Source organism: Crassostrea angulata, chromosome 6, assembly GCF_025612915.1.
Source record: "Crassostrea angulata isolate pt1a10 chromosome 6, ASM2561291v2, whole genome shotgun sequence".
Taxonomy (NCBI): domain Eukaryota; kingdom Metazoa; phylum Mollusca; class Bivalvia; order Ostreida; family Ostreidae; genus Magallana; species Magallana angulata.
This window is the reverse complement of record NC_069116.1, coordinates 57916771-58060949: the sequence shown is the minus strand read 5'-3', so window position 1 is coordinate 58060949 and position 144179 is coordinate 57916771. Positions and strand designations below refer to the sequence as shown.

Genomic DNA, 144179 nt, shown 5'->3' with positions numbered 1-144179 from the left:
CATACGGAAAATAACGATCCTCAATGAATGTGATTAAAACCAAGAAAGCGCAATGAAGGAAATATTAAGCATTGTTGCAAATTAATTTGCATAAGTGTATGCAAGCAGAAACGCTTTAATCGTTATCGTCTGGTTTTACATGTACCAATGTGAAGTGTATGGAAATGACCCCTGTAAAATGTATTGTCTATAAAGGGATAAAACTGAGTTTGAAATCGGGCAACCACAGCTGTTTTGTTTCACAGGGAAATGTGTCATCACAGGTGAATATCACTGAAGCTGGTTAATGCGACAGCACATTACAATATATATGTTTTGGTTTAAAGAATCTAGGGAAGTTAGCTTTTTAACCAATGCACAAAGGACACTTCATTTGAAGGATAAATACAATGTCAAAATCTTGATAGCATTTCTAATGAGCTCCTCATGTAGAACAAAATGTTTGATAAGTGTATTAAATGTCCATGGAAAGTCACACCCATGTATCAAATGTTTATAAACAATCTGCACCTGAGTGGTGCATAGATCACATTGGCAGGCTGTGTGTAATAATGCATACATCAAGATAATGTATAGGAGAGTGGAGTCCCTACATGTTATAATTCTGATACAGCAGGTAGATTGATTCAGTTCACCGGATTAACCCTCCATCTCCATGGCTGATAAATGTTTGGATGACATTTGTTTGCATATATCTACTAGTTTATGTACTTTGTTAATTCTACGCAGTGACAGTCCCCAGCAGCCCGTGTCTGCGCTTGATGTCAATTGTCTGCTGAGTGGGGTGGGGCTCTCATCTCCTGTCTGGGCTTCATACAGTGCAAGTCCCAAAGGCATGAGGACCAACTTTTACTCAGGGTCCACCTTACCCCGTGGTACAGCCAGGTAGGTAAGTAAAAGGCTCACTTATGGAGACACTGTGGTAGCTAGAAAACACTGAGCGTCCATCACTAGCATTGAGGTTCTAATTAGTGGAGAATTTACAAAGTAACCATCTGATAGGCAGAATTGATCATTTGTGGGAAATGAATTTTTAATGCAATTTACCTGCCTGATCCTGATTTTTATTTTTTTGACGGTGTTAATTTGGACCAGGATCTCATGAATAATCAATTATCCTAACACACAGTGCGGCCATATAACTGATCCAACAGGAATCAATTCAATACTGTTTTATGACTCTTCACCTAAGCTTTGTGTATTGTGCGATTCAAAAAGATGATGTTTACGCGTCAAGCTATATCTATTGGCCATTTTTTATGTACACACCTATAGCATGTAATAGCTATTGTTAAAACAAAGAGCCCAGGGGCACCTGTACAGGTAAACAGGTGAACTGGTGACCACCTGTACTAGGTATCTCTCCACTTCAGCGGTGAAAGATAAAATGACTTTGTCTCTCCCTCCATTTCAGAGTCTACCTGAGGGTTGGGAGTTAGACAGAAATTAGCAGGTATAATATGTTCCAACTGGTGGACACAACCTATGGTCAGAAGATTGCACACCTGTATATTATCAAGCCAGGTATGTATATAACCTAAAAATTAACATGTAAATTTCCTCATAAAGCAAAAAAAAAAAAAAAAAAGGCGCAAGTTTATTCTGTTGTTGAAGGTATATATTTACATGTCATTTAACCAAATTGGAGCATGTATGGTGTGATTCAGTGTGGCTGGTCTTTGTTGCAGTAGGTTGAATGGTTTACTATTTGTGTGAACTGTAGAGATCTCTCTGCGGTCAGAGAGACTTTTAATTGTCTCAAGCCCACTCAATGAGTGGCGGAATGTTTGAAGGTTTTTAGGTCCAATTTTTCACGGTGAAACCTCTTTTGTTCCCTGGATAAAAAGTGACTCAAGTACATTTAAAAAGTAAATGTATGAGATATAATTTAATTTGTCAGATTAAAAGGTTATAACAGACAGATGACTAAAATGTTTTCTTTGTTTATGAAGTGTATATTAGCGTCCATCATCGAGTATAATTGCCCTAGGGTTTATCTCTTCATCTGACAACGGTCCATTTTACAGCAGGGTTGTTTTATCTTAAAGGCTGAGTGCAACTGGTATATGATACCAGTGATTTTAAACTTGATTTTGACTTTTTGTGAATGAGGGCCATTGTTTGGGAGGTTTGTGGTAAATGGTATCATTCAGGGTTCAGGGTACAACCCCTCGGTGTCAAACGGCCGGACAAAGAGCGGCGTACAGAGCTAGCTGGCTCAGCGATACATGTGAGCTGCATGAGAAAAATGCATATTACCTGGAGTTAAGTCACCTAATGCTGGCTTAATGGATTAATGTGATTAGTCTGGGGATTTAGAAGCCATGCAGTTAAATGACAAGAAAGGGAAGCTCAGACTTCCTAATATACATGAAATATTGCAGTACAGTGTGCATTGCTTTCCATGATTTGGCAGCTTAGGAATATTATTGTCAGTGAAGAGCTTTCTGTTTTAAGGTAATATACCGCTTATATTGAAAGATAACAAGCGACAAGGGGTAGATTTACAGACAGGGTGTACAAATGTCAAGTAATATTGCCAAACAAAGCAATCCCATCGACTGAAGTTGGATTGTTGGGATCATAACTTTGTGTGCAGATCTTGTTCATATTGGGCACCATAGTCTTGTGTAAGATGACCAGAAATTCCAAATATTGCGTAACATTTAATGGCTCCTGGATGAAGCAGCTTTGGTGTAGGACCACTTGAAGAAACTCTCAGGCACTGTTTGCTTGTACTTCTGATAAAACTTCAATGGGAGGAATACCTACTTCATTGGGCTTGTTTGGAAATTGTCTAATTAAGAGGCTTAATGCTCTGTAGGTGGGATATTATAGGCCCTTGACAGACGGTAAATATTTGTGGCTATCACTTTCTCTTTCAAAAGTATGGTCATAGGAACTATATAGACTTTGTTATATGAACTTCTAATGAGTCTGTTCTGTTATGTCATTCTGTATCTTGAAGTGCTTGGTAATTTGATTTGTGGTGCTATATACATAAAGCAGGAAAAGGAACTGAGGGAGTTTTCTATATGGTAAAAGCTGCACTTATTGCTCATGTACTGTTTGGACCAGAAAAAGCTCTGTTTATCTATATCTTAACATTGTTTGTCCAGCTTTTGTCTGTCTCTAAATTTAAGTGGCTCTTTAGATATATAGATACTTGAATCTTGGAATAGAAAAAATTCTAAATAACTGCATGGTGCAATGGCCTATCTTGACCGTCTGAAGTAAAGATATATATTCCATTGGTATTATTTATAATGCATGCATAAACATTTTTCACTATTAGCTATAAATGTACATGTTTCTTGGCAGATGTTCTTCCTTAGACACAAGAGTTATTGTTGTCCAGAAAAGATACTTATCTTTTAAATTCACCTCTTAATGCTGATATTTTCATACTTAAGGTTTCGCGATTACCTTTGTTTGATGAAATTTGAGATTTATGATGTCCCCAGGCAGAGTCTTAAATGGATTCTGACAGCTCTAGCTAATATAAATTGGTGAATGCCATGCAATAAACTTTCACCCCATTCTTTATCCAATGGATGTATTAAATCAGCTGTTTCCCTGTTGATGATACTTAGGTGCTAGAGTTCCCTCCCCCTGTCACCACAAAGGGAGGTAATAAGAAGTTAACCCTGAGTTATGAGTTCACTGGAGGGAGTTGTAAAATATTACCTGGACTTTTTCTCAGCCATCCATCTTGGCCTCACAACAGTGATTTTGAACTGTGTGGTCTAATCTGTTGAACTGTGTGTCAATCCAGAAAGATCTCGGGATTATAATTGTCACTTGCCGGATTGGAGAGACTGTTGGAAATACTGTTGGCTTAAATGATGTATTGGAAATTTTTATCGATATTACAAAAACACATTCCTAAGTTATCTCTGACATGGCCTTGCTTAGCTGTTGGTTAAACTAACTTTGGTTGTTCCCTTTCATCATACCTAATAATTGATTATTTTTACGTTTTGATTCCAAAATAGGTACGCTATATTAATTTCTTTGCAAAAATATTTTTTTTTAGTTTCTTAGAATTTTCTGTCAACACAGACTTTTACACTTGTCTACTTCACAACGGTACAATCAGTGAGCGAGATACAATAGGAAGAAAAGGAACAACCTTGTTTGGACCTATGAAATGATTCCAAGGGGCATCTGGTGTTTCTTTATAAAAAAATGTAGTTCACTTTGGAAAAGTGCATTTTTTAAGAAGTCTGTTTTAAGATTTATATATTTTAAGACATTTTGACCTGTTTTTAAAAAAATTAAATGCAGTGTGAAATATTAAAGTCACAGCATGAAAGAAAATGTTACTCAGTCTTGTAATCTAAATACATGTTGATAATCAGAAAACTATATGACATCTCGCTTACCACAAGTAAAGTGGAAGCTTCTGACTTTCAACATTTTCAACAGGTTTTTTGAAATTACATGGTGTTTTTTTAGCGAAGATGATCTGATATTCCTTGAATTGATCTTTGTACAATTTCATAAAGCTTAATTTATCCTCTCATTTAAATACTGAACTTTATTTGAAGGAGGAATGCTTTAAGTTTTCACATTGTGGTTTTAGTTTTTGAATGCCCTGGTGACAACTGCTGTTATATATATTCAAACGTTTTTACCTCATTTGAATATGTATGTCTAGAGGGATTTGTACAAAATGAGCACTGTAACTTGATGTTCCCTGCAGAAAAAAATAAAAGGTTTTGAAATCTAGCAATGATTTAGAAGAGCTTTAAATATTAACAGTGCATTAAATCTCCATAAAAAATCTATAGCCCATGTAGGTAGAGAATGACATTTTTACTTTTGTCACTTTATTTTCAGGTTACAACAGATCTTGTTAGCCGAGTTGTGGGGATGATACTGATAACTGACAATGAACTGTGAAGATTTCAAGATCTTTAAAAGACTGATCAGCAAAGTTAGCGCATCAGCTGGGCTGGAACAAGATCTATCAATTAGTTCGCTCAAAGAAGCACATCATTACCCCATTTTATGAGTAGATCCCAATTCTCCACTTCAAAATCTCAGACTTCAACAATTCATGCAATTACCACCATTCTGTTTTGTTTCAAAAAAGACTTCACTGCCTTGAACATATAAGATTTTCTTGATTATACCTCAGAAACGGATTTGTTTATTTGTGAGACATTGTGTTCAGTGGAAGGATAATGAGTTTTTGTTGGAGAATGTAGACAATGGCGGAAAATGCGAAAATGAAGGACACCTTTCGTAGTGTGTGTTTCCATTCACTGGAACCTTCCAAACCCGCTACAATCACAGACTCGGACAGACAAAAGAAACTCTTACAGAGGATTGAAGAGAATCGGATCCGAACTCAAAACGCAATCAAAAACTGCAGAGAAAATGACTCTGTGATGAAGAATGATCAAACTAAATCTAGTCCTGGAGGATCAAGAAAATCAGTTTCTCTGTCAAGTAAAAAGATTAGTGAGCCAGAGGCCAGTCCCAAAGAAAGAGGAAGAAGTAGATCTAAGGAAAGGTCATCTGAGGATTCCAGTAGGTCAAGGTCACAGCATAGTGATGACCCTGAAGGTTGTCATGTGAACCACTGTATCAATGGAAGGTCAGATGTGCCTCTCTCTGGATCAAGTGTTTTGCTAAGTCCAGACACTGCTGAGTCTTTAGATAGTACAAAGACAAAAGGAGTGGCCACAGAGCAGAAAGAGCAATCAAGGAGAAAGTCATCTCGGTCCAGAGACAGGCTGAGTGTGAATGACCTCTCAGTCAGACCCCAGGCAGCTCCCAGAATGTCACGGAGTGTGTCGGATCCAGGAGGGGGTCAAGACAGCTACACAGGGGTGATCCGGAGTGTCTCCCAGGGGTCAGAGGGTCACGAGACAGAGGAGTGGAGGGCGGAGCTGAGTAGCCTACAGGAAAAGGTGCGGTCTGTTTTATCCGTCAGATCTGGTCCCAGGGCCTTAAATCTTAGGCTAGCTAACTTTTGGTCCCTGCAGTCTCACTTTTTCACTACCAATACAAATGTACATGTATATATTCATTTTGAAAAAGTGAGACCAAGATCAAAAGTAGGCTCATCTAAGTTTTATGGCTGCAGAGCCAGGTCCATTTTTTGTCTATAATAATGAAAAATCTTTAATTGTAAATGTCTCATGAATGGCCATGATTATCATTAATTATTCTCTTAAATCAAATAAGTGATACTTATTTAACAACCAGGATATATGGTAAATGTGCTAAGACTGTCTTTTAAGTGCTAGGTTCTTTGTGGCACCAACTTTACTGTTATGAATTGTCCTTTATCTGGAACTTGTGACGGCACTTTTTTCATCATGTTTAATTTAAACATTGTGCTATGAATCTTATTTGATTAACCCTTTGTGCCTTGCCATTGGTGATCAAATGGACAAGTCAAGCATTCCAAGAGGGATAACTCTAGCATTGCTATGTACTACCTGTGAGCTTCACTGCTGGATACTAGTATATAGTGAATCAAAGCAGAAATAACAAAAAACACTCAAATTGACGATTTTTATTAATGTTCAATGAAAGAGTTGTAATAATACAAAACCGTACATGGACTATAGATAAAATAAACCTTTGTTTGCCCCAGTTGTAACATTATATGGATTCAAAGTGTCTGTTCAATTACTGTACATGCATGTAAGTGTTGAAGTCCAAACATGTTACCTGTTTGAGAGATAATTCTTGATAACTGTTAAATGATCTTAGAAGTGGAAAATGGGTATAGGTTTTGTCATGTAACTACCTTGAGGATAGGTATATCGATATCTACCTGTGTGGGTGGTGCGGACTTGAAGTCATTGTGCCCCAATCAACATGCTTTTTAAATTACATAAGTGTATGGGGGTCTTACTCATTGTGGTATTTCAGATATGTTGAATTTCTTACATTTAAAATATAGTAGACAATAGGTGTGAATATAGATCTATCACCATTCAGATCTTTAATGGGATCGGCACCTCCCCCACGGTCTGAGTGTTTTTTCGTCAACATGTTGATTTTTGTAAACAATAATTTAAATGCTGTTAATTACGTACAATAAACTATTTATCTTTTGCCTGTTTGTAGTTGAGGAAATGTTCAGATTTCACAGAGAGAAGAAACATCAGAGATAAAATTCGGAAACTGCGAGAAAAGAAACAGGGTAAATTATCTTTTTCGATTTTAAATTTTCCTTTTTCTCATACACTGATTAATTTTGAATGACAGGCTGTCTTGTGTTTGTGTATTGGAAATTCTTCAGTGACAATGATGACGTCCAGGGCTGTCAAACTGAATTTAAAATTATATCTGGCATGAATTAAATGCCATCTTTGCAGGAGTCCGTTTATGATCTCATTTCATTGCATTAAATCAATTTAGCGTACGCTTTAATGTTTAGGGTAGCCTTTTAACTGACTGACAGTATTTTACGGTGAAGGGCTGTAGATGTACGGTTATCAAATTCCTGGCACCAAATCAGACCCCTGACACTTTGATGTCTTCTGATGAAGAGTATTGTCTTATAAACAAGGGACACAACTCCAAATCATGCCGATCAGACATCTAAGATAAGAAGTTTACGACCCTAAACCCACTCAAAACATCTACCTCCATTCAAACAGCCCATAAGCACACGTGTGCATTAAATGATTAAGCATTTGCTAATTTATTGTAGGTATTCTTTTGTCTGTTTAGCATGGAAGTTCCAAACAATTATATTTAGATTATTCGGTTAATGACAAATTGATTTTCATATAATTTGTTTGAATAAGTCAGGAGTGAACAGATATGGTTCTCCTTAAAGGTAAAATTATTATTATTACTAATTTACATTTTATTTGTATATCCCATTTTTACACTGAATTGTCAAATTATTTCATTTAGTATTTCTTTAGTTGTTTTTCCTTTAAATGAAATATTTTGTGTACTTTGAAATTACTGAATTTGTAAAGATCAAGGATCCATCATAGACAATTATTATCATTGTTGATTGTGTTACAATAGAAACGGTACGTAAGCTAATACTGTCACATGGTTTAGATGTAACATGACAGACACGTGTATAAAACATGATAAAATGGGAATTTTTATATTGTTGAATAAATTCATCTTTGCTGAACAAAATCGCCATCAGTGTCACTGAGGCTGTCATTATGGGGCTTTTGAAGTTTCACTCTGTTAAACTGATATGTTGGTTGTCAAACACTTCAGCTTTCCTTTCTTTACTTTATGATGCCATAAAATCAGAAAGCTTTTAATAGAGTTTCTTAATATTGCTCTGTTTTATGACCACATAATTTGGATAGAACACTCGATAAAATTCCTGTTAAAAAAAGGTGAATATTTGTCAAGCTGTTAGGCCCTACTAGGTCTGAGGGCTAATTATAGGGTTCACCCTAGATGCATTGAATTATCCGATCTCAAATGGGAGGTTATTACAGAATTCCGAGGAACTTTCTGATGACAATTCCTTGTCAACCTATTTGTAGAAGAAATGCTCTATATCATTTTAAAGAAATTAGGTCTTGGATTTTAACATTAATGACAGAGGGATTTCTGATTTGAGACAATTGGAGACAATTGGTATGTTTGAAGTAGGAATATTAGCCCCAGTTATCTAGAAATTGATCATCTGCAATTTGTCAGTCACAGCATAAACTGATAGACTGACAGTCATTATACACCATTATACACACGATATCTATTCATTTTGAAATATTGAGAAAAATTAAACCGTTTAACTCTATTGCCTAACATGAGTTTGTAAGTTTATTATTTTTCTAGGGATTAATTTTATAAAAGTACATGTACCAAGTATGAATGTTAACAGGGTTATTCTTGTCTTTGGTTATTTTAACACAGATTATAATTCATAATATTTCATTTGCGTTACTATTTGAAGTTAGCCCTGCGTTTAATTTGCTAACGGTTAATCTGGGTTTGTAAAACCAAATTAAAAGAATTGAATTTTAATTACTTATCAAGTATTATTTTTAATATTTAATAACAATGATCTCTATCTATATTAAATGTAATATAGTAATATATATTTCAGTGTATACATCATTTTATTTTTATGTCCTTAAGAGTATTGATCCCTGTAATTTCCAAAAATGTGGTCTCTGACAAAAAAAAATGGGGGCTTACGAAAAGGGAGATGATGAAATAACTACCGATATATGTACAATATAAGATATAAAAGAATCACAAAAATTCCTGAAAATGTGTAAATTAGATTGTTAAGATCTGATGATGGATTGCTAGATGGGAGTTTTTATATCTAATTTCAGAGCTGAACGTTGCAGAGATGGGTCGGTGCTCTCCCCCTCAGTGTGGGCGTGGCAGTGACATGACAGAGAAGCTCCGAGAACTAGACTCGATCCAGGACATCCCAGAACTCAGAAAACTGGTAGGTTCCTATTGCAGTCTTGTCCGAGTCCAAATTCTCAGCCATTCTATGGAATCATTCAAATATTATTTATATATTTATCATAAATTTTATGGCTACCCCTCACTTATCAATTAACATGTCCAACAAATTATGAAATTTCTTCATACATGTATAAGTATTTCGATGAATTTTTTATCCATACAATTCTACAAAAAAATGCCCCCCCACAAATTTAAATGATCCAGAGTTTGTAACATCTAGCTGGGAGTTGGTTGATCAGGTATTGTCCGACACAATACAGCATGTAAAAAATAGTCCCTAGACAACGGCCATATAACTAAATACAGGCTTACTACATGCAGACAAGGGTCTATTTCTGTCAGAGAAGGAGTGCTTGGGAAGTAAAGGGACACTTTGAATCGTTTCTGCTCAATTGAATGTGTTTTGAAATTCATACTTGGACTTCACACATTTAAAGTCTAAGGGGATAAATGTTTTAATCACAGATTGAACTTTCTTTAGAAATATAAGTACACTTTATGTATAACTTTTTCAAAACTCCCCAATTTGTTCTGGTCAGCATGAAAGGAACACATGATAAAATGAAATACATGTATAAACAGTTATTGTGTGTAAGCCCCTTGTTCTATAGACAGACAGGGGAAATCAGAGTCAACCAAAATGAATGAAAAAGAAGAGATCGAGAATTTTAAATGGGATTATTGAAATCCCTTTTGGGGTCCTAAATACTTGGCCATTTAAACATATATACAGTAATTATTAGGAGATAGAACGGGTCGTGAAGAATGGAAACTGAATTGCAAAAGTCATGGAGTGTTTTAAATGTCTTCAGAAACCTTCAACCTTGACTGTTTAATTTGTGGAACTATGGCTAATTATAAGAGAGTTTTGTGTCATTTTCTCTTGCTTTATTGACTGGGATCAGTTTGTGGGGATGTATCCGGGAGAACTACATCGTAGACATAGTGTGGATATACAGGATCTGTGTGGGAAAATCAACTCCACTATGTCCGTAAATTCTCAGGTAGGGACAAACTCCGTAGAGTATCATTGCAGGAACTGGTCAAATCAGGATTCCTTTTCTATGGGGCCATAAGGAGATAATACGATGATAGAATTCCTTAAAAAATTTTAATTTCACATTCGTTATCTTGCGAGTTTCGAATAGATGAGAGTATTTTGTGTGACCATGTAAACAAATCACTTTCGTGAACATTGGTCTCTGATCATCGCATGTCCTCAAAAACTGTTGACAGCTGATTCAATATCATTATTATTGATTATTGATTTGGCAGGGCTTCAGTTTTGTATGTGATCAAGTACACTATCAATGGGGATGTTCTCAGATCTGAATAAAGATCCTCTCAGTGTAAGAGTTAAACTTTGGCCACAGCCCAGCTAGCGAGTTTTGTCTCTGCTTTGGAAAGTCTGAATAAGACCTGTCATCTGCTGTTTTTTCTGCGCTATCAAACGCACTAGTGTTTAAAATATAAGGGGTAGAACATGCAACTCTCAAAGTCTTTTGAAAAACTCTTCACTTGAACCAACTCACCAAAAACATTCAATAAATTTTTGACAACTTGTGTTAGCTGGTATGACATTATGTTAAGACTGTATTATTTTGGCCCCTCAGACATGTAGCTATTTTATGTTCTGAGCTTATTTTGTGATTGTAATTTCAGCTGAGTGAGACCAACGATTACGATGAGAAGAAACAAATTCGCCTCGCCCTTCGTCAGCTTCGACAACGAGACAAAGGTAGGATACATATCTGTGTTACTGAATTGGCAGTAACTGTCAAAAGGGAGAGAATTTCATCACTTCAAATTTTTTGAAAATCAGAGGAAGAGTTAGAAGGATTGTCCCGTCCCTTATAATCTGCATTAATTACCAATATTAAAGTAACAAAAAGCGTTGTCAATTATTGAACTCTCTAATGCCTTAAAATTCTTGAGATAATGGTTTTCTTTCTATTGCTAAACTTTTTGTGGGACAACTTGTGATTTCCATTGTAAATATAAACGTCAAGCTATATTGTGTAGTGGCCTTGATTTCAAGTAAAAAAAATATCCTATCCAAATGATACATATTTTTTTACACTTTGGAATTTCTGAAAATCTCTTTAGCATCATCACAGGTGTTGTTTTTATGCTGATTAGACTTTGGAAACATTAATAAGTGTTAAAATGTCACAGAAAAAGGATTACAGAATGCGAACAATTTGACGTAAAGTGTGAATGGTCATTTGTTTCGTCTCCTAATTAGATCTAGTTCTGATGAAGACAGTTGTGTTTAAGAATTTCACACCTGTGGGTTTTTATTATCCAACTTGTTTTGTTTTATTAAACTGGTAATGTACTGTGATATTGTGTAGAAGTTTACCGTTGACATATTGATGTTATTACAGAGTCAGATGGACAATGCTAAAAGAGGGTTAAATTGATCCTTTTCATGCATGCAAGGTTTCGCTATGATAAGAAAATTTTGCTCCATAAACAAAAAACAAGAAAGGTGCTATCAAACCAACTAATATTTGTCTGTGAATTTTCAGGTCCTCAAACTTGCAATTTTATTTTGAATTTAATATCACATTTCAATTGTTTCTGAGAATACCATTACAGCAAGCATGATAGATCATGTAATTTCTCAGAGAATCAACTAACTGGAGAGCCTCTTACTTTTATGACATCTGGAAATATTTGACCTAATGGAAAAAGATTTTGAAAGAGATTTTAAAAACCATTTTTCATTGCCTAGGGTATAAAAGAGATTTGTAAAAATCAGGAGCAATAACTTACTACAATATTTGTCTAACTCATTAGCATCTTCATTGCTGTTGGGGTATTATGGGTGTTTATTGTGGGCCGTAGTTCAGGGCCGATACTTGTTCGCTCTGTTGACCTTCAGTGTGTATTCCCTAAATTGCTTAGGTGGCCTTAAATTTTACAATGAGCTTAATGCCTCTTGTCAACCACTGAGGAGGCCCATGATGCAAACTGGCCATTTTAAATGGTTGACATCTGAGGGTTAATGTCGTAATGTTTTGAATTTGATCGTTTGTGGACATTGTGCGTAGGGGAGGGGGGGGGGGGTATTAGAGGCAGCGTTGTAGATCTAGAGTGTTTACCCGTCTTTGTTACAGTAACAAAACACATCCCTATTGCTATATTCCTGCTTCGTTTAGAGAAGAAAGGCTTGTTGAGACATTCTGTAAACCTAAGACCCCTTGTTTGGCTTAAATATTGACCGCCAAAGAGGCACTCTGTCCTTCTTCAGAATTAAAGCCAAATTTTCTCAAACTACCATTGTGCTTATTTTGACATTCCATCCTTGAGTAATAAAAATATTTATCAAGGTAGAAAAGTTGCAGAAAAACAAAATTTAGAGTAAAATTTTGAAATATACATCAGAGGAAATTTAAGAACTATTATATAGTTGAGATTATATATAGCAAGAGATACATAGAAGCAAATATAAAGGAAACTTAACGTGGCATTACATAAAGATTAAGGTGCTAAATTACATATTTGTGTTATGCATATGTTATGTTATACATGAAGGAAGATAAGCTATAGGTGAAGTTGAATTTTAATATAAAGATAACCTGTTGGTACCCTAGTCATATTCCTTTGATACAATATAGAAAGTTTAGCCTATCAGCAAAATAAAATGTTAATCAAAGTATGAAAACATGGCAAAAAATCAATGTCCATAAATTTATGTGTCCATAAAACCCTGTCTTACATAATCCACAAAAAATGATGCCAAAATTGAAACATCAATATTTAAAGATGTGAAGAAAAGTGACATGAATGCAATTATATATGTACAAAAGGTGTGTGATAAAAGTCTGAGATATATGTAAATACTACTACATTTGACAATTAACTGATGTGTATATATAAACTGTAGAGGTGTGTTACAAAAGCCTGCACCCAGGGACTCGGAGTCCCTGTTCCAAGATCCATGTCACAATGGTAGTAAAAGTAAGGACATCTTGAGTGAAGAACAGCTAGCATCTGAAGGGTATTCAATAGTTTTCTTAATGGGATGGAACGGAATCTTTCTAGTTTCTTCACATTAACTCTTGTACTTTAAGTCTCTATAATGTAGAGTCTGTGGCTGTCATTGTGCCATTGTGTCAATAATCTAGTGCCATAGATTTCACTTTGTAAGCTGATCTATAACCTATGCTAATTTTACCTCCTCAGATTACTGCATTTTTGTTATCCAACAGATGATGAGGCATAACAGGAATTTTTTTATGTTTTCATTCTCTGTGAAAGTATGTCACATTACCCTTGAAGTTTGACCTGTAATGCTTTTGCTGATAGTTTAAAAACTCAATGCATCTTTTTTAGCCCGTAGAGTGATACATTTGGGTTTTTCATCACTCGTTTTCTCACTATATTAATGAGTTTTGAGATAAAAGATCCAGGCAATATACATGTTTTATCATTAGAACATTCGGTGTACTATCTCTGTTGAAAATTCAGTTTCTTTTAACAGAGAATGTTTATGTACATTCTACAGATTTTTCGTCTGTTTGGCTGTTGGTAGGGATAAGCTGTGTTGTCTTGATAATATTAACAGAATATTTTACCAGATAAGCATGTATCGTGTAAACAAGAAAATCCAGGGGTTCAATCAGAAATTCCTCAATGTGTCCCCATATCCGGTCAGATGGAATATGTTTTTCAATTTTATTGATTTTTTGAAATACCCGTGATAGATAATTATATAGCAGAGGATGATACATGAATGGCCTTGTCTTAGTTCTGGGTTTTGCTACCCTTTGTCCGTCTGTCAGTCTGTCTGTCAGTTATCCATTGATGTCCATTGATTTCTCCAATGACCAGAAAGTATCAGCATATCTCAGGTGTTATTACATGTACCTGTAATTACTAAGAGGCCCCACAAGAAAAAGTGGACAGGCAGGAGTCTTTTACCTGCTGAAACTCTCACCTGTCGCACACCTTATCATGACCTGACACGCTCTACTCTAAATCAATCTCCCATTTATTACATCTTAATGCCGATCACTTATTGCTTGCATTCTAATATCAGGTCAGAGTAAGATTGGACTGGAGTCTGGATTCAAAAGTTTGGGGGTCAATGGGCAATAAATCTTGGCTCAATTACACTCCTTCATAAGCAAACACCCAAGATTTTATATCCATTCCGAGAAGGAATGAGAGGTAACAAGGGAAAGTTAACTGCTATCTGTGCCAAAGGAAACAATTTCCATTTCTTCAGGTAAAATGAACTTATTAACAGCAGTTCACTGTTTTAAGGGCTTGGTTGTCATTTATAGAATTACATCACTCTGAAAAACAGCATAACTGTCACACAGAGGTTTGTTTTTATTTCTTGATTTTTTCTTTGCCTGGTTGTGAAAAGTTTTGACAGCCGCTTTTCAGACATTGAAACAATCGGCCAATTCTTCAAGCAAGCAGAAGGGTTTTATATTATCTCTGAGAAAAATGAGACAAGATGTTTCCAAACATTGTACCGCTTGCGTGTTTACATACCTAATGTAAATTTCAAAAATGTTTACTTCTTAAGCACAATGTAATTTTAATCGGATCGAATAGATCAAGGCTTTTAAAATGGGCCAATTTCAATTAGAATTGAGCAGGTGATGTCCCTTTTAAATTCTCCACAAACTAATCCTCTTTCCTACGAAGAAAAGTGTCCAATAAATCAGTTTCCAAATCAAATGTTATTCCATGCAGGGGTCCTTCAATACCCATTATGCTGAAAAACTTTCATATTTTACAGGAAGGCTTTCAGTGTGAATAGTTATGCGATAGAAATAAATTAGCTTTCTCTCTTGTATTGTATATGCATATAGAAATTTGGCAACAAAATCCATAGATAATGTTGTTAATTATTCAATTTTTGGTACATCAAGATGTGTGAAATAAATTGTTAGAATTTTTTTGTAAAGAACATTAAATAAAATAGGATTTTGAAGCTGTGATTTTTTAAATTAAAAAATAATAGGTATGATTTTTAATGCGTTTTTTTGTTGGAGAGATTTGAGTTTACTTTGTTGAATTACACCTGTAGACAGAACTTCTTATAACCTGTAACATTCATCACTTCAGTGTGATTATCTCTGGTGATTATTGGCCCATTATTCGCTCACATAAAAAGAGCACTGATCCATGTTATCACGCAATGAAAGTCCGTCACTCGTACAGACTGATTGCTTCAAAGAACTTGATGCAGTTCAAACTTCTTAAGTTATCTTCTCTTAAATAGACCGACCCTCAGAGTGATGGATTATTAAAAAAGATACCATATATAGCCCGCCTGTCAATTTGGAGGTCGTTTAACTCGATACTTAGGATACTATTTTGATCCCACAAAGACCTGAATAGGGCATCCCTCTGTCAAGCGCAGAGCTTGCTTTGGCTGTTGATACCTTTTTTTTTGGTCGAGTTGAGGTGTTTTGCTTCACCTGGTAGCTCTTTTTGACACAATGCTGGCTGTCATTTGAATGCTGTGTTTAGGTGCACATGCTGCGGATTACTCTCTCCAGCTAGTGGACGACACAGCCTGGTAAGATTGCCATTCTTCATTTTAAAAATATTCAGACCAAATATATGGTATTCAAAATTTTAACAGCAAGATGGAGAGAAGAAACTATCAAAATTTAGAATTTTTGGAGAAGATTATTTTTGGAAACTGAATGCTCATTGCAATTTGACAATGCTTTAAACACTTATTTTAGACACAAGAAATGCAGAGCCCAATTTTATGTTTACTGAACCTAAAAACTCTTTTTTTTCAAGCTGCATGCAATGCAAAGAAATATTTAGTGGTGAATCATTGGTTTGGACTTGGACATATTTAACTCTTCTTTGAGAGATATTTTAATGAGCACTTCAAAATCTAAATTTGTCTGCAAAAAACTACAGACACAAGGTTGCACTGCTTAATTTTCCTTGGCAGAAAACATTGCAGACTACTTCTGAAATTTTTTTGGTCTCACTAAGTAGCAGAGTAATTTACATAACTTTGCTTATGTAAAATGCTTTAAAGCAATATGTCTTTCACTAATTCAACGATCATTATGATGAACTTTAACATAAAGTTTGGATGTTATGAGACTTGTTGAATTGTCATTGCATGGTTGTAACAAGTCACACACAGGATGTGATATAATGCGAGTCCCTGCAGAAGAAAGTGCAACACCTGTATTTTGCACCTTGCTTTGCCGTTTTACAACATAAAGAAATGGGGGGAGGTTAACCACCTTTTTGACGATCCTTCGTTAATTTTTGTTTTCCTTTAGGGTGGGTCTTGTGTGCTAAGGAGAAGATTCTCCGTGTTAGTCGACATATTCATAAAATGTTCTTGAGACAATTTTATTGTTTCGGGCCAGCAGCTACGCTGTGTGAATTTCTGTAAACAAAACAGAAAAGAAGCAGCAACTCTTACCAGTTAGCAAGCATTAAAACTTCTAATCAGTTATATCTGCCAGCCGTACATTATTGGATTTTAGAGGTAAATATTTCAAACCCATTGTGCGGCTGAGTCACTTCGTGCATGAAGAAGAAAAATCTGATAATTTTAAAAAACAAAGTTATCCAAACATACAGGTCCCTGACTTTTTAGGGGACATTTTATCTTTCTACCTGAAAAAAAAAAATTAAAAAAAGAAGGTCCATGGATTCAATTTCATCTCCCCAGTCTAGGTACCAAACTGTCTGACTCGTTTTATTTCTCTCAAAAGGAATAATTATACATTGCCAAGATTAGTGGGTAAATTTGAATGGAAGATTTAATCAGGGGAGGTTATTTTGAGGGTTCCGAAGTGTTTATCTCCCTTTTGGGGTACATTCAAGTGTTTTTCTTTTTGTCGATGTCTTTAAAATTTATAATTTGATATTTCACTGTAATAAATCTCCAATATAAACATCCAAAGGGAATAAATCTGATATATCACATTCAATTTGCGCCTTTATATATTGATACACTTTAATAAAGTGTATTTTGTTTGCACTTTAAATCTGTCACAAGTAGAAATTTGCTGCATTAAGCAAATATATATGAGCCATTATAACATTAGGAATGCTTTCTTTGAGCTTTAGGTTTTAAATTCAATTGGAAATCTTTCAAGATTTTGGCTACAAGGGAGAGACGAAGAAAAGAGCCATCTTATGAAATCACGACCTTGACCTTGGAGGTCTCGGTAAGAGTGACCTTGAACTTGCATGAGAGACAGATGATTGAGAAAAGAAATTTATTTGTAGAACTAGATTGAATAGTGTTGGTAGATGTGTAATGATAGAGGAAAGCAAGCTTTACTCATTTTCTACTCACACAATTCGGATCCATTTCCATTGAGATTAACCTGAAAGGACCTAATACTTTTGGAGAGCATCGATTTCAGCACTCTATTCTTGTTAAAGCTTTATTCTCCATAAATTGCTGTAAAGCTTTGAGGGTTTGATGCATGTGATCTTTATGTATCAACAGTATGTTAATTTTATTACGTTTCATATACCTATGTGAGTTGAACATACGCATTTAACCAAATGTTTATGGGAATAAATCTCCCACATGCTGTGGGTCCTTAAATTGAACATAAACTAGGACCAACTAATTATATGGGAAATTTGCATTGGCGTATTTACAAGCTCCACAAACTAAATGTATATAAGGTTATTGTGTTGTAAACTGCTTTGATAGAAAGAAGAAAAAAGAGGCTTACAGGGGATACAGAATTGCATGCAAGTGTGATCAGCTCGTCCATAGGCCATGCTTGGGAAATATTGGCACAGTGTCTTTAGTACTAAAGACAGAGAAATTGCATGGCCATTATCTAGACTGGGTGCTTTCTCTGATCCAGTTTTTAGCTGTGTTTGCTTTAGGCTGCAGATCACACTTTAAGTTGTAATGACTGATTTACTTCTTAAACTTTTAATTTGTTTCCTCAGGGGTGCTGGAGTTTAATGGATTGTTTTCTTGATTAGGGACGTGGTGAGAGTTACTTTGAGGGCATTATATAGTCCCATTGTACCAGTACAAACTTATTAACACCTGCAGCATTCAATTTTGGCTTTTGGTGCTAAATGATATCGATTAAATGATAACTGTTTTTATTTTGTAAAAGAAAATGATTTCACTTTGAATAAAAGTTAGGCAGTTTTTAACAACTTAAAGTTCTTATTGTTAATGACAATGATAACTTCATTAAAAGTTAATTGTCTAACCCTTAATTTAGTCAAATAACTTCTCAAAGTTTGTCAAATGTAAATTTTAGAAGTGAATTTTAATGAAAATAAATCTAAAGCTGCCAATAATCAATGAGGAAGTTTTACAGAAACATAAAATATTAATGTTCAGATATTTTCTTGTGGTCACTCGTTATATTCGTGTCTTTCCCTCTCGGGTTAAGTCAAGAGATCCCTGTTTTATCCTTATCATTGTGGGGGATTTAGGAATCCGATGATCAACGCTTTCTCTTTGGTTTTCCCACAAAGTGAGAAAAGATTTCAACTTGTTGGTCATTTGATGAGAAATTTTGTTTACTTTGAACTTGAAATCCGTTAGGTATTGTCCTGTTTTAAAGAAGCTTAGAAGATTGGCCTCTCCAGTCCTGTAGCTAAACAAATTGTCATAGAATTGATCCCTTAATGATGTCAAAGATAAGCAATGGTCTGTAGAATTATGTAGATATTGTGCGATGTATTTTGTAAAAGCCAACATAATCGCAGAATTATTTATGTTCATAAAAGAATTTGATCCGTGTAAGAGGTGTTGATGTATCGTAGCTTTTGCCGATTATCAGATTAGAAATTAATAGTAATTCTCATTAAAGATTAACTTATGTGCATATACTCGTCCATTCCGTTTAACATTCAATGTACTTAAAGACATTGTTGGCTTGTGTAAGGTACCCTCAAAGAAATAAAAACCAATTATCAGTGCATGAAATGTGGAAAGAGTAAAAATAGTCATTTAATGCAGTCTTAAGATCCAAATCTTGAAATTTAAGTATTTCCTTTAAAAGTTTATGCTTTTATTCTTTTGAATTTGCATGCAGTTGCATTTAATGACATTACAGTGCATATATTTTACAACTTTGACTTTCAAAAGAAATGTATTATATAAAGATTTGAAAATCATTTCATATATTTGGCAATTAACTTTGACTTTCACAAGACATTGTAAAAAAGGCATAAAAAATATTAAGTGAGACAGCGTTTTTGGTGACGGCATATCGGTGGTGATCAGGTTTGAACAAACATCTCCTGTAACGGAGAACGCCACTGGTCGCCACGCGGTGCCATCTAGGGGCTCTAACATACATTTATTTTACACATTTTGACAGAAACATGCAGCAAGGCCAAACAAAAATATAGGTGCCTAGGATTTTTATTTTTACAGAGTTGTAATTATGTAATTATTGAGTTTTTTAAAGCATTGCCTGTTATCGGTGAAATAGCACTCCGATTGCTTCACTTGCATGTTTCGTCTCCCTCTTATTTTCTATGAGTCGGAGATTTACAATGGATCATTGAGTTAAACATACAGATTTTGGCCATTTAATTTGAATGGAATATTTAAATACAAAGAATTAAGTATTAACTTTTATCTGTAGCTGAGATAGGTATAAACGGTCTTGGACTTAACTGACTCATAGTAAACAACATGGACAGGGTTACGTATGTGTCAAAATACACGGTCAATATGAAACAATGGAACTTAACCCAAAGTTCTCACTCAGGTAACACTTTCTTGCATATTGTTACTTTGTGGCGGGTAAAATGTCTAAATGTTGACGTCAGATGAGGTCGAATTTCCCGTCTTTTATTACATCAGTTTGTAAAGGTGTTGAATTCTACTGAATAATGCAGCACCATTCATCGGTTCAATGCAATGTAATGTTTTAACACAGTATTGATCGCTGATCACTTTATTAGTTCCCTTTCTGCTCTAACCTTAATTGCCAGTTAGGTAAATGGGTTTGTAATCAGAAAATATAAAGGAATAAATGTGTGTACAATGAAGAGACTTCCCTCTCAAGGAATTTAGATGAGTGAAGGTCTCCAAACTCGGACACCCGTTTCAATTGCAGTTCTTATATTTTTCCTATATTTGAACAACATAGGAATTATTGACATATCTGGTGTACGCATGTTGGTCGTGTTGATTTTTGGTAGTTGGAGAAGGTCGAGTGTGAAATTTACACTGACACAGTTAGGGATCTTTTAATCCTAAGTTCGGTTTGAAGACAGATCTTAGACAATTCTGAGGAATCTTCGTCATTTTTGCCTTTTACCTGTAGACCCTTGGGGGGCTGTCCCTCGTTAATATCCACTTGTCAATAAAGCAGCGGCGGTGAATATTTGAACTCAAACAATTGATTTTGTCCTGGGATAAATTTGATGCAATAACTCAATAACGGAATCTTTGGCGTATTGATCAAGGTGAAGAGTTATTTGGTACCAGGCTGATCATGTGACACAAAAAGCGCATCCGAAATCAGGGAAAAAATACCTGACATAAAAGTGTCGTGAATAAGCAATATATATTTATTTAAAATGTGGGATCATCGGTTTCTCACAAAGTGAAGTGTGAATATGGTTAAAATGGAACGTACTTAATGTAAGAGGATGGAGCGCATGTATTACTACAGGAAATGTCTAGGTAATGATGTATTATCTATATACATGTTTGTGTGTTTTAGGTGAATCTATATAGCCCATTGACATGGAATTGTTTAAATGTTCTGGTATATTGATGGTTTCCACGATGTATGTACACAAAGTTATACAGCCTACTTGGCCTATGAATGGCTTTACTTGACTTTGTGGCGATAGCTCTTGTTTTATTATGACTACTGAATAGAAAGAAGGGGAAAACTAAAATCATTTTATTTGATTATATTACAAGCCGGCTTTTTTCCCCCTTAATTGTGTCTGTCTTTGGTGTTTACTCTTGGTTTGGTTCAAGACGAGCAACCTTTGCTGTTTTTTGTCATGAAATTGGATCAAACAATTGCAGAAAATCTAATCTAGATTAAAAGTTTGAAGTTTCTGAAATTAAGGTTTAAAAATAGTATTGCAGAATGCACCTCAACTGTCAAGCTCTGCAGAGAAAGATAAACACGCTTGAAGATTTTCACCGAATTTTCAATTGGGTTGGAGACAACCCAGAAACATTCCAAGGTATTGTGCAAAAGAAAAAATGCTGGAAGTCTTTCCTTAAGAAATGATTCACACTGCATTGTGGTTGGAGAAAATATAAACAATAGGAAACCATTCCCTTCCTCTCAGAGTAGTCTGACTCCCAGAGTCTATTGTACAGGATGCCTGATGTCAGCTGAATAAATGGAGTAAAAATCCACAGAACACGATATTCCTCAGCAGAGTGTGATCAAAGACTGCACACTGCAGACAGCCTTGATGGCATGACCATATAGACATGCTTAATTTAATAGATTATTTTTTTGTTAACAGTGAAATGTTTTGTGTGTTTATACAAAGACAGTTTGGTTCCACAGTTGGTTAACTTTGTTATTGTTTGATTGTAGACAGAGAAAACCATCGAGACGTAGGGCAGTTAGACCAGAGGCGGAGAAGTTTGGGGTCACAGGTCACCGCGGTAGTTCGGGAAAGCGGAGACACTCCCAATCCAAAACACAAGAGACGCTCATTCTGTGAGAGGATAAGTGAGAATAAGGTGTACGATAGAATCAGTGACAAGAAGAAGGATTCGTTGGTAGAGAACGAATCTCAAACACAAAGTGTGATTTCACCTGTCAGGGGACACAACTTGCACACAAATCATACATTGACAGACAAAAATAAGATACAGTGTAAAAAGAAGAGTTCTGAGGACGTTCTTGTGGACCATAAGCCCCCCATCATCCCACACAGAAGAGACTCAGCTCATAATTCTCAGGACTCCAAAAGTGCTTCATCTTCCAAAAACGATGCATGTATTAATCAAAATGCAAAAGAATCGAAAGTGAGTTTACAGCGCAGTAATAGTCGCAGCAATAGTGTGGTAGACGGAATTCACGAAAACTCGCCGCTAGAGTGGCTCGAGAAAAAGAAGCGGTCAAGTTCCCTCCCGACGTCTGACCGATCTCAACTGAGTACACTCGACATGGAGGCAGCCTTCACCGAGCTTCTGAGTGCAGTGGACGATGACCTTGACCCCTTGTCTGATACTGAGGTAAGGATTTATATTATATCAATACTATGATCATGCCTGTTGGTATGACATCCCCCTTTTTTCTACCACAATGAATTGAGATTGAGTACTGAGCATTTAAAATTTTTCTCTTATTTAAGGTTGTACTGGACTTATTGAGATATTAATGTTGATGAAAGTGCAGTATATTCAAAATATAATCCTGTTTTTTTTTCAACTTGTACAATATTTTACTAGAAATTTTAATTACTATGTACACAAGAAACATTTTGAATAAATGCAACACAGATTTTTCATTCACACTTTCTCCTCACATTCCGCAACTACATTGGAAGTGGCTGCTTATATTTTTCTAGAAGAAAAAAATAATAATCATCAGAAAAAAAGAGGGTGAAAAAAAGGAAAATAATCAGACAGATGCATGCATGTAAATTAAAAACTAATTAGGTACGGTAAATTTTGATTAAGACAGAATGACTAAGAGTTAGCTACTTCAAAATATAACTACAAATAACATGACTATGATTGAGTAAGAGTATCAAAAACAGATAACCCAGGTCTGCCTGGATTTATGCATTATCAGTTTGTACAATATTTCACCATTTGATAATTTTTTTTTACATTTATTGAGAGGTAAAGATTATGAAAACTCCAGTGGGTTTCAAACTTATGACGTGCTAATTGGTAGCCGTCATTTTAACGTATTGCACTACACAATGAGACATCAAAATTCTGAACAAAAATATCTATGAGAGCTGAGTTTTATTTTTTATTTCAAAAGAAAGTATGTCCCAACATGGAGGTGTTCCATACCTCCTCAACAAAATGAAAAAGTAATATTTAACTTTAAAAGAATAATGCATAGTTCATTACTAAAATGCTCATAATACGAATAACATTGACATTTTTAAGGACAAGAAATAATTTGTTTCAACTGTTTTGAAAAGCTGAGATTTGCACTTTTAAATTCATTGGTGGTGTCGTGTTTTGTTGACCCTAATGATTTTATGTGCATGTAATTGATGAATAGTGCATTGATGCAGTGTTTGTTAGAGTAGGTGTAGGGGGTAGTAGTTAGTATTGACGACACATAATGGGGCTTAGAGAGTTAGTGAAAACACAGGGCTGAGGGTCATATGTTGCTAGGGAGGGGATCGAATGGGACAAGACATATTGAATAACATCCAGGCAATTCTGTCAATACAAAACAATTTAAATCAGCGCCTTTCCCTATTGACATGTAAATGTTAAAAACTAGACCGACAAAGTTTATACGATTTCACATGTATTAAAGAAATGTAGACCAGCTAGGGGAATGTAATAAAAGTCAGACAAAAGTCTGTGCACCTGTAATCCCTTGGCTCTAAGAATTTAGTTAAACTGTAACTAAAAAGTCTGGGTATCGGAGACTGTAATGTTACCTGAATCAGTCATCTGACAGGGAGATGTAGGTATTTTATACACTACAAAGGAGTCCTTTATAATTTCATTTTTATATTGACATCAGGTGATTCTAGGGCTCATTTAGAGGTTTAAATAGCTTCATGTAATCATAGCATCTGACATTCTAACCCTGACACCATGTTCGTTTGTTGACAGGTGACCCTGGTAGATACAGGGAATTGATATGTCAGCCGTGGGATTTTATTTTCATTGGGAAGCTTCTTGGTTCCTGAGAGAATTCATGTAGAAAATTTGACAAGATTACCTGATATGGTTTTGCTGACGATCCTAGAATACAACCTACATATTTTCTACCTGAGCTTGTTAGGAATTAAGAAAAAAAAATTGAATTTCATTTCGTGCATTATTTAGGTCATATGTATTTGTTGGTCGTTTTCATTACATAGTTTTATGTAAATGATCCCTGCATCTGTTTCTCCATCAAGGGAGATAACCCATTTAAAATGCACCAATGAGTAGAGTTCAAGCATTGTGTTCTTATAAAAGGAATCCCAAATCTGTAAAAAGCCCTTGTAGGATGAATGATCTGTGGATTCTGTCAATTACTCAAGTGTAGAACTAGGGGTTAATTCAAGTGAACAGAAGAAATGTATCTAATGATAATTAGATAGGCTGCCATCTTTCTAGCTGACTACATTTAAATTAAAAAGTTAGCTTAAACATATGTTGCATTTATCAATAATTTACGATACAGGATTTATGAGATGTCAGAGTTTACAACGGCGGAGTGTTTCATTAGGTAAATAGCATCTTTTTGTGTAATTATCAGGAGCGGGTCAAGTCTACTGAGGAGAGCATCGAGGAGGAAGTCACGGACAGGACCATGCTGAGGGTGAACTGTACCCCACAGGCAGAGGAAGCACCAGTCGTCCAGCCCACAGGGTCTACCATCTCTGTACTGGAGGGAGACGACGGGTCAGTGACTGTCCAAAGTGTGACCCAGAGGGATGACGGAGATCGGACGGTGACCGAGAAAACTCGACTTCGGCGGACAGAGAGCCGATCACAGGAGGAGGAGAAGGACACAGTGATTGAGAGCAAGATCACATCTCCAGGAGGGTCCGACAATTATGTCAAGGACGTCATAAAAACCCGCAGAAAGGTGACCTCCAGGGGCTCAGACTACTTCACAAGGTCAGCTTATAACATTCGCAAAAGGACTGATTTTGAGGGGGAAGAAATAGAGGAAAGAGACTTTACAGTCGAGAGTGAAAATTTTTCTGCTACCAAAGGGGAAACCTGGGGGGATAAAGCAGAGGCTAAAGTTCAACTGACAAGGTCAAAGCAATTAAAAGATGAGGAATCAAAGAGACACATTTTAAGTACTGTTAAAGAGTTGGGGCCTGATGCTACAGAAAGAGCTCCCTCTCCTGCGGGGAAGCAGTTGGAAGTAGATCTGAAGCACAGTGCTCCTAATCGCATGGACATTTCCAAGGCCAGTAGTGGGTATGGGACTGGGTCGGACGAGGAAGAGAAAGACGAGCTCGCTCACATCTTCCACGGGAAGCCTGCAGGTAGCAGAGCCTAGCTCTTACTTGACTTTCAAGTTTGCAATCAAATATAACACCACAGCTATTATCACCATAGATCTCGCTTTGATAAGGTGTTGTTTGTTGTCATCTCTTCATTTGCTAGAACTTTAACAGCCGAAACCTAATCTGCTTAAAGTAATGTACATTCACTGCATGAACAGCCATTTAACTGTTAATTGATCTGTAGACTTACTTAGGAATGATTTGTGATTGAAGCTTAATTTGAGCTTCTCCTTTTAACCATCAATCACCTTCACTCTCATCTCGGAATGTTAATGAGATAATTAGTCGCTGCAGCTGAAATCTAACTTCATTCTTCATCTAACTGACCCTTTCATTTTTCAGATTTTGAAGGCATCTCAGTTATCAGCTTGTTAGAAAAGAATAGTCATGATCGAAAATTGCATCTCTCGGATGTCTTAAACTCTAGCTCTGGCTGGAGAATGTGTAGGCTCAGTGTGAAGTGTCGTCTTTTCATCCCTTGCATGTGATAATACCTACATTATTATAAGCTGTTTGTGTTTTATGGAGTAACCGTGATGGGTTTTTGTGATCCTAACTGTCTTTGTTGATTAGACAATACTCCTGTTTATGTGTAGTGGGTGTTAGAAGTCAAGGTTCTTCCTGATCCAGTACTGGGGTGTTTGTTTTTCTAAGAGGATGGTGCCTGTCCTGCTCAGTGTAAACATTTTAATCCTTTAACAACAGCAAATATGAACGTTGTAGCGAATTTAACCAAGCAATACAAAAATGATATTGTTTCATACAGGCAATTGCTGTCATTTTCTAGGACTCAGGAGCATTAAATGTCATCCAAAGGACATGTAACATTCTTTGAAGAAGTAATGTTCTGTCGTTTTTGTTTGCAGGCTGTCCCGAGATTAAGTCAGTGATGCGAGATGTCTCGGCATCAGAAGGGAAGAACATAACTTTGGAGTGCTGCGTCTCTTGCTCCCCACCCCCCTCAGTCTCCTGGTTCGTGGGGAACAAGATTGTCTTGGTAGGGACCACTTTTGACCCGATGACTGGGAAAGCTAGCCTGACCCTCCCCAATGTGAGACGGGACCAGATGGGGGAGTACCGGTGTATCTTCAGTAACTCCCTGGGGGAGGCTCAGACCAAGGCCAAGCTCACAGTCTCAAGTAAGTCAAGTACAGTCCTTCAGTTAGTTGTGGTAATTTATTGAACTCTAAACAAACTTTATAACACGGGGTTGGAATTTTGTAAGCATGCAGATTTATTACTTACCTGGTAAATGCAGAAATTAACTTCTTTATATTGCAGATTGGCCATAGAAATAGGAAATTGATAACAAATTTTCAGATACCTTTTTAAAAATATTGTATCTGATAATTGTAAAAACTTAAAGTAATACTTCTGCAATGTAATGATTTAGTTTCAGTTGTGGGGTGAACTGACAAGCTCTAACTCTATTTATCTCAACAAAGTGGTATCTGGTTGTAGGTGTCAGCAATAGAGCCCCACGGTTCCTGACCGGTCTGGTGGACATGCTTGTCACAGAAGGTCATGCGGTAGCCCTCGAATGTCAGGTGTCTGACGCCACACATGTGTCGTGGTACAAAGACGGCATCATACAAAGGAACTCGGCCGACTTCCGACAAACTTTCGACGGAGACAGAGCAAAGCTAGAGATAGGAGAAATTTTCCTGGATGACCATGGGGAGTATTCTTGTGTGGCCAAAAATGACAAAGGGGAAACCAAGACCTCTTGTAGAATCAAGGTCAAAGGTCAGTGAATTTATACAATGATTCTGGAATTATTTCATCTCTTGGTTATAACTTAAGGGAACAATTACTGAGTATCTCAGGTCATTGTTCTGCCTGTGTAAACGTTGGTGTTCCCTCAGGTAGTAGATTCCTTCAAATCTTCATTTATGATTACCAGAGTTACAGTTCTTTATGGAAATTCGTGTGATCTAGAATTACGGTCAAGATGTTGTAGTTTGCCTAAATATAGGATAATAACAATTCAATCATATTGATATTAAGTATTTTTAATGGAGAAAAGTTATGTGTTTCACTTTCTGAAGATGATTGTCATTAAGAGTTAAGTAAACATGATAAGAATGTTTTAAATACACCTTTATCAGTCTATAATTAGCTGCCTGTCCTCACAGGTATGTGCTCTTTGTTTTGTTGTGTAAGCTTATGCCACATTACCCATCTCAAGGTGTTGTCCTGTGTTTTCTGAGGATTAAGGGTCATTCAAGGCTAGGTCCCAGGACAAACAAAATGTAATGCCAGGGCTCGGATAATTGGATTAATTCCACCTTAATCTTATCAGAGTCACAGTCGGTGCAGGTCCCCTCCCTTATAGCTGATACTGACCCGACATCTCGCCAGAGTTAGACTTATGTTTCCATGCATTGTTTGCTTACAGAGAACGATGGGGAGGGGGAGGTGGCCCCCCAGTTCCTGAGTCGGCCCGAGAGCAACATCTACGGCTTCGGAGACCTGATCCTCCTGGAATGCGATGTGATTGGTTCCCCCACCCCCACCATCACCTGGTACCGAGATGGCACCGCACTCTCACCTAATACTCGCACCAAGTCGCTCTACGACGGACGGGTGGCACTCTTAAAGATTTCAAAATCTGCGACGGAGGACAGCGGAAAATATGAAGTAGTCGCACAGAACTGCTGCGGGAAAATTTCGGTGGACTGCCTTGTGGTTGTTAAAGGTATGACTGTCCGACATTCCTCTACTCCATATTCTTACCCTCTCTACCCCCCAAAATCTGTGTTGAGAACTCTCTAAGTTGTCTGTTGGTTTGCACTGAACCCCTAGAGGACTGAGAAGATGTTTATGCCTTGGTATGTAATATTACATACACAGGGTGGCTCAAGTGTTACCAATCATGCTAGTTTGAATGCAAGTGAAGTAAGATTAGTGTACCTGAAGGAGATCCATCTATTTACTGGTGGAGGGGCATTCATTGAAAATTACGTATTGCATTCAGAGAATCCCTTATTAAAATGTTTGACAATCTTTTCAGTCTGATCCCAATAATTGAGAGTTTATTGCTGATAAACCACTTTTCTTTGATTAAATCCAGAAGTACCCAATTATTGTATTAGATTTCATTCTTGTTAAGGTATTGAAGCATTAGCAGTGTATTGAACCTGTTGGCAATGAGTAGATGCACCCACTGCAGTGGTGATATCTATTGTAAGCTCTCATCAAAGGACATGGAACGTTTGACAGGGATAATGACACTAAAGCACGATTCATTTACTTATTCTTTCAATGCTTTGTGATTTTTGCAACATTGCCAAATGAAAATTCATATCATAGATTGATAAATATGTCGGTCGTTTTTTTCTTTCATTACATGGTATAGTCGTTGTTAAACTGCTGATATTTGTTGGTTATTGCGAGAGCTGGTCAAAGGGAAGTCATCAGTACATTATCTTATAGTCTCTCCCAAACAGTTTTCTGTATGAAAAAAATAAAAAGATAAATTTGACTTTGACCTGTATGCTGTACATTTAATTACATGTTTGTTTTTATTGGTCATGTAATTTACTGTGGTATATTTGGGGCATTTCTCCAGAAATTTTTTTCACTTTTTTGCCCTACAGGCCAAGAATTGTATAATTTGATCTCAATTATCTTAATTGACTTATTTTGTTTCTTTTAGTGTTACTGTAAATGCATTCTTTTTAATCTCTGATAATTGGTTTAGGTTGTTGACCAGAAATATTGCCTTCCAGCTATATTACTCAGATCAATACTTTCACTCGTAGAGGCAAAATAAATAGGCCGAGGTGTTTTTATTTAATTTTTCTATCAAAAGTCAACAAGTATACCGTAGATAAGTTGACCCCAAAACACTTGTGACAAAGTATGGAGACTGATAAAAGACTTTTGTCTCTACAACTCAATGGAAAAACATGTCAGTATCAGGGATATATTCCCAAACACATATACAAACTAAAACAAATGTTCCTATAATTAAGAGGTTTTTGAATTATGATGTTAAAAAAGGTAAAATAGGCTTATCAACAGGAAGGTGCAGTATTTGAAAAATGCACTCTAGTAAATATTGAGTCAGAAATTAGCCTGCTAATTACAGGTGATTGATGTGTTGATTCTAGATACCAATACCAAATATTGTGTCTCACCCCTTGTTGCCTGATTTAGTGAAGGGGATTTGACAAAGCACCAAAATTTTTAGCAATGGCACAGCACAAGGGTCAGAAAAAAACTTAAGATATACAAAATTCAATGTACAGCTGTAATGCTGAATGGAGAAAATGACTGACAAATTTTGTTCTGTTGCAGCCAAGGAAGGTCCTCCGGCCATTCTGCAGGCCCTGAGTGACACAGTGGCTACCTGTGGTAGGGCCCTGACTCTCCAATGTCAGATCAAGGGCAGCCCTGCTCCCATGATCCTGTGGAGGAAGGATGGTAAGATGATCGGGAACACCAAGGACTTCAAACAGACCTACCAGAACAACATCGCTCTGCTGGCCATACAGGAAATCATGGAACAAGATGGCGGCTGCTACGAATGTGTCGCCAGGAACTCTTTTGGGGCTGTGTCCTCTAGTTGTTCCATTACAGTACAGAAAGGTGAGATCTTAGTTATTGCAAACACTATGTACAGGGTATTATCTATGCAGTCATAATGGTACAATTAAAAATTTTTAGGACTCTTTTATAGGATTTTTGGTGGTCTTGTAAGTTAGATTGTCTGTAAGTATTTATTAGCTATAATTTTTATGTTCTCCAGGAGAGGAGAGCAAGAAGGAGACTGCTGGCTATGTCAGTAAGAAAACTGATTGGCTGGTAGGGCGGGGAGGGAACCAGCAAGAGGAACCAGTCCAGGAGAAGAAGTCCGTCAGCGTTCGTCGCAGTGAAAGTGTGCATATAACCTCTACCTCCAAGCTATCCTTAAAGCCTGTTTATGAACCTAGTGGTGCTAAGTCTCAGGAGAGACGTACAACTCGCAATACTACTCAGAAGGTGCAAGAGGAGGGCATTAAAACCACCACCAAGCAGCCACAGAATACTCCTCCCCCCAGTCAAACAGGCACCGGGGATATCCAGAAAGAAAAGACACCTCTCACCAGCAATATCACAGCAAAAACTTTAACAGAGGGGACTTCAAGCAATAATGAGACTGAGAAGTCTCCTTCGCAATCTAACACACCAAGCTCACATACTCAAGTCGATCCAAGGGAATCGGGGAAAGCCTTGCAGAAAAAGCAGGCATTGGTCAAAGACCAGGGAACCACAAAACCAAATGATCCACCATGGAAAAATATTTCACTCAGACGAACAGAGAGTGCTCGTGTGACAAATTATGGCAGAGAAAAACCGCTAACTTGGAAAAGAGATGCCATGGAAAAATCTGAAAAGACTGTTCCAAAGATAGTTGTGGAAAACACAGACTCTGCAGACAAACCCACAGGATGGAGACCTGTTGTCATGGAAACAGGTACAGAGAAGAAAACAGTGAATCTCCGAAGGTGTGAGAGTGCCAGGGTGGAAAACAAAAACAATATCGATGTCATAGCAAAGTTCCTGTCCAACTCTCAAAGCAAGGAAAAGCGCGACATGAATGACAATAAAATCACGTCCGTTGAAACTCCTGCAAGAGACAATGCGGTGACAAAGTTGAATTCTGAGAGCGCTGGGCTGAACAGAAGTCAGAGTATGAGAATGTTGTTTGAGAATATGGAGGCCAAGAAGAATCAGAGTCCTGCCCCAGCAGCTGTAGTGGTGGTCCACAGGCGGGATCAAGGACTGCGAAGGACGTCCAGCCTGAAGGTTCTTCCAGGAGAGATGGAGTCCTTCAGGGCGGAACACAAAGCCAGGGTGAGTGTCTGCTGTTGATTAGGGCAAGGAGGAATACTCACTCCTTATCTGTCTGTGTTATCTCTGGGGCATTCAGGAAAGGTGTAGAAAACATAAAGATAAAAAATATTTACATGTCATAGAACCTTTTTTTCTTCATTATTAAAATGAAAAGTTTGAACTCCTTGCACATCAAAGCTAGGAAAGGGATTAGCACTCTTCTAAATCACCTTCTTTTGACTTCCAACTTTAAGAAGCCAAAGTGGCACCCATTAATAAGATGTGGCATTATTGCCCAATAAATAGTATCAGTGTGAGTGTGTTTGATCTAGAGGTAAGCTGCAGCTCCCGGAGGAGAAGTGCCCCATCTGTCTGGTCTTATCACCAGGAACCGCTGTAGATAGGTGTATGTATATATACTTTCTGTTTACGCTGATGATGCCACTTCACTGCCTGTGAGCTTGCAGCACCTTTTCCTTCTTTCCTTCAAAAACTATTGAAGGTCAGACAGGCAATGTGAGGAAACATCTATTGTATTCTTGCTCCCTTTTTTCTGGTTTTTGGAAATTAGGATATTATTTGTTATTCTGTTGAGAGGTAAGAATGTGTTATTGTGAATTGGTTGAATTTCTCTTTTCAACTTATTTTTTTTTTTCTTCTTTTTTTTTTCTTCTGTCTATAAATATTCTGGCAAGAATACAGCATGTCTGTAGAAATTAAAATCATTTTCTTGATTTGTTCAACATAATTTATTTCTAGGTGTTCTTTGATTTTAGTCTCAGACAACAGAATGTTTTCCTCAGGTGAGGGACCAGTACCCATTTCCCCTCTCATAAAAAAATCTACCAAATTTTACTTTTTCATTTTATTTAAAACCCCCTTTTCTCCAATTCTTGTCGAGGATGTATATGCACCTTTTTCTCTTGTCTTTTAGATTTTCCAAACCACAATTATCATTTTCAAACTGAAATGGTAATGTGATATGTTTTTCCCGATTTGTTCTCTGTGTAAGAGTATGGAATGGTAAACTGAGTTATCTGCCCTTCTGACAGATTGTGTCCAGTTAGCATGCCACTTTACCCACCTCCCCATGGGGATTCGCTGACCATATCTCACCTCCCCCTTTATGTGGAGATTACCCATGATTCTCTATCTTGTCTGACTCCTGGCTCGGTACCTGCCGATACCTGCTGATTTCCTGCGTCTCCCCCTAGTCTGCCTTCAGGCTGTACAATGTGTTTGTTTACAAAGATTTTTGTTTATCACATGGTACACAGTCAGCATCAGTTTACTGAATGCCTAAAATGTAGACAAGATGAAGGGGCCCATCAATGGGGATGTGACTTTTATAAATCACGGGGAAGAAATAATTTGGAATATAATCGGTTTTATTGCACTACACGCCTCTTTTCTTATCTGTTTGCTGAACTCTTCCTAATGCTGCTTAATATACCAACAGGTCTCGTGTGGATTTTTTTAAAGCTACACGCCTGTTTTATGTATTTGTTTTTCAAACTACATACTGATTTAAATATAAATTAACCAAGTTTTGCTCACAATTTGTTTACGGTATTCGGAACATTAAGCATGAATATTTAATTCTGCAGGAAGAAGCATCCAAGTTCTCACGGTACCCAAATACTTCTGTTACCATGGCATCCTACGACACGATAGAAGATGAGGATGAACTTCACAAGTTGGTAAGTAGATCATAGAAAAGTGTATTTATAAATATTACACATCTTCCTCCCACACAGATATGTCAAGCAGTGGTAGGGATGTGAGGTGTATAATGCAGGGAGCTGTAGCCTGTCACATTGAAGTACTCCTCTGAGTGAGAACTAATAGAGAGTACATACAGATCCTGGAATCTCATTCCGTCTTCGTCTATCTGGGACTGATGTCAGGTCAATTTCTCAGAATCCCCACACAATCTGTCACCCTCCCTGTCTGAGAATGTAGTAGACCCAGATCCTAGAATCTGTCACCCTCCATCTAATTAAGGTCAAGTCTTAAAATCTACCATTTCTACAATACATTCTACAATAACCTTTGGTACGCACTATCTGTCACCTATATAAGATTGGTTGTAGGTCAATGTAATAGAATTGACTCACACTCTGTTACCCCGTCTGTCTGAGATTGTTGCCAGGTCAATGTCTTAATTAGAATCTCCATGTAATCTGTGACCCCCTGTCTGATAATGAGGTAAGGCAACCCAACATCTGGACCATACTCATCCGCAGACAATAGCGTTCCAGTGACTTTGTAATGGTCCCAGATACAGATCAAGATATAGCATAGCACTGACCAATTTAATCAGTATTTACTTTTACATATTTTCCTTCAGGTGTGCAAGATGTGCTATATGTATTAATCTACTTGTGCAAGATGTGCTATTTGTATTAATTTACTTGTGCAAGATGTGCTATTTGTATTAATCCAGGTGTGTAAGGTGTGGGTATGCTGTGTACTCTGTCTGGCCGTTACGACATTGCTATGGTATACATATATACTGCTGGTATGTGAGTTGTACTGCCTGTACCTCAGCCAATGATTAGTAAATAGTGTTATCACAACCCTGCAGTACATTAGAAACATGGTCAGTGCCCTACCAGTGATTGGGGGTTGATTTGTACAACAGGTGAATTCCATTAGGGGTTAGTGATGCTGGTTTCTTGTTGTATTACATGTACTGGTACAAACAGAAATAGCTTTATAGGAGGAGAAAGCCTCATGTTCATTGGGGGTGGTGTTTTCAACCAGAGAACCAAAGTTGACTCTTAATTATTGTGTGTGTTTTTAAGTAGATGTTGGAGGGAGGTGATGGAATGCGATGTTGTACTTTAGCTGTTCCTGAGATGTTACGACAAACTGCTGCCGATGGAATGTGGAACTTGAATTCCTCTTCCTACACCTGAACGCTAATGTTCATTACAATAGAGCATCTTGCCAGAACTCTGGTGACTCAGTGCTTCAGAGGAAGCCCCAACAAGGCACTGACAAGCTTCCTTCTGAGGAATTCAGGGTTTTTATCGGCTCGGCTTGTAGGATAATTAACTCAAGTCATTTTCAATTCTCTTACGCAAACCAATCTCCATGCTGTTTTCTTCCCTGTCAGGTGTTGGCAAGCTTCATGTATACGTCACATTTCACATCTATTTACACATTGCTATTTTACCAACAGTCAGAGGGACAAAACACATGTTCAATATTTTTTGTATTCTCAGGTTATACATGCAAGCTTACATTTACACAGGTTTTGATGAATACAGTCAGATTTTGTAGAATTCAAGTTATCAAGTCCATGCCCTCTCCACCAATCTCTATCTAATCTGGAATTGGCACTACTCATGAAAAAATAAAGCTGTTTGTCAATGGATAAAAAGTTGTAATTCTCTAATGTGCTTAATAGATAGCATCACATACATTTACAGCATTGTCAGAGATGTTGTGTAATTGCTCTCTCTCTCTCTCTCTCTCTCTCTCTCTCTCTCTCTCCAAACAATGTTTTTTAAATGTACAGTGCTGTTGTTTCACGCCCCCTCAGTGTTGGATAATTGTGTTTTTGTATTCCATTTCACACCCTTTCTCTGTTGGATGTTCCCTGTTGTTGTTAAGTTCCTGTTGTTGTTATGTTCCCTGCTGTGTGTTATGTTCCCTGCTGTGTGTTATGTTCCCTGCTGTGTGTTATGTTCCCTGCTGTGTGTTATGTTCCCTGCTGTGTGTTATGTTCCCTGCTGTGTGTTATGTTCCCTGCTGTGTGTTATGTTCCCTGCTGTGTGTTATGTTCCCTGCTGTGTGTTATGTTCCCTGCTGTGTGTTAAGTTCCCTGCTGTGTGTTATGGGGGTCAGTGACAGAGTTGTCTGGCTGGAGTCCCAGGATTCTGAGATAATTCTACAGCACTAATGGAGCAGATTCTCCCTCCGATTCAGTGATATCCTGTAGTAATGAAAACTCTGCTGAAATCATTAACAAACACACATTATCCTCATAAACTGCAGAGATTCGGGTTCCTCCCATTGCATCTATATTAACAATGTACAGTCAACAAAGGCTGAAAGCATGCTTATTCAGTAAAGAGCAATGCTTATTATTAGGAATCCTACTCAAGTGTTTATTTAATAAATATATGAATACATATTGCATTACAATTGTAGTCAATTTACATGCATAAGAAAAATAAACACAGGTGCATTTTCAAAGTCTCTGCAGGTGTTTTCTGCAACAATTAAGATTACAAATTATTATTTTTACTATTTGTACAAAGATATTTTTCATCTGTTTTTGTTGTAGCTCAGCAAATCTGAGAACTTTGAAGAGAGGAAGAAGATCCGAGCTCGTATGAAGGAAATCAGAGAGAAAAAACAGAGTAGGTCCTAAAAATATGTTTTATAGAATGCGATGATTTCTAGATAAAGTGTATCAAATTCAGATGTTAAGATTAAAGTCCAGCAGTGTAGGTTGAAGATTGCATAACTTTTGAGATCTGTATAATAAAACATGCAAAAAATGTGCATGTGCTTTTGATCCTTCTACATAATTACAAGATTCTGCCAAAAAATTTATTTTCTCACATAAGAAAAAATATATTTATGTACTGTTATATTTCAATAAGAACTGTAAGTGAAGGGTACTTGAAAATGATTAACAAATCTTAGAATCACTGAATCATTTTGTGTTACAGAGGATTGGGAGGCTAAGCGACTGCAGAGAGAAAAAGAATCTGGCGATCTCGTGAAAAAGAAGTTTGAACTAGCAGAGAAAGAGAAAGAAAAATTCCTGAAAACATTTGAACAAACGGCAAAAGAGGCGTCAGCAGAGCGGGAGAGAATTCTCCAGAAAGGTGAAGATATTCTCAAGGACAAAGTGAAGCACGCGGATGAGGACAAGAGGCGGACATTAGAGACGTTTGACAAGTTAGCCAAGCATGACGACAAAAAAGTACAGAAGACGCCAGGTGAGCTTCACGGCCCCTCCCCAAGTCTTACACCCCGTACTGTGTACTATCACTGATAATGCACACAGACGATAGATCTATAGCTCTATGAGAAATGTAGCATGGTCAGTGCTTGGTGTTTGGTATATATACTCACATTTATCATTTATATTCATAATGAGCCATATTCTCATATATTTATTTATATAATCGACATATTGCATGGATTAATCTTTCAAATCTTTACTAATGAATATATATATCAGAGATCTCCTTTTAAATTAGGGGGGAAAATGAGGGACACTCTTTAGCAATAATTTGCACTGCTTAAAATTTATACAGGGACTTATAAACTTGGGTTCTGGGACTTCTTTACTAACTCCCACTATTTCTTCTATTTAACGGTAGATGGAGTCATTCGGACCACAATAATCAAAGATTCAATATTAACCCCTGGAGATTCCTCCAAGTACATCTCAGGTAACCTCCCCTTTCTGTGACAGTTGTAGCTGATTCACTCTCTTTAAATAATTATCTTCTTACTTATTCTTTTATTATTATATCTTTACTATTCTCATATCTTATTTACCAAATTAATCGATATTTATAGCAGTTATTACATTTATTTTATTCCTGTAATTTTGAACATTCATATTTTGAAGTCAAGTATGATGGGTAAAACATCAGGGGACATAAGTAGATATTGAACACGATAAAATACATCCCTGTGCAGGCTAAATAACTGATTCATCTGAATGATAACAGCTGGTGTTTGCAGTTTAATTACATAGTAGTCTTGTGTAATTCATGAATTGTCAAATCAGATTGTAGCTGTAATGGCTTCCCCACGTATCTGTTTTCAAAGCATGCTTGACTTCCCCCTAACGTGTGCATGAGTTACATGTGTGTTTTCCTTTTTGTACGCACCTTGGAACAGAAGAAGCAGCCACATTTTTGACCAATCAGCTGATCAATACCTTATCCCCCGTAACCAGTGGCAACATAACCATCAAAACTGAGTCCTGGAACAGCCGAGATGGCGTCACAAACACGACCCAGAAATCGCAGTCATGGGGAGGTAGCAAAACATTTTCTTCTGTTTTGACATGGAGGTGTACAGTAGGATTGGATCTGGTTTCTGTTTTGTGCTTAGATTAATATCTGCATATTAGTTCATATGTTTGTACCTGTTAATAAATGTAGGTCTTTTGATGTGTAGTGGAACTAATTAATAGGATTTTACATATATACATTTATAGGAACATAAATTGATAAGTGATCAGAGATTTAGATACGGGGGGAATGGACGGTTGTGTTGGCTTGGTATCAATTAAATAATCAAGTGTTGATGCACCAATCATTAGCAAAGTATATTTCCTTAAATCAAAGGCCAAAAGGTCACACGGAAAACAGATCAAGGAACCCACACATGCACATGTCTATAGATAACAAGCATTGGCAATGTGTGTCTATAAATTCATGTAAAAACACTTCCAGGCAGAATTGTTCCCTTTATCAGACAATACTGGTGGCCTTGAATGTGTTCTAAGGTCAAGATTACAGTTAAAAAAGAGACACACTGTAGAACTGGTAATTGATGCCCTCACTATCAGAAAATTCACAGACAACACAAAGTTTTGAAAATTCAATACTCTATTTGAAATAAGATCTCAATTGACTTGTTCAGCTTCATAAGAATGAACAATTCGAAACTGTTTTGGCAAACTTGATTAGTGTAGCAACATTGTGAAAGCTTGTGAAACTGGTAATATACTGCAGTCAGTTGAAGCAAATTCAAGAAACCAATCAGTCATGATGTCATCTTGCTTACACTTAAACTGCTGTTTTGGCATTCCTGCGAGATGCAGAACTCAGGCGGGTTTTTGGCAATGTCTCCGATACCTCAACAATCTGGAATCAATTATTGGCGTAAAATAGATACATGTTTTGATGCAAACTGTATTGGCAGTATTATGTAAAGGACTCGGTATTGGTACTAAGTACTGTTACAGCAGGTGTAATAAAACTGATTGATTGCACAACACAATCCTTATCTACGAGTCAACTGATTTGAAGTGATTGGAGAAATGTGTATGGAGATATTCTTATGATATTGCAATTTGTGTAAATTATTACAATGTATTATTTTGAACCTGGATTCTGCGATTTTTAACGTTGGAGTTTTATTTTCTTTCTTGAAGCCAAACCATCTGGGCCCCAAGGAGCGAAGGCCATGTTCCAGAAGATGGACAATGCCGCACCCAAACCAAAGTATGTATTAGAAGTAAAAGACTTGATCAGAGTTAGGCTTGATCTGAATAAGTTAATCCCTGGTTGGATTATTTGTTCTGTGTTTGAATTATGAGCTCTTGATATCAATGATACATGTAGGCCTGATAGTCAAGATCTGAAGGACGCCCCTCAATCCTTCAGAGTGAAGTATTTGATCATGCTCTCAGACAGTTGAAGCATTCTGATCAAACACTCCTCTAGCTTTAAATAAACTGGGTGGCTGTCTGATGATCAAGTGGGTACCAGGTATGGATTTACACACTTTGTCGTTTGACCGCCCCAGAAGAACCTAGGAGTGGGGGTACCGACCTGTTTGGTGGGGGATGGAAGATATACACTTATTGGGAGTGATCCTTGTCAGTCTCAAAATACAAGCTGAGGGTAATCTTTGTAAAGTCATTGAACTCATGAGCATTGCCTGACGTTGTAAATAATCTGAGAGTGGTACAGACAGTCCACCATCACTGTGTCACTGTGATGATAGACTGAAGAACATATTGCTGCATGTGTGCATGGTAATACTTGACTTGAATGTGCTTTATTTTTGAACTTTGCAGATTACTCAGAAAATAAAGAAATTGTGCTTGATTGAATTATGCAGATTTAATATGCAAGAAATTAACTTCCACCCACTCTATACATCATTGGTACATGTAGATGAAATTGATACTGTTATTCATGTAGATTGTTCCTTTGTCAACAAGAGAAAAACTTGGTCTAAAAATAACATAGGTTGTCCAGAAGATTCATAATTAAGAAGCTCTGCTTCTACTAATTTTGACTGGTAAATGTGAATGTTGTTCTTAATTTGACCCCAGCACCACAACTAAGTATATGTGTACGTGTTGTAGGGTGTGATGACCCCTAACAGTATTTGAGTATTAGTGTTTGTGTGACTGTGAACTAGTGATTCCCCTTATATTAACACGCTCTCTGTCCTTTGTTCAGCGGTCTGTTAGCTGTGTCATACGCCAAAAAAGCAGCCACCACACTGCGGCGAAATGCTGCCGCAATCAAGCAGGAAATCCTCAAGTTCTGCCAAAGGAACACCATGGACTACGAGGTATACCTGGCTAGCCCAGTGAGCCCGCGGGCAGTGTGTGGGGCCCAGGGCCATGGCTGTCTCACGCTAACCTGTAGATCTCATTTACACCTGTGTTCCCGCTGCCTCTAACATGTCCCCATTTTCTACTAAGTTTTCAATTCCATGTGTGACTTTTTTTATCAATATATATGCATTTTTCTACCACATTCAGTGTTGATCTCTGAAGACATTTATTGCCTATTTGCTAACATGAAAGAATATAATTTTCATTTAATTAACATTTATAATTAGCAAATTATAGACTGACTTTGATTACATTGTAATTTAAAGAGTGAAAAATTATCTTCCGGAAAATTGATGCTTGGAACAAAGGTGTTATTTCATTTTAAATTCATTGAACAGCTAATGTGCTGCCAGATTTGGATGCCATACTATCAAGCTACAATGATTAGAAGTCAGCCTTTAAGATCGCCATTTTGTGTTGTGCTAACACTACTGTGTGTAATTTTGCCACTTTTAGTATATTTGTGTAGACTTAGAATATTTGTACACCAGTTAAGACATACATGTAGATACTAATCTCTTCATTTACAGGCTCACTCTTCCAAAAAGGCGGGACAATTTGGTTGAATGTAGCAGACGACCAAATTTCTAACTCTTTTTTCATTGGTTATATACCAGCATATATTAGAACAAGAAATTAACCAATCCGTGCTTTTTTTACTAAAGAAATTTAGCGCCCGGCGGAGGGGGAAGCGGTAGGGCACTGGTTCGAAGCCCGAGTGCCATCAAACAAATGTTACTGGACTGGACGAAAGCCATGACGAAGGAGTACGAGGTAACGCATGACTGCATGTCATTGAAATGAGTAGTCATGCATGAGCTACTGAAGAGGTTGTCATGGTTGCAGAGTTTACTAAGATGGCTGTTGTCGGCGTACAAGTGCTGTGTCATTGCTTGGCTTTGATGTTGTAGATCTTTGTATTTTACATGTAGCTGACTGCTTTTATGTTTTGCAACTGCTGAGGCATTCCCGAAGACACAGCATTTGTACCGTCACAACGTTTCCGTGGTGTTAGACTAGACCGTAAACCCGTTAACTTGTGGTTTGAACGTTATTAACAGTTTTGACTTACAGTGAAATTAAGAACGGCATGGTTTTAATAAAGTGGTATTGAGAAGGAATTGGATTAAATGTAGAAAAATGTGGACGGTGTAGAAAGTTTAAAAAGTGTTATAAAAATCAACGGTGCATGTTTTAATAATATGGGAAAACTAAACGTATGCTTGTTTAAAGTAGACTTACTAATCACTTTATGTATATATATAACATCTTACTCAATTAACGCATGCTGTATGTGACTAATCACTAATTATAACCAACACAATATATATCATACTAACTTTAATACAACTTTGAAAGAGGATAACTGATACCGATTTTGCATGATAATTTTACGTTGTAAACGGAGACCGCGCTGACATTGAACCATTCATTGTGTACGTCATTATTTCTGTGTCTGATGTCCATTGCTGCCTCGTTTTAGAACGTGGAGATCACGAACTTCTCCAGCAGCTGGAACAATGGCATGGCCTTCTGCGCCCTGATCCACCACTTCTACCCCGAGTCCTTTGACTTCAGCTCCCTGGACCCAAAGAAGAGGAGATACAACTTTACCCTAGCCTTCGACACCGCAGAGTAAGTAATGTCAACTCCCTGTGGTTAAAAATAATGACGCCTCCCTTCTATGTTAGTCTGCAAAGCTGTTAGATTGTTGAATAAAAAAAAAACAAATTTGAAGTAAATAAAATTAATGTTATTATTCAGCTTATCGCGCTAATTAACATAATTTTCAATTTATTTTTTGTTTACAGGAAATATGCTGACATAGCGCCATTACTGGATGTAGAGGACATGGTGAAAATGCAGAAACCTGACTGGAAGTGCGTCTTTACCTACGTGCAAAGTTTCTACCGAAAGCTGAACTCGCACGAACGCAACAAAACGATAACAGGTGGCGAGTGACCGCAACACAAAGCAATAGACCACAGCAACCCTGTAAATAGTCTCCGGGAATAAACTATATTTTTATTTTTGATTAATTTCATTTATTTTTATCGATAGTAGAAATCCACATTTCACTCTTATTTTCTTCTGATGCCAAGTTCAGTTTGTGTTCAGTTTCTCGGCTCCGTGGTTACTTACCTCTCTAGCGATGTTAACCACTGTACTAATTGAAATAGAGTCACACGTGCCAATAATATTAGATGTTTTCTCAATGGATATGTATGTCTGCCTCTGTTATGTACAATTAACGATTCGATAGGTTGTATAGAATTTTTTACCTCTATATCCTTACAAAGTGCACTATTTTTCATTGGATTAATATGACTATATAGCAATAAATCTATGATATTATATCAATATTAATGTGTTTGGTAGTGATATTATTGTTGGAAATCCAGTGTTGGATAACTATCGTTGTTTATGTGTGTGCTGCAATATGCATTGTTTATTTTTGTTGTTGTAGGTTAAACACAAAAAAACGTTTATGTGCGTAGAACGTCACTGTTTTCTGCGCAGGTTCATTCGTTACCTTAGAAACATTATGTATAACTCTGCCAAAGCTTATATACATCTGGAAAAAGACAATTTATACATGTCATAAGATGATACATGTAATTCTAAAATTAAAAACAAATAAAACTCGGCTCCATTTTGTTTCTGTCATATGTATAGAGGTGAGCGTCCAGCTTCTAGACATTTCCACTGCCTTTCAAGGCGTATGGAACCAGAGTCGGGGTTTTTTTTCTTGAAGGAGAAAAACAAATTGCCAATCATGTTTACATAAAGATATTCATAATCATTTTTCTAGCCATTGTTTTTAAAAGGAAAAACAGCAACTTCAAGCTTCGAACAAAGCTAGCAAAATCTGTTAAAAAAATAATTTTTTTTATCTTCTTGTTCAGGTGGTTAAATATTCTAAAAATGGCCTAGACAATCTGTAGTTTTTTAATGAACTTCAAATTAATGTTATTCAATAAATGAAAAGAAAATAATCGCATTCACGATTGAAGCAATGGCTATTTGAAATTAAAATGACAAAGTTTAGCCGCATGGCGACACTTGTCAATAGAAATATGAAGATAATGTCTGGACTCTATATCGGTCAGGTGTTTAGATGGACAGAAAATTTTAATACTATTGTTTTAGATAACATTACGTCGAGTTTCTTTAATTCTGATGTCATTATTATTTATCATCCTAAATTGGCACGATTTTGATTTCTGTCACCTTGTCAAACATTAGAATATTTAATGGAGGAATCTCATTTCCTGTTGAGTTCACCAAGGTTAGAACCGTGCGCCATCTAGTCCCCTTAAGAAGCAGACGACATTCAGATCTAAACAGGCGGAGAGTTGGTACAAGATGGACAAACTGGTACAGAATGATGACGTCATCACAAACATTATGCAACTTGAAAATCATTTTACCCTTTGTTGCAATAGTTTTATTTTCTAGAAAGTATGCTAAAACTATCAAAGATATTATCCTTTTGTCTTCGAATGATGGAATTTGAATTTTTGAAGCAAAAGTAACAATAACCCTTTTCTAGAAAGACATACATTCAACGATGAAAAACTAAGATATTTTCGTCACAGAATGTTTCAGAAACCAACGTAACAGAATCACTCCAATAACTTAACTATGTCATAAGTAAATATAAACAGTACTGCAGGGATTACAATTGCAACGTTTAAAATAAGTTCTAGCCCTAGCATGAGTAATACGTAAGAAACCTAATGGACCGTTTTTGTTATGAAAGATGAATCTTAAAATTCCCGTGACGTTTTGGTTGTATGAGGCAAGCTTCCATTCTTCCTACAGATGCATGAAACAAGAGATGCTCTAAATATTGATCTCAATAGTCGCAGATTTTCGGTAGAGAATATACGTAAGCTCTATATGAAGTGTATATATAATGTTAAACGTGATTAAACTGTTAATCAGATGCATTCTTTGATATGCATTGAATTCCGACCGATGATTTCTTGGATCAAGCAATTAGCTTTACCGTGTAGAACGTCATTATAAACTTGACAGACTGAACCTAATCATAATTAATTATCATAAACACACGACCAAATTCACGCAATTTTAATTAATTCCTTACCTTTGTTTTGTGCACTGATTTTTGGTGTAACATGCTTAAATTATTTTAGATTTTTACTACATTTTTTTTTATTAGAATATTGTGGAGTGTGTCGATCTTTTGATATTGTGTAGGTATTTGATAAAGTTTTTTTGAAGTATATCACTAAAGTGTTTTTAAAATTCATACAAATTATAAGCGACATACATTACAATAGAACATTTAGAAAAGCAACGTATACTAAACATAAATATGCTTGTAATGATATAAGTATATTGTATACCAATACATGAAACAAGATTAGATATACATATTTATTCAATGTATGTGTCAAACAAGAAATGCAAGGCCACAAAGCCAATCTACGACAAAGCGAGGGTCGTCATCATTTGAACATTTTCATAACATTCTAAAAAATACTGTGGGATTTTAATTTCTTGATCAGTTCTTTTTGATTCTTTATTCCCATTTAACGTTAAGAGAACTGCAACGTTCTGAAATTTCTGGACGTTGGAATAAAAAAGAATAGATGGGCAAAGTCTGTGTGTGATTTCTGCTAATATTTTTACAGGAAAAATATTTTTTATCAAACAAAAATAAAAACAAGTCTTGATAAACTCGCGATAAATAAAGAACGCAAAACAATAAAATAGCCTGGTATTTTCTATTTAATTTGACTAGATCTAAAAGAACCATATTCAAATATGTTGAAAAAGAAGATCATGATGCCTACCTTCTAGAAAAGTCGTAAAACTCGAGGAAACAAAGCACCATTTTATAGTTGTTGCTTCATACTTTTGTGCAATAGGTACCACCAACACTTTGCCGAATTCTTGCATGTTTTTGGCCGGAGAGTCAAAGTTCATTCTCTAGATCAGTACGCATTAAATGAAAATATTTTGAAATATGATGGTCTATCAATTAGCGCGTAACAAAATGTAAAACACAATCAATTTATGCTAATTAAAATGAACCAAACAGTGTCAAGGAAATTAGACAGAGAACAAGTTGTATGATCAGCATTACATGTCAAACCGTGACCCCAATGTCAAACAACTGGAAATGGAAAAAATCCGCGACTCATGAATATTCATGAATCACAAATCATGAGCTGCATAGAGGGTACCGATTCCCGAGCCTCACGAACAACGAATTATGATTTTCGATAATGAAATTAATTAAAGTGCAATGATATCAATGACAGGTAATATGACGACCTTTGGGAAAGTTAAAAGGTATATAAAGAGCGGGCGATCCGTGGATCGGTACTCCATCCATCATGGCTGGCACTAGTTTCGCTTTGGTGTGTTGCGTTGTCGTGTTGCCTTCGGTAGCTGTAAGTACTGTCTTATCTAATCTTATAAACGATGACAGGATCTTTTTACTGTTTTTCTGAAAATAGTTCAAATTTGAAATATACTTTTTAAAATATAATTGATGGTAAAAAGTTTCTGAGTTTTAAATGTTCCAAGTGAAATCAATTTTAAGATTTTTGGTATTAATTTTCGAAAGGAGCATCATGAGAGAAATAAATAAAAAGCTAACTTTTTTAAAACAAAACAGCGATAACATTGGTTTTGGATTTGTTTCAGGGTTATTGGTGGTCCAATCAGAACCAGAATCTGAATAACAATGTCAACGTAAACACAGGGTTCTACGACCCCCCTCCCGCCCCGGCGCCGGAACCCCCCGCACCCGCACCAAAGAAAGTAGTACACGCCACCAAAGACACCGTGGTCAGCATCAACTTCCACGCCCCCATCAAGAACAAGTTTATCCCCACCCTCAACATCGGAGGTTTCGGAGGCGGTCCCGCCCCCAAGGCCCCTTCAGCTTCACCCAAGAAGAAGAAGACTCCTAAATCCCCCAAGAAAGGAAAGAGGCCAGAACCTAAAAAGAAGACCGCTGCTCCAAAGAAGAAGTCCAAGGCCCCCAAATCAAAGGCCCCCAAGAGCTCCCCACCAAAGGGATCTCCACCCAAAGGTTCTCCACCTAAGGGATCCGGTGGCGCCGGACACGGTCTACCCATGAACCTTGTCTTCAACAACAACTTTCCCCAGAACATGATGAACGTTGTCGGAGCTCACAATAACGTCAGAGGCAAAGGCGTTCACATGCCCAACAACAACGCTGGAGGAACCCAAAAGGTCAAACAGACCTACAAAGCCACAGGTGGAATTCAGACCCAGGGTGGATACCAGGGAGGACAGCAAGGAGGCCAGCAAGGGGGACCTCAGCAGGGTGGCGGACAAGGAGGGAGCCAGGGTGGATTTGGAAGGTGGGGTGGATCTCATTATACCAACATCCACTCCGTCAAATACCCGAGCAATGACGTCCAAGTCATCGGAAACGGAAACGAAGTCCACACAGTTGCCGGACTTTACAACAATGTCAAGTACCAGAAGAAAGTGGCTCCTCCGCCCATGCAGGGAATGCAGTTTAAACTTCTTCTGAACTTGCTCCAGAAGATGGTTGTTAAAGTGAATGCTCCACCAAAAACCACAACTACAACCACAACAGAGCCTACAACAACAACCACTACCACTGAAGCTACCACAACTCCAGCAGAAACCACCACAACCACCGAGGCGACCACAACCACCACCACCACAGAGCCTACCACAACTACCACTGAAGCTACCACCACTACCACAGAGGCTACAACAACCACTACCACAGAGGCCCCAACCACTACATTCCCTTATAACCAAATGTTGGAGATCCTGCTAGCACAGATGGCCTCTGGCTCCAACACACAGACACAGCAAGCCGCTGTTATGGATATCATGGGACGAGGAGGTCAGAAAGCGGTCTCCATGAACGCCAACTCAGGATATGGTCAACAGGCTACTCTGGACATCTTTGGTGCTGCCCAGCAAGCCCCAACAACAATGGGACCATACTTGGACCCAGTGGCTCAACTCGACCTCCTGGCAGCCGGTGGATCCATCTCTGGTGGCTCATACGGCGGGTCTAGTTTTACCGCAGTCACCCCACCACCTGCTGGTGCAGGCGCCGCCGGAGCAGCCGTGGACCTCACTTGGCTGAACAAATACATGCCTCAACTGGCTCTCCACCAAAGGTCTCCAATCAAGGTCATCTCTGGTGGCAGTTACGGCAGCAGAAAGGCCGCCGTGTAGTGAGTGCATTAACTATCTGACTCTTATACCGGTATTGTTTTGCAATTTGTGTCTCAGTCAAACCACCTATAAATCTAATTTCTACGCATTTCTGCCGGAGCCTTGTATTTTATCAGTATTATCTTTGTGACCAATAAAGAACTTTTTCATACTTTCGATCAGACAGAGATGTATGAAATCCGTCTTCTGGGACACGGTTGTGATCAACTGCAGGAATTTTGTGGTGTTCTTAATGTTATTTATTTCATTTGTGTTTTTATTGTCCTGTTGATCTTGTACAAATAAAGACTTTAGAGTTAAAAGCTTTTACTTGTCATTAAAATATCATTGTTTAAATGAAGGGCCAATATGAGTGTTAGAAAGAAAGAGAGAAATAGAAAGGAAGACATGACGATGCAAATGAACTCAAGTTTGGTCATAAAAAATTATCTGATCGGTCGTCGTAAATGTTACAATGTTCACACGTTACCCACAATCTTGTGTTATTAATTAAATCATTGATTTAAACAAATTACATGTTAAAGAAATATTTGTGGTATTTCTCGCCGGGGAAGTTTGGTTCTATCCAAAATGTCTGCAAAATTCCTCTAAATATGCAGATACGTCTCAAAGGTTAAATCAACTCCAAGTATCGCCACTTCCACATGCATGTAATTTCTTTGATTAATCAATGACTAATTAATGATCATAAAATTAATAATTTACTAATTAATCGGGACCAAGTGTGCCTTGGAACGAGGAAAACAAATTCGGTGAATTCTGTCAAAACGTTGCCCTTTCTTGTCAGGGGGAAATTGCAAAAGTGTCGATAAGATGATTCTAATTAATTTTAATTACCATACAACTAATCACGTACAGGTAAAAATGTCATTAACATTTACCTGTCGACCCTCATCACTGATAAAATGTACAATAAATGAATAATTCTAATTGATTTTGTGGACCGGCCTACATGGAGGGTTTGTGTATATAAGAACTACAACCAGAAGACCCCGATCAGAACACAACCATGGCCAGGAGCGAGTGGGTCCTCTGTCTACTGGCTTTTCTCCCGTTCATACAGGTATAAACATCAACGTTACTGTTCTGTAAGCAGAAGTCAGAAAGTTATTGATTTCTGTACATGATAGACATCAGTATACTTAGTTTACTTCTTGTATACTTTCTTTTAAATTTATCATCTTAATCTTCTTTCTTTTGCAGGGATGGTACCACAACCAGAACCAAAACTCCAATGTTAATATCAACATGAATTCTCCGGATCCGTTTGTGTTTGTAAGCCATTCCAACACAGCCTCCAACCCCGGTACAAATGTTGTCACCCACTCTCAGGGGGCACATGATTCGTTTGTCAATTTGAACTTCCATGCTCCAATCAGCAACCACTTCGCTCCTACCCTCACTATTGGAGGGGGAGGAGGCGGTCCGGCAAAAACACCATCAGCTCCCAAAACACCAAAAGCCCCCAAAAAGTCACCAGCACCGAAAAAATCACCGAAGAAGATGAAGCGTCCCAAGAAGAAATCGCCTTCTCCACCGAAAGCTAAATACCACGCCCCAGCGACCACCCCTCCTCCAATTCCCACCACGCCACCGCAAAACACACCAAAGAAAACACCCAAAAAAGCGCCAAAGAAGAAAAGTCCTAAAGGTTCTCCCAAAAAGTCTCCCTCTGGCAATCCACAGGGCGGACCTCCGTCTTATCCACCCAAACGACCACAGGCTCATTACGTGAACATTAAATCTATCCAATACCCCAGCAACAAGGTGACCGTCATTGGTAACCAAAACGAGGTCCATACCGTGGCTGGATTACGCAATAATATCAAGTATCAGAAATCGGTACTGCCGGCACCAGCTCCTAACCCTAGCATGAAACTCTTACTGAACCTTTTGCAGAAAATGATCATTAAAGTAAACAATAAACCTGCACCAACTACAACAACAACGACGTCAACAACAACAACAGCTCCTGATACAACTACGACAACAGAAGCCACTACAACCACAACAACTGCCGCCACCACCACCACCACAGAGGCTACCACCACAACCACCACTCCTGAAATGACAACTCCTACAACTACAACAACAACTACCCCGGCCAGCACGACCCCGCTACCGTTCCCAACCTACACCGTCCAGCCCATCGACCAGAAGGGCCTGCTAATGGAGGTGTTACTGCAACACATGATAGCTCAGCCTAGTTCCGGTGGAGCCACCTTGGACTACGTGGGTCAGAACGGTAACCATGTGTCACTTAACAGTGCCTCAGGGTCACAGGCAAGTAGTTTGGGATCTCCAAGTTCCTCATTGTTAGGTAGCCTGGGACTTTCGTCTCAACCATCTACTGGAGGTTCTTCACTGTTGAGTAGTCTTGGTCTTTCGTCTCAATCTGCAACTGGAGGTTCTCAGGCCAACACAAATCTGGGACAACAGTTAGGTTTGGGTGCAGGATTTGGAAACTCTGTTGCGCTTGATGTGTACGCAGCTGCTCTTGCAAAATCGACTACACCCAACCCATTACTTGACCCCTATCAACTGTCCGGGCTTCTCTCGGGACCAGCTAGCGGCGGCGCTGCCCAAGGAGCTCCGGCTGATCTCACCTGGCTACAAAACTACATCCCACAGTTAGCCCTGGCGAAGCACGGGAAAGTAGCAGTTGTAAATAAGTTGGCCAACAAAAGCAAAACGAAAGCATTCATCAGCAAGAAACTATCAGTTTAAAAAATACCGTTCAGTATTAACAGAAGGAAACTTACATGTATGTATTGTTGAAGTGTATGCGGATGCTGCAAAATTGCGTGGACTTGTGTTGACTTTGTAAATACCTCAAGTGATGTTCCCGTAATCGCTCTTAAATTATTTTTCAAGTGAGTGTTATTAATTTATTTATTGTTTTTATTGATCAAGTAAATTATTACATATCGATCTATTTTTGTTTGATTTTTTTCTGCTAGTATTTTAGAAATATTTACATACAACAAAATTAAGATCAACGATTTCATAACGCAAAGAAAACTATGATAAAAAGAACAAAAATAAAAGCAAAAAATAACAGATAAACCAACAAACTAAAAAGGCAATTTTATAACTATAAAACGTCATTAACTAAAGTGTATACGATTGCCTTCATAAATAATAATTTAAATATTCACTGAACTTTAAGGCGACAAAGAAAACCCAAAAATTTCGAAATATTCAAGGTCGATTGATTTATGCATTGTCAATGAGGAAACTGGAATTATTATGTTAATTGTTGCCTCATGTTGAATTAATTAGACATTGAGTTTGGTGTTTACTTACACCAAAACAACGCCGTAAAGAAGGGAAAAAAAGAAAGATTTGCCGTTCGAGTCAGAGTAATTAAAATCCTGAGATATCACTGCACGGTAAAAATCAAACCGTAATATTTATCACGTGTACGTTTAACGGCGTAAGATTTTCACCGAATGTCAATATTATTCAAATTCACAAAATTAACATGGACAGTAGTTATGGCAGTACTGTGATCTATTCATGAGTAAGTTGATTCAAAGGTATGTCAATCATAAGTATACATGTGAACGTGAAAATGAACAGAAACATAGCATAGCTTTCCTAGGACCCTATTAAACCACCAATCTTCGCCTAACAAAAATACGTTGTCAAACGTATGTCAATCATAAGTATACATGTAAATGCATTCTGGTTATTAAGAAACATGCTGGTATTCCATTTAATAATTCATGAAAACCGCAATAATTAAAAAGTAGTTTACCTCGATAATTGAATGCATCAAAACATCCGGTATGAATTTGTTTAATGCTAACTTTAATAATATATCGTTTGATATAAGCAAACTATACATTGTATACCTAATTCTTTACAAAGTGGAGATTTTTCTGTTGTGTAAATACATGCATTGAGTATTAATCTAGTAGTACGTGTTATCTGTATCTGTCTCCTCTGATCTCCTGTCTCGAAGACAATTAGTTTTACTTGAACTTCTACAACAAAACAACGACCTAAACACGGCGGCGTAATAAGACCTGAAGGTGATGTCGAAATATCCGTACACGAACGGATTCACTACGTTGGAGACCATGTGGAAGCGCCGGAGAAGCAGGAAAATGGTCAGTTTCCCGCCACTCAGGTCCAACCAGTAGCCGGCTTTTTGTCTCTGGACCAATATCATCGTAAAGGTAGGTATATAGGTTAGCAGGTAAGTCATTACAATCACTCCGAACATCATGTGGAAATTTAGAGTAACATTTGGTCGCCCGCGGTTTCCCCGCCTTTCTTCTCGCATTGCTGTTCTAACGTCCGTGATATCGGAAGTCAATGTTTCAACGGCGTCAATGGAATTTGATTGGAATTCCGGGGGATTCTGGGAAGACCCTGAATTTTTATACTTTTTCAAAATGACAAATCCAACAGGAGCGTACAAAAGAGTTGTTGTCAAAATCAAAAGCAAAGTAAGAACGAACAAAAACATAATATAACTTTCCTCAGACTCTTTAAAAGTACCTGTCTTTGCCTCACAAGAGCACGTTGTTAAATGTGACCCGTCCGACAAAGAAACATTTATAGCAGCTGTTCCAGAGAAGACACACATTGGAACAGCAATCACCATAGGAACGAAAGTAACAACAAGTACGACGGTGATTCGATGATGTCGAGGATCGAAGTAGCGTTTAGTAGGTTTAAAGACGAGCAGGAAACGCTGTAAAGCAATGATAAGAACCATCAGGGCTGAGGACGAAGGGGTCGTCCACATAAAATATGTCATTACTTTACACAACACATCAGAAGGGAAGCTGACGCTGTAAGAGTTGAGGATCAGGACGCTGATGGCGGTATCCACACTGGCAATTATATCGTACACGGCAAGGAGGAGGATGTAGAAACGATTCCCTCGCTTCTGCTTCCGGTGACATACGTGAATAGCGATCGAATTCCCGACGATTCCGACGAGGAGGAGACAGACCAGAAGGATGTTGAAGGGAAGTCTGGAGACGGCAATCACTCGGTTCCGGTCAGTCACTGAAGCGTTGGTGGTATGACAGACCATTGTAATCCCGCTAATGTCATCGGGAATGAGACAACCCTTGACCCCGTGTCCAAATATATGCAATATTGGATATTTACATCAGTATCTCACATGCAAGTAGATTGGCATTTGTTTCTCGTTAAGTCCGCCCATGAGGAACAACGATTTAAAAGGTAGGTGTAGAAACAACTACCGGACATCCGGACGTTTGTCTTTGTGATTCGGAAAGCAAAAACATGTCTTTGTTTCCTGCAGAGTAAAGATCTTATCACTTTACAATAAACAACACTAAATGCAAAAACAAAGAACACAAAGAGCATCTGTAACAACATAAACAACACAAGGCGGAACAAGCTTTTTATTCTAGTGTTCACACTCTGAGACGGTTGACACTGATTTGGATTACCCACCAGATATCCGGAATAACCGGCATATACCCAATATACCTTTTCCATTACAAAGATAGGATGGAAAAGGGTACGGAGTGTGGAAGACGACAACGAGCAAACGGCAGATGGAGCACTGAGGCGAACTATGGTTCAGTCGAGAGCCGTGTGGATAGCTGGTCTTTTTCTGACTCTGAAAATTATGTCTCTGAGACACTGACAGTGAGACCTAGAGAAGACAGGGGACTTCAGGACTCTCTGGCGTCCCCTCCAGAGGAATGGTACCGACCAACAATGACAGATGTGTTGGGTAATTGTGAGGCAAATGACCAGACAAATGGAACCGTGGAAAATTATGATGATGTCCACGCTGATGAAAACGACGATGAAAACAATAATGAAATCAACGATGAAATCTATAATGAAAATGACGAAATCTCTGTCGAGAAGGATGAAGAGACGTCTTTAGAGGAAGAAAACATTGAGGACGATTTAATTAATGAAGACGATATAATGACAACGATGAATAATAAGAGAAATCAAGACAAAAGTGAACCATGTTATGATGTCGATCAAGTGATAAAATGCGAATAAATCACGTATGAATCGATCATGAATTCTAAAAATTCTAAACAGTAGAAGTATTCCCTACGACGCAGGTATGATTACAAGGAACAATGCATCATCAATCATCAAGGTGACAAAGCGATTAAAGCATATAATTTATAAAACATGTAAATCTTAATGTGTGTATGTTCAAATGATTATTATTGAAAGCTTCAAATGCAGATCATGTATTATGTGTTTTAGCGGGATATATTTTGTGAAATTTGTTAAGAATAACTTAGACAGTATTGTTTCGACAGTACACAAATATTTTTAATTAGGATCATCTTATGTAATTTCACTTAGATTAAATTATCATGCTTTAAACGATAAATGATATCTGGCATAAATCAAGAGTTATAAGAAATTGATTTTAATAAAAAGGGCATGACTTTTCATATTACGCATACACTGCCATACGGGCATTAATAATATACCTAACACATGGTATGATTATACATCCAATACAGTGAATCATGGTAAAAGCACACATACTGAGAGAGAGAGAGAGAGAGAGAGAGAGAGAGAGAGAGAGAGAGAGAGAGAGAGAGAGAGAGAGAGATGTAATAGTTTTCTACACTTATAGCCATATTTCTATAATCAAAACTAAAATATGAAAATGTGAATTTTTCATAACGTCTTCGTGATAATGATCAAATCATTTATTTTTACCTTGACAAAATGCTAACTTTCTATCAATTTATAAAAAATTAATGAAATGATTTAGTTATTAGCCTTTCGTAAGTTCAGTTTAAGCGACACCTGTGCAGGCCATACATAATTCTAATGGCGAAACCTGGCGCCGGAAAGACGGATATTTTGACAAGTGTCACAAAGTCGCTGACTGCATAAATTTAGCCTCTCTGGTGAAAATGATGCACCTTTCTGATTGTAAGTGTAACCTAGATGAAAACCATGAAAATTGCTTTAATTTTAAAGATATTTATTATTTTGAAACAAAAAGTATAATCATATAACTCTCAACTGTTTGCATAGGCATAACAACAAAATTGTATACAAAGATGCTACATTGTAACAAATGAATAAACTATGGCGACAGAGTTTGTCTCGCACAGCCTTTGCTGGCTATCGTCCACAACACGTAAGACAAGTCGAAACTTTTGGGACAGGGCTTTTGGAATCCAGACACGACATTCGCACCAGATCAGTTAATTGATTGTCCAGCCATATCTTACGACACAACTACTGTCCGAGTGTGTGTCCAATCACAGCCAACGTAACAAATAGTTCGGGTTCAATCACAACGATTGTTATAGCATTGTCAGAACAGTACGTTACGATTGTTACAGCATTATTAGTACAGTACGTTACATGAACTGTATCTAATAACAACTACCGTAACACTAACAACTCAACATTGTTTGCTTTGTTGTTGAACCCTACGAAACCTTTGTGAACACTGACTCCTTTAGGTGGAGAAAACCTATCACTCATTTCATTGAAAACTGACCCCTCCTCATTTGTCTTTTTAGATCTGTTGCGACTGAAATGACCCAGATTAAAACTAAACTGCACATCAACTTTACTTTTTTGAGTTGGTGTTAGTTCGGGTGTTAGTTCATTAACAAGCTCATTATTAGCGTTGTATTGAGATTGCTGATAGGGTGAACTGGCTGTATATTGTGGATCTTGGTTCAATGAGGGTGTGTCCAGTGCAGGAGAGGTCCGATCCAAGACGGTATTTTGAGAAATGTCCACTGTATTTCCTTGCTGTGTTTCCAATTTGTTGAGAGCACCGGCCGATTGACTTACTAGCCCAGAGGGTCTTGGAGATATCGTTGTGGCTGTCCCTCCTACAGAACGAGTGGTTGGAGCCTCAGTTGCGACAGTTCTTCTGTCTGAGAGGTAGCGAGGGGTAAGAATGGGAGGGACCGTGTTAGCTGACTTTGTCGTTCCACTAATAACATTTCTTGGAGGAGGAGTAACAGATTTGGTAGTAGAGAGACTTGTTGTTCCTTGGCTGGGTGCCATTTGAGGAGGCGGAGGGGTGGGTCTCAGAGTGGTTTTGACCACAGGTTTGGTCGTGGTTTGTTTTGCCGGGATATCTCTGAACGGTAAAAGAAGAGCCTTTCTTCTCTTGGGCGCGAGAGTCGTCACTGGTAATGGTGTTGTTGTGGTCGGGGGCGTTGGTGGTGACTTTGGGACAAATGACGATGTGTTTGGATAAGTAATCCTCTCGATTACTGGTGTAGCAGTGGCTGACGTGGTTAATCGCGGTCGCTGAACTGTATTTGAGTATGGACTCTGCGGTTTGATGGCAATTAAGCTGTTTGGGTCTGCCACAGTGGCCTCCAATACATTTGGATTTCTTTTAAACTGGTTATTTACGCCCTCTGTCTGACTTACAGATCCAAGGTTCGTGTAAGCCGCAGCTTTCACTGCGTTAGGAGTAGGTTTGACCTTCGTTATTCTTTGTTTGGTTACAGGGGGTTCGTAGTCGGACTGTGTTTGGGGCTGAGGTTGAGATGGCTGACGTATCCGTTCCATCCTTTGTGTATTTATCTGACGATTTGGTGATACCTTTTCGGACGGCCCTGTTTTCATATCAAGCCCTGCTTTTGAAAGCAAGTTTTGAAGAAGATGTACAAAATTCGGATTGATCATGTACTTCTTTCCATTGATGACTGTAGGAATGAGCCCCGACTTTGTTTCGATATTTGACTGCTGTGTTGTACTCGTGGGGTTTGTATTGCTGTTGACTGACGGGCGCTTATTGAAAAGAGTTGTCGGCTTTTGATGTCCATTGACATTCGTTTGCAATGCTGGGGTTTGCATACTTTCACTTCTTTTTGGCATTAAATGGCTATTAGGCTGTGTATTTGGTAAAGAGTTTGATACCACGTTTTGTTTAAGATTCATTCCGAGTTGTTGATCACTAGGCAGTATTTGTTTAATGTTGGATGATCTCGTCTTCGTTCTTCTCGGTGATGGTGGTTGGTTGTCTGGCAACTTACGGAGAACATTTGTTGCCACTACTTTGCTTGGTTTTTGAACCGTTACTGGTTGTGTTTCAGGCAAGTTTCGTCGTAAAGCATTGGACAATGAAGTCTCAGTTTTCCATATTCTCTCTGTATTTGGTAAACTGCGCACAATATTGGGTGATGTCATGTAGGACACATGTTCTTCTCCATTCGGTACATTATAAGAAACTGGTAGGTTTTGTTGTACATTGAAAGGAGAGTTTGGTCTAACTGGATTAGAAGGTAAAACATAGGATTGTGACGATTGAACAGGAGCTGGTTCTAGGTTTGGTCTAACTTCATATGGCGCCGGTGCTGGAGTTGTTGATGGGGTGACAGACTGAGGGTTAACATGGCGTGGTGCGGTCCTGTGAGCAGCAATGTTCTGGTAAGGAGGGGTAAACTGATTGCTGTTGGACTGTAGAGGCTGCAATGTGTTTACTTGAACTGGATTTGGAGGGATGGGTGGATTGCTATTTGAATTTAGTGAAGTAAATGGTACAGATTCAATAGGTCGTGGTGCGCTCTCTATTGGCTGTGACTGGTGATGCTGGTTAAGCAATGAGCCGGGTGTTTGCCACTGGTTATTCCTGTGTGTGGTTTCTGCTGCTGTCCGTGCAGGCTCTACTCGTTGTGGGGATAAACTTTGTTGGGTTACTTGGTTCCGAAATGAATTCATTGAATGTGGCTGCGTATTAAGATTTCTCCTGAGATTCCACTGTTGCTGAACCGGTGGGTTTTGTGATGTTTGCGCCAGCCCAACTCTCTGTGCAGAAAATTGGTTTTGATTTTGCGGATCATTTTGCGATGGGCTTGATGACTGTGGTCCAGGTGGGTTATTCCACTGTGACATTAACTGATTATGAACGGGTTGATTAGAAAATACATTTAACGGCGTTTGTGTAAGTCCTACTCTTTGTGGACTTGCTCTTTGGAAATGTTGTGGATTTCGGAAACCATTGGATGCTAGTGGCATTGAGTTCGTTCTTTCTTGTCCTATATTTTGGCGACCAGGTTGGCTTTGTGTACCTGGTGAAGAAGAGTGCCCTGGTGGCACTCTCCTTGAGCCTTGTAATGGCTGACCGGTCGCTTGGATCTGCACGGTGCGAAAAGGTGAGTTCTGAATGTTCCTCGTCGTGTGTAGCGCCGGACGGTTTCGACTAACACTGACGGGTCGTTGTGAACCGCTGTCCGGATGTGGGGTGGTCTCCAATAAGAACTGCAGTAATGAAATAGGTGGCGCCTTCGTGCTTGTTTGCAGTTGTGGACTTCCTAGTCGGCTCCTCTGGATTCCAGGTGCCATGGTTACCTGAGTCGTCGGCATCAGGGAATTAAATGGCATCCCAGTACTCAACCGAGAGTGCATCCCCACCCCCATCTGTGCCGCGAGTCTGGGGTCCGTGTGTTGTGAGTTCCTAAAACGCTGTGGCATGCTCAATCGTGAGTTTTGTTGGAATGGCTGTTCGGCTCCATTAGGGTTTGACTAAAAAAAAATTATATTTGTGTTACATAAAAAATTCAAACGTAAATCAATTGAAACTAAGCTTTAACATTCTTTAATGTAACACATATTATGTAACTTGAGTAAATTCACGTGAACAATAAATTATTATATTTTTTTTAATTTTACTAGTATGTTTATCTTAGAAATTGTTTGAACGATTAATGAAAGTTTTAAGATATGACTTTATGTACATACAATGCATCTAGAAAATTGTTTAGCTCGAAACAAATTGACAGATTTGTAATTTTTAAAACAAAAAAGTATGTGCGTTAGTTCCACGTTTTCTAAATTAATAAATTTCGATAAAAGTACATTTGAAAATGTTCAAAACATTGATAAAAGTGAATTCATACCCCTGCGAAGAACTGTCCGGTTGACAGGGTAATCGTACAAAGCAGACACACAGTTTTACAAACGACGTCCATGGTAGCTAGCGTCCGTCTGAGGAGTCCCGGTGTCGGCGCATCAACCGCCGAGTGTAGACAAGTTAGTGTGTCTTTTCCTGGTGATTAGTCAGAAACAGATCATCGATTGAATACCAAATATTGGTCGACGACGATCGATACAAATTGATCTCTCTAATGAATTCAATATCAGTGATGATCTATTCCAATTGCCCCCGCCTTCACACACAAACTCTTATTCTCCTCAATGGTTTTCTTTCATTCGAGAAACAGTCCAATTCGTTCAATATGGTAAGAAATGAGCCACACGCACTTCATAATTTGAACGATAATAATTCTGATTTATATCTATATCTGTTCAGAAACCGCCTAATGATTATTATACGTGAGTAGAAAGTTTATTAGGTGTCGAAATCAACTGTTCTTAGCCAATATAAAGACGGCTTTCAAGGAAGAAATCTAATTAACTCTCCCCTCATTTGTCCGTCATTATCACTGATTAAGGACAACAGGATTTTTAATGGCTTTTTAATCTAATTTGGGAAGCTGAATAAACGTAAATAAGCCGATAGAAATTATAAACAGGTGCGAGAGTTTATTTTTTTTCTATTTATACATGTATATTATTATTTTAGTTTCCACGTATAAATACATGTGACGGAGGAGTCATTATGCAGATATACCGGCTACATCTAGTTTGCTCCTATCTATGATTACAGAAAACAATCTCCGTAATCGAAAACAAAAGTACAAAAATGATAGCTTGTAAATGACATACTGACTGGAAATGATTTCTTTTGGTATTGATACGTTTTTTTGACGTTGTAAATTTTAAATTTACCGGGTGGCAGTAAATACAAAATTTACAACATGACAGAATGTTGCCAACGTCAGCGTCAAAAAACGTATCAATACCAAAAGAAATCATTTCCAGTCAGTATGTCATTTACAAGACAAATAAATATTTTCATACAAAATACATGTACACGCTGCTTGATTGGTGTTTGAACAGACCTTAATGAATTGTAAAATTATCTTAGGAAATACGGTAGTGTTTTGAATTATACTAAGAGGACGGGTATCAAATACATTTTCGCTTTGCCAATTTTCTACTACATGTAATCAGTAAATGCGACTGATCGTTTTCATGAAAAAAAATTAACGCAAAGATTCTGCTGTCTGTAGAAATATTTTCAATCGATATTTGATATTTCCAAACAGTTTTCTTTAAAGCTGCTTGGTCCGATTTTATACCAAATTTTATGCACGCTTTTAAACGATGGCTACACTTAGTATATGTATAATAATAGACATTGCAGTAGTTTTCCCAGTCAATTAAGCCAAATTTCAATGACGAAAAATACGTACAAAATTTGCTAACAAAACAATCGACATTAAAAGGTACCGCGTTATTTCGCCTCATGTTAAATTTCACCCCTGACGACGAGACGGGTTTGGTTGTATTACGAATTTGACATCGCTTTAAATAAAGGTCGAAATGGTCAGACAAATGATCAGACAAATTACAAATAAACATGTGTACGTTTTGTTCGCCAATATATCTAAAGTCTGCTTTCTTTACAGTCGATGCATAACAAGCGGGTTGAATAACCCCAATCATTCGGGGGACGAAATCATGCGGTTTCCTTTTCTAAACATTCCCGTGATGCATTTTGGTTTGTTTTTTCGTTTGCCCAAAGAGAAATTATTCTTATTTACTTTGAATATTTCTAACTTTGAAAGGAGATGGATTCTGCTGGTGTAAATAGGAGAAAGTCCATAACTTTTTAAGATAAATAATTTGTATGAACAAAATTTTGATACTGTAATTACGAAAAAATCGGACCAAGCAGCTTTAAAAAAAAAGTTAGCTATTCCAGCAAATGTCGCAAGTCATACCCCTCCTCCCCCCCCCCCCCCCCCATGTACGTTTGTTATCGAAAAAACGTACATGTAACTGTTTATAAAAACGTGTACGTTTGTTTAATAATATAACCATTTTAATAATATCCATTTCTATGTACTTTCCATTCTAAACTACTACACAGTTGTAAATTGTTATACTTGGTAAGAACCTCATAAGTTGTTAGAACTTGTGTTCGAGCCATTTGTATATGTTTATGCGATAAAATATGTTCAGACTAACCCCCCCCCCCCCCCCCCCCCTCAGTCTGTCATTGAATATAACTTGTTGATTTTTTATTAATTGACAGATTTAAATTCCATTGCGAACACATAATGATTCACTACTGATTTACATATCTCCATGCCACGACCTCCACAGTCATTGTTTTAATAATCAAAGACTTCAATAAGTTTTTTAATTATTTATTTTGGATTATCAAGTTTGTGGCCAATCATCCATCACTCACATTCAGTCACACAGTGTCATAACGGTTCCTATCACACATAACGCTACTCATCTACACACAGTCATGTTGATGGGATGGCAAGACATGCCTGGTAGATTCAATCACACACAGCTTTCATAATTATATCTTCATTTACATACAAATAACGTCATTCATTCACTATATTATATTGTACAGATATCCCCATTCATACACATATAAAGTACAGATGCCCTAATTCATACAAATATATTATACAGACATTCTTGCTCAATCATGATGAAAATATGATAAATGCAGAAGTTAAATGCATTCAATTTCATCGAATGCACCAACTATCTTCATCATTGCTCTAAAATAAAAAGTTGATATACCCATTCCTGCTAAAGTAATATTTATACACACACGCATACAGTTTCACAATTATAAATAAAGGGGAAGATGGAAAGAAAGAACTAGTAAGAGAAGACTGAGATAAAAATAGCACATTTTACAATCACAAAATAGTAATTGATGTATATCATAACAACAACAAATAAATATCATGACTGGTTTGTTTGATTGTTAATGAGGTAGTCATGGAGACGTGCAGTTTCTGTAACTGTCTACTTTCACTTTGATGATGATGCTGTCGTCTTTGATGTAGTCTCTTGTCTTCAGGATTTCGTGGGACACAAACTTGGGGTACCCGAATCCCAGTGCACCTGTGTCCTTGACCGGTTTCTGAAAATGTTTCCAGGTCGGATCTGGAACAAAGCTCTCGGTAATGTTAGCTCTCAGATCATAGTCAATATTCTGGTCATAAATCGAAAACGAAATTGGCAAAATGAACGGCCACTCCAGAATGTTGTCGTACTCCCCGGGGAGAATCTTGATGTACACGGACAAGTATTTTCCCTCCCCTGCACCATTTCCATTCAGGAACACAGAGGCAGCCATTTTGTATCCATATCTGGCTGTGTAGAATGGCTCACTGACAAGTTCAACACTCTTGTAAGCAGACTCCAAAAACTTTTGCTTGTAGTTTGAGATTTTCCAGATGAATTCACCGTCAGTGATATGGGTGAGTGAGTATAAGGCATTACACAGCTGAGTGATTTGAGTTTGTTGAGTTTTTGAGAGGTCACACATGAGTTTAAGATGATGCTGTACATTCTCTGCTGTATGCTTTTCCATGCTGAATCTAGGACACTGTGAAAAAAGCATCAGAAAATGGTTTATCATACCCTATAAAGTTTTTTAAAGAAAATTTCAAACTACATATTTTCATATTCCAGGACATTAAGAAGAAAGCATAAAAAACAGGGAACAATATTTTATGAAGTTTTGTGAGAACGATTCCAGTAATATACAGTGGAGCCTCAGTTATCTGGACGCTTTGGTTCCCAAGTCTGATCGTCCGGATAGGTGAAGCGTCCGGATATCTGAAATGTGTCTATTGTTGTCATGAATGATACTGTATTTGTATACAATGGCTCCCAGTGTTGATATTAGGTTTTATTTGCCTTTCATTCCATATAGCAACACATGCTAGAGTTGTCTGACGATATGAAAGTTTTTAGATATAAAGAACTCTGTTTTATTTTATTATTTTGTCATGAAATATTAACCGGACAATAATGATACCAGAATCTAGCTTGATTCTTTATGTCCAATTGTGATATGTGTGTGATACACTGTTGTTTGCAATTTTCCATGAAAGTGATTTGGGAAGTCAGTGTGTTTATACAAGCTACTCATGAGGATCTAGCACGTAAAAAAGGTGTGAAACTTAATTGACAGGGGTAATCTTTTGTACTGAGTAGGATATCATCATATTTTACCGTCCGGTTAAATGAAGCAGAATTAGTAGTAAATGAGTGTTTTGTGGTAAAAACAGACCGTCCGGATCCGGAACGCAAAATTCCGGATAAATGAGACAAAATAACGTAAAAAAAATCTGTTCCCAAATAAAATTGTCCGTAAACTGAAGCGTCCGGTTATCTGGCGTCCGGATATCTGAAGCCCCACTGTATACAGATTTGGATTTTTCAAAGGGAGTTAACTCTCACCTTATGTTTACATCCTGCATCTCTGAAGGAACAGGAAATGGTTGCTGAAGGACAAAGTTCTGTCACATGGAGGTCAAGGTCCTCTCGGGGAATCTTTGTGGGGTCACATCTGTTGGGGCACACCACAGGGTACCTAGGGCACTGGTACTGGTGGGTCTATGTAGACAGTGATAAACATATTAATGCTTCAATTTTTTATATCAATATGTATTGTAGATCTTTAGAAAATACATATTTATAAAATCAATCACACATAAAGTACAGTGTACCTATAATGATTTCTTCTCTTACTGAGATATAAAAACCATATCACTATCAACAAACATCCTGCTGCTTAACAACTTATCATCTACAGCTTTTGATTGGTCAGTACCTGTAGAGTCTCCTGGACAAACTCCCTGCTACAGAACTGGCAGAGCACCGTCCGTTTGTGGCACTCGTTCCTCATGTGGTTGGCCAGGAAGCGGCGCTCGAGCCGGGCACCACATTTATTCTCACACCACATGACCTCCGATATGCACTGACCAGAGTGTTGCTGTACCAAAGAATTGGAATTTAAGATTAACTCATCATAATCGTCCTTTCTAAAAGATTCCACAAAGTGCAACTTATGTTTACATGTATTTTCATGGCATTAATTTAAAAATTCACAACTGTTTATGTGACAGCATATCCTAAAATGTTGGTTAAAAAGACGGAGCAATCTTTTTTTTTACCTTTTCATAGACATCTCCTGGGAATTTTTTGGAACAAAATTCACACACCACCTGTCGCCTGCAACAGGTAAATTCCAGGTGGTCCTCCAAGTCTAGGCGGGGCAGCACTGCACCACATCTTAGGGGGCAAGGTAGGGCATCAAACGGACACTCATCTAGGTGTACCTGAATAAAAGGATGGCAGAGATGTAAGAGTTATTCCCCTTAAAATGTGCTGTAAAACAATTTTTGGTAAAAGTTGGTTTTGTAGTCATCACAAGATAAATGAGCTTCTGCATTTATATCACACATTTGCTACAATATGCAGTGGATAAATCACCCATTATGTAGTAATTTTTTTTATATTACACTGCAAAGACATGATAAGGGATATTTAAGTAATAATTTATTGCACAAAAGGCCTATAAAAGAGGGATTTACACATACAAGCAGCATTAAATCATGTAATAAAAAACAATCTCTCATGATTTGTGGTGGTATATAGCTGATGTATTTTAGATATTTTTTCAAATTTTTTAGGCTTAAAATAAATTGAAATATGATATTTATCCTACAAGTTGTGTGTTTCCTATCCCCTTACCAAAGCTCAGAGATAGGGAACTCAAACTTGTTGGATAAATTTTTAAAATCATATACCAATTTATTTTAAACATAATAAATTTGAAAACCATCTGAAATACATCAACCATTGATCAGCTTATGATTTTAATGCATTTTAAATGCTCAATGTTTTACAGAGATTGGTATCACTGGTGTGGGGTTTACCTATGCGTAGTGGGTGACATTTGGAGGTATCCGAGAGATATTGGATGATAATGGGGCTACGTACACACAACACTCAGAGATCAATACCTATACCAAACAGATGTTACAGGATGTGCCGACAGACATCACATTGAACTGCAGCTATTCAAACTCACACAAACAAATTCAACAGAATATGTATAAAATGGTAAAATTTGATACAAGGAAATGTAAAACAAATATTTCCTTTCATGATGACACCTTGGCAGATGGCAAGATGTTGACTGGCTTTATTTACATGTATATTGTGCTATTCTAGAGGTTTTTTCTGTTTTGTTCAACGTTTGTCAATATTTTACCAGTATCTCCATTTTTTGATAAAAACTGGATATAGGTTTACATATAGCATCTCTATTGATACTTGAGATAGGTTTGCATAAACAGTCAGAAAATCTTAATTCTGAAAATTTGTTTATACATGCACGTCATCAGAAAATATATAGGGTATTATATGTGAACTGTTTCAATAATAAAGAGTGTACTCTGGATGGCTGTGTCATAGACAGGCTGATATCATGCATACTACATGCTGGTTAAATCTATAAACTTATCTCATCCTCATTCATCATATATATTTTAGAACATACTTATTACTTTGTACAGTGTTTTCTGGTTAACAATGAGAGGAAGTGACAGACACGACCTACCTGTAGAATCTGGAGCTTGCCCACCCAGCGGCAGCCATCTTTGACGTTCCGACATCTGACCAGGCTGTTCATCACTTCCGTCGTTAGCTCCTCATCTGGGTAAATCTGTCACAAGATCAAAGGACTATCATACTCTCATGTCCGGGAACGCTAGACACAGTTATACAGATACCAAATGTTGCCAATCTGAATTCGTATATTCTATTTCACATGCCAAATATGTTACCAAGAAAAATTCAAGTCAACAACTGTTGAATCCATTGAAATTCTCATCACCATAAATCTAATGTTTTACAATGCCCTCAGATACTTTTACACCGAAAAATAAGGCAAATCCAATTAAAAGATGAGTTTTGTCATTATGATAGACCACTTGAGATTAAAAAAAAACTAAGTATCCTTGCTGATCACATTTTTCACAGGACTCCCAATAAAAGGCTGATTAATTATTAAATGTAGCAGAAAGACGAGAATGGATGAGATCATTGCTGTATGCACACAATTAACATAGCCTCTAATCCTAAACATCTAATGAATTTTTAATGCTAATGATAAACAGATGATCTTGTGAGATTCATGTTGCCAGCATGCGTCAGATACAAACTAGTCTAACTAAAGCAATCCATTGTTGTGAAGTTTCAATGTATGACATATTAATTCCTCCAAATTTGTTTGACAATTTGAGTTTTATTTAGGTATTTTTTCCCATCTTTTGACTTCAGTCTAATGTCAGAAGTGAGAAAATATCATATACAATACAGGGTTCTTCACATCTTTTGTGTTGATAAAAAATAAAGTTTTAAATGGCAGTCCTCTTCCCAAGCAGTATCTTTTGTGAAGCCTGTATATTTTAAAGCGTCTTTACAATTCAAAGATATAAGATTTTATTCAAAAGTCTAAAATTACTGAAAATTAGAGCAGAATCCATTATCATGGACTTATTGAAAACAATTTACTAACACAAACATTTACAAACCAAGAACATGTCAACTTAGGAAAGCTGTAGAGATATTTAGCTTTATGCCCAATATTTTCCTTACAAAGGATGATATTCAGTACACCATAAATTACATAAATTGATTTTCTTCCACATGGCTGCCTCTGACAAATTGCTGTCCATTATAACTTGATGGGCTGCATGTCTCCATGGAAGGAATACACATCTGTCACCCTTCAAACCTCATCCCTGAGGCTCAGATAACACCCCCCCACCCCACAACCCATATCTGGATGTCTGCTACAAACTTAGCTACATAACTAAACTTCTACGGCTGCCCATCAAAGTTTGTCTGACCAGAGTGCTACAGTTTTGCTGCTACTACACACTGTACCTACCTTCTGCATCCTGAAACAAGGTCTCCTGCTATTTTCACTGATACAGACCAGTGAACCATTGTTAGGAGGAGGAGGAAGCTATAGATCTAGATAACATTTCCTGGTTCTTTATAACATCAAGAAGAAATTCAACCCCTTTCTTTGCTGCCTGCATTCCATAAATTGTTGTCACAAAGTCTGTGTAATTTAATGTCAACTTTTTGAATAATTTCCTATTAATAACAAGAAAGTTATCTCCTCGAAACAATTATCCAGGGAAATATATGACAAGACATGGAGATGGTGGTACAGAGGATCTATAAGACAACTGTATTCTTAAAGATCTCGTGTCTGTGAGAGTGATTGACTGTCACTCATCAGATAACTCAATCCTCCATTATAATCATTTCTCACATTCTACATTATATTGTATTACAATTCCTTCTTTAATACTATTCCAATATCCATGTCTCCTTATAGTTCTCTTGTTTCTATTCTAAATAATGACCTGTCCAGGACCTTCTCCATCATAAATACATAAAATCATTTACAGATGATTAATTTGCCTTTAACATTCACAATATCCACACTAGATTTTTTTTTACAGAAAATACAGAGTACATGTATATTTGCTGTTGTATAGGATATATATGTTTACCTCCTGTCCCCAGCTGACATCCATCCAAGACATCAGAACACAGCCCAGGGTACCACCCTCCCCTCCTCTGTCCTCACAGGTTTATGGCCAGCATCAATGTCGACTTAGCTGTCCATGTTATACCCTCGTCTACTGAGAGTCTATAATGTTTTATGGTGTGTGTGGGCCAGCTCTTTATCTGTGGGGTCACCTTTTTAACCTCTCCTTGTGACATAATCCCCCCATTCTGTCTCAGAATGATTTACTCTGCCTGTATCTTCACAAGCTTTCCACAATGATGATCCACTATCATCACTGACCATCTACCCCTAATTGCCGGGTCTTATCCATAGGTATATAAGTAAACCTTCAGGTATATTATACATGAATGAGTAAACTTTAAACTGTTGTGTGCCCGTTGAAGCATTGAAAATGCTCTGTCAAACTGTGACTCAGACTTGGACTAGGGGATCCTTGATAATTTGGTAAATTGGACTAGTCAAAATTGCCAATGATTTCTCAATATATACATTTTTATTAAGCTACTTTCTGATCAAACTATCATGAAATATATTTTGAAATCATAAGCAGAGTTAAGCAACAACAAACTTAAACCTGCAGCTATATAATTTTACACAAACAGCTGTTAATTACAGTGCCATCTCATCTATATCTATATAAAATATATATCATTTCTTACCTAAAATCAAAACCAAACTGCAATAGTTTCCTTACATGGGGCCTGACTGACACAGAAACTGATCAATGTGATTGACCCAGCCTGGTCAAGCTCCATCCAGTGAAAAGTTTAATGGTGGAGAAAATCAGGTAATGAACAGAAGCCTGCCCTGTGTAGCTAATAAGAATAATCAAACCCCAATCTAGATCCTTATCTCCATAATCAGCCACCACAAGCCACTTCAGGCCCGGGACAAAGTGCAGATCTCCAATCCCTGCAAACTCCCTGATGTTTGGTCCAGATTATACTGGAGAGACAGGCATGTATTGATCGAAGTTCTAACATTAAAAAAGATCCTGATAAAGAATATTAAAGTCGGCTGGGTTAAATGAGTTTCAACCCTGAAACCATAATTGCAGCTCATCATTGTGCACCGAGTGACCTCCGCATTTGAATGACAGCCTGCATGCAGCAGCCTTCTTTCACTGCTTAGTGCTTCCTTCCGATTGCTTCATTATGAAAGCTATCTGTCGTGGATCCCGCTGAAGCGAGCATGAAAGCCTTGGAGCTTCCAGGATGGCCATATGTCATGCTTTGACTTTACACAATGAGCTTCCACTTGATCTCAGTAGGAAATGGTGGAGAATAATACTTCCCGTTATAAATCTACCTGAATGAAGCCAAATATCTCACCTGTGCATAGTCCAAAGGTCTGTCATCTTCTGGGCATTTGGACACCCCACCACTGCAAAAACAAAATGCACATGGTTAGCACATCACGACAAAACAACAAATATTTAAAATGTGTAACGCAAGTTCATGAGCCCTCAACCATAGGAACTGATAGAAGGGTTTTTCCTCTTACCAAAATCCTATGACTGTGAAACAATATTCCACAAAGAAAATGTACACACTTCTAACAAAGGAACCAATTTAAAGAATGGAAAGCAGAAAACATTAAAGTGGAGAATCGTTCTAAACAAACTTTGGGATATCCTCATTTACAATGCCTTCATCAACATAAAAGTGTTTGACCAATATCAAGTGTCCAAATACCCAATAAGATTTCCAGCGTAAACTGTGTTTTAAATTGTCCTCTCTTTATGCTGGTGGTATAACTGATTCATCAGACAAAGTGAGATTTAGGCTAAATATTGTAATCATATTGATCCAGAAAGCAATCATTAGATGTTCAGATAAATCTACCAATTGGACGTAGATGGAGGCATTTTTGAACCAGCCTTTCTCTGTGAATATCAATTGATTTTCCATTATTCATTTAAATAATAGTTATTGCTGATTATAATGGGGGCCAAAAATATCAGGATATTCCATTTCATGAAAAATGATAACTCAAGCTGAAAATAAAATACCATTGAATATATGAATGATGCAAAATTAATGCAGTCATAATCTGGCATGAAAAAGTTTTGTTTGCACACAATATTCTGTGTCATCAAAAAAAGATAACAGCAAGTCAAAATCTTCTAAAGAAATAAATTTGCATTTCACAAAATTAACACAATGTCAACATTTAGGGACTGTTTACATTTTGAGATTCTGAAAAGAGTTTTGATTAATATAACTTAAGAATAACCAACAGCTAGGGAAGAATTATGGAATTTCAATAAAAATGAAAAATACACCTTTCTGTATATCATACAATAATGCATCCCATTTAAGCTTTAAAAGGGAGCAAAATCAAATAACAACCCTCATTTTGATCCACTCGAAAGAAAATTTGTCATTGTGGAATACACCTTTATTCAACACTTTGATGAAAAGACATATACACAAAAGAAAATATCTGTTTTAAATCTTTTGAAAAAAAAAACCATTGAATTTGTAGATTTGCAGATTTGTAAAGAAAAAACAAACACTATGCCTTTTAGAGTAAACAACAGGCCTTGATGTGCATACATTTGTACATCTAAAAACAAACAATTTAGGACAATGTTTCACAGCAAGCTTTTCCTCAAATGAAAGCCTCCCTAAACACACACCTACCAGATCTCCGTGAAGTCAATATCAGATTAGAAATGTCCCAAGTCACAATAAAAATCAGATTTCCCAGAATTAAAGATCTCCACCTTGTCTACATGTAGTAGTCCTTATAAAATGGTTACGGCTTTTTCTGTGGACATTTCATACCGAGAAAATTATAGCAGGAAGATGAAAATCCCACAAAAACCCCCAATCCACCCAGGAACGGGAGCTCAGTGACTAGTATTCACGCACAGCGTGTATTGATCCTCCGTCTGAGATTTTTATCCAAGAGACATAAAATATTGATCACGCCAATCTTGTTTTTTATTCAAAGTTGCACAGATGCTTGTCATCATTTATTAGAAGCAATATTGCGTTCATATTTCACCTCAGCTGACAGCGAGTTATTAATATTCCGGTGTTAATTGATACATAATCGTGTTCTTAGTAGACAGTGGACAGTGAAATGCAATTACACCTGGCCTCCAGCACGTCATAGAGTCCATCAACGTGGGCTTCCGTGTCTCAGGTGTGATCAGGTGTTAAAAACATCCCCACATACACAAAGTTACACACAAATATCAAAAAATGAGACCATCTTACAGACATCAAATAAATTCACCTAGTAAGGCTAAAGTGCAGAAAGAGTTACTTATTCCAATGAAACTAAGGTAAAAAGGTGAACAAAATATTGTTTCAAGCATTCACAATCCTAATGGTTATTCAAATTTTAAATCCATTGACTTAATAAAAGTTATAAAACTCCATTCAACTGATCAGATCTTACTGTTTTATATGCTGAAGAAGTTTCAGACTTGCTCTGTACAAATCATTCCGCTGAATCTCTTCCACACCCATCGTCCTATAAGGAGCAGGGACATATAAACCAAGACACCCCAAATTGTGAAGATATTCCCCAAAATCTGACAGATGGGGATTAGCTTAAGGTGACAAAATTCTGCCCCTCTGATTGGTTAACTCCTCAGGCGGCACACGACCCAGCTGCCAGCATTTAAATCGTCATGCTTATTTTGAACTTTTGCCTCAATTGACCATAAAGGGCGTTTTGTTGGGATACCGTAATTTGTAAAGTATCGGCACGCTTCTGGGACCTGGTCAAACTTCCCCTCACAATGGGGACAAAAGCTTCCAAAAAAGGACAGGAATGCAGTTAGAAAATTATAAAATTTGGGAGGCAGATTGGGTCTTTTGAGCAATATTTTGTTTGATCTATTTTGAGATTATTTACAAGTTTTACATAGAGGGCAGGTGCTAGGACCTGAGTCAATAACCCCCCTCACTGGTTTAACAAAGAACTGCTACCTGAACCTCTCAACCATCTGACTTTCTCTAAAATTCTGAAATGCATTTAATTGTCTTAACACCTGCAAAATGCTGAGGAGAATTAACTAAAGTATTTCACCTGCCTTTGTGTTACTGGTAGGTCACTCGATCTAGCCTTTAATTTATGGTTACATTATATAATATTATTCCTGGAAGTTAAAGAAACTTGAATGCATAGTTCTATATATATTGAATTGAGAGATATGCTGCTTTATGCCATCATTATAAAATTGTGTTTTAAGTCCACAGAAAGTACATCCAGTTTGATTTCCCTGTGGATACATATCCAGAATTCTGATCAGTGGGAATGAGAATTCCATCCCAGAATTCCAATCAGTGATTCGGAAGGAGAATTCCATTCCAAAATTCTGATCAGTCAGTCGGAATGAGAATTCCATCCCAGAGTTACGGTTAATCCTCACCTGCATTCAATGTTTCACCTCATTGATACCAAAGATAAAAAGATATGGTTCGGTCACGTTTACAGGAATCATTAATGTAATTACCGTGTAGGGTAATTAATATTTCCCTGTGATCTTGCTCCGAGTCCACACTCAAACCTGTCCAGTAGATGCTGGAATCAATGGGAGCTCATGGGAAATCTCAGCTTCATTCAATGCAAAAAATTATCGATTTTGAGGTAAAACACAAGCTGTGTGGCTCACGGATTCCATAAAGGGATTTACAGTCCCTAGTGAAACTTTATTGTGCTACTTAACACTCCAGTTTAAAGCTTTTCTGCTGGAATCAAGAGCCCAGGTCTAAGATAATGTTAGTTTTATCAGAACAGGAATAAATGGATCGAGGCCCCATAAATCAGCAGAAACAATGGAAGTACTTTTACCCACAACTTTTGCTCAATCTCCCACCCTGACAAATCTATGGTGGACCAGGCATTTGTATAAAAATATGTTTTATCATCAAAATATATACATGTAACATAAAATTTATGTTACATGTTAAAGAAAACAACAAATATACCTAAAATACATTAATTTCATGCTAAAGAGAGAGAGAGAGAGAGAGAGAGAGAGAGAGAGAGAGAGAGAGAGAGAGAGAGAGAGAGAGAATGATAGTAGCTGGCATATGTAGATACATATACATTGTTTATAAATGTATCTTTATCTGTAACATCACATCACAAAATGTGTAGGTGTGAACAGGTGAGAAAAACCAACTGACAGTCAGTTTTAGATGTCTTTGAAGTCTTGATACAATACATATTTGATCACATCATCAAAAGAAACAATAAAGTTTATATATATACCTGCTATTCCAGGTATTCAATCACTCTAATTAAATTACACATAAACTGCTTGTAAGTGATCATTGGGGGATTTGTAGATGTACATGTTTCTCTCTGTGGCTGAAGGACATTGCCCCTGGGGGGTTAATCTTGTACAGATAGGGGAGATAAGCTATCCAAGACATCTGCCCCTCATTCTATTTTCTCACTTAATTGATAACAGAAAAATGTGAGGACTACCATAGTGTGAAGTAATGGAACCAGCATGTCATTGATAGTGGTGCAATATATTGCAACCTGGGAGGAAGGGGGGGGGGGGGGGTGGCAAGGGGGGGGGGGGGTGAGGAGAGATCAAGAGAGAAATGCAACTCTATAGAAATTGTCTATATGAATACATGTATCTGTGTACATTAATTACTTAAATGCGATACAGACATGAAATAGAAGGCTTGTTAAAGATACTATCTACTCCATACCAAGCTTATCTAAACATAGGTGTGTTAGTAAAAGACTGCCATACATTCTTATCTATATTCAGATGAAAACTATACTTAGAGGCCCATTAAATTGAATTATCCTATTTGATTGAAGTCTATGCTCTTTTGAAAAGAGTTGAGTCATTCAAAATGAAATGAATTTCTTAATTTGTGTCCTTGAGCTGATATCGTTTCTGAACCAAATTCTACCCCTTTAAGCTGACAGTTAAAAATTGTCATACATGTGAATGAATGTGTTAGAAACAAATATTTAAAGAGCCATTCCATCAATACTAGTAGAGAACTTCCTGTGCATTTAATAAGAGATATTCAAGTGACAGTGGGACACAAAAGGGATGTTGGCTTATCGGGTCTAATGATAGTCTTCACCCGATCACTACAGCCCAATATAAGGCCCCAAAATAAACAGGAAATGGTCGTGGATTTGCACAAGTCTCAATCAGCTAAGGGATCAAAACGTCTTGTCAAGCAGGCTCCATGCTAGATCATCTTTACAAGATAAATCGAAAAGAAATATTTGTTTACACTCGACAGAAAATACTTCTTAAGCAAATTAACCTTGGTATGGATGTCTCTTTTTAAACTTGTAAACAAGATACAAGAAATTATACTGTATCAGGAAATTTTTTTTTCTTCTGATTAACACTGTTTCAATAAAAAAGAGTATTGGGGAAAAAACCCATTTTCATATAAAAGAAAACTTGCAGATCTTGAGAATGATTGGTATTGATTTAGCAGGTGCTGGCTTTATTACCAATAAATAGTGGTAGTAAAATGGATGGTTTGCTATGGGCAGTTCATTAAGTGGTCCACAATGAGCCATGAATCAATTATAACGATTTGTGTATCATATCCCCACACCTGCCCTGGTAATATTGAATTAATGACCAGCATTCATCTCACATGATTAAACAGTGATAAAAATCCCCAAACAATCAATATGGCATTGTTAATATTTCATTGTCATATTTTTCAATGTATTTGTAACTCAATAAATGACATAGAGCTTGATGGTCAATATAGGTCAATATTGTAATCCTGTATACCCTACTTGTATTACATATGGCTGTGATCATATCATATTTAGTTGCTTACCTGTAACAGTGTTAAATTAGGTATATGTACATCACTAAACATTTTCAAATCAAATAAATTTCAACCAAATTATATACATCTTAAATATTCATGTACATGTAACATGAGAAAACTATCTGCCCTTTCAAATTCATAGATGATAATAAACTAAAATTAAGCTGCTGCAAATTACAAAACACATGTTTACAATTTCATTATCATATCTGAATACAGGAATGCATAAAAATAATAAAATCTTACGAGCAATGCCTTCTTGATATTCTTCCTCTCATTTTCAAATGTTGCGATAACCTTTATCATAAAGATACTGTCCTTGCTATATATATTTGTCATTAGGTACCATGTCATCTCACCAAAATAGACCACTTTTATTTACATCTTCAGAAAAACATCGCATCACATTCTATTCTTAGGATGAATATTTTTAAATAAAAAACAAGCGAAAAAAAAAAACACCTTGACATACTATCGTCGATAAAATTAACAGCTGATTTCATTTCTCTCACTCTCTCGTATATATACCTGAAGTATTCTTGGAGGCAGACGTCACAGAATCGGTGTCCACACGATGAGATGATGACGGGGTCCCTCATCGGCAACTGACACAGAGGACAGACACAGCGCTGGGGGTCCATTCCTGACAGAAACGAGCAGTCGTACCCAGGCATCCTCACCGTCCGCCGGATAAAGCGAAAGTACGCCTCGTTGACTGAGCGCGCGAGACAACGGGGGCGTTGTGTAAGATATGGACTGGTCTAAGAAGGCCTAGAACTTTGGTACAGCTAGGGGAGAGTATAGGAACTCTGCAAAGATAAACGATTAAAGCTACTGACAAATAAGTAGTTAACGCAGATTCTGTGTTATTTTCCTTTGTCACAAATTTTACATGCGAATATGTTTGGGACATGCCATGTATAAATACATTGTATATGACCAATAAACTCAAAGAAGTGCATATTCAGAATATATATAGACCTCAAGTGATCAACAATGCAGGTGTAGATTTCCTCGAAAGAAGGACAATTTACAAAAGAAATCCCGAAATGACTTTCAAAACACTAGCACAAGATTGTGTTTACTCAAATCCCCTCAAACTAAATTATATACATGCTTGTTTAAATCGAAATAGTAAAAACACCCGCGGGTGTTGTGGTACAAATTAGCATGAAGCCATTGATCAATTGATTTCCACTGATTAAGTCACTGCTATCAAACACACACGTTCACACCATGTTTGCTATTTCAACCAAAAAGAACATTAGGTTCCCGCGGGTCAAAGGTATAAATATTTCATCATCAGTCAAAGCTATAATGCCGCCGCCACATATAATGGAAATAGCTCGGTTGATATAGAATTTTTTCATTATTGAGTCAATTCAATTTTTAAAATTAGAGAGTTCAGTTTTCATGTGATCAGTTTAACCATTAATACCTTTGTACGATTACCTTAAAACTTCACTGAACAATATACATGTAAATTACTAGGTTTTAACATATCACAAGATATGTATTTGTTAACGTAATTGGCCTTATCGTGATCATGACTAACCTAAAGAACAATTCCTGTAAATCGTTACAATTTATTATTCAAGATATTTGGTGAACACAGAAAAGGACATCATGTATAGTGAAATTCATGCGTAATTTCATTTCTTAGTTTCTAACAAAACATTTAAGGATGTGTTGTGGGATCCCGTCATAATACTCAATTTATACAAACAAACGAACACAAAATACCCGATCACGGTATACATGTATTTGATCGCCAAGCTTGCAAAGATTAAAAAAAGGCTTATAAGGTTTATAATCAAAATTTTCGCACAAAGAAAAGTGGAGATTAAACATTTTTCCATCACATTCAATCACCTACAGCAGAAAAATACAATCAAGAAAACTATTGTACTGTTGACTTGTTCTCACGTCTATACTTTAAAATTATGGAATAAAGGCACATTGACTTTTTTTTGTGGTGAAATTTATACACAATTCAAGATAATTATTATAATATAGAAGAATTATTTTGGCTGCATGAAACATCACTTACAACGTACAAATCCCAATGTTTTGATTTTTTTAAACTCATACAATAAGTTTGAAACGAATGATTAATCATTTGGCCAATCAAAGGTTTCCCTGAAGCGTATACAGACGGCGCACGGCGGATATCGTCGACATCTTGTCAGCATCACTATACAGCAGTTTGTATTTTTTCCGTATTATGAACTCTTGAACAAAAACACCGTTAAGTATATAAGAGCCCTACCCGCCCCCAAACATACCCATCAATAAAAAACTATTTTCAATCCCAAATGATAAAGAATAATTACGAATACCCATTATAATGGAACCCCAACGGTGCCCGAATGAAAAGAAAACGAACAAAAAGCGGATACTAAGTGTTTCGATGTTTGATATCATCGGACAGGAATTAGTTTTTTTCCCAGCCGAAGATGTGTTCTCAGAGTATAAACTAAACAATTCTCTAGCCACCTTGTACATGTAGGTACCGGTATATATCTTTTTTCAAACCCCACGGTTGGACCATGGACCAACAAGTCGGCAGGAGTTACCTTTCTTTGACAACACTGTCGTTCGTGAGGACATTTCAAGTGAAAATAAACCCCCATTTTTAAAACCAATTAGTAGTATTTGAACGTGTTTTCAAATTGTTGCTCATTTAAGAAGAGAAAAAAACCAAACAACAACAAAAAATTAAACAAAATACTAGTACTCAAAAGATTTTAAAAATAAAAAAGCTTACTGCATGTAACATTTACCTGTTTAGTGTAAACTTTTATTAAAGATAACAACCTGATATTCTAAACAAATCATAAAATAACACCCGACCTATTTCAATGATTTTTTTTATTGATGCATGCACATAATCTCATTCCGGGATAGAATTGCAGTTGATAACCTTGATATTACAATCATGATAATGACATTTATGTTTGCTATGACATCACAGAAGTTGTTACGTCACAATCGCCAAAACGTCATAGAGGCGCTATTGTGTTCCTCAAGCCGTTTTTGTCGTTTGGTATTCTGATATTGGACCATGGCGCTCTTTGTCTTTAGCTGGACGAAGAGAGAGTACATTATGACTCTTCTGTCATTGATATTGCTGGCCATCACGGCCAGTCATCGGGAGTTCTTCCTTTGGTAAGTCAGAGAAGAAGTAAAAAACACTGGCGGTGTTCAATGAATACACCAAGACGTGTACACAGTAGGCAGTATGGAGTCTGTAAAACAGTAGCAAGGGGGGTGGGTGGGTGGGGGTGGAGGGTAGGTCTTGAGATTTACAACGAATAAATTAAATAATGAATCAGGATACCATTTAATTTGATATGTATTAACATTAGCTGTGACCTAAAGTGACACAAATGCGACTATATATTATTTAGAAATTACAATTCCTTATATAAAAATATTAATGATGTTAACAATATTTTATGGACCATTATAAGGACCAAACTCGTGCAGCATTTGCATTATATTATTTATTATTATTTATATGTTCTATGTTTGTGCGATATCGCATTGTGATCAATTATTACAAATTATTTCTAGGGAAAAGGGTTCGTTGTCGGCCAATTTTAGAAATGTGAATATCTTTGATGACATTTGTTATAGTTTTCATACATCTCATTTTCAATGCGGTATATAGGTTTCCGTGTTTAATGAAAATATTTTTGAAAATCGTGAAATAGTAAATTATATATTACCTCACAAACAAATCAATTATATCCAATAATTTATTGTCCATAAAAACTTAACAGAATAATATTCGGTATTTTTTTTAAAACAATTTGATAATTAAAGTATCTTTGACAAGTAATGCAGTTGTCCATCAGTTTTGTTTTATACTTCACCAGTAGGGAGACGTCCCTGAATAGAGTGGAGAAGTTTGGGGTGTGGCTCGGAGTGATGGAAAAACCGGAACCATGTCCGGGAACAGAGGATCTCCACAGAGTGAGTACAACGGACATCACACGATCTGAGTTCTTGTCGCCTTGGTCTACCTTTCCCAGTCTTTTTCTTGTTTTACATGTATTCAGTACTACGAAAAATTGTCGGTCTTTTTTTTTTATTTTCCTATCTTTGATGTAAACAGATGCCCCTGGAGTTGGGAGCATCAACACTGGTTGTGATAGGAGCCACCTACGTGGTACCCTGGCTGTGGAGGCGGGTCAAGTCAATGATTGGTCATGGTGTAAAACGAGTGAAGGATGGGCTTCAATATGTAAAATGTATGACCATATTTAATTTAAAAAAAAAATAAAGACTTGGATAGACTCACAAAGATACAAGTGCAACCGACTAAAATATCTCTGAAGCACTGATATTATATAAATAGTGCCTGTTTGGGAGGGTAACAGTTGAAATTGACACCCCGAGAAAACCATTGTCAACCGACGCGAAGCGGAGGTTGACAATGGTTTTCGAGGGGTGTCAATTTCAACTGTTACCCTCCCAAACAGGCACTATTTATTTTGTTATACTGAATGTCTTTTTTAAAATTTTTAAGAAAATTTTACTGCTTTTATATAGGAATTACGTGAATTCTACAGCGAACCGTACGCGCATAATTTTCGCGCATGTAACATTTTTTAATGTTACCCGTTGCCAAGTGCGTTGCTAACGCTGAGGGTAATAGTAAATATTATTAACTGCGTCTTAACCAATCAGATTTCAGTATTTAACATGAAAGTATAACAACATAATTTGTTAAATGTTGCATATCTGATATCCCAGTCTGTCTTTAAACATTGATAAAATTTCAGTCTGTTTTGCTGGTATCGTAATCTGTTTTACATTACTAAATCACCGATGCATCATTCTTTTCTATTTGACTAATACTCATATCTTAAAAGGGCATTGGTCACGAACTGAGTCAACATCTATTTTTCTGCTTTAATGTTTACAATGCTTCAGAAAGACATTTCTAGCAGTAAGCCAAAAGAAGAAGGAGGATAAGATAGTACAAATGCCCAGTTGCTTTAGTCGGAAAATACAATTTCGATATTTTTTCTCCCAATAATATATGTCACGTATTTTAGATTGCTGGTACCATGCATGGCATATTCCCGGCGACACCGCTGTTGGTGAAAGTGATGATGAATATTACAGCCCTGCCTCTGACATAGTCATCGATCCGGATAGGGATCCTACTAAGGACAGAGATCCTCCTGGAGATAGACGTCCTACTCCTGCTATTGGCTCTACATCTAGCATCGATTTTCCCTCTCACGCCGATATTGTAAGAGGTGGTTTCGAACCCACCAAAGATGGCTCTTTTAAGTCACAGTATCAGATGTAAGTATACTAATTGGTTGATGAGTTTGGACAAAATGTCCATTTGATTGGTTTTCATAGCTCATTACATTTCCTGCCAAATGTTACAACGCAAATGAAAAATGAAATTTGATATTTTTTAAAGTGACATTTACATGTAGCCCGCAATCACTATATGTTAAATGGAAAGATAACACATGAATTTAATATCATATTGTTTGAAATTTGAATAGTCTCCACAAAGTCTACGAGAGAAAGCGAGTTATTCTGTTTGTGAAACAGAACGAGGACTATACCCAGATCTTTGCCTACAGCCCCGTCACCAAGAAATCCGTGCTCAAATCTTTCTTCCCAAGCAAGCCTCGCTTTGGGGTACCTGGGTGGTGAAGTAAAATCTCAAAAATTCCGAAACTAGAGAATTTTCTACATTTTTCCCCATCATTGTTGAATTTTAACTTCCAAAAAGAAACAATGTCTGGAGTTTGCTAGTCGTCTCTGTACTTTTTTTGACTTCAAGTTTAAACAATATTCAAAAGGCATGGAGTGAAGGGACATGGTCACGATTTGAACTGGAAATTAGTTTTCTACTTTTATTGTGTGCAATCCTTTTTTTGTGTTATTTTTAATGGTAGGCCAAAATTTGAATGTTAGTTGTCGGGTTACATGAAACATACAGAATTTGCATTTCTTCGTTTTATGTAAAAAAAAAAAAAAGGCTGGTGTCATGTTTAGAAAAAAAAACCTTTAAAGTTTTAAGTGTTTCAAGAATTTCTCTTCTTTATTTTTTTTAAACACCAATAAATAAGTAACTAACGTTTGTCTCTTTCAAGTTTTGATACGAAGTATTCTCTTTTCAGCATTCAGAGCCATGTTTAATTTACGAAACAAAGAGCCGTGAACTGTTTATATTGTTTATAACTCGACATATGGCACCAGAATTTTAGTTGATTATTAGATTATTCAATATAAAATCAAGAACCATGGACCATGAACGTTAATTATTGAATATCAAATTTAAGAAATGTTAATTTCAAACCATGACCACGCCCCTTTAATTAATATTTGTTAGATGCTTCTAAGCTCTGGAATATCATTTCCATCGGAAATATTGGATTATGTTCCTGCATTTTTTAATATGTGAATTAAATTTCAATTTCTTCATTATACTTTATGTAATATATAATATGTAATATCTGTGCGAAGCATCATAAATAAAATTTTGTACATCTTTCGCGTTCATTTAATTATGTTTATGTTAATAATTTCCTCTTCTTATATTGATAATCTAGTCTCGTTTACTGTGAGATATGACTTCTATAAACAATTTTTATTCAAGAGATGACAAGAAAGATGGATAACTTTTAGCAAATATTATAGGGAATGTCATTGCTTGTACAATTATGAGACGAATTCATTTCCCCTTTATCTCAATTCAACAACTATTTTTGAGTGCAGCAAAGATCTCTTTTGAATATTCCACAGAAATAAAAAATAGATTGTTTAATACATAGATATGCCGGGCATATCACCGACAATTTTTTTTGACTCAGTGAGATCCCAAATTTTAACTAAATAAATGTTCATATATATACTCAACAATGAGAATTTATTTTAAGAAAGTTTTTTTTTTATACAAACTAACATAAAAATAAAATGCGACAATGTGCATTATAGTCATTGATACTGTTAGAATGCGTTAAATGCCCTGAACTAGTTTTGTTTGCGGTCTATAAACCTTGCTTTTTGGCTATATAACATCATTGGGATGTTTTTAGGAGCCTGTAAGTTTTTTCATATTCATATTTGATATTTAGGAATGGGCACAAAACTTTGTCATAAGCTATTTAAAAAAAGTCGTCAAACAGAAAACTATTAGAAATGTTTTTTGAACACCTGTGCAGTATTGCATTAAGTCTAGTTATCCATTAAATGCACTTATTATTCATTAACTGCATTACTGTGTTTCATTGTGTGTGATATATAATTTAATTGATTGAGGAAACATTAAAAAATTTTTTAAAATACAATAGGGCCATTGAGCTTGTCGTTCTATCTATGTATTGTTACCATAGTATCATTACATACATTGTTAATTATTTGTGAAAAAAAAGAAAGAAAGAAAAAATAAAAAAATAAAAAAAATCCCATATTCCCAACTCAATGGTTTCTAATTCGCTCTGTTCTATATAATATTGAATTTTAACCACCTCCTTTGACTTCATGACCTTATTAATCCAATACTAATAATATGATAATTGAAAAAATTGCTTGTTAAAAGCTGCGCTCTTTATTTCCCATTCGAAAAAGATATGAAAAAATACATAACGCACGTTTGCGGGTTATGTAATTTTTTTCTGCAATGATCGCTACCTTCATAACCCGCATGAATCATCAAAAAAGCATTCTTTTGTTTATATTTGCATCTTTCTTTTAACTAATTATTAAATTGATTAAATTGATTATAAAAAGTAAGTAAAATTCACTGAATTACTGTCAAAGTACTGTTAATGTACCTCTAACAGTACGTTAGCAAAAAGAAACAGCCAAATCATCTCCTATGAGAATTTGAGTCTGACATCGTCATGATTATTTCGTGCAGTCCGTGATTTTTCTTGGGTCGCTGTATAGGTTTCATCCAATCGATAAACGGGGTGTCTATTTCAGTCATGCCAGTTTCAGCCGCTGTAGATTTTGACCAATCGATAAACTGGGCGTTTTGATTAGAGTCTGGCTGTTTTATACAGCTATGAAATTATGAATTGACTAAAAGTTTTCGTAAAAAATATAGGGAATCATACTCGGTAGATGTAAATGTAACGATATAATATGTCGTGCGTACGAGATAAAAAGACGTACGTACCTAATGTAAGTCGTTATAATAAGATAATAAGTTGTTATAACAAGCTTAAGATAATAAGTCATACGTACGAGAAAGTAAGTCCTTATAACGAGATATTAAGTCATAATAACGAGATAATATGTCGTACGTGCGAGATAATACTTCATTTGAACAATCAAAGGCCTCCGTGAAGCGCACAGATGGCCCACGTTGGATATCAGCGACATCTTGTCAAATTTATCGACAACAGTTTGTTTTTTGCTATATAATGAAATCTAATCACTGTTTAAAAAAAGAGTCCCACCCACCCCACACATACCCATCAATAAAAACGACTTTTCAAAATACCCATTGTAATCGAACCCAACGCTGCCCAAACGAAAAAAAAACCCAAACAAAAAGCAGATACGCACTATTTTAATGTTTGATATCACCGCACAGGCCCAGCCGAGGATATATTCTCTAAGTATATATACCAATTCTCTTGACACCTTGTAGGCACCCCACTGTTGGACCATGGACTGGCAAGTCTGCTGGGTTATCTTTCTTTGACAATAGCGTAACATAAAGATATTATTTCAAGTTAAAAATGTTTTTTTTAAACTGATTAAATGAACGTGTTCACAAATCATTGCTTATTTAAAACAAAAAAGAACACAACGACAAACCATCTAACAATATACTATTACATGTACTCAAAAGAATGATAATAAAATATTATATAAAATATTATATATAAAGTTTAAAGTAGATCTGACGGTAAATTTGTTGACCACCCAGCCTCCTTAACATAACATAGAGCTGTGAACTCTGAGTATCACATCGGTAATTGATCAATCAAAATGAACTTAGAATATACAAATACTGATATTTATGTTTGAATGGCCTAAGATATTGAAATATTAGTCAATGTTAGAATGTGTAGAATGAGATATTGCTATTTTTTATGTGGTAACCCCAGCACAACTGTCCTATTCTAAGTAATGAATTTATACGTTTATTACTCTTGCTGTAAATTATCTAAGATGCGCCAGTCATCATTGTTAAGTAATTCTCTTCAAATTCTATAAGGATGGCCTGATGAGGGGTATAATTAAGTGTATCCAATTGAAATTGAAGTTACATAAATCACAAAATGAAGTTGCATCCCAGTTGTTAAAAATATCTTGAGGATCTATCTCCCTTACGCAGAGTGAACAAAATAACATAGATGTAACACAGATGGAGCTTGACACCATGCATGATTTGAGATCAATTTTTATCCTTAAAACAATGAATTACAAAATCATGTACCAGTTTCGGATTCGGGGCACAGCAAGTTTGTTCAAGTCGGGTCCCACCTCAACACAAAACACTAAAAATGTGTAAAGGAGTGGATGAATTCTGAACACAGTTTGAAAATAGTTCCTTGAAAAAGGCAACTTCACGAGAACGAGAAACTTTCATCTACAGAATCAAGTTGCCTCTTCAAGTTTTAAATAAACAGGTTGGTTATTGTTTATCAAAGAATTGTAGAAATGTTTTGTTTTGTATGCTAATGAACACCATGCCTCTACAAATTTCTACTTCTCATCGTTTAAACGAATGAATATGCTAAAATAATAAAAGAACCATATATGAAAGATAAAATATGTGAACACCTAAATTAGTTTTTAATGCTTGTGTGAAGCAAACCAAATAAAATGCTGTAAAACTTACGCGTTAATTTAAGGAGGTTGGCACCTGAAATACTAGTAATGTCTATCATCCAATAACATTTTGGATATAAACACGAGGACCTAAGTTGTTCATTTATTTTATTTGTGACTTATGTCACATGCAATTTTTTGGAAATATGGGGACCCAAAAAGAAATGATAATTGTCTTGAAATTATTGCTTAAATTTGGCATGGAAATTGATTAATTGCATGATGAAATCAAACAAATATCTGTAATTTGAATTATTATTCAGTTATGATTTCAATATAGTATGAAGTTGAACACACGTAGTTACTATAAAAGTAAAATAAAGTCAAGGTTTAAATAACCTTGCTTTACTGATGGCTCCAAATGCCGGTACATAATGAATACAACAGCAAATGTAAAGATTGTTACAAAATTTTGAAGTAATCAAATTATAACGCAGATAAACAAAAGAAAAGTAATGTCATTTTTCCGAAACTTTGCATACAAATCAACATACATTAATGTTTCATATAAAAGTAAAATAAATAGGGGTCACATCTCAAAAATTGAGATATCTATACTATCTATATTAAAATAATAGACTCAAATTTTTGGTCTTTAATACCGAGAAATCGGAAGAATACTGTCTTTTGTTTTATATATTTTAAACATCATTGGTACTTGAAGATTACCAATTTGTTTTTATTTTTTCTCAGTTAAGCTTCGCTAATTAATAATCAATGAAAATTCCTCAAAAAATCCCGGAAATCACCTGGAATTTTTGGATTTTACAATCTTGCGCTTGCGCAATACATTCACGCTAACGGGATCTTTAGTTTATGTTTCCACAATGAATAAAATCAGAAATGATAATACAAATACGGGTAAATTTTCATTGGACTTTTGCTATATATTCTGTTCATATACATGTATAAATGATTTCTTATGAGAGAAAGTATAAAATAACAAATATACATTTCAACTAAGTACTTACTTTTGTCTTCGTGCTGACAAAAAATATTTGATTACATACAAAAAAGTTACATTATATTTGTTAGGAGAGTGAAGATAGAATATGTTTTATCGTAAAAATGAATCATATCATACGGACCCAGTTTTACAAAGAAAATACGTGTACGTTGGTGAAAAGGTGTTGAATTCTTTGGATGAAAATTTTTAGTTGAAAGGTATTTGCAGCCTCAAAAAGGTTTGTTGTGATGAATTTGACTGTTATTTTCAAGGCAACTTCATTAACTTTCTTCAAAATCGTTCCGGAGCGATTTTGCAATGTTCTGCTACATTACGGGTATAAGGGAGGCATTCTAACTGTGGCGAGGCCCGGGCAGAGACATAATTTATGTCTCTGGTCCGGGTGAAGGCCTTTCCCGAGACACAGTTAGATTATTCAAACTAAGGAAAATGTAGGAAATTAATAGCATTATTGTAGGCTTATAGCTTTGTTATGTAAATGTCATTAATAAGGTGTGTCGATGTACCTATTTCGAAAATGTCCGATATGCAATGGCCGTGCACGCACGGGTCAAAGTCTAGTGACATGAAATAAGATAAGTTTAGGCAAAAATTTGAGTTACTTTTTTCTCGACTTTTATGAATTATAAGCTAAATATGCCAAATATATCGATAGAAATATCAAAATATTGTTCAAAAATGTTTTTCAGAACAGCCTGAATATATTGTAATTCACATATGATCTGGAATTTAGTCTGCGCCGAAAATTAGAAGGATAAAGTAACAGTACTCAAAAACTATTGAGTAATTTATAACAATTTTAATTCATTTTCTTCTTGAAAACCTTCCACCACAAAATATAGTCCCTTACTAAACTCTGTAAATATATAATTTTCTTTTAACAATTTTTTTTTGATTAAATATGGTTTATTTGGTATTGTTAAATATAAATATTCAAATAGAGTTAATAATTGATGCAAAATGTTTAGATAAGAGGTGACAGAAAATAGTTACACAAAAAGAGAGGAGCAAACCTCTTTTATGCTGTTTTATAACAAAAGTGTGAAATCTATATTGTATTATGCCAAAAACATACTTTTTATGAATTAACAATGAGGGTGGTTTTTTTGACAAACAATGTTACTAAGTGCGCGCGATTCATAAAAATAGTCCTTGGCGATCTTAAGGCATGTTAAATGTCTGTTTATTAATACAATTTTGCGGTCTATATACCTCGCTGAAAGAAATGGATAAACCCCGTCAAGAATCACCTAATTCGTTTGGCGTATAGAAAATTTGGGGAAATCTAGCAGGAACCTTTACATGTTTCATATTTGATTAAAAAACCATGACATGGAAGTTTTTTTTATTGTTAAATTATACTTAAAAAAATGTATATCTCAAAATGTTGCCATTGATAAAAAGTACATGCTTCAAACACTGATTTCTTGTTTTGAGGTTTCGTCACGGGTTATTAAATGGTACAAACATACACATTAAATGGAATACAGTCAAATAGTTCACACTTACACAATACACACATACTCATTAAATAGTACACACGTACACATGAAATAATACACACATACTCATTAAATAGTAATAGTATACTAGTATATTCATTAATAATCATTTTGTCAAACGGTTTCATGATACGTAGATAACGAAGATTCATTATCTCTTTTTCTCCCACTTACATTTCTTACATGTTAATTTTTTTAGATTAATTTTTTTTGTGATATTGAACTATATTATTACTGAAATGACGCTGTAAAGCTAATTTATAAACCATAACTTTAACACCACTAAAACCAGTATCACAGCTGGAGTAGGTGTAGTTGACTGGACTGCGGACTCCGAGATGTAATAATTCCTTTGACTGGATTCTGTTGTTGTTGTTGTAGTAGTATTACTAGTTCTAGTACTAGTTCTCACCTCAGGGCTAACTGTAATGTCCTCCGTATCAATACACAAAGGTAATCCTGTCAATATAAAACATAAACTTGTGAAAATTCATGTGTGTACAGGAATATTTTTCCTAGATATTTAGACATTCACAAATGTTCATTTCCTAGCAAATGACCTTTCATTATAACGAAATGCAACATGAATTATAATGTTGTAATTTTTAGAAACATCAGGGACCGTTTTGGTATCTATTGCAATATTGAGGTAGAGGGGGACTGAGCACTGAAATGCTGCAAAACCCAAGCATTTTAAGAACACATTACACACATTTGCTCTATGGCATTTAACTTCCATGTTAACACACTGCCATGAGACCCCTTCATGCTTTATTTAGATGGGGATAAGATAAATGGTGAATAATACGATAGTAACTATCTTTTTTGCTATATTTATTTAATCACCTATTTGAATAGCTATTATCACTTATGAAATAAGTGATGTCATCTTTTGAAATAGGTGATGCAACTTATTCAGATATCACCGACTCATACAGACCGGTGTTTTATCTAATCGAATCGGTGATACTACCTTTTTAGTTTGAATAGGTGATATCACCTTTTAAATAATTATGTGACATTACATATTAAAAAAAGACATCACCTATTCTAATAGGTGATATCAACATTTATTCTAAATTGGCGATTTCACGTATATAAAATGATGATCTCAACAGTTTAAACTAAGTTCGTGATTCCAACGATTACGAGTAATTGATGATTTATCGACCATTTATACCTTGAGTTTTTAACTGTTCATAGATGTTAAGGGTTGTTGGCTCCCTTTTCTTTTTTATGTATTAAACTGATATAACAATACTTTTTTCTAAGCTAATAGTTTAGAAAAAATATTATTCATATTCAATTAAGTACAAAATTAATAATATCATTTATTCAATTAAGTGATACTACTTATTCATTTTGATTGGATGGTATCATCTATTCGAATAGGAGACTTGAATAGATGATATCTCAGAGACTCTGAATTACAATAAATACAAAAACGCGCCTCATCTAAATTGCTTTGATGTAAGACTTAAAATATCTTCTGTGCTGTTTGCATTTTACAAGAATGTTTCACCTCGATATGGAAACCTTGACTTAATGTTACCATATAATAGCAGTTGAGCTTACTGTTATACATGGTTCGACTGTTAAAAAAGCAATTTGCTTTATAATTTTAAGAAAGCAATCGAAATTAAAACTTTTTTAAGTAGACTTGAAATATCTAATATAATACATAACAGGTTCGATAAATATTGTTAAGAGTCCTTGAAGTTTTCCTCCTCACCCACCCTGTCTATCCTGTGATGTCTCGGTCTCCCTACACCTGTAAACGTACTTCCTTGTCCTGCTGTATGTTACACATTCATGTTTTGTTGAATCACAGTTAGTCAATCTAATTGCTGATGAAGCTGAAATTTTATCACAAAGTCTTGTCACCTGTAATATAAGAAATCAGAGTACACTATGTATTCGTTAATAAAACCAGAAACATAATCATTTGCTCAAATCCTATTACACTAAAAAATCCTAATGAAAAAATAAAAGTTGAAAAAACCAATGTTAGTTACATTTTCTATTTTTTCCTCACAGAACTTGCCCTGGTAGTTGGGTGGACATTCACACGTGATATAGGGAGCCACTTCATCCCCTTTGCATGTCAGCTTTCCTCCGTTGATACAGGGTCCGTTGTTATTCAAGCTGTATTTTTGGCAATCTGGACCTAAAACGATATTTGATAAAACCTTTGGTTTGACTTAAGAATGTTTGTTTTCTCCAAATCCTCCATACCTTTCCCAAAGGTATACATTTAATATGTAACTAACACACTTTCAATTTTGTGGCATCTGCTTTTTACTTTATGGTATACTAGTACATACATTTTAATTGCGTGATAACATCTGACCCCTCTCCCCGAGGACAAGAGGAGTACTTGTGATACAAGGTTGCCTCATACACGTTGTAGAAAGAACAGACACACTCTGGTTTTATGAACAAATCCGAATTTCCACATCTCAGCATTTCTTGTCCTAAAAGATAGAAAACATTTAAAAATGTTTTTCTATAGTTATACTCGCAGTCTAAATTTTATCGGCCAAAGTCTTTACATGTTTCAATAAATATTTATCAATGAGTGCTAAGTTTTAACGATGTGCAGTAAAATAAAAGATTTCATATACATTTAGATTAATTGTTTGATTTATAATAAATATACAAAAAATAAATATAGGTTTAATAAGTATGTTCAATTTTATAACTATAAAATGCACGTAATTTTCAACCCCTTCCCCATCCTTCTCTCCAACCCCCAACCCCCCAAAATAATAAAACCAAAACTGAAAGGAGAATAATGTATAAAACACCAAAAAAAAGCTCACGACACAAACAATGGGTATTTATCGATTTTTTAATACAATCCGAACTATCTATACGTTTTAACTTATACACAAACATAATAGGTTAAAAATAAACCTGTAAAAGTAGTTGTAACCTTTATTTTGTTCTTGACATTGCGTCTTATTGGGATTCGTCAAAAAGGAAGGAGGCTCTGTAAAAATGTTAATTCAATAAATAAAAATCGTTATGTAGAGATTCAGAAGTTACAATAATTAAATACTCACACTATTCCATTATACACACGACAAACGTTAAGAGACATTGATAAATTGCGTGTAAATGTAAATTGAGTTGGTAAATTCTTATAACTAATATGTTTTGAACAATATAACTCGTAAAGTATCATTCTGTCTTTAACACTTTGAATCTGAATGTCTTGTAAATGTGGTTTTTGTGGGAAATAGAAATGTTACCTCGATTTCAAATGTATTTAGTTCACGTATAAATTTCATAAGATCTTTACGATTTTCTTTAACAATAAATAATAATTATACTTACTGAATGGTACAGCAATAGACATTTTGTCTTGAATAATTGCGCACTGGTTGTTTCCTTCTAAACAGAAAAGACGAGTCTTCTTTAAATTACATGCAACGGATTTTATTTCGTAGAAAACTTTTCAAATAGAAACAGTAGCATTTATCTTTATAGTATACAAGGAACACTCTATGTGTCTATGCTTCAAAACAGAATTGCTTGGGACCGCGTTCTGCTAATATATACAAATGCAGAATTAATAACCCTTTCTGCACTGAACTTAAGGAGATGCCGTATTTTACCGCGGACAGGGAAACCAGCACACTATTTGCATTTAAAGATAGTCTAAATTGTCCCATCTTCTATGTTAATTGGATTTAATTTATAAAGCGATATAGTCTGATTTTTTAGCTATTACAATGTCAAATAATTTTCCATACGAACCAATCATATTAGAATGTAATAGACTTTCGCTTTTTTACACCAGCAGAATCGATCCTCTTTCAAAGTATGAAATATTCAATAAAAATAAAAATGCATCATGGGAATGTTTAGGAGAATGGAGACGTTTTCGTCCCCCGAATGTTTGGTTTATTCAACCCGAAAGTTATGCATCCAATATTTAGACTCTATTAAAATCGATGTCAAAGTCGTAATACAATAAACCCGCCTCGAGGTCAGGGGCGAATTTTGATATTAGGCGAAATAAAACGATACAGCTTTTATGTCAATTGTTTTGTTAAAAGATTGTGCCATTATTTTTTCATTCACCGGGAAAACTACTGCGATGTCTATTATTATACACAAACTTAGCCTAGCCATTGTTTATAAACGTACACAAAATTTAATATAATTTTACGTGCAGTTCTGCGTACTGTGTAGGAATAAGGTTGACAACCCTCCTCTTTTTCTCTGCTGAAATAATGTAAAAAGGTGTTGAAATATATATCGATTTTCTATGTCTATCTGCAATATACAACTCTAATGCTGTTGCAATACATCAACTGCATTTGTTAGTGTTAATGCAGCCTGCATTTGATGTGGTAAAGCGCCAGATAGTGACTAATTTTTATAAGTGGCTATCAAGAACATGTCTGCCTAATTGAAAAAAAATTGATTGGATTTTTAAACAAATTATTCCAAAGCAATCACCAATTTCTTCTATATATGCAGCCGTAAACCAAGGCTTTCTTAACTAGTTTGTGGATTTCATGTGCAAGATGTATGTTCCCATATTGCAGTACTTGTCTTAACATTCTTATTGAATAAGAAAACAAAAAAACTTTTCTTGCTAAACTTATCTAAAAACAAAAATCTTAAAAGATATGATAAAAAGTGGGATACCTCTTTAGGAGACTACTTGTTATATTTCTTTGTTTATGTTTATAAGTTTATAGCTTTTACTTCGATGCTGTTCGGATTTTTGTTTACTTTTGAGTTGTGCTATTGTAACATTGACTATTTGCGTACAGCCAATACTCTACTTTCAGCAAAGGCCGGATAAAAATCTAAACATGTTGTAACGAAGGAACACTAGAATGTAAGATTGAAACAACTGAAAATCGCCTTTTGTAGCTCACAAATACCACATAAAGCTGTTCGATGTTTATCGACATATTAAACGAACTTATTGTGAGCATATAAAATGGTTAGAATTGTCGTGGTAAACTACAGATAACATAATGAATCCTCACTTATCTGGAAATATATAATTGGAATAAATAAATTAATTTAAAACTTAAATTAATTTTCAATTTTTTTCACCCTTTTCCTTATCTTTTATTTTCTTTTTTGTTTTCTCTTTTTTCCTTTGCTTTTGTTATTCACTTCTTCTTTTCTTGCTTTTTCCTATATTTCAATATAATGCTAATTTTACGTTAAGGTATACATTTACTCAGAATGAAAAAAAAATTCCACTGATGATAACGAAAAACCATCTTTTGTGTGTTTAAGACCTATCATGGTAGTGCTATTTTTCACTTTCAAAAAAGTAGGTCAATGACCTACTTTTTGAGATAATGACCATTGAATAAATTTTCAAAATTTAAGAAAACTCCTTAAAAAAATTTCAGAATGATTGAAGTTTTCTTAATTGTGAAAATAATACAAATAGCGTAACTCTTTTTAAAATGAAATACAGTTTATGAATGGCAGTGACACTAAACAGACACAAAGCATTAAGTTTACATTCACAATTTTTATGAATATTCCAGTCCGAATTTCCTCTATCAGTTTTCAAATTCCCACCCTTTTTTGATTGAATTTTACAAAAAACTGAATGATGATAATACTTAAACATTTATAACAATAAACTAAGTGTATTGACCTTACTCTTCAGGCATAAAAGTTATATGAGGTCAATGATCAAAATTTTGAGATATGGGGTCTTTTATCGTTTTTAAGCATTTTTCAATATTTTTGTAGTGTGTGCCATTCGAATATCGAAACGAAAAAGTGAGATAAAACCAACAGAAAATATGCAAAATTATGTTGACTAACAGATAAAACCTTAACTTTGAATATTACAATTCTACCAAAAATATTTAAGTGAAAAACAAAATCTGAAAATTTTAGTCCGAATTTCCTCTGTTTTGCTAAAAGTCCAACTTTGTTTGAGCCTAATTCCATTAAATAGTAAAAATATCGAATAGTTTGTCAACAATAATTCATTTCATGAATACTTTTAGTGTTAAGAACAAATTTTACTCATGACATTGAACTTTATAACAATCCGAATTTGAAAACTCAAACCCTGAGTAAACAACGTCCTTCACTCAGGGTTTGAGATTTCAAGCAAGAGGCAATAGGCCTTAACGGTCACCTGAGTAGCATATAACCCATACACACACTTGTCGAGGAGTCTCATAAATTCATTTAATTGGGTTTCATTCTGGAGTAGAAAAATTATAAATTTGTAATGACGACCACCTCCCTGCCTGAAATCTTTCAAAGAGAACTATGAAACCTATAATTTTGGCGAAAGATCTGGTCTACAAAATCATGAATTCAGTTTGCCTTTCAGGTGTGTGGGAGTACAGAAGATAATTTTTAAACATTTTATGCATTAACACCTATACATCCATTTTGGCCCTGCCCTAGAGTCAAAACATCATGCTCCAGTAGACATGAAATTTAAAATTTTTGTAGAGGACTTCCTGGTAAACATAATTATGAAGTCAGGTTTTCATACAGATGTGTGAGAATAGGGAAAAAGATTTTAAAACATTATATGCATTAACACTATATTGCCATATTGCCCCCCCCCCCCCAAATGTCTGAACTCCCGACCCAGGGGCCATGAATTTCACAATTTAGGTAGAGGAGTTGGTGGACATCATAACCATGAATTCAGTTTTTTGCCCACATGTGTGGGAGTAAAGAAGAAAAACTTTAATATACATTTTACTATATGGCCATATAGGCCCAACCCTAGAGCATGAACCCATGACACAGGGGTAATGAATTTCACAATTTAGGTAGAGGGCTTCATGGACATCATAATCATGCATTTTGTTTTTTACAAATATATATGGGAGTAGACAAGAAGATTTTTTAAGATTTAGTACATTTTTATTATATGGCCATATTGGCCCCACCCTAGAGTCAGAACCCCTGACCCAGGGGCCATGAATTTCACAATTTAGGTAGAGGGCTTCATGGACATCATAATCATGCATTTTGTTTTTTACAAATATATATGGGAGTAGACAAGAAGATTTTCTAAGATTTAATACATTTTTATTATATGGCCATATTGGCCCCACCCTAGAGTCAGAACCCCTGACCCAGGGGCCATGAATTTCACAATTTAGGTAGAGGGCTTCATGGAACCATGCAACCAGTTTTTTCCTCACATGTGTGGGAGTAGAGAAGAAGATTTTTGACAATTTGGTTTTTTTGCATATTTTGCCCCACTTGTGGTGCCCCGGGGGTGATAGAGCCACGAATTTCACAATTTAGATTCTTCTTTCCACAGAGATGCCTCAAACCAAAGATGGTAACAATTAGCCTTGTAATTTTTAAGAAGTTAAAAATGCAAAATTGTTAACACACAACGGACGACGCACGACGTATGACGTTTACTCAGGTGACCAAAATATATTTTTACAAAGTTTTAAGTTTTTAATTTTTACTTTTGCAATTGCATTTCTCCAGAAAATTTTATGAGAAGAAATGTAGAAAAATAGTCTGAATTTCCTCTGTTTCAATATTAATATACCTTTGTCGTAGCATATCTTCCTTAAATAAACAAAAAAACATTTCCCTATGTTATGCAATGGGCAATCGGTTTTTGGAACGCAGTTTGCAATTCGCTATTCGCAATTGAAAATTTTAATTCATATTATATCTACGCTAGTCAAGGGTCAAGGGTTTTTCTCTTCACTCTGCTCCTCCGTATGTGAACCAAAATCATTGGTTAGCAAAGATTCTAATCATAAATTAGGATTTACTCTAATAACATACGTAAAAAACTTAACTTATCCTTAATAATAAAATTTGAAATATTTACATTTTATGCTCATTTAAAGAAATTAATACATTTACTTAAAAAAGAGGTTTATTGTTAAGTTAGAATGTAAAGTAAAAAAGATTGATGCATTTAGATTGTGACGTATATAAGTATTTTATAAGATATAAATAATAAATTTGTTTAGCTGAGTACCCCAACAAAGATTAGAATTAGTTAGAAAAAGGGTTTTATTGGTAATCAAATTGCAATTTAAATAATTGTAATTAAAAAAATTAATAAGAATTTTTGATGAACATTTGAAAAAGATTTCCCTTGCAATTTAAATAATTGTAATTAAAAAAATTAATAAGAATTTTTGATGAACATTTGAAAAAGATTTCCCTAGAGTGTTTTAATATATTTCTTTTTAATTTACTGTATTAAAACGGCATATAACAAATTTGTTTTAACATCCTCCCAGCATATTCAAAACTGATGATATGAAAACACATATATACAAATAAAAAAAAAAGGGCCAGCATAAACATTTTATACATTAACCCGCTAACATAAAGCATTTGATATTTATCAAATGTTAAATATTTTTATTAATATTAAGCACAAATCATTTAATTTACATAGTTCTTTTGTAAGTAAGATCATTATTCAGTCTTTCACTTGCCCATTTGTTGCGTGACAGAAAAGGAAAAAATAATGCCAAGGATTATATATATTGTCTTTGTTTTCATAATTCTCCAACGTATTCCTACAAAATTCAAACATAAATTCTCACGAGTCGTACGAGGTCGGATTTATGTGTTATCATGCATATTGCAGAGATAATCTATATTTATACTCACCTCATTGCAGTTTCTTAACATATCTCTAAATCAGAAATGTTTTATTACGAACTGTTAAACACAACAGTAAAGAGGCCTCTCTCGAAACATACTTTTAAATACATTTTAATGTAAACGTGGCATGACATGAATGGGCATATGTGGACAAATCAAACAAAAACCGAAACAGGAAGCAAACTCATCGTAAAACCTTTGACGTTCGTTTATGTTAATATAATTTTTGCCGATATAAAACAAATGTTATTAATCAAAACGGAATCAGTTATGTATTATTATAATAGAGCCAACTACATAAAGGTAAATTTTAAGATAAAAATCAATGCGCAGGTTCATTGTCATTAGTGTGCGACACTTCCTGTTTAAGTGTTTATGAAACGTGTCACGATTTTACGTATCAGTAAAAAATTAAACAATTGTAAAATGGTGTAACGAAGAATAATGGCCCCCGTAAAATAATGACTGGGAGTCATTTTTCGACGTAGAATATTGACTCCCCCCCCCCCCTGTGCTGTAGAATAATTAGATTTTTCTGAAGAAAAAAGACCCAGGGGTCATTTTTCTACATGTTATACGTGAAGAAAAATGATCCCCGTAAAAAATGATCCCCGCTGTAAACAAGAATAGAAATTCATATCCGTAGCAAACACACACAAACACACTTACATTGCCACAAATTGATTCTTAATAGTTACGTCTCTCTTCTCTCGTCGACATACATTGTATGGTGGGAAATAATGCTCCACTTGTGTAGAAATCTACTGAACTATACTTGATTCTTTACCTTGAATAATTTTTTAAAATAATTATATAGCTTTATTATTATTATTTAAAGACGATGTTTCATTTACAAAATGTATGCAAAGCTTGCTTAACTTTATATATCGCGATTTTACAATTGCATCGGCAACAAATTGCTAGGTCTGCACGTGAGTGTTTAGAAATCTGTGCAAGTGCTGCTACTGTTGCACAGCCATTCCGTAATTAAAAAAGAAAACAAATGAAAATCAAATTTATATACATTGAGGAATTAAATTGTGATAATTGACGAACAACAATCATGAAAGAATAATTGTTGTAATAATATAATGTAATACATATACATCGATATTCTAAACATTTGTTGAAATGTTGTATTTGTGATCATGAATAGACTATGATTTAGAGCAAATGTGTGAAGAGTATCTGACTATAGTAAATCTTAAATAGATAATAAACACTGATAGACTTTGATAAGTGATTATTTCTACATGTATAAGCATTGATAATTGCTTAAGGGATCATTTTGAAGGTTTATATCCACCTTGATTTTGATCACACGAACTAAGAAACACACGCGTTAAGTAGAGGAAGTTTCTTAATATTTATAACAAGGGTCTGAGGGCCTCTATCATATCTAAATGTGTCATTTAGCTCACTACAACTTTATAATATTTTTAACTCTTCACAACGATATTGTGGTGATTGGTGGGCCGTTATGTCTCTTTTCTTTATAGTGTTCATCAAACAAATTACAGGGCAGTGCAGGAGACCTATAGGGCAATTATTTCCTGGTCCTAAATTTGGGCTGTATGGGTACCACCAGGTAATTCCGAGGGGTTTATATCTCCCCTGATCTTGATCACACGATCTTTACTGCTTCCGAAGTTGTCAATGCTCCTACAAACTATTGATGTATTAATCATTTTGATATTAATCAAAGTATGCCGATGATAAAGTAAAATATATTTTCTGTTCGGGTACTCTCGTTACTTTGACGATTTTCCTTATTGAATGGTTGCTGTAAGTGGCTGCTAACTTCAGCATGGTTATAACGCCTAACAATGGAGTAAACTTTTCATAATTTTGGTTTCATCATTTATTCTGGATGATGCACTTGCATACCCATTTGTTTGTAGTAGGGAAAAATCGTCAATGTAAGTATAATTCATGAACAATATCGAGTATACTCTTTTATCGCCAATAAACAGAATTTTGCTTTATAGTGTCTTGTATCTCAAAATAATTTTAATGTGTTGTCACTCGTTATAATGAGATATATACATGTAAATGTAACTCGATAAGATGACAACCATACCCCAATACAATACGTCAGTATCTTGTTAAAACGGAAGGATTTTTATTTTCTAAGATATACCCCTTCTTTCACTTTAAATTCATTTGAATTATAATTTTTGTTACTTTTTGTAAACTGCAGTAAAAAATTACAATATTGTAAAGACAATTACACAAATAATAAAAAAAATATACTGAAAACTTTAATGTATAAGGGGTCATTATTCTACAAGGGTCACTTTTCTTCATGTAGAGTGTGCTGATTTTTTTATGAAAATGACACTTATTCTTCAGGCAAAAGGGTCATTATTCTACGTTACACTGGCTGGACCTTTAATGTTAATATTAAGGTCCGACTTTCCCCTAAAAGAAAAGGTCCTACCCTTCGTCACTTGTTAAGCTCTTAAAGTAATAATTTTTTTTTCTCACGTACATGTCTTTGTTTACATAATCCAATCAACCATTTGTGTATAGTTTATGTAGGACCGTATTACTACATGTAAATTAATTACTTTGTGGAATAATAAATATTGATTGCGGGTTAGATTTTGATCAATAATATTGTTTAAGAGTCTGAAAAAAGGAAAATCAGGAGTATTTTGACAATAATTTGTACAAACCATTTAGTCCCTTTTTAACCGGGTTTTCCATCGGAAAATCCAGTTATTAAAATGGTGAATATGGCGGGTGGGCGGGCGGGCGGCTGCCAAAAGGGTACCCTCATTGTACGGATAACTCCTCCTACAGTTTTCAAGATAGGAAGTTGTTCTTTTGCAGATCAATTGTACATATATCAGAGGTGTGCATATTGCTAGGATTTTGATTTCCAATAATTTATGAAAAAAATACCAGCTTTTGAACTTAGTCGTTTTTTGGCAAAGTATTGCATATAGGGTACCCTCATTGTACGGATACCTCCTCCTACAGTTTTCAAGATAGGAAGTTGTTCTTTTGCAGACTAATTGTTTATATTAGAGGTGTGCATATTGCTAGGATTTTGATTTCTTACTATTTATGAAAAAATAGCAGCTTTTGAACTTAGTCATTGTTTTGCAAAATATTGCATATAGGGTACCCTTTCACCTTATCCATTTCATTGGATACGGGTTGACATGGATTATTGATACAGTTCACATAAAAGAAAACCCGGTTTGCTGTCATATTGACAGCTTTTCACTTGTTTCACAAATCTCCACGGGTGTATATGTTTTAGCAGAGGGGTTTCACAACAGGGAAACACGGGTAAAAGAAGCCCCGCAGGCATTCACACCTGTGTTTATCGGAATACATCCCTGAACAGAGAAAGAAAAGGCTGTCTTTTTAGCTCGTGCTTTGTTTAATTTTCAGTAGATAAGAAACTTATGATACTATACTAATAATTTATACGTTTCTAGGTAAATTTATCACTATAGTTTATCATAAGATAAATAATAAAAGGTTGCATATGTGGATTGCCTTAACAGAGGGTATACGTTTATAATAGAGTGTGTATGTAAGGAAGAAATTAATTTGATGATACGTGTCTATTCCCAACCGTATTTGATCGCCTCATTATTCTCAAGGACTTATTCCCTCTTCCTTAAATACAACGTACAATATTTTTATATGTATATAATGATGCATATATGTAATTAAGCAAGGATTTGGAAACAAGTTAACACTTAATAAGTTAATCCGTTACATCGATAATATATTTTATTTGTCCAAATTAAGATTTCTTTGTAAGCACATTTAGAAAATACAAAAATTGTGTTGAGGAAGAAAATAACTAGATGCAAGTTATATGATTTGTAATAAAATTGCTACATTACAGAGCGCTTTAATGCAGAAATATAGTTGTAAATTAAACTTCCTGAGTAGCTGTCTTGTTTTTTTGTATGTCCTTTCCGATATTTTTCATTTTATCAAATAAAATATTCAACATGACTACAAAGTAGTCATATTGTATATTTTATTTGATTCAATGAAATATATCGAAAAGAACAGTGCATTTATAGATTATGATCTCTCTCTCTCTCTCTCTCTCTCTCTCTCTCTCTGACTTCCATGTCGGAGAAGTGCCTCATTTCATATCTAGGTAAGATCAGCCTTGATGCAGCGATGGCATCATTGTTAAATAGGAAAATACTTATCAATCAAATTGACACTTGTATTGACTTTCATTTGAAGATGATCTTTTGTTTCAGTGGGTAAGACCCAATCTCATAGGCCAAGAAAAGGTCACCACCGTTGAAATACTGAATGCAGAATGAGATAATAAATATTCACATCAAAACTTGTTATGAATTACCCCTATGATCTTTTCAGCAAAGGATGCCCACTCCTCAATGGCACCTGATCCTACCTCTATTTCATGTTTTGTAATTTTCCTTTAAACTTTTGAATTTGAACACGGTTTTGTTATCCACACATGCCATTTATAAATTAAACTTAAAAACACATGTTATTCCAAAGCGAATTGTTTTCTTTACATAAGAACGAGCGCAGAAAATGATTGGTAACAAGCTAACAAAACAAAGCCTATCTTGTTAAGGTGGAAGATGAACGCCCTATTTTCTCAGGTCTTTTATGTATATTTAATCCTTTTTTATTGACAAAGTCCTTTTGTTATGCCAGTTCATTTCAATATTTCCACCCACCTGCCTCCTAAACTTTTTGCAATTTCCCTTTAGTTCCCCATACAATGCGTCGATATAATTTTTAGAGTGACTACGGTACTACCTCCAGTTATCACCTTTAACTATAACTCTTCAGTTTTCTCTCGACGCCATTTTAGACATGCGGTTTTTCTCATACAGTACAAATAAATTTCGTTTTCGGATTAATTATCGCATCTGGAAGATGAGTTTAAAAATTGTTCTAAATGTTCCGGTAAGATGAACGTACTAGACGATCACGTTATAAACATCGTCTTTGTAACGAGGCCTTTCCATGCGACAGAGGTAGAACATGGTCCAAAGAACGGCGGGACAACGAAAATGATCGGTTAGAGTCTACAGAAGACGATTAAAATGAACAATAAAGTCTTTGGAGACGGTATGGCAGTCCAGGACACAAGTCCGTCTGTGGCGGCGGCAGTCTGCGGGACGAGTAACATTGAAGAGTCCCATGTCAGGAATTTCAACAATGATGGACCAACCTCGAAGGTCGTTCATATACAGTCACTGCAAACGAGATAAGGACGACCGGTAAAAAATGAGAGCGCCAATTTCAAAATGGCGACCATAGACAGACCTCATTTTGACAAGTTTAAGACTTACGATGAACAAATGTCGTCCTTTGAGTCCGGTTTTGCTGACGTTTTGTCTGTTAATGCACAAGGCAATGACTTTGAGGATATTGATTCAAATGCATCTATGGCAGGTATATGTACTAATTCAGATGCACCGATAGAGGTGCCTTTTGGTGCACCTGATTCTTCTGATCCTCTGCAGTGGAACTGTTTTGTATCCAAGATGGCAAAAGTTCTCAATATTGACATTGAAGCTGAGAATCAGTTTGAGAATAAAAGGAAATCGTTTATTTCTTCACGATTGAAAGGAGACAAGAGTGACAAGAAAAAGTCTCTTGTTAAAATGCTTATTGAAGTTACACTTATTGACATGATCAAGACAGTTGAAAAAGAGGCAACCTATGGGCATTTAAAAAATAGGTCCATACGTGGTAGAGATGACAACGCATTTATGGTTCAAGAACTCGGATTGTAAAAAAGAGTATCGGAGGCACATTTCAATCTAGTAGAAAGCAATGCGACCCCCACGGAAATCAGATTTAAGAGTATTCTAGACATTGTGCAGTCTCTTTTTACAAGTCAACATACTCACGCAATTGTGATTTTCAAATTATTGGGACTGATGGCTTCATGCATTTATCTGGTTCCGCTGGGAGGGTTACACATGCGCCCTATACAGTTATACATACAAGCATTGTGGAGACCGAAGATTCATCATCTTACTCATATTATTTTGATTCGTCCAATTTTGCTTCAGCACCTACAAACATAGGATGAATCGAGAAAATTTCCTCAAAGGAATGCCCTTACAGGATCTTCAAGTAAGATAATAGATGCGTCAGAACACGGTTGGGGAGCACATATAGAGAACTGGGAGACATCAGGGATCTAGACCTATCAATATCAGCAGAAGCACATAAAATGGCTAGAACTGAAGGCTGTACAATTAGCTCTTCAAGAAGCTCTATATTTGATAATGGGGAAAGTCATCTTTTTATACGATCAGACAACACAACAGTGAAAAGTTATATCAACAAGCAAGGGGGGGGGGGCACATTCACCAGAACTGTGTTATCTAACACATTCCAGGGAAGAAGCATTTTTTGGCCGATGCACTTTCTCGGGGGAAAGTAGTACGAATGACTGAATGGTCACTAAAGAACACTGTGGTAAATTTGTTGTTTCAACAAATGGGAACCCCATGCATAGACTTGTTTGCAACTGCAAAAAAAAACCAAGAAGTTACCAGTTAATTGTTTTCCGTTTCTGGACATGAATGCCTTTCAAGTAGATGCTTTAACAATCAGTTGGAAAGGGATGTAAGCTTATGCATTTCCGCCCCAATTCTTGTACCCAAAGTTCTGCAGAAACAAAGGGAAGAGACAAGTGTTGTACTTCTCATTGCTCCAATATGGCCCAGACAGTCGTGGTACATGTACCCTCAGATATTAGATCTTCTGATCGATATACCAGTCAAGTTACCACTGTGGCCAGATCTTCTGTCTCATAATCACAATAAGTTTTTTAATTAAAATCTAGAGACTCTCAATCTTGTAGCATGGAAACTGTCAAATTGCGGCACAATTCAAAACGATTTTCTGAAGAAATTGCAGAAATTATCGCAAATGCCAGAAAGACTTCTACACAGACAGTTTATAATTCAAGACTCAGAATAAATAACAGTTGGTGTAAAGAACAGGGTGTCAATCCCATTACAACATCTATACCTGAATTAGCAGAATTTTTATGTACCTCTTCAATGTTAGAAAGTGCAAACCTCAAACAACAACTTGATATAAGTCAGCAATTGCAATTATACAACAGAATGGAAGCAATATTGGTATAAATTCATAGCTTTTGTCATTGTTGAAAGGTATGTTTAATAAATACCCATCAACACGTCAATTAACACGAAATTGGAATTTACCATTGGTTTTGTTAGCTCAAACAAAAGACTCATTTGAATCCCTAGAGTCCGCTGATCTAAAGTTTATGACTCTGAAAACGGTTTTTCTGGTCGCCATTGCCTAGTGAGTGAGATTCATAGTCTTTCCTTAGATGATGGTCATTTTAAAATGGAGAGAAAAGGGATAAAAATGTTACCAAATATGGAATTTTTGGCAAAGACACAAACAGTGAATTAACCTTGGGAGCCTTTGTATTTTCCTGCTTTCGATTCATACGCCACAGACTCTGAAGATTTGAAACTATGTCCTTGTCGTGCTTCGAAGATTTATATCAATCGAACAAAATCTATTCGAAAATCAAATTGATCATTTGTGACTTACCAACAAAATAATCATAATGAAGCCTCTAGAGACTCTATTGCAAGATGGATAGTTAGTATGGTTCGTTTTGCATATGATAATGTAGAATCGGAAACATTAGAAATCATCAGAGCACATGACGCCAGGCGACTGTCAACTTCGTGGGCCTTGTTTTGTGTTGCATCAGCTAATGGCATTTTAAGAACAGCACACTGGGCATCTGAAACTACTTTTACTTCGTTTTATTGAAGGATGTCCCGGATCACCAGTCCATTTTTGTCAAGACAGCAATCCTGGACTCATCCAAGAGAGGGAAGCAGAAATAGGTAATTATATTACTTTTATCACTTGCTTTTCCTCTCCCACCTCCAGATTGGGCTGCAAATTCCTTTGCAAATAGTTAAGGAGGCAGGTAAGTGGAAATATTGAAATGAACTTTGATTTTATTTGATTTTATCCCCCAAAACCCAAATATGTGCCAATGATATTTGTAATACTAGTGATGGCATATGAGAGTCTTTGTTTGTTCTCGCTTTATATTTTTTTATATTTTGCAATGCTTACAGTTTTGAACGAGTAAAGGACTATATATATATCTGTGTGTGTGTGTGTGTGTGTGTGTGTGTGCGTGCGTGCGTGCGTGCGTGCGTGCGTGCGTGTTGTATATACGTTGCTTTTAATAATGTCATTTATTTACTCAATAAAGACCTTTCTACGTTTTAGGCTAATTTTTTCCTTTCTAGTTTGTTATGAAAACAGTGTTTGTCACATAAAACTATGTTTGACAATATATATTTTCTTTACATCTTTCAATATGTAAAACAAAAATAACATATGGCCTGAGCTACCATAACAAAGGGCTGTGAACTCTGTAATTTGCTTATACGAATGACACCAAAAGTTTAGTTTTAGAAATTTCTAAATCATTTACGTCAATGAAGCTTAAATCGTGGTCATGTTTCGTAAATAAATAAATGAAAGTTGTTTCTAAGCAGTGGAATAACATTTTTTTGGAATTTTTTGATTATCTTTTTGCATATTTTTATAGATAAAATAGTTTTTCAATCTACAGTGTACTTACCGTCGTCTTTATCATCCTTGGCTTTTTCCTCCACCTGCTTTTCACCGTCACCCACTAGATCCACAACAGAGGTTACCTTTTCTGAGCTGTTTCCTTCCTGTTGCTGCTCCACAGCTGACTTGTTTTTACTTTTGAGAACTTTTTCTAATGAGGTCACAAAGTTTTCGAGACTTTTCTCCAGTTCCATTGTTGTTTTCAGTGCATCTCCATATTTCTGCTCATTCAGTTTCTCCTCTAGCTCCTTTATTTTCTTTAACGAGATAAAAAATCAAATACTGTAAATTACTTTAATCACTGAGATAAGATTGAAGCACTGCAAGTTTTTGTTGTGAAATTTAAAAGTTTTAAATATACTGTACATGTTCTTTAATTTTTTGTATAATTATGACTTCTCAGTGTTTGCATATTTTACATTTTCTTAGCTGGATAATTAAAATTGCATTTTAAAACATTCATTTGAAAGCCTTCATCATAGTATAAACTTTACAGCTTTATCATCATTGCAAAGAGCAACAATATAACTTTACTGAATCATCAGAAAACATGGCAGGTTCTTGGCAAAACGTATGTCTTTATTAAGTTGAGATTATTTTCAATATCAACCTTTTCATCGATATGCAGCCGATGCTTGTGCACACTTGGCCTGAGTGACTGTGTTAAAGACAGACTTCAGACCGTCTAGGAACGAGTCCTTTAGGACCACCTCCCAGTGTCGAGGGCCTCGCGGGGAACAAATCTTACAGATGTAATGGACATCATCCGGGAGAACAGACATGCGCTCATACATTCCATCTGGAAAATCAAGCAACACCAATAGAAATTTGAACTTAAATAATTAAAGAAGACGCGCATATGCATGTATATTACATGCTGTATAAAGTATAAAGCAAAATTGATCGAGCCATTTTCAAGAAACATTCTGCATAGTCTGTTTCACTATTGATACTATTACTAGGTCAGGCGCGGGTCGAAAATGACTCCTCAGGGGGGATCTCTACTAAGCATGTTAATTGTTGCAACAGCAGACAAAAACGGTTTTTTGTATTGTCACACTTATTTCTTGAACACATTTTATCTACCAATTAATGAAGATAAAGTTTAAAATCAATAAACCTCTAGATTTTATATTTGATTACAAGTACCTAGATTCTATGAAATAGGCTATAAATACGAGGCACAATTTTTACTGCGAAGCTGAAAGGGTCAAATATAACCACGTGGTCTAAAATTTAAATGAGAATAACATTCGCAGGGGTGATATATGTACCATAAATGTAAAAAGCAATGTTATCATGTCAATATGAAACTTGAAAAAAATTAATCTAATTGTAATAAAAATATTTTGTAGCTATATGCTTGTGGTCTTTCAAAAAAACCTAATATACATGTATCTTTTTGGTTTCCATTGAGAACAATCACAATAATCAACAGAACTAGATGATAGCCCGCGCAAGCGCAGGAATTGTCACTTTACACATTATTATGATATAATGCTCAATATGTTTAACCATATTTCTTTTTTCATTTTTGTATAGACTTTGCCCGATTTTTTCCTTATCATATTTTTTAAAATTGAAATAAAAACTGTTTTTTTAAATATTTATTTCAACCAGTGAATGGGAAATAAGTGTATCTCTCTCTATATGTGGTTCTATTTTCAGTATAATTTTTATTACAGTCCCAAATAAAAATTTCAGATAAAAAAATCTGGAGGGGGGGGGGGGGTCCCCATTAAACTTCCCCGTTTTATGCATACATCATTTATCCAAATAGACGTAGAATACCATAATATGTTCATTTATGTTTAAAAATTCAATGTCTAAGGTTTACAGCCAATCTGTTGTGGTTTGAAAATCTATGAAACTAAAACGCGCTAGGCCATGCACTATTGTCCAGTTGCATGCATATATTAAACCAAAGTTGTCAGATTCAAAGTTTATGCCCGATGTTTAACTCGCCCTACACTTTTTGCCATGATGTCAATTAGTCAACCCATTTCTGGACACCCCGCTCTAGAAAGTTCCTTTCATTAGTACTAAAGTCGCAATAATTGTTCCATTTTATTTATTAACTTTTTTTTATTAATCGAAGTCCGATCTTAGGTATCTGCCCGCGATGCATGATGAACTCGTCCTACACTTTTCGTTAATTAGTCAATCCGCGTTCTTGGTTACCTCGATCTATCCCATTCTCTCACCAGAGGTTGTGCTTCGCAAGCGAATGAGTACAAAACTAAAATCGCTCAAAAAAGAAACGAATTTACCTATTTTGTTCATTCAACATTTTTCAAATTATAATTTTTATGTATTCTATAATTAAGCTCAAAGTAAAATATTTTCACTCTTCACGGAATCATTCAAAATTATTTCATTGCAAGTATATATTTTGATCGAGACTATCCCTGACTTGCTATTTCGGGCTTGTTGATCGAAAATGAAAGTAGGTTTTTGATTAATTTCACAATAATAACTTATCAGTTAAAATTCAGTTATACCTTACGGACATCATGACACATGTGTTGAAATACCAAAGGTGTAAGCAAGTACACTGGTGCGTGCGTTTTGTAGTTTATTTGCAAAATGCCTTCATTTTTAAGTATAGATTTCTATCAATAAGCTGTTAAATGTATGGAAAGAAAGATGGGATACCCTATCTATATATAAATACACCTGGTATATATATATATATATAAACACACTAAGTGTATTTATATTTAGATATGGTATATTTATCTCTTTTTTTTCAAACCATCAATATAGCTTAATGATTAAAATTTAAAGGCATGTGGCTTAATCAAATGAACCTACTGACTTGCGATGTAGAATCTTTTTAAAAGGATCATTTGAGTTTCATAAATTCCATTTCGAAGTACATGTTATGTAATTTTCAACACTGACAAACCCTCAAATATAGTTTGGTGTACGTAAGTTTCTAAATTTAAATGAATAAAACATAATGAGTGAACATTTTTGGAAATTCTTTTGAATTATTTGACAAAAATAATCTCATTGGAATTCAGTCTTGGCATTTTAATTAGGAACAACTGTTAAATGCCAGAAATATAGTGGTTAATTTAGCGGTTAAGATACTTAAGTTTGTTTACAAAAACTAGGTATTCCTGCGAAAAAACCCAATCAGCTTGAATATAGAAGATTTGGTGGAAGTTTATTCAAAACACCACGCATAAATATTTGATATTTGTCATAAATATTGTTTCTTTTTTCTTCTAAATATAAACAAAACAATATTAAAAGTCCATAAGTAACCGCGTTCTTTGGCTCATTAGTCAACCCGCATGAGGACCTATTTACGTTACGGTGAGATTTCACATGGTTGAGTCCAGGAAAATGTTACCAAAAACCTTTTAGAAGAAATTTAATGTTTGTATGTATGTATGTATGTATGTATGTATGTATGTAAGTATGTATGTATGTATGTATGTATGTACGTACGTATGTATGTATGTATGTATGTATGTATGTATGTATGTATGTATGTATGTATGTATGTATGTATGTATGTATGTGTGTATGTATGTATGTATGTATGTATTGAAATTTTACCACAACGTATAAATGTATTTCTATGTATTGGTAGACCGTTCTAGAGCCGCGGTCCGGAGTCCGCATTTAGCTATCTCCCATCTAGATACAAAAGGGCTGTGGTTTGCGACATTGCACTATGAAGATCAGGGTGTGATTTAGTCTAATGCGAGCCATTCTAGAGCATTGTCTAATCTAGAGCAAGTTTCAAGACAGCCACGCGCACGTTTAATGGGTTAATAAAGATGAGTCGCTATGCAATTATATTTGCACCGCTACACGTTTTACCCTCAACAGTCACCACAATGGTATTAAAAGCGTGCAAGCAAATTATACACGTAAAAGTTGGATTGTTTTAAAGTACCGGTGTATCTATTTCACTTTTGATTTAAAATCAACATTCCTAACAATGTTTTATACAATGGATTTATTTTCTAGCAATACCCTGGCTTAAAATTTGGGGTGTCAGAATATAAAAAAGTTAGCATTTTCTACGTATTTGTAAACCTATAATAATATCTTTTCCAAAAAAGAATGCTTGCATTGTAATATCACAAAAAGTTAGCACTGTAAGTTATAAAAAGATATGTATAATTTAACTTTAAAGACATGGAGACGCACAAGCCCATGAGTCAGCAAATATCGAACTTCAACTCAATTTCCACTTATTTAATATATCATATGAAAATATTAACTTTTGAAAAATTACGGTGTTCCAAAGTAAAAAAAATCAAATTAAAAAGAGAAAAAAAGAATTACGCGTTCAACCAACACACAAAAATATTGAGTTTTCCTTCGGCTTCATAGCCAGGGGAATGTAAATACTGCAGCGTGGCAAACATCATGAACACGAAACTTCTCATTGAAACATGATGTCTTCAAGAACTTAATATTTATGAAGATGCATTCTCTATAAACGCACATTTCTTACCACAGACATAGAATAGCTTCAAATTCAAATTCTTTTTTCAGTTTGTCCTTCCCATTGTAACGATTTTTAGACAGAAATCGCAATCACATGACACTAAACCAATGTCCAAAACAACTCGGTTTGTTTACATGTGCAATTTCCAGATGAGTTTTAATGACCTGTAAATTGATAGGTGATGACTTATGATGCGTGAAACCTCATGTATTATGGAATTCCGATTAGCTCTTTTTATTTCCGTTGTCATAATCAAAAAGTAAAACACCTATTTTAAGTCACCGTGTCACTTTAACTAATATCAGCTGTATTTGAGTTCTATTATTGGGTAAAAAAATAATAACGGTCTGACCAAATTTGCGAATTTTTGTATTATCTCGTTGATTACAAAAAATACGACAGAGTCCTACATATTTTTAGTCTCATAAAACAATCTTTAATGATCAAAATTGATATAAAACATTTATTTATAACGAGTTTGTTTTTCATAATTATATATTAAAACCATTAGAAGAAAATATTAAGTAATTTCTTATCAATTATCGTTCATTAATTTGGTCACAAGTAGTATGTTCTTTTGTAAATCGCAGCCCTGATTTTTTGCACTGTTATACAACATATGCAACTGCATATTTTAATTATACTTTTTTAAACGTTTTGCAAATTGTGACCCAATGGTTTACCAAAAACGTCATGAAAAGATGATTAAAAATGAACTGCCTCCGTGTGTATTTGCTTAAGAACTTAACTACAGTTAGTTAATCAGTTTCATTTTATTATCTACGACATCTAAGTAAACAAGGAAAAGCACGGCTCCTGATATGCGCACAATGTGGTGAAATGAAGTTTGTGTGAATGTGGTAAAAAGCTACAACAAACAAATATAAAAATACGAATAAATGAATACGTACAAAGTAGTAAAAATCAGTTTGTCAACAAATTAAAAACATAATTTGGCACGCATAAATGAACATAAAATGGTTCAGAATTAATTACTCTTAACATATAGTTTTAAAACAATAAAACTTACATCGTGATCGGCCACAGTTTCTCTAGATTAAATAACGTCTGGACAGTTCAGAGACTTTTACAGGAATGAATTTGTATTTCTAAATTACTGATAAAGTGGCCAGATTCACACAGGAAACGACAAGGTTCCATAATTAAGATAAATATCAAAATGCAGGTTTTAACTAACATGAGTAAACAAAGCGCAGCAAAATTCTACTTTAACGTAAACAACAGACACTGCTAATAGACCGAATTTAAGCGTGAGAAAACGTTAGTTATAAAAACAACAGAAACACTAAACTTGCTTAATTGCACAAAGTATGATACATTTATAAATGTTTCTTAAATATGAAGGTTACAGGTTCTAAATGATATACTGTAAACAAAATGCAGGGCAATACAAAAAGTAATTTTTGATATTTTATCTCAATGAAAAAAATGAATTAATTGAAACCTGCTTTAAAGATTGAGATGATATTGCAACGAACACCAATATCTTTTCTCAGACCATACTCAGTTATCAATTATCTTCACCTTTTCAACAAATATTGATCATTGATAAAGACTCTGCAAAGTACTCTCCATATATCTGATTTAAGCCTAAGATACCATCAGAGTTTAACTCTAAACGTTTGGAATTGAAAAATATTATGTCAAGAATTTAGACATACTATATTTAAACAAATATAATACACATTGTCATTTGAAATTCATCTTTCGTCAAGATGTATTTCTATACGTACTTAACGCTCTGTTTATGATGTTTTAAATTGTATACGTGAACTCGTATTTAAAAGGCAAAACCCCTGAATATTCCCCATCCGGTTTTATAACAGGGTATTCTAGTTTCGAAACACATCATAGTTTTACTTCCTAGTCTAGAAGCTATCAATGTCAATTTTTTTTTAAATCGTAGCAAAACACACTTCCTTTAATGTTTGAGCTTTAAATGAAAAAATGACAATAACAATTGTCAACCATCTCAAAAACCCATAAAACGTATTATAATGAACGGATAATTTACAAATACATACGTTTGAAAAACAACTACAATATTACATTAGCCAGAATATATGTTTAAATTTAGATGATAGATGGTAAGGTATATGATTAAATGAAGTGAAACATGAATGAATGGTTCCTATTCTAAGTGCTACATGATGATAAATAATATTTATATATACATGTGCCAATGATTACAATATCAAGCTTCTTTATCTTTTTAACATAATTAAGAGGGATGTGCAGCCATTTTGTTCATTTGAAGATAAGAAAAATGTAAACACCTCTTGAACTGGCGTGTTTCTGCACACAGCATTGACGAAAACTGTTATCAAAAGATAAAATAAAATTGATATGACGTTCTACATGTATTTTTTTTAATGGAAACTAAGCATACCAGAGCAGAATAATCCTTTTTTGTAATCACATAGAATTGCAAAGCTACATACTTAAATTCAAGACTTAAAAAAAAAATTAAATAAAAATCTGAAAGGAAGTCGTGCCAACTATACAACCATTTGTTGTGAAAAAGATCAAAGCTTGCTTTTTTTTAAGTTATAACTTTGTCTCAAAAATTTCTTTAAAAGGGTCTCTAAAACTATATATTCTCACAAGACATTTTGTCTGTGTTTTTGGAAGTATATGTAGATTGAAGTTAACTTTTAAATGAAAAATATGTGTATATTTTTTACATTCAAGACATTAAGTTTTTTGGTCCTCTATCATTCTTCGAAAAAGAATTAAGATTTAATTCATACTTAAAGAACTAAAAAAACCTTAGAGCTGGTATAGAGATTCTGTCACACTCAACACAGATTGCTTTGAAATAGCATGAATTTTTCTATAAGAATATAATGTCACAGTGCTTCAATAGACAGAGAGGATCTAAGGGATTTTTCTTGTTTTAAAAATAGATCCCATGCCGGTGTAATGAAGAATAATGACCCCCGTAGAATAATGACCGGGGGTCATTTTTAGAATAGAATAAAATAGACACTCACGTAGAATAATGACCCCCCTAGCTGAAGAAATTTGGATTTTTCTGAAGAAAAAAGACCCAGGGGTTATGGGGTTATTTTTCTTCACGTTAAACATGAAGAAAAATGACCCCGGTAGAAAAATGCCCCCCCCCCCCCTTGTAAACAAAAGTATAATGTTTTTACCCCGTATCCAAGATACAACTTTGAAATTACTTACTCTGTTCAATTGATTTTGAAGTTATAAACACCGAACTTATGAATAAATCGCTGTATATAGTTTTTCATATCCGTAGCAAGCACATACAAAACACTCTTACATTGCCACAAACTGATTGTTAACAGTAACGTCACTTCTCTTGAAGATATATGGCGGGAAATGACGCAAATAAAGAAAGCAAAATTCATACACAATGATGATATTGTGTGATAATTAGCGAACAATAATTATGAAAGAATAACTGTTGTAATAATATAAGCAATATTCATTGGTGAATGAATTGTCAATCGAAGAATGATACATGTATATATTTTTTTGGAAAAGGACAAGGGAGGCAGGTAACGTAGGAATTTGAATACTTCTTATTTATATTTCTGGGGGGAAAGTGATTTTTTAGGTTTTTTTTTTTAGAAAATAATTTTACGTTAGTTTTGTTTCCTTCTACGTAATACATCAACACCGATATTCTAAACATTTGTTGTAATGTTGTATCTGTGATCATGAATAGACTTTATTCTTTTAGAGCAAATGTGTGAAGAGTACCTGACTATAGTACATCTTAAATAGATAATAAATACTGTTCGATTATAATAGGAAGATATTCTAAAAGCGTTGATAAAGGCTTCGGGACCACGTTAGGGGTTTATATCCCCTTGATTTTGATAACACGATCTTTATTGTATCCAAAGTTATCAGTACTCATACAAACTATCGATGCATTGATCATCTTGATATTAACTAAAGTATGCCGATGATAAAGTAAAATAATTTTTCTGTTCGAGTGATCTCAGTACTTCGACGATTTTTTGGGAGTTGATTTTAATCAACTCTCCTATGCAGTTACTCAGACAAACCGAAAGTGAAACAGTGTTTGACCTCAGCACAAATCATTGCTGCTGACAAGACTTAGTTCTTGAAAATAATTGATAAATTCGATGTAATGTATGTTAAAGCATTGTTTTTCAAGGAAACTTATCTATAAATACCTTGAAAATAGTAAGATTTTAAATAGTACGAACAATTTGAATATTTTTTGTAGTCGTATGTATTCCTACGCCAGAATTCAATATAGTCTCGCTCAACTCGACGCTCGGCTGCCTCCGTAAATCCTTGTGGGAGATTTACGGTGTCAGCCGAGCGTTTGGTTGAACGAGACTAGAGTTCAATAATGCTTGGATCCATACAATTTTCGAGAAATATTTCTATTACTAATACATAGTTTGATTGAATTAATTTTATCTTTAAATATTATTTAACATGATTTATATGGAGGTTTTTCGACATTCTTGTCGAAAAAGTCCAAAAATGTGCGTAATTCAAATTTGAAACTACATGTACTTGTCATGCAAAATAACATATTATTGATTTTAAAATAAATAAACATCGACAAAATCAACTCCCGTCAGTTCTTCAGTACTTTGATTTTATTGGCCGTTAACATCTACTGGCTTAATGACTGCTGTCAGTGGCGGCTGCTAACTTCAGCTTGGTAATGATGCATAGCAGTGGAATAAACTTTGCATAATTTTGATTTCATTATGAACTCCGCATTATGCACTTGCATACCCAGCAATTTGTCGTCAATGTCGTCAATGCAATTTGTCGTCAATGCAAGTATAATTCATGAACAATATCGACGCCAATAAACATAATTTTGTTTTATAGCGTCTTGTATCTCGAAATAATTTTAATTTGTTGTCACTCGTAATAATGAGATACATATGATGTTCTAGTGGGGCCACTTCGACCCTCGCACTTTCGCCTGTAGGGCGAGGGTGAGACTGCGAAGGAGCGAAAGTGCGAAGATACGTCGGCGAAGCGCGAAGTTGCAAAGGCAAAAATTCACCTTCGCAACTTCGCACTCTCGCCTTCGCGCTTTCGCCCTCGCCTTTTATATAATTAATAATTGCGGAGCTCTCTTTTGATTAAAGGTTCCGAGAGATATTTTGGAAATTTAATTTATAAGATTAATAAAGTAAAACTATCCAAGGGGGGGGGGGGGGGGGTCCGGACCCCCTCTCCCCTTTTACTGTGTGAAATTTTTAATATTGAATTTGCCGGGGACGGACCCCTTCTCTCCCTCTAGATCCATGCATGAGGAAGGGGTGTCTCATAATGAAATTTGAATATTACTGTGTTTGATCCACGGTAAACAGACAGCTGGTAAGTGACAGGAGTCTGGAAGTGCATATGTACATATTATGGCGGACATTGCATTTTATGTGGAGTATGGCATAGCCAGCACTGGTAAACATATACTACTATGTCACATGTACCATTAAAATATTTATAAACATTCATAATAAGCACGATAGCGTTGCGCATGCGTACCAATAATTGCATGAATTTATAGGAAAACCTGTACGAGTACGGTGCCTGCATTAGATTCTATGTAATCGACCGAGACCTGCTGAATGCAATAAAAAAAGGCGAGGGCGAAAGTGCGAAGATGTGAAGGCGAGAGTGCGAAGTTGCGAAGGCGAGAGTACGAAGCTGCGAAGGCGCGATAGTACATGTAGTATCGCTTCTTCGCCTTCGCCATCGCAGTTTTGCGCTTCGCTGTCGCATCTTCGCACCTTCGCCTTCCCAACTTAGCACATTTGCATCTTCACCCTCAAGGCAAAAGTGCGAAGGTCGAAGTGGCTCTATCGGAGCACCATAAATACATGTAATGTAATCGTTAAGATGACAACCATACCCAGATGCAATACGTCAGTTTCTTGTTATAACGGAAGGATTTTTATTTTCTATTATCTTCTTTCACTTTAAGTTTATTTGAAAATGAATTATAATTTCTGTTACTTTCTGTAAACTACAGTAAAAAATACAATATTATAAAGACTATTTCACAATTAGTAAAAAAATGTACTAAAAAAACTTTAATCTTTAAGGGGGTCATTATTCTATAGGGGTCACTTTTCTTTATGTAGAGTGTGCTCATTTTTATGAAAATGACACTTATTCTTCAGACAAAAGGGTCATTTTTCGACATAGAATAATGACCGGGGGAGGGGGTCATTATTCTACATTATTCAGAAAAAAATACATAACCCGCGTTGGCGGGTTATGTTAATTTTTTCTGCAATGATCGCTACCTTCATTACCCGAATGAATCATCAAAGAAAGCATTTTATTGTTTATATTAACATCTTGCTTTTAGCCAATTGATAGATTGATTATAAAAAGTAAGTAAAATTCACTAAATTTCTGTTAATGTACGTAAGTACGTTAACTAAAAGAAACAGCCAAATCGTCTCCTGTGAGACTTTGAGTCTGACGTCGTCATGATTATTTCGTGCAGTCCGTGATTTTTCCTAGGTAGTTGTTGGTCTCGACCAATCGATAAACTGGGCGTGTCAAGTTTGGTCCTGTCATTTTCTTGTCAGTTTCAGCCGCTGTAGATTTCGACTAATCAATAAACGGGGCGTGTAGATTTCAATTTGGCTGTTTCTATAGAGCTATGAATAAACTATAAGTTTCCGTAAGAAATAGAGGGAATAGTACTTGGTAGATGTAAATATATTATAATGAATAATGAATATGTTAAGCTGAGGGTACCACAGCCAAGATTAAAATCAGTTCTAAAAATAGTTTTATTAATAATCAAATTGCAATGGTTAAAAAAATTTAATGCACTGGAACTTTCGATGAAGATTTTGACAAGACTACCCTTGAGGGTTATCGTGTATGTTTATTAATATTACTGTAAAGTGTTAACTGTAAATTCTTAATTTACGAAACGTCATATTACAAAGGATCACTTGAATATAACAAAATTATTGACCTATAGGGCTAGTATTGGTCTTTGTCTTTTCATTTCTTTATTTTAGGCCACATACAGTAAACTCTTCAGTTCTATTTAACATAATGTACAGTGATTAAAAAGATGTCCGAGCAATTTGAGTTATTACCTTTTATTTACTTTGTTATCGTTACATTTCATATTCAGAATACTTTCCATAATACGAATCATAAACTTGATGTGCCTTTTTTTTTTACAATCAGGGATATATTAGCAACTATCGAAAGTCTCACTTGAGGCGATTTCAAAGGTCGCAAACCCTTTTGATCTTTGCGACAAATAATGCACGTCTCCTTAGTTTTGCCAACAAAAATAACAGGAAGAGAGATGTCTGTAGATGAAGATGGATTTTTACGAGGCGTTCCAACACTATCATCATTCACTGTACATTCAATTGGACTCTTTTTCGTTTTAACAATTGCATCCTTTGTAGAAGGGGACACACCTGGGGGGCAAGGGACGGTAAACTGACACATCGCCATTTTTTCTAATCTATTAACCTTTCCTCTGCATTTTTGGCTTAAAAAAATCACCAAATGAACACGTTTGTTGTAAAAAACGAACTGCATGTTTAGTTTTTCTCCCATGAATGAGATGTGAATGATTCTTGTTTTCAAAATTTATGCAGAAATAGACCGTTTACTGCAGATATGATGTTTTAGCCAAATTTAAAGGTCACTCTAAGATTATGCTAGGTTCTAAATGAAAATTCTAAAAAAATTAGATATATTTACAGAAGAAAATATCATATGAACTTTGATTTAATAAAAGTGATATTTCGGCGAAATCGATATCTCGTGTAGGTCAATTCTTTTGTTATATACAAGTGATCCTTGTATTAAAATCCTTTCAGTACATTCAAAATGGATGAAATGAAACGAATCTATACAAATAAAAAACAGAGAACCAAGACAAAAATTTTCTTTATACAATAACCATCTAACATGATACATTTGATATTCATTAAAGTTTGACACTGTTATTGACATTTATACAATGCATTTAACGTACATAGTTCTTTTGTAAGTTACATCATTTTAAATCTTTCATTGCTCATTTGTTGTGGGACCAAAAAAGGAACAAATAATGCAGGAGAGTATATATTGTTTCTCTGTCTTTATAATTCTTTACTGTACTCCAACCATAAAATCTCATGAATGGTACAAATATGTACGAATGATAATATAAATAAACACAAAACCATTGTTTGTTATCAAGTGGCTGTAGGTACATTTTTTTTGAAACTTCAAATCAAACATGTTTAACATGAAATATGATGTTGCATATCTGTAAAGCATGAACATATATTATGCTTAACAATCCACTTTAATGAAAGAAAATGCAATGTTACAATATTATGAACGATAAAACAACTAAATCATTTGCCATTTTTATCAGTTTAACTGTGGATCTTTTCTGTACGAAGACACAATTTTAAAACATACAGCAACCAATAATTGTGTCCTTTCGAAAGAATTGTAATAACAAACAAAAATATGTCGACCAAAGGCGTCGAAAATTACGCTACAGGCAACTCATACAAATTTTAAATGTTTGTGAAATCCCGTAAAACACACACTATATATATATATATATATATATATATATATATATATATATATATATATATATATATATATATATATATATATATATATATATATACAACGCACTAAATAGAATTCAACAACACTAAGCATCTTTAAAGTGTCAGATCTAATATATAGATACTAAGCCACTAAACTGAATATATAAAGCACTTAAAATGGCTAACGACACAAACAATAGAAATAGAAATTGTCAAATTTTCAGGACAGATACTGGACTCTTAATACATCAATATCTTAACTTTAAATAGAAAGCAAAAAAGGCGAAAACTGAACATATATATATTTTTCAATGAGCAATGTATTTTATCTTACTGCCTCAGATACAATAGTCATACACTCGTACAATTTCGTTCTATGAAAACTACATCAAGTACGTTAAATATGTATAAGTTATATTTTGATATACATCTTTTTCTTAAGATATGTAGAATTTATGCATTTTAACTCCGCAAAAATAAATTTTTAATAATTTGAATTGTACTGTCATTGTTTCATTTTTTTTTGGTGATGGTGGTGGGGGGGGGGGGGGGGGGGGGGGGGAGAGAGCTGTCTTCGAGAGGGTTTAAACGACAAAATTCATCACTCTGAAATATGTCGTTTTCAGTAGCTTTAGATAGCAAGGGACAGTTTTGTTTTTATTGTATAAAATGGAGAGTCGCTGTACTTGAAGGCCTATAAGTGTTGCTAAAATTCATTAAATTATTTTAATGATAATCATTAGTTAACGGGATGACTCTTGTTGAAAATGATATTCAATATGTAGGCCCCTAATGTTAAGTTTATGAGAAGCAGAAGTAAAATGCAAAACTTGCGGCTATGACTATTGTGTTGACTTAAAACAGTGAAATTACAAGTTACAGACGGGAGGTAAAATAACGCGAAAAGTAGGTAGATGGGACATAGTAAACTATACACCAGTAAATTTCTGACATGTGATGGTGCGACATGCACACGGCACGGACGGTCTACCATATGCAGGGAATTAGCTGGGGAAGGTCTAAAATGCAGAAAACTCATGAATAATTGGCAAAACATGAAAGGGTCGAAACCTCAGAAAAACCACAATGTATAAAATTTTAAACATTCTGACTAGTAATTTTCCCTTAAAAATTGTTGATTGGCTTCATGAGGAGTGAGGTAAAGGTATTTATGCTGAATGGTAACCGGAGAAATTTAGTTACAGATTTCCGAAGACACTCATCCCCTGGCTACAGTGAATTGTATTTAAAAAAAACCTGTCCCCTGCCATCTTTGGAATTCAAAACAAGAAATAGAGAAACTTCACTCAAAATTTTGATGATAGGAAGATTTACAAGATTAGTTTCTAAACATTTAAAAAACAATAACAAATTAACACGAATATAACATGATAGTTGTTTTGTTGTGGAGTTTTTAGATGTTAAATCAAATACTCTGACACTGTGAACAATTATCTCATATTTGTAATATCAGCGAAAGAAATGTAAATAAAGTAATGGATACATGCACTCCTGCAGAAGAACTTAAATGAACCGTCTTAGTCGATTTTACAATCGATTTTAGTGTTGTATAAAGATAAATTGGGGTTCTATTAACAAAGGGTTTTTCTGTGGTATCTTCTGTGTCAATGCACAACGGTAACCCTAGGCCTATAAGAATAAAGATCAATTAAACAACCAATACATTGATACATTAAGGTGGCGTTGACGATAAAAAGAAATTCTATGCTTACCTCTTCTCTCCTGGAAGGTATCGGTCTCCTGACATTTGTAAGCGTACCGTCGATTCTTACTGTATGTAACACAAACCCTTTTTGTTGAGTCACAGTTTGGCAGGTCATTTGTTGGAGAGATTGAAGTCATATCACATATTCTTGTTACCTGATGATCATGAATATACACTGTAGAACATGTACTGCTATAATGCTTAAAAGTTATAAACGCTAAATAAAAATTACATATGATTTTATTAATTTTCTGTCCTTGTCGATGAGGAGAGCAAGAGAGGGAAAAATACATACATTTTCTATCTTTTCCTCGCAGAACATCCCTTTGTAGTTCAATGGACACTCACAGATAATACGAGGAGCCACTTCTTCTCCTTTACATGTAAGCTTGCCTCCGTTAATACAGGGTCCGTTGTTATTTGAACTATACATCTTACAATCCGGGCCTGAATGACGAGCAGTAGAATTATTTGTCATGAATAATTTATCACAAGATTTGGAAAAAAATGACTTTAACACTTTAACGTTGTTATACCGTATCATTTTTTTGATGGATAGTTCTACTACGAAATTTTCATAACCTTTTGAAATTATGTACTGAATGTATATATCTACAATGACTAATATCTGTGTTTAAAATCTAATGTGAGTGAATATACAATTTTTACATTGAGCAACACGTAGAATTTCTTTCGCTCCGTAGATTTGTTAAATAAAGCATAAGTTTTTGCTTTTTACTTGTTACTTACACTTTAGTTTTGTGACATCATCCGATTTCTCTCCGTTGGGACAAGAGGTGTGGTTGTGGTATATGGCCTCATACACGTTGTAGAAGGAACAGACACACTCAGGTTTTATGTACACATCTGACGATCCACATCTCAGCATCCCTTGTCCTGAAACAAAGAAGAACTCACCAAGTGTTTTTCGCAATGCATATCTTTCATATTTTTTCATACAGAGATGTAAATGAAAAGTTTTGCTACCATACTCAACCTTTGCATTACTGAAAAAATTTGAACAACTATGTTCTGCAAATAACTAATACCAGAAACATAAAAATGTAACATATGAAGGATGAAGTGGATACTATCTTAGCGAACGAACAAGGTGGGTTTAAGAAGAACAAATCATCTATTGATAATATATTCTGGTTGCGATCATCGTTGTATATAAATTTGACTTTAAGAACGCGTTTAATAGTATTCATCGTATTAACTCTGAAATATGATGGAAACATATTAAAAAGCATTAACGATCATTAAAATCATAAATGAAATGTGTGAATGATGCAGATGTCCAGGAAGGCACAACAGATCATTCTGGTTACAACACGTGTACATCAGGGATATATCTTTTCACTATTCGTGTTATAAGTGGGTATTGACTAGTGGATGAGAAATTGACAGAAGAAAAGCAAGGAATATATCGGATCTTTACTACTTCTTAGGAAAACATATTTTGTAGATGATGTTAGTTTCTTAAGCCAAATAAAACAAGAAAAGGCAGACAAGCCTAAAGAAGAAAGCGATAAACTGGAGTTTAAGAACAACCAAAATATACCAAAGATTATGAGAATATAAACAATATAACGGAACTAGAATACAGGCCTACAATGACAAAATGAAAGAGATAGAGACGTTTTTTTTTACCTTTGAAGTGCTACAAACTAAAGCAAAAGATATCAAATGAGAAATGAGGATTCGAAAGGCAGCATAAGCGTAGAGAAAACAAAGTAACATTTGGAAATCAAGGAAAGTATCTAGATTAACGAAAATAAGGCTGTACAAAAGTACTGAAGGGACATTGCTTTTATAGGCTGCTAAAACAAACAAGGAATAGAAAATAAATTTCATGGCTTTGAAGGCAAATGTTTAAAAAGAATAACGGGGATTGAAAATGGCATGTTTTGATAAGCAACATGGAATTAGCTCAGAAAACGGGAATAGCCGATATAAAGGTTGAGATCAAGAATAAAATATGGGCCATGAGCTTCGACGAAATAAAGAGAGCATTGCTAGAAGATCTTTGAAGTGAACTCACCTTGGAAATATGAAGCCTGGAAGAGCAAGGGCACATGAAGGAGGACCATAGAAAAAGAGATAAACGAAACATGATTTGACTGGAATAATATCGCCAGAACTAGAAATGAAAGAAGCGAGTGGAGAGACCTTGTTGCTGCCTCCTGTGCATAATATTTAAGAAGAGGTTGAAGTAAATTAGAATCGGAAGGTTTGGTTTGTGCAGAAAATTACAAAAGCATGTTATAACAACAAATATTAATGTTTAATCTTAAATACAAAATACATTTCCTTCACTTAAGTAAGTTTGATTTACACGTTTTGTTACCACTTACCTGTCCCACGAACTTGACATTTTGTTTTGATGTTTGATGTCAAAAAGGATGGATGATCTGTTAAAAAAAATCGGGCTGTAAAAATATTCATGGTCTTAAACAGATTCACAGATAGGTAAACTAATTTACAATTAACTTGAGGCTCTAACATGCAGATGAATTCCACTCACTAAACGGCACTGTTAGACCTTGTTTGTCTTGGATGATCACACATTGTATAGGTCCGGCTATAAAAAAATTGTTACAAAACAATATAGTATTTATGACAAATTTAATTGGCAAACTGTTCTTTACAACAATAATTAGGTTACGTCTACCTGGTTTTTGCATTATCACAGAAGGATTCCAAAGGACAATGACCAAAAGCACGATAGTCTTCATGTTTTCTTCATGATATTCTAGATACCGTTACTGAAATAAATAAATCTTTAAATGAAATATGGATGTCGAAAATTTATCATTCACTGTTATGGTACTTCAAGCGACACCAAGTCCCTGAACGAGGCCGAGTACAGAACGAGTTCGCACCCTTTCGCGCAGCGTTTCATTTGTATTGTGACGTCATCTTTTTGCTTTGTTGATGCCATGGTGTGATAGTTTCAACTGCAGATATTCAGCGAAATTTGTTGAAAATAGCTCGTTTGATGTGTAAAATTGATATTATATTGTGGAATAAACATAAATGTCTCGAAGTATAAGCTATATTTGGGCTCGGGTCGAAACGTGAAGAAGGTTCAGCAAGCCTAACCCTCTGTCACGTTTTCTTAACCCGCCAATATCGCTTAATTCATTTATTTAAGTATGTATTTTATATTAATTACCCTAATATGTGATGTTATATATTTATTTATTACTTAAATATGTCGTAATGTTTTAATAACACAATAAAGATCACAATTTCCGTCTTTGTCAAATAAAAAATAGCCATTATCTGACAAACTTGGAAACTGGGCGTACAAAAAATAACTTTGATAAGACCCTTGGAACAAACCAAGAGGTAAAAAGGTTTTTTTATTTGACAATTTGATGCCTTTTAGCAATAACTTTAATATGTAGAACAAAAAAAGAAATCCCTAGGGCAGAAGTTTAAAAAATGTGCAATTTTGGTACATTTCAAGCAAAATCCCATAGGGACCTATGTTAGAAATTAACAAACTTTGAGATGACCCCTTAAACAAACGGTGTGGTAAATGTCTTATTTTTTAATCTTAAAATAATAATTATATCACTAGAAATTCTTGTAAAAAATTTCATTCAAAAATCTAGGGCAGAAAAAATTAGACCCGGCCTCGTTAAGTTCCGATCAATCTCTCAACTTGACTTTGTGAACTAATAACATTGAAGGGACAGCAATGAGTTTTTGCAATGTAGTTATCAACAATCAAAAGTAACACATTTGTAATACAGTACCTCCAATGATGGATAAAAGCTATATCCTCTGTTTTAAAGTGCTCGTGTTCCATTTGTGAAAGAATCTTAAGCTATATATTTTAATGTATAGGAAAAGTGATCAACTACCTAGAATGTGCCTACGCGAATATTTGATGTTGTACACTTTCGCTAAATTTCAGCGATAGAAATACCATTTAACACAGACGGATGAATCATGTAGTAAATTTTTTGAAACGAAGCAAATCCAAATGATCACATTCTGGAAAGCTTCTTCATTGTTGGAAGAGGAGTCCTTGTATAGTTTTTATTTTGGGATCATTCTTACTATTTAGCATTGATAACTTAAAGGCATAAACAGTTTACCATTTTAAAAACCTTTAAAAAGAATTTGTGTAATTAAAAAATGTTATTATACAGGATTTAAAGAAAGTGTTCATTTCATCAAATCAGATAATAATTTTTTATCATTCTAATATTTGAAGAGTTTCACTTTCTCTTTTAATTAATCAACTGAAGATAAGGAATATTTTGAAAACACTGTCAGTTCAGCTAGGTTGAAAACTATAGGTAAAGACATTTTTGCGTACAATATCATAAATACAATGTACTCCTAACAAAAAATTAAGAAAGAATGATAACCATGATGTAAAGAATGTAAACCAACTTTTATTCGCACGCGAAAAATTTTTTCGCGAGGTTAGTGAGAGCCTTGTCGTCGCGAATATTTCTCGCTGCGAACCAATCCTTTGTCTATAGTTTTTATAAAAATAGAGGTCCGGATAAGGCTTGGTCGCGAACACTAGTCGTCGCGAACCAGTTTATCGGCAGTTAATCGCGAAATAAATTCGCTGCGAATAAAAAATTGGTTTACAGTATATATAAAATGATATAGAATACTTAAACATAATAACATAGGATATTCAATTATAAGAACTCCAAATAATATAGACTGAAGATCATATTATAAAATATTTGACCTACCTTAACAAGCAAAGTTGAAAACCGAATAAATAAATCTTCCTCGGAAATTGTTGGGGAATACCTGAATATCCATAAATCTTACATCGTTGTTCTGTTTGTAATTTTTAATGCACTTTGAAGTGTACCGTGCATAAAATAAAGTTGTATAAGGTTTCGTTTATGCCCTTTGCTAAGTATTGATACTAAATAACGAGGTTGAAAGTAAACATTTATTGTGCATATTTTGGAAAAACCCACTTCACCGTATACAACCCCTCACGCGGCGGAGTCGCCAAAAAGTATGGAGGAGTCGATCCAACGTATGGGGGGATCGATTTTCTACGTATCGGATACAACAAAAATCTAGGTCACGGCTTTTTAGATATTTATTTTTGTTTTCAAAAAATATATCCAGGACGGAAGACAGCAATATAAATCTGTATTATTATGCTGGTCATTGATCCGAGTGCTCTATGCGTTTAGTAGTCCCAGTAACTTCTATACTATTTGACAGATTTCAAATTCACGGTAATCGAGTGGTAAAAGCATGGTTGATTTGTTCAATATAATGTATATCATATAATATTTTAGTTACAGACACCTGAAACAGTCCAAAAATGATTAATCTCTTAAGTGCAATAGTTAAATCATAACAAATCATAACAAAAAATTCAAAATGATCAATTCCTTTTGACGATATAAATAACAAACGTGCGACATATTTTTTTTGAAAATACTTGTTATAAATACCTATGAAATCGATGACCTAATTTTTCCTTATCGTCAGGAGGGAAAATCGAATTCCTGATACGTTGAAGCGACTACCTTTTACATGTTGCCGACTCCCCCACCCAAGGGTTGTATACGAAGTATTTGATATACTTATTCACCGTCCAGATAATGTGTCACTTATACACATGAACTTGTACGCTGTTACTATGCAGGTGCTAACAATTTATGTGAATTTAAATGTTGTTTAGAGGCCACTAAATTTAAATATCCAACGCAAGAAGAGAGAACTAGTTAAGGGTTGAAGTAGTGCATTCGTTTAGCCTACATTATGTTTAATCGAAAGTACATCTTAAAATTGTAAACAGTCAATTAATTAAAATTTTTATCGTCTATATACTTTGATAAACCTTAAAGAAATATGAGCTGTGTGTTTGAGAATTTTGTTTAGCTTCCAAAAACATATGTATATTTGTAAGTGTAATTTAAACCGTCGTGATATATTAGTTGAAAACAAATCATAAGCTAACTATCTGATATATATTTTAAACTAAGATGCATTGATAAAGTTTCTTTACAATGAAATAGACAACTTATTTTTAGTACAGGATGACAATAATAAAATTTGCTCCAAACGGAGCTTCTAAATAGAATTTTTCACAAAAAATGACATATGAAATTGTAAACTAAAATTATGCAGGTCTATTAAGTAGTTACTTACAATTCTAAAATAAAAACAAGAGACCAACAAGTCTTAACAGTCACATGAGTACCATAGCTCATACACAGACCTGTCTTGGAATCTTATATGTGCAATATATTGAGTTCCGTTCTATGATTTTGAAAAAAACCATTTCAAAACTCTAATGATAGGAAATAATTTCACCATGATGTTTTCACTATCAAGATTGCTTTTAAACGCTTTCATTAAGGAAGGAGTCTTATCATTATCAAACATACTTCTTATAATAAGCAATTCATGAAATTTTGACACAGTCAAACGGATCATATTACCAAATGATTATATAACTTTAATCAAATTTGACCTTTTTGATTTCGCATAAAGGTCAGGTCAAGGTCACTACTTTTTCCCTCAACGTAAAGGATGATAGAAATAAGTGTAGCTCTTTGTAGTTCTGTAGACATTTGTTTAAGATTTGAAAATTCTATTCTTCGATGAAATGATAGAATATCAGAATGTCTATCAGCTTGTACTACTATATTGGAATAAATATTTTTACCAAAATTGATATTGCTTAGCCCGCATTTCCTCTAATTTTCTAAAATTTTGATTATTTTTTTATGCTTCCAATAATAAAATATTTCTGATTTTTATGTATTATGAAAACTTGATTTAAATATATAAATTGACAGAAAAGTTAGTATATTGACCCTTAATAAGAGAGAAAAACTGATTTTAGTGATTTTTTCAAAAAATCAATGTATAGAATGGGCACTTTTAAATGTTTATAAAAATGTAATTTGATAGGCAAATCATATTTTAAAAACATATTCTGAAACCCAATAATCTGCAGCAATTCTGAATTGCGAAACATGTGATATTTTCCTACGCCAATATTACGCTAAAAATATAGTCCTTGTTATATTCTAAACGTTGATTACTTTTTCTATGCCTAGTTGTATGATAATAAAAGAGAAAGAAAAATATACTATTTTAATTTCCTTTCATCTTGATTTAATGACAAATTAATCAAATTTACGTTTCTCAAGTTGAAAACCAAAAAAGACTCCTTCCTTAATGGGATTTCTTGAAAGGAGCTTTGTGCTATTTTTTAACAATGCACTTTGTAACATAAAAACATAACTAGAGCCGAGCTCGTTGCAAGCAACGAGGAGGTCTTCCGTTACAGCTTCAGGCCAAGAAAAGATAATTGTCAATCAATTTAATAAAACCATCCCACTTCTCCTTACACTTTTCAGGGTCTGACAATTATTGATAGGAGGTCATTTTCACACTACTTTAACTTCTAACCAATCAGGGCTTTAGGAAATTAACTTGAACTCTTGAAAATTAGTTCATGCCTATTTTCTATGTATTAATGTATCCCCCAGAGTGCAGAGTATTGACCTCTCGTAAAACAGATAATGGTATGTCTGTGATAAATTGGGGATACATTTAGACAAGAAAGTATTAGCTGCGACTTTAAAATACTACTTCGCACAGGAAGCTATTCCCTATAAGAAATATGAAAGCGGATTTGCATGTCTTCATGTGAAGCTTTTAACTCTCATATTACGCAATATCCAAACTATATTATATTACAATTAGATTGATAAGATATATAATAACAAATTTTCCAGCGACATCATTATCGTATCATTTATCGTTTCTTAGTTATACAGCAAAGACTTTCCAGGCGCCTAGATCCCTTATTAAAGGGGCCAGTCCCAATTGAAAGCCCTTTAATTTATGCACAACTTTTGTTCTATATGCATTTAGAAAATATTTCCAACTAAAATGTTACGAAGCAAAAACATGAGTAAAAATTAACAATCTTTAAAACATGGATTTTGATTATATAATTCAAGTGATACAAGTGAAAAAACTAAAATACAAAAATAAGAGGAGAACATTCAAAGTGTCAATTTTAAAGATTTCTAGCTTTTGATTATTTGCTATGGACCATTTCAGAGTCTATGTCTGGAAATGAATGCCCCTAAAATATTAAAAAAAAGAAGAGAATAACTCAAACTAAGAAGTTACGATTTCTCATCTTTTTGTGTCTTTAATAACTTAATCTAATTTACAATAAACCCTGAAAATTTGAATGAAATCGGACAAAAACAAAAAAACTTATGAAGGTTTAAAAAACGTCTAGAAGAAGAATAACACATAATGAAGAACTAGACTCTTGTTGCAAAAGCAACAAAAAGGTCTTCGGTTTTGATATACATGTATCAATTTAACTGTAAGACTTTGCTTCTCTCACATAGGAAAAAAAGTGGATATGATAATTATTGTGAATGATATATCCAGACGTTACTTACATGTAAAACAACGAGAATGAAAAAGAAATCATTTTTTGAAGTACTTTCTGTGACGACCGGAAGTAACGCCGAACTAAACAAAAATGTTAACTATTTGTAGAATCATAAGTCAATCTTTCCTCAAAGTATGGTTGTTCACGTCTCTGTCAAATCTAAGATCTCTTTGAAACAATATTTTTTTGTCTCGGGACTGGAAACAGACAAACGGAAGTGATTAATAAAAACAAAAGCTGGTATTTCTCGTACATTTGCTTAGCGTACATTACTGTTTATCAGGCTAGATGAAACACCCACGAAAGTCAGTTAAACTTGTTAAAAACATGATTTGTTTGAACCCTTCCGGTAAGAAGTGACAGTTAACAAAATTAAACCTGTTCAACACATCCCCAATCAAATTTCTATCAATCATGAAAGCTTCGCCTCTCAATCACTTACAGTAACAAAAATCTCGCGAACATCAAATTTGTAAAAAGGAAAGCTACATAGAGAAATCTGAGATATCTCACCGGAAGTAAAATGTATTTGCTAATTTAACATTATACAGATGACATATGTAAGATTGTATACTGATATTTTCATTTTATGTAAAATGAATAAAGTATGAAAAAACCCCCAATTTTTTAAGTGCTTCCGGTGACAATCGGAAGTGACGGCGAACAAAACAAAATAGTGTAAACACATGTACATACATAGGTCTATCATCCGACAAAGTTTGATTGTTTACGTCGACACCGTTTTTGAGATCTCTAGGAATCAAGGTTTTCTGTCTGGGGACAGGAAACGGACAAACGGAAGTGTTCGATGACTGTGAGGATGTGTGATTATGCATCCTGATGAACTTACATAAATCAACAGAACAAGTATAAAATTTTTAGCAAAATATTTAATAACAAAATATAATAAAAAATTAAACAGAAAATTAAAAAACAAAACAAAACAAAAACTCCAAACAAACGGAAATATACAAACTAAATAATAAAACGAAAAAAAAGTCAGCCCGGTTCCGATGTAATGAAGAATAATGACCCCCGTAGAATAATGACCGGGGGTCATTTTTCTACGTAGAATAATGACCCCCTAGCTGAAGAATATTTGGATTTTTCTGAAGAAAAAAGACCCAGGGGTCATTTTTCTTCATGTTGAACATGAAGAAAAATGACCCCCATAAAAATATGACCCCCCCCCCTAATCATGAATAGAAATTGGTTACCCCGTATCCAAGGTATGACTTTTAAATTACTTAATTTTTCACTATGTTCAACTGACTTTGAAGTTTTAAACACCAAACTTGTAAATTAATCGATGTATATAGTTTTTCATATCCGTAGCAAGTACGCGCAAAACACTCTGACATTGCCACACATTGAATGTTAACAGTTACGTTACTTCTCTCGTCGACATACGGCGGGAAATGACGCAAATAAAGAACAATTCATACACAATGAGGATATTGTGTGATAATTAACGAACAATAATCATGAAAGAATAATTGTTGTAATGATATAAGCAATATTTATTGGTGAATGAATTGTCAATCGAAGAATGATACGTGTATATATCTTTATGGAAAACGATTAAGGGGGCAGGTAACGTAGGAATATGAATATATACTTCTTATTTACATTTCATGGGGAAAGTGATTTTTAAAAAAATCATTCAGCGTTAGTTTTGTTTTCTTCTACGTAATACATGAACATCAATATTCTAAACATTTGTTGTAATGTTGTTTCGTGATCATGAATAGACTTTATTCTTTTAGAGCAAATTTGTGAGGAGTACCTGACTATAGTAAATCTTAATAGCTAATAAACACTGATCGATTATAATAAGAAAAGATTGTTTCTAAGGGCGTTGATAAGAGGTTAGGGCCCATGTAAGGGGTTTATATCCCGCTAGATTTTGATCACACGATCTTTATTGTATCCAAAGTTGCCAATGATCATACAAACTATTGAAGCATTAATCATCTTTATATGAACTAAACTTACTAAAGTATGTCGAGGATAAAGTAAAATATATTTTCTGTACGAGTACTCTCAGTACTTTGACGATTTTCTTTATTGGCCATTAACCTCTACTGGCGTAATGGCTGCTGTCAGTGCCTACTAACTTCAGCTTGGTTATAATGCCTAATAGTGGAGTAAACTTTTCATAATTTTGGTTTCATCATTAATTCTGGGTGATGAACTAGTATACCCAGCATTTTGTATTGTGGAAATCCTCAATGCAAGTATAATTCATGAACAATATGAAGAATATAGAAGATGCGACGGCGAAGCGCGAAGATGCGAAGACGAAAGTGCTAAGTTGCGAAGGCGAAGAAGTGATACTACTATCGCTTCTTCACCTTTGCAACTTCGCACTCTCGCCTTCGAATCTTCGCCATTCGCCTTTTTAGCTCACCGAGATGGGAGCATATGCTATACTCCCGGTGTCGGCGTCCGGAGCTGGTTAAAGTTTTAGTTGCAGCTGCTGTATCTAAGCTATTACTTGTCCTCTCTTCACCAAAATTACATGGATGATGCATCTGGACCTACTGAATCTGGTTCCTAACTTTCAGATGCTGGAGGAGGTTAAGGTTTTTGGAGCAGGTTAAAATTTTTGTTGCAGGTGCCCTTTAATAGCGATATCTAAGTTAGTGCTTGGCCGTACTTCACCAAACTTGTATGGATGGTGTGTCTTATGATACTGATGCACCAGACAGGCTTGAGTGCTGAATCTGAGCTATAGGTTTCTGATCCTGGAGGAGGTTAAGGTTTTTGGATCTGGTTAAAGTTTTTGAAACAGGTGCCCTCTAATGATTATATCTTAGTTATTACTTGTCCTAACTTCACCAAACTTCCATGGATGGTGCGTCTTATGATACTGATGCACCCACCTGACAGGCTTGAATGCTGAGTCTGAGCCATAGGTTTCGGATGCTGGATAATGTTAAGTGTTTTTGGAACAGGTAACATGTTTAATAGATAATAGTACTATTTCAAACTTGCATAGCTGATTAAACTGTAATATGAATGAATCGCAGATGTAACTTCAGATGCAGAGCTTGATCTCCATTATGAAGGATGCTCAAAATATATATCTTAGTTATTTCAGGTCCTAACTTCACCTAACCTGAATGGATGGTATGTCTTATGATACAGATGCACCTGACAGGCATGGGTGCTGAATCAGAGCCATAGGTTGGAGATGCTGGAGGAGGTAAAAGTTTTAATTGCTGGTGCCCTCTGATGATGATATCTTAGTTATTACTGTTCCTACCATCACCAATCATGCATGGATGGTGCGTCTTATGATATTGATGCACCTGACAGGCTTGAATGCTGAATCAGAGCCATAGGTTTATGATTCTTGATTAGGTTTAGTTTTTTGGAACAGGTCACATGTTTTATAGATGATATCTTGCATAGTTGATTTAACTATATTATTGATGAAACGCCGAGGTTGCTTTAGATGCAGAGTCTGATCTCCATTATCAAGGATGCTAGAGAAATCTCCTACCTCACTCAAACCTGCTTGATAGATAGATGTGGTTGTTGTTAAATGACGTGACATGTTTCCTATGATATAGTATTGTATGATTTGAAACACTATTGTTTAATAAGATACAATATAATACCATATGTTATATTGTAAAACGTTATATGATACGATAAAATATTGTATCAATTTTTTTTATATTTTATGATATGATGATGTTGTATAATGATATTGTTAGGTATAGTATTGATTATTATGATACAATATTGTATAATATTATATTGTATTATTTATTAATTATTTACTCACATGATACTATTACATATGATATTGCAATATATAATATTGCATCCTATGATATTATATTGTATATTCTATGATATTGTATCATACAGTTTTGTGTAATATGATATTGGTTTCTGTAATATAGAATTATATAACATGAAATTGTATATATGATATTGAAATATTATAAAATATCGTATCATACGATATTGTATAATATGATATTGGTTTATATGATATATTATCATATCACATGAAATTGTATTTTATGATATTCAAATATATATTATTGTATCATATGATACAATATGTATAATATGATTGTATTATATAATATTTTACTTTATTCCATGATATCGTATCATATGATACAATAATATATATTTGAATATCATAATTCATTTATGTGATACAATGTTGTATCAAATTATATTGTATTATATAATACAATATCATATTATGTATCAAATATAAAACAGTATCATACACTACTATATCATACTATAATATTTACATTCCCTCTATTAAATTGCTCTGGTTGATTTGAGTGATATTTACGCACAACACAGAAGACTTAATCACCAAATCTGGTGCGTATGAATACATTCAGTATTCCTTCATTATTTCTCGAAGAACAAGAACTGACTCTTCTCGCGACTTCAAACCGGATAACGACCTATTATTATAAGCTAATAAATATTTCATTGATGTAAAGATATTTTGACAGTTAAATGAATTCAATTGATTAATTTCTTAGCTTACCAAGAGTTAATTCATTAAATTACAGAAAGAAAAATAAAATTGTGTTATTAGAATTTAAAATGCTGTCCACTATTTTTGTCAGCATATTTCGGCTGTTTCAGTGGCCATTCCGTTAATTTCGCATTACTCGTTGCATAAGACGCTTTAAAAAAAAAAAATCATATTTGCGGGAAGGAAATACATGTTTGAAAAACGTAAATATAAGCATTGATTCATTATTTTTTGAAAGATGTGGTCTTATAACTGCAACGATGAGTGCAAACAAATTTTCATAACGCGCTAGCGCGCGTTATACAATTTGTATGCACACACCGTTGCAGTTATGAGACCACATCTTTCAAAAAATAATGATTCAATGCTTAATAATACAATATAATATCATATGTTTCAATGTTATGATGTATCATTGCAATATGATATTGTTTCATATAATACTATATTGTATTATGTTTTATGATATTCTATTATTTGATCAAATACAACTATAATGTATAACACATTACAATGCCATATCATACGTTACAATATCATATCAAAAATTTTTACGGTATTTTATGGTATATTATGATACATATTGTAAGTTTGATAGAATGCAATTTTAATTTTTTATTATTGTATTGATTAACATATGAACATATGATTATCATACAATTTTTTAACAGATAACATACGATATTGTTTCAAAACAGAATCCATGAATATCCAAGATCATAAAGGATGGTTTTCATATAATATGATAAAGGTGGTCTCATAAAGGTGATGCCTCATAAAGGTGATGCCTCGTCTCGGTGAGCTTTGTAATCTGTGATTACATATGTTTTATAATTGAGGAGCTCTCCATCGTTTAAAGGGTTCCGAGGCATATTTTGGATTTTTAAAAAAATAAAATTAATAGAAATAAATTATCCAGGGGGATAGGGTCCGGACTCTCTCTCCCGTTTTACTGCGTAAAATTCATGATATTGAATTTTCCGGGGGCGGACCCCCTCTCCCCCTCTAGATCCATGCATGAGCAAGGGGTGTCGCATAATGAAATTAGAATGTTACTATGTCGGTCCACGGTAAACAGACGGCTGGTAAGTGACAGGAGTCTAGAAGTGTATATGTACACATTGTGGCGGACATTCAATTTTGTGTGGAGTAGATAATGATTAGGCATAGCCAGCACTGGTAAACATATATGATACATGTACATATCAAAATATTTATAAACATTCATAGTAAGCGCGATGGCCTAGCGCATGGGTACAAATAATAGCATGGATTAATCGGAAAACCTTGGCGAGTACGGTGCCAGTATTAAAATCTATGTAATCGACCGAGACTTGCTGAATGCAATCAAAATCCGGTCATTATTCTACGGGGGTCATTATTCTTCATTTCACCGGCGCACGTGGTTTTGAAGAACCATCAGGTAAACACGTGGTTACAGTCAGGTACAGGTATATCAGCAACCACCAGAACTAAGTTGAAGTAGAATGTTCGCATGCTGCACGGGTCTATCGAGGCTGCATTAGACGAAAGTTTTCTTTGGTAATGTAAATGACCCATGGCCTGGTCCACGCTGATTGGAAGTTTCTTTCAATAAACTCAATATGCAGAATATAAGTTTTCAAATGACACAAATTATATAAATATCAAACTTTCACAATGTTAAGTTAAAGCATGTATCTGAATTGACGATAATAAACTTGTAAAACTGCGAGGATCACCCGCATAGGTATAAATTCATAAGTAGTTATAGAGATGTGTCGAAAGGGCTGCCGTAGTTCACTCACTCACTTTAGAACAGCGGTCTCTATAAAATATCCCATGAAAAATGGAAACGGCTACTCATAACTACAGGAGCCGGAAATTTGTCAGCACCCCGAGAACCCTCCTTCCCTGACAGGTATTGACGTTCTGTAGGGACGGGAAAGTTAACAGCAAAACAAGACAAAAGAGACCCTGATAAAAATAACAAAAAGAAAAACACACTATCGAAAAACTATTCAAACACGTGTGGTTAAAACGTACAAAATTGGGTTGGCTAAATGCCTGACGTTTTTCTAAATCAGGCCCCTGAGCACTAGACGGGATGACGACCACGTCTATCGGCTGATGTTCCCGGGTACAACCCGTGCAAACTTTTACCAACTATTTAAGGTATCAACGAGGGGCTCCCCGCAGGATTGATATGTTACCACGGTAACCAAGGGTCAAAGTATTAAACAAGGGGCTCTCCAAATGATAAACCGGAAGGGTGAACCAAGGGAAATTATAATAATACACACAGAATTTTAGTTTGTTACAATGACAATGAAAGCTAGTATTTCTTAACAATTACACAACATGACTTTATTGGCTATAAAATTATCTTACATTGTCAAACAAAAACAATTTAACTCGTAAACAACTTGAATTGTTTTAATTCTTCCGGTGTGGACAAGAAATGACGGTTGACAAAATGAGAGCGGTTAAACACATCTTCTTTCAAATGTCTATCATCTATATAAGTTTCGTGTCTTGGTCACTTACAGTTGATGAGATCTCGTTGTAATAATATCTGTTTTAAAAAGACTACCTGAGATATTTGAGACACTTCACCGGAAGTAATTTTTGTTGTTTATTAATCATCGGATAGATGACATATGAAAGCGTTTATACTTATATTTCAATTCTGAGTTAAAGACATAAAATGCGTAAATACATAATTTTTTAAGGGCTACCAGTCTATCATCCCTCAAAGTTTGGAGGTTCAAGTCTTTATTGTTTCTGAGATCTCATTGTCCATAGCTTTTTGCCGCGGGACAGGATACGGACGACCGGAAATGAATTTTGAAAAACTGAAAAAAACGCCAGGAGATATTATCATTTTCTATCCGTCCTGAAAATTTCAAGAAATACTATCCAGCCATCTCTGATAAATCTTGTGGACAAAAAAAGGGGAATAAAATAATAACTAGACTTTTGTTGCTATAGCAACAAAAAGGTCTTCCGTTCCTCATGTAATAATCTGTACAAAACATCTATTTATCTTGTAAACAGAAAATGGATATGATATAGACTTTACAGGAATTCCCAAAAAATAAACAAAACAAAAGACAAAATGTCAATTTCTGAGCATTTTCTGTGACGACCGGAAGTTACGCTGGATCAAACAGAAGATAAACATATCTTCATACATTGCCTCATCTTTCCTCAAAGTTTGGATGTTCAAGTTTTTGTTAGTTATAATATCTCGTCGAGAAATGGTTTTTGTTTCGGGACCGGAAACGAACAAACGGAAGTGATTTAAGAAATTGAAAGTAAAATTTTAGTACATTTATCTACGCATTACTGTTCATCACATGGAGTAAAATGTTAAAAAAATCTAACGTTAAAAAAAAACTTCTATTGTTTGAACGCTTCGAGAACCAGAAGTGACGTACGACCAAATCAAACCCGTTAAACACATTTTCAATTAAATGTATATTATCCATACAAATTTGTGTCTTGATCTCTCACTTGTGGGTACTTTGTTTTTAGAGAAAAAGCTACCTGGGATATAACTTTTGTATTTTTATAACTAAAATGTTACTTCCATGCTAAATAACCAACATATTTTTAAAAAAATCAAAATTTGGTGTACTTCCAGTGACGACCGGAAGTTACACTGGATTAAACAAAATAGTGTTAATACATGTTCATACATAGGTCTATCATCCCAAAAAGTTTGGTTGTTCAAGTCGTCACTGTTTTTGAGATCTCGTCAAAACAAGGTTTTTTGTCTCGGGACAGAAACGGACAAACGGAAGTGCTCAATGTAAATTGTATTGAATATTTCTTGTAAACTTGCATTTTGAGCATTATTGCTAACTACAAATATCAAAGAAAAACAGTTAAACTGATAAACAGCTTGCTTTGTTTGAACTGTTCCTGTGTGGACCGGAAGTGACGGAAGACAATATGAAACCAATTAAACACATCTTCAATCAAATGTGTATCATCCATGAAAGTTTTGTGCTTTGATCACTTATAGTTTCTGAGATCTCGCTGGTACAATATGTGTTTAAAAAAAGTTACCTGAGATAATTGAGATGCCTCACCAGAAGTAGAATTTTGTTGTTGATATAACATCGCATATAATACCTATGTATAGACTTATACTAATATATTTATTCTATGGAAAAGAAATTTTATGCGTAAAAATAATTATTTTTGAAGTGCTTCCTGTGACGACCGGAAGTAACGAGGAACAAAACAAAATAGTTTATGCACATTTACAAATATAGATCTATCCTCCCACAAAGTTTAGATGTTCAAGTGTTTGCCGATTCTAAGATCTCGAGGGAACAATGTTTTTTGACGCGGGACAGGAAATGGATAACCGGAAATGAATTTAGAAAAAAAGAAAAAAAAGCCTCAAGATATTATCATTGTCTAACATTCCTGAAAATTTCAAGAAAATCTACCAGCCATCTATGAGAGATCTTATAGACAAAAAAAGGCAAAAAAAAAAAAAAAAAAAAAGAAGAAGAAAAAGCACTACAATCCATATAATGTCTTCCTTTGGAAACGGAAGACCTTTACTGGACTCTTGTTGCTATAGCAACAAAAAGGTCCTCCGTTCCTCATGTATTAATTTGTACAAAAATCCATTTTTCTAGTAAATTTTTTAAAGATATAATATATTCTGTAAAGGAATTTCAAAGAAATAAACAAAACAAAAAGATAAAAGTCAATTTTTGAGTATTTCTGAGACGACCGGAAGTTACGCCGGAACAGAACATAGTAAACATATCTTCATACATTAATTGTTTTTTCTTTTCTCGAAGTTTGGGTGTTCAAGTTTTTTTTAGCTAAAATATCTCTTTGAGAAAAGGTTTTTGTCTCGGGACCGGAAACGAACAAACGGAAGTTATTTAAGAAATTGAAAGTAGATAATTTAGTACATTTACCTACGTATTACTGTTCATCACATTGAGTTAAATGTTAACAAAATCTAAAGTAAAAAAAAAAAAAAACTTCCATTTTTTGAACGCTTCGAGTGAGAACCGGAAGTGACGTACGAACAAGTGAAACCCGTTAAACACATGTTCAATCAAATGTCCATCATCGATAAAAGTTTTATGTCTTGATCTCTCACAGTTTCTGAGATTTTGTGGGTACTTTGTTTTTAAAAAAGAAGGCTACCTGAGATATTTGAGATGTCTCACCGGAAGTAGAACTTTTTTTTGTTTTTTTTAACAAGAGCTTCTGTATTTCTATAGCTAAAATGTTACTTCCATGCTAAATATCCAAAATATTTTTAAAAACTCAAAATTAGGTGTACTTCCTGTGACGACCGGAAGTACGGCGGATAAGCCAAAATAGTGTTAACACATGTACATACATTGGTCTATCATTCCACAACAGTTGGTTGTTCAAGTCGTTACCATTTAAGAGATCTCGTCGAAATAACTTTTTTTGTCTTGGGACAAAAAACGGACAAACGAAAGTGCTCAATATAAATTCTTTTTAAATATTTCTTGTCTACTTGCTTTTTGTACATTATGGTTTATCAATCTAACTACAAATATCAAAGGAAAAAAGTTAAACTGGTAAACAGCTCGATTTGTTTGAACTGTTCCTGTGTGAACCGGAAGTGACGGAAGACAAAATGAAACGGTCAAACGACCTTCAATCAAATGTCTATCATCCATTAAAGTTTCTTGCTATGATCACTTATAGTTTTTGAGATCTCGCGGGTACAAAATGTGTTTTAAAAAAGCTATCTGAGATAATTGAGATATCTCACCGCGGCAGTAGATTTTTGTTGTTGATATAACATCGCATAGATAACCTATGTTTAGATTTATATTCACATATTTATTATATGGAAAATGAATTTACTGCGTAAAAATAATTATTGTTGAAGTGCTTCCGGTGACAACCAGAAGTTACGACGAACAAAACCAAATTGTTTAAACACATCTACATACACAGGTGACTCTATCATCCCACAAAGTTTGGTTGTTCAAGTCTTTGCCATTTTTGAGATCTCGAGGTGACAAGCTTTTCGTCGCGGGACAGAAAATGGACAAATGGAAGTGAATTTAGAGAAACTTTAATTAGACACCTTTAGATCTTTTTATTTTTTTCAACACTAAAAATTTTAGGAAAATCTATTCGGACATCTCTGAGATATTCACGAGACAAAAAGGGGGAAAAAAGAAGAAAGAAAGATAAAACCTAACAATCACTATAAGGTCTTCCATTGTCACAATTTTGGTCAGATTTTATTTTCCTGTTTTTATTATTTACAACGCTTTATGAATGCATTTCTAATGTTCAAGTGAAATTTGGGTGGCCATCAATGAGTTTAAAACGAGATACAGGGCTCACAATTCTTCGTCATGTAAACACGTCTCGTGCCATGTTTTTGTTTACATAGGCTCAATATACCAGGAAAAATCCTTTTGAAGACGATTTGTCAAAATTCTTATTCATTTTAAGCATAAATAAACAGTTCCTAACGATTAACACTTTCATTTTAGGTCTAAAACTGGAATTTTCACTTCAACATTCAAAATGTAAACAAAAGCTTTGTTTACGAAGCGAGGAATTGTAAGCTCTGTAACTCGCTTATAACTCAACAAATGCTCAAATTTTGATTGCCTAATATTATATATGCCTAAAATTGCCTTACTGAAGCATTATAAACATTAAAATCGAAAAAATAATTTTTGACCAAAATCATGACCATGCCCCTTTAATACTTAATACTTTTTTTTATTTGAGAAAGACCAATCATTCAGAGTTATTAACATAGCCGTGTTTTTATGTTTACAATAATGCAAACGTCAAATGATGAGTGCGGTAACCATTATGATGTTCATTAAAGAAAACTTCACATATAATTGAATGCTTCTGTTATTCTATAGGTTCATATAAGATCACATATTTGCAAATGTGAATATATGAGCATATTGTAATGTACTTTTTTTTGCCTTCGGGTCTGCTTAGGTACTTTCGGTATTTTCTGGTTGACTAACCCGTCGAAAAGCACCTATTTTGCTCCAAAACAATAACTTGTAAAAAAAAAATGATCTTCCTGACGTCATTTACACTTTATGACGGCATAAGATTAATGACATTTTTTTCATACTTATATTTAATTTGAAATTTATCTTATTTATAAAGCTCCTTTTAGAATTCTAACCTCTTATCTCTAACAAAATATGATACAAAATATAATTCCAACAACTTGTGATAATATAAACCGCTTAATTTAGTTCACATGAATTCCAATAAGCATATCTGAAACTGAAAAAGCGAAAGCTTATAAATAAAACAAAATAAAACAAGTATTCAGATCAAACTGGTCTTAAGCAAAATGACAGTAATATTGAGATTTAAGATTTAAAAATGGAAAATGTGAAAACGTAGAGGACCAACTTATGACGGTGTAAAATATGTGAGGTTGCACACTTATAAGATCGAACATTAAGGGGAAATGGAATCTAGATAGGAATCTAAAATTAGACGCTTAACATATTTGTATCTAGTTTAAAAAATCATAGTACTTGTAGCAAAATCAACAATAAATTGACCTTAATTTCCAAGATTTTACTGCATTTATGCGTTTATAATTGTTGAATCGTTTACTTGAAATGTTTCGGTGTTTCAAACTCTTCTACGTCTCTGTAACATTTTGGATAGCTATCTAAATTAATGACATAGTAGTATGAAATTAATTTTGTTTAAACATATTTCATTTTTCAAGCAACATATTATTTACAGTATCCTCGCCTTCATATTTAATGCAAATATTTTTTATGTAGTTATTATTTTTTCATTGCTGTGAATTAAAAAAAAAAACCCCCAGAAAACAATACCATTCATGTCTGTAATAGTTGATAATTTTCTGAAAACAACCTTAAATTTTCTTAAATTACAATGGAAAACATCACTATTTGTACGAAGTTTTCATTTCCCGCTTTTTATTTGTATGTCTGTTCATATCATTCAAGTACATACTTTCAAAGAATGAACTCAGCATTTTATTTCAACTTATTTAATAATTAACTGCCAAATTCTTTACAATGAGTAAATGACGTTGTGGGTTTTCCAGCTGTGAAAAATTAAGTGGTGCCGTGTAAAACTGCACATAATAAGGTGATTCAGTCAGAAGTTCGAGAAACTTTGAAATGGATTAGGGTCATTTAATTTTTGAAGAAGGAGTCTGATATCGACTGAGATTTTTTTTTTTAGAGAAACGAAACTTATCTTGGATTTCCGATGATTTCACACATGTTTTATTTTAGGAGGAACATTAGATTAACTTCTTTAAATCTTGCTGAAACAAATAAAAAAAAAAAACCTTGAAAATTCAAAATTGTTGTTTCGTTGAAACTTCCTTTTCATAAATTGGTTTTCTGATATACATAAAAGGGAGATTGTCAACAGATAAACGATCCCAGCACTAGAGTTGTGTTTCGGTTTGCTGATATAATCTTCTCCACAGTTGTTAAGAGCTATACAGTATAGATAGTTTTTGGATTTACAAGACATTACAAAAAGATTACATCGGCCAAACAGGAATACAACTTACCGTCCTTATGCGCGTCCATCGCCAACATATAAATGATCCCAGCAACTACAACCCCACCCCACCCCCACATTGCAGTGAACATTTTGACAGGTGTGCAAAGTGAGACTACTAAGTATTCCCATTCTAAAAATTTCAAATCAATTTCAGCGCCATGAGGCTTTTAAAAGAAAACTTTTATTTCCAGAAAGCGCTGATGAAATAGAAACAGTGCATTTTCTTTCCTTTTTTTAAAATTCTTTTTTAGTTAATTTTTGAGTAATCACTGATGTTTCTTCGATATTTTCAAATTTGGCACGGGCTAAAATCTTTTTCAGAGTCGTTTATTTTTATGATCTGAAATTTGTTTGACTTCATTCTTTTTTTTTTTTTTGATCACGTTCTAAAATTTTTTGTAATCTGGCTCCAATTTCACCAAAAAAAAAAACAACTTAAGTTTTTACCTAAGTTTAATCTCAAATCCTGAAAATTTACTCAGCTGAGATTTTTCTCAAATTCATTTCACAAATTAAACTTAGTCATTTCTCAGCTGAGTTGAATTTTTTACTTAGCTGAGTCAAGAATTTTCATTGTCACACGTGGCCCCTTATAACTTCTGTTTTTTTTTATTTATTCTTAATAAAAACAATCGTCTGCTTATGTTTTTAACAGAGGAAAATCGGATTAAATAAACAAGAGTCATAAAATTTTAATCAGTCATGAAATGTACACTTTGTTTATATGCTAAGTATAGATGACATATCTACATGATCTTATATATTTTATAGCAAACAAAAGACCACATTAATTACATTATAGTTACTTTAAAATCATTAGAAAGTAGAATCACTGCACAGTTATTCCATTTAACACAAACAAATGAATTAGTTCCCTTTACATTTTTGTCAAGGGAGACAACTCCGCCAAAATTATTATTTTTTAATGAAAAAAATATTTGTCAAACCTGCACGAAATATTGCATAAACGCTGATTATTGAGTGGAATAGATCTAAGAAATGAACATTACAGACAACATAATACCGTATTAATGATGTTATTGATACATTCATATTTTAGATTTGACTTAAGTCTGCTATGGAGGTAACTTAAGTTTTTTCTCAAGTTGAGTAAAAAACACAACTAAGATTTTTTTTTGTGAAATGGAGAGATTTGATTTTCTCAAATTTGAGAAAAAACTCAAATATTTGAGAAAAAACTCAGACTTAAGTCTGAAATTTGACTTAAGTTTTTTTGCGATATCGGAGCCTGGAAAACCTAATAATATTTTGGGTTGTGTGTTGAAACGTATGGAATAACACATTTTTCTACTTTATTTTCATCTGTATTACTTCTTTTTTATCATGGCATGTGGCATTGTCGATTCCATGTTCAAATCTCCCCAATCAATTGTTATATATAAAAAGGTACATGTATGGTATGGATTCATCATCATGGATTCATCATAAAAAATATAACCAACGATTTGCAAAAAATAAAAAAATAAAGAAAATAAAACAACAAAAAACAAAAGTTAAATTTCGTTTGAAAATCAGTTTTGCGTTTTAATTTAAAAGATTTTTTAAGTGTGAATATATTTTTTCAGTTTTAAGATGTAATATAAGAACTTATTGAGTAACCATTTTATGTATTTATACATGTACATATATTGTGTATATAGTCGCCTTGATGTAAAAAGAGAATTAGCTGTCATTTTTTTTTTTTATAAAAGATTGTGGGTTATCCACTGTTGGGAATTGTATGACGACGTGAAAAAAAGACAATACTTTAAAAGTACAACACAGGCTTTGACATCCTAAAAATAAATATAGATAAAATCCGAAAACCCCGTTTTCAAAGTGGTCTTAGAAAATGACTGGTTTCATATGTTTCGATTAATTTCATCAAAGTTGTACACCTGAAATTGAGACACAAGAAAAAAAAATTATTACCTTCTTTTTGGAAAACTGTTCGTTTCACAATGAGTTCATTTCCGTTTTGACTTTACTTGAAGAGAACGTGACATACTGGTCTCAGATATTCAATATAACTCTTCTTAATGAAAAATTTGTTTGAAATGGGGTAAGTCAATGGCATTTTCGTTGAGAGAGAGAGTACCAATTGTCCATATTCACATTCGTTTCACTTGAAAAAATCATATCCACTCTCTACAAATTCCTCTTCACAAAACAAATAAAACAATCCCAAGATAATATTAAAGGGACCTAGACAACATTTGAGCTCAAAACTTTCAACTTTTATTTTTTCAATATTTATGTCCAGAATAATTCATCTCGACGTATTTGTAATGCTTCATCAAAATTCGAAAGACATATATCAACTCATTAGCAAGAAACAGAGTTTGAAATTCTTCGTTTTGTAAACAACGCTCGATATACATTTAAATTGTATTAGTTAAAGGTCAATCAAATAATATTTTTTTGTTGATATTAGTGTCTATTAACACGTTAAATAAGTATATCTTGGTTGCCACAAGTTGTTTTGTCAAGAAAAATGCTAGTTTCTTACTTTATTGTTAAACAATTATAAGACTCGAGCTTTGTTTACAAAGCAATGAATTCTTATCTCTGTATCTCGCTTGTAACTTGACTTGTAACATTCAAATTATTTTGGTCAATCATTAAAAATACACAAATAAACCGTTTAATACATATAAGATGTATTAAAAAATGTTTTTAAATCAAGTCCAAGTACCTTCAATGCGATGTTAGGGAGAAAAACCCGTACATTTGTGCTACTATTAAGCCAGTTCTCTACTTATCGCTTTCTTTGTTATGTTTTTTTTCCTGTTTATATTACTGCTGCAATGTATTAACCTATCTCAATCTGACCTGCACTCGCTTCTTTGCTGATAGAAGAATTTATCACAGGTCTAATTGTTCTATCTTCCGTGTCAATGCGCAACAGTAATTCAACAAAATAATCTTGAAATGAAAATTGCATACCAGCAAAAATGTTATGTATATGGGTTTGAACATAGTGTTAATATACAACAAATTCATAAATCTTTGATATTTGTAGGCGAACTTTCTGTTTGATAGCCCCTGTCCAAATCTTACAAGTTTGAGCTATATTATCGTACAAATTCAATAATCGCACTTGTTCGGCTTTCATCGTATAGATATTTCTAGGCTATATATCCCCCTTCATCGCAGCAAATCATCAAACACAGCGTTTGTGTTCAAAACAACCGTGCCAACAGTAGACTGTACGAAGCTTGCACTGCACTTGTGCACATAGTCCCAGTTAATCTTCGACATTTGTAGAAACTCGCGAAACATAGTAGTACGTACGATTCTACAAATATTGTACAATGTACCCCGATTATTCTGTGAGTTCCTTCGGGGCGAGTGCGATTCGAGGACTTAGCGAATGAATAACACTGAATTACGTACATCACTAGGAGAATGGTCAGTGTTTCGCAATAATTTCCTCTTCCGATTACCAAGAACATCGATTAGTATTAAGTTGCTTACAAAACCTTGTCTCACGAAATTTTATAAATACTTTTCTCCCTTTTCTAAAAATAAATTTTGTTCTTTTCTGATAATCTTATTCACAGAAAAAATTAAACATTACTACTGCTGGATTTATGTTCATTTAAAGAATTCATGGACTAAAACAATATAACGATCCCTTTGTTCGTTCATAATTACAATAATATAAGCCCGTCCGCAAGTTATTTAAAAAAATCACAGTTGCAAACATTGTCACAATATATCTCTTGAAAAATTACTACGATTCAATTATTTAACTAATGTTGGAGGTAAGCGTTTATATGTTAATACTTTAATCATATTAATCACTTTATCAATTAACACACCAAATTATATTCGTAAAATCTTGTAACAATTCGTTGGAAAATTGTGTTTCAGTTGAACATTTTCGCAGTCATTCTTAAGAACATCATAAAAAATTGTCTTTCGTCTATCTGTTCGGAGGAGGATATCAACGAATTCGCTTCTTAATTGCCAAAATTCGTACATCCACAACTCGTCCTATTATCGCAAAAAACATCGTATATCGCCGAACAGACATCGTATTCTTGTCGTACTAGACTCGATTAAAGACTGTCTGTAGAATTAGATTATACACCTGACGTGACGATTGATGCCGATTTTTAACATTAAGAAATTTGTGGGCATTCGTTGTATAAGTTATGACAATGCGACAATAGCTGAATACTGAAATACAAGTTTGGGCGAGCCACGACTCATTGATATTTTAAGTTTCACAGGCACGTACCATCATGGGGGGCCAGGGGGGCCTGCCCCCCCCCCCCCCCACACACACACACACACTTTTTCTCGTAGCAAGTTATTTTTTAAAATTTACATATAAAAAAATGAATTAACATGGAGTTGCCCCCCCCCCCCCCCACTTTTTTGGAGGATGTCAAAAATTGATATATTAGGATTGAAATTGAAGATAAATACTATGCCAGCCCCCCCCCCCCCCCCCCGATTAAGATTTTGATTTTGGGAAAGTCTTATTTTTTATTTTGTCAAGATTTTTTGGATGAGTCTGGCCCCCAACTTTCAAAAACGATGCTACGTGCCAGTTTCAGGCGTGAAGTGATTAAATAATTCTACATTTCATATGTTTCAAGGAAACACTACACAACAACTTTTTCTGTCCCTATGGTCATGATGTATACTAGTATATCAAGTCCAGTAGGCTAGTGTATTTATCTCACAAAATATATAATCTGCATACTAAGAACGAGTATTCCATCATTAAAAAAAAAAGATTGAAAACATTAAAAAAAAACCATAGGCTTCATACCGCACTTTTTTATTAAATAGAATTAAAGAAGACATATAAATACCGGTAGTATCATGCAAATTTTATTAATTTGAATTGTTGTACCTTATTTTTCTTTAGAATAAAGATTTCCCTTCTACTCGTTTTACTAGTGATCACACGGTGAGTATTAAACAATTCAGAGGGAGGATGGAGGATAATTACAGTTTTAGAATACGTCGACTTTTTGTAAACTGTCAAGTCTTTCACAATTGTTGTCATGAGGAGTTTTTTCTCTTTGAA

General features: G+C 35.0%; 9 protein-coding genes across 31 annotated transcripts in view; 4 read left to right on the top strand and 5 right to left on the bottom strand.

The window, feature by feature from the left end:
• LOC128186487 (titin-like) overlaps positions 1 to 42404 on the top strand; it is a 44785-nt gene extending 2381 nt beyond the window's left edge. For 2 of the 11 annotated variants that reach the window (XM_052856267.1, XM_052856266.1), the window contains 22 exons: positions 730 to 889; positions 1415 to 1524; positions 4843 to 5921; positions 7093 to 7168; positions 9297 to 9415; positions 11101 to 11176; positions 21972 to 22618; positions 24831 to 25575; positions 26463 to 26735; positions 27058 to 27342; positions 27995 to 28294; positions 29899 to 30189; positions 30350 to 31437; positions 33024 to 33116; positions 35714 to 35789; positions 36105 to 36377; positions 36765 to 36836; positions 37294 to 37434; positions 38558 to 38627; positions 39597 to 39711; positions 41241 to 41392; positions 41569 to 42404. In XM_052856267.1, the coding sequence (XP_052712227.1) occupies positions 5217 to 5921; positions 7093 to 7168; positions 9297 to 9415; positions 11101 to 11176; positions 21972 to 22618; positions 24831 to 25575; positions 26463 to 26735; positions 27058 to 27342; positions 27995 to 28294; positions 29899 to 30189; positions 30350 to 31437; positions 33024 to 33116; positions 35714 to 35789; positions 36105 to 36377; positions 36765 to 36836; positions 37294 to 37434; positions 38558 to 38627; positions 39597 to 39711; positions 41241 to 41392; positions 41569 to 41719 (5748 nt within the window). In that variant the 5' untranslated portion in view covers positions 730 to 889; positions 1415 to 1524; positions 4843 to 5216 and the 3' untranslated portion in view covers positions 41720 to 42404. Of the gene's footprint in view, positions 1 to 729; positions 890 to 1414; positions 1525 to 4842; positions 5922 to 7092; positions 7169 to 7697; positions 7811 to 9296; positions 9416 to 10159; positions 10443 to 11100; positions 11177 to 20021; positions 20163 to 20462; positions 21086 to 21971; positions 22619 to 24830; positions 25576 to 26462; positions 26736 to 27057; positions 27343 to 27994; positions 28295 to 29898; positions 30190 to 30349; positions 31438 to 33023; positions 33117 to 35713; positions 35790 to 36104; positions 36378 to 36764; positions 36837 to 37293; positions 37435 to 38557; positions 38628 to 39596; positions 39712 to 40422; positions 40532 to 41240; positions 41393 to 41568 lie in introns of those variants that run through there. The other 9 variants (XM_052856268.1, XM_052856269.1, XM_052856270.1 and 6 more) reach the window with 9 other exon arrangements.
• A 2477-nt stretch (positions 42405 to 44881) lies between these two features.
• Positions 44882 to 47251, top strand: LOC128189801 (fibronectin type III domain-containing protein 1-like). Its single transcript, XM_052861561.1, has 2 exons — positions 44882 to 45183; positions 45440 to 47251. Exons 1-2 carry the CDS (start codon positions 45127 to 45129, stop codon positions 46985 to 46987), a joined length of 1605 nt encoding a protein of 534 aa, XP_052717521.1. The 5' UTR covers positions 44882 to 45126; the 3' UTR covers positions 46988 to 47251.
• A 726-nt stretch (positions 47252 to 47977) lies between these two features.
• On the top strand, positions 47978 to 49862 carry LOC128190274 (mucin-5AC-like). The gene is made up of 2 exons (XM_052862271.1): positions 47978 to 48050; positions 48191 to 49862. The coding sequence occupies exons 1-2, from the start codon at positions 47997 to 47999 to the stop codon at positions 49712 to 49714; spliced, it is 1578 nt and encodes a 525-aa protein (XP_052718231.1). The 5' UTR covers positions 47978 to 47996; the 3' UTR covers positions 49715 to 49862.
• Positions 49863 to 50903: 1041 nt separating this feature from the next.
• On the bottom strand, positions 50904 to 52040 carry LOC128187633 (uncharacterized). Its single transcript, XM_052858040.1, has one exon. The coding sequence runs from the start codon at positions 52038 to 52040 to the stop codon at positions 50904 to 50906; it is 1137 nt and encodes a 378-aa protein (XP_052714000.1).
• Positions 52041 to 53962: 1922 nt separating this feature from the next.
• Positions 53963 to 58297, bottom strand: LOC128189481 (mucin-5AC-like). Its single transcript, XM_052861110.1, has 2 exons — positions 57850 to 58297; positions 53963 to 57475 (listed from the first exon to the last, which is right to left on the bottom strand). Exons 1-2 carry the CDS (start codon positions 57919 to 57921, stop codon positions 54365 to 54367), a joined length of 3183 nt encoding a protein of 1060 aa, XP_052717070.1. The 5' UTR covers positions 57922 to 58297; the 3' UTR covers positions 53963 to 54364.
• A 1915-nt stretch (positions 58298 to 60212) lies between these two features.
• Positions 60213 to 73969, bottom strand: LOC128189023 (TNF receptor-associated factor 4-like). Of its 7 annotated transcripts, none has more exons than XM_052860401.1 (7): positions 73790 to 73969; positions 67793 to 67844; positions 64470 to 64574; positions 63019 to 63183; positions 62676 to 62837; positions 62303 to 62458; positions 60213 to 61442 (listed from the first exon to the last, which is right to left on the bottom strand). In XM_052860401.1, the coding sequence occupies exons 1-7, from the start codon at positions 73933 to 73935 to the stop codon at positions 60828 to 60830; spliced, it is 1401 nt and encodes a 466-aa protein (XP_052716361.1). In that variant the 5' UTR covers positions 73936 to 73969; the 3' UTR covers positions 60213 to 60827. The 7 variants fall into 7 exon arrangements, with proteins under 7 accessions (XP_052716361.1, XP_052716363.1, XP_052716362.1 ...); XM_052860403.1 differs by lacking the exon at positions 73790 to 73969 and adding an exon at positions 73508 to 73634; XM_052860402.1 differs by lacking the exon at positions 73790 to 73969 and adding an exon at positions 69873 to 70078.
• A 2314-nt stretch (positions 73970 to 76283) lies between these two features.
• LOC128190434 (uncharacterized) lies at positions 76284 to 79778 on the top strand. The gene is made up of 5 exons (XM_052862479.1): positions 76284 to 76429; positions 77143 to 77239; positions 77382 to 77517; positions 78328 to 78583; positions 78796 to 79778. Exons 1-5 carry the CDS (start codon positions 76326 to 76328, stop codon positions 78947 to 78949), a joined length of 747 nt encoding a protein of 248 aa, XP_052718439.1. The 5' UTR covers positions 76284 to 76325; the 3' UTR covers positions 78950 to 79778.
• A 2077-nt stretch (positions 79779 to 81855) lies between these two features.
• LOC128190127 (uncharacterized) lies at positions 81856 to 103607 on the bottom strand. Of its 4 annotated transcripts, none has more exons than XM_052862037.1 (8): positions 103422 to 103607; positions 102819 to 103068; positions 88898 to 88954; positions 88494 to 88550; positions 87883 to 88032; positions 87574 to 87725; positions 87295 to 87442; positions 81856 to 86017 (listed from the first exon to the last, which is right to left on the bottom strand). In XM_052862037.1, exons 2-8 carry the CDS (start codon positions 103003 to 103005, stop codon positions 85812 to 85814), a joined length of 957 nt encoding a protein of 318 aa, XP_052717997.1. In that variant the 5' UTR covers positions 103006 to 103068; positions 103422 to 103607; the 3' UTR covers positions 81856 to 85811. The 4 variants fall into 4 exon arrangements, with proteins under 4 accessions (XP_052717997.1, XP_052717998.1, XP_052718000.1 ...); XM_052862038.1 differs by lacking the exons at positions 102819 to 103068; positions 103422 to 103607 and adding exons at positions 94009 to 94092; positions 94187 to 94337; XM_052862040.1 differs by lacking the exons at positions 102819 to 103068; positions 103422 to 103607 and adding exons at positions 89752 to 89791; positions 94187 to 94222.
• Positions 103608 to 116432: 12825 nt separating this feature from the next.
• Positions 116433 to 123258, bottom strand: LOC128186878 (uncharacterized). 4 transcript variants are annotated; one of them, XM_052856829.1, is made up of 9 exons: positions 123071 to 123258; positions 122342 to 122921; positions 120286 to 120379; positions 120139 to 120195; positions 119969 to 120043; positions 118362 to 118508; positions 117907 to 118058; positions 117619 to 117766; positions 116433 to 117535 (listed from the first exon to the last, which is right to left on the bottom strand). In XM_052856829.1, the coding sequence occupies exons 3-9, from the start codon at positions 120347 to 120349 to the stop codon at positions 117342 to 117344; spliced, it is 837 nt and encodes a 278-aa protein (XP_052712789.1). In that variant the 5' UTR covers positions 120350 to 120379; positions 122342 to 122921; positions 123071 to 123258; the 3' UTR covers positions 116433 to 117341. The 4 variants fall into 4 exon arrangements, with proteins under 4 accessions (XP_052712789.1, XP_052712791.1, XP_052712790.1 ...); XM_052856831.1 differs by having other exon boundaries at positions 119969 to 120025; positions 122342 to 123258; XM_052856830.1 differs by lacking the exon at positions 122342 to 122921.
• Positions 123259 to 144179: the final 20921 nt, after the last annotated feature.

Excerpts from the sequence above, each read along its gene's own strand:
- LOC128186878 (XM_052856829.1), bottom strand. The coding sequence starts at position 120,349 with ATGAAGACTATCGTGCTTTTGGTCATTGTCCTTTGGAATCCTTCTGTG. Across the intron at positions 118,509-119,968 it reads ATGTCAAGTTCGTGGGACAG|GACAAGGGATGCTGAGATGT; the intron begins GTAAGTGGTAAC and ends TCTTTGTTTCAG. Across the intron at positions 117,536-117,618 it reads TACCTTCCAGGAGAGAAGAG|GCCTAGGGTTACCGTTGTGC; the intron begins GTAAGCATAGAA and ends TTATTCTTATAG.
- LOC128190127 (XM_052862037.1), bottom strand. The coding sequence starts at position 103,005 with ATGGAACTGGAGAAAAGTCTCGAAAACTTTGTGACCTCATTAGAAAAA. Across the intron at positions 87,443-87,573 it reads GTGAGGAAAAAATAGAAAAT|GTGACAAGACTTTGTGATAA; the intron begins GTAACTAACATT and ends CTTATATTACAG. Across the intron at positions 86,018-87,294 it reads GACATCACAGGATAGACAGG|GATTACCTTTGTGTATTGAT; the intron begins GTGGGTGAGGAG and ends TTATATTGACAG.
- LOC128189801 (XM_052861561.1), top strand. The coding sequence starts at position 45,127 with ATGGCTGGCACTAGTTTCGCTTTGGTGTGTTGCGTTGTCGTGTTGCCT. Across the intron at positions 45,184-45,439 it reads TCGTGTTGCCTTCGGTAGCT|GGTTATTGGTGGTCCAATCA; the intron begins GTAAGTACTGTC and ends GATTTGTTTCAG.
- LOC128190434 (XM_052862479.1), top strand. The coding sequence starts at position 76,326 with ATGGCGCTCTTTGTCTTTAGCTGGACGAAGAGAGAGTACATTATGACT. Across the intron at positions 76,430-77,142 it reads CATCGGGAGTTCTTCCTTTG|TAGGGAGACGTCCCTGAATA; the intron begins GTAAGTCAGAGA and ends ATACTTCACCAG. Across the intron at positions 77,518-78,327 it reads TGGGCTTCAATATGTAAAAT|ATTGCTGGTACCATGCATGG; the intron begins GTATGACCATAT and ends CACGTATTTTAG.
- LOC128189481 (XM_052861110.1), bottom strand. The coding sequence starts at position 57,921 with ATGGACGTCGTTTGTAAAACTGTGTGTCTGCTTTGTACGATTACCCTG. Across the intron at positions 57,476-57,849 it reads CCGGACAGTTCTTCGCAGGG|TCAAACCCTAATGGAGCCGA; the intron begins GTATGAATTCAC and ends ATTTTTTTTTAG.
- LOC128189023 (XM_052860401.1), bottom strand. The coding sequence starts at position 73,935 with ATGCCTGGGTACGACTGCTCGTTTCTGTCAGGAATGGACCCCCAGCGC. Across the intron at positions 64,575-67,792 it reads GACCTTTGGACTATGCACAG|ATTTACCCAGATGAGGAGCT; the intron begins GTGAGATATTTG and ends ATCTTGTGACAG. Across the intron at positions 61,443-62,302 it reads ATGCAGGATGTAAACATAAG|TGTCCTAGATTCAGCATGGA; the intron begins GTGAGAGTTAAC and ends CTTTTTTCACAG.
- LOC128187633 (XM_052858040.1), bottom strand. The coding sequence starts at position 52,040 with ATGGTCTGTCATACCACCAACGCTTCAGTGACTGACCGGAACCGAGTG.
- LOC128190274 (XM_052862271.1), top strand. The coding sequence starts at position 47,997 with ATGGCCAGGAGCGAGTGGGTCCTCTGTCTACTGGCTTTTCTCCCGTTC. Across the intron at positions 48,051-48,190 it reads CTTTTCTCCCGTTCATACAG|GGATGGTACCACAACCAGAA; the intron begins GTATAAACATCA and ends TTTCTTTTGCAG.